Source organism: Falco peregrinus, chromosome 2 (assembly GCF_023634155.1).
Source record: "Falco peregrinus isolate bFalPer1 chromosome 2, bFalPer1.pri, whole genome shotgun sequence".
In the NCBI taxonomy this organism is placed as follows: Eukaryota; Metazoa; Chordata; class Aves; order Falconiformes; family Falconidae; genus Falco; species Falco peregrinus.
In genome coordinates, this window is record NC_073722.1 from 70,932,238 (window position 1) to 71,075,828 (window position 143,591).

At 42.9% G+C, this 143,591-nt stretch overlaps 1 protein-coding gene across 2 annotated transcripts; it reads left to right on the plus strand.

Moving 5' to 3' along the window:
- Nucleotides 1-37,766: 37,766 nt before the first annotated feature.
- Nucleotides 37,767-93,363, plus strand: EMCN (endomucin). Of its 2 annotated transcripts, XM_055795231.1 has the most exons (13): nucleotides 37,767-38,026; nucleotides 55,267-55,335; nucleotides 58,016-58,117; nucleotides 58,528-58,641; nucleotides 65,559-65,675; nucleotides 72,084-72,116; nucleotides 75,134-75,187; nucleotides 76,776-76,871; nucleotides 78,570-78,594; nucleotides 79,580-79,641; nucleotides 87,260-87,373; nucleotides 90,344-90,406; nucleotides 91,647-93,363. In XM_055795231.1, the coding sequence occupies exons 1-12, from the start codon at nucleotides 37,966-37,968 to the stop codon at nucleotides 90,400-90,402; spliced, it is 906 nt and encodes a 301-aa protein (XP_055651206.1). In that variant the 5' UTR covers nucleotides 37,767-37,965; the 3' UTR covers nucleotides 90,403-90,406; nucleotides 91,647-93,363. The 2 variants fall into 2 exon arrangements, with proteins under 2 accessions (XP_055651206.1, XP_027643543.1); XM_027787742.2 differs by lacking the exon at nucleotides 87,260-87,373 and having other exon boundaries at nucleotides 37,780-38,026.
- The last annotated feature ends 50,228 nt before the right edge of the window (nucleotides 93,364-143,591 follow it).

The window sequence follows — 143,591 nt, forward strand, 5'->3', positions numbered from 1 at the left end:
GAGGAACTGACTTGTCATTTATTTAATGTCATCTTTTTTCTCACATTTAATCAATATAAATTGTTCTCTATTGTTCCTAATTCAACTTAATGAAGTACTGCATGTTTGAAACAGTCATAGAGCTGATGAGCTAGATATAGGTAGATATAACAATTACTTTGTTGTTTTTCTCTGTTGATACCTAATTAATGCCGTTTTTTTCTGATTTCAGCTTTAAGTTGGATTTACAAATTCAAGGGACTTGATGCAGGGAGAATGATTACATCACTATGTTATTGAACAAAAATATTAGAAAAGCTGCTAAAATCCATGCCAGAGCATTAGTAGTGGCATTGAATTAAGCTTCTTTTATGTTCTCTCTGGTCAAATGAGGCTTTTTGGTGACTGTTGGAGAATTCAGGTCAAGCTACAGTAAGAAAAGACTCCAAATAGAGCCTATCAGCAATTTTAAGACCCTGATTAGTTTGTGGTTTCCAGGTAACCGAATGATTTTTGTGTGAGCTGCTGCCTGAAGTCATGGATAATCATGGACTGGCCATTGCTTTATAGTATCCCTTACCCTTTTTTGTTATCTAAAACACAAGAAGCATTTATTCACCCTCTCAATTATTCTTAGAGGCTTGATGTGTCCTTAAATTCCTGTTTAAAAGTCCAAATATATATTTCAAGGGTCGAGTGCCCACAGTAAAGACCAGGAGGAGGAAAGGTCTGTGGCGAGGGCTGCGAGCAGCTCTGAAAATGCCTGCAAAGGTTTTCCTGACTCCAAACTATGCAAAATATTTGAGCGGAGGAGAGAAGAGAAGGCTAACATTTGGATTAAGAATTGTTGAGCACTAAGTGTTTTTGAGACTGAAGATCTGGCAGCAAATAAAGTGAGCCAAAGTGTAGCTTATCTGTTTGGCTCGATTTCCAGGGCTGGCAAGTCCCTTGTCCAGGAAGCGGAGTGATTGTTGAGGGAAAAGCAGGGCTGGAAAAACATTTTTTTTTCACTGAGGATGCTTTCACAGGTGCTTTTCCCTTTCGGTGATTATTCCCAAACAGGGTTTCTTTCCTTCATCCATGTGCAAAGCTAACCTGCATCTGTGTGCCAGCAATTTGCTCTTGAACGGCCACTTTTTGACAAAATATCAGGGCAGGGGGCTTCCCAATAGCCTTGAGATTGGTCCATAGTCATCTGGACTTCTTAACCAGCACCTCTCACCAGAAGTTAATTCTGTTTCACCTACAGTACTTTGTTCAAGCTGATTCTTGAACTGTTCCATGCCAGTGGAACAGTTAAGGTATTGACAAATAGTAAAGCATAACAATGACATCAATTGAAAAAGCAGATCTTTCCCTCCACTGGTTTTATTTAAAACATCTGAAATGATTTCTGCATAAGTCGAACTCCTCAGTGAAGATAACATTTCTTAAAGAAAAAAAAGAGTCACAGGGCGTGAGAGGGAGCTTGCATTTTTAATCAGTGCTGGAAGCAGTGCATAGATGCAAAATACTTGTTTCTGTAAATTCTCTATAGAGAAGTGTTCTGTAATTTCCTGGGGATGGAATGAAAGACAGAGATAAATTCAGCTAAAGAGGGTTTAATAGCCTCCAAAACACTCTTAGGATTTTTTTCAGCCATCTTGTGGTGTACAGTTACGATGCTATGGTGTTTAACTTCTGTATGCAGACAATACCACTCTGAGAATGATAATTTGATTTCTATGGCTTATTTCCACAAGAGCTGGGCAGGTTCATCATATGACCAATCTTGCCACACCAGGTCAATTTGATATTTCAGCTTAAATGGCTCCAAGACCAGTGAAGGAATAAAGAGGAACACTTTTAGCATCCTGATCTTTATCTAAAACCTGCATATAGAGGAATGATTTCTCAGAAAATTAACACTTGCTGTTAAATATATAGAGGTGAGGGAGACCTTTTAAATTCAATGTTCACATCCTTGTGTGCATTCTTTTCCCAAGATTAAGATCCCTTGGCACTCAGTGCAGGAAGCTTCTCCTGTCACCTAATGAGCAAACTTGAAGTACACAGAAATGCAGATATGCCCTGTGAATTAAAAAAAAAATATATGCAAGTGACAGGATCCTGATTCAGGACAGGGCCCAGCTACCTGCACTTGTGCTTGCCTGTTGCTGTGAGACAGTAGCCTGGGTTTTTGGATGGCCTGAGAGAAACTTGAAAGGCATTGTTTTGAAGTACTGCTGGCTTTTCCTACAGTTCATTGCAGATCTTGTTAGGAAATGAAGGAGGGGAAACTGGGCAACAGCGCTGCTCAGCCACGAGGAAAGGCACAATGAGCATGATGAAGCCAGCAGCTGCAGGACAATGTGAACGGGCTGGGGCTATTTTTGTTAGATGTGAACAATCAACTGAACGTGTGAGACCTTATCATGTTCCCTCCCTGCCTTCTCCCCCCTTTCTTCAACACTGGAAAATTTCCCAAAGAGAAACAGCTTTCCTTTTCTCTTAGCAAAGTTGATTACCATAATAATTTTCTCTTTCATCTCAGAGCAGGTTTGTTTTGGAAGTCTTTGATGGCTTCCTCTGAGCGCAGTTATTGTCTTGCTGTGACTGAGCGACTTGCAGCTGGGTCATACTCGGCACTGTGAAACCTAGAGCAGCACTTGCCGGTATTTACGAGTGGGTAAGGGTCCTCTCACCTCTCACTTGGTGGATACGGAGGCTGAAAGCATTTGTCCCAGAGTTATCCTCATGCCAGAAATCTGAATTTGAACTGGGCATATCTTTCACAGACAGAAAATAAACCGCAAGCATTTGTTTGCATCCTATCAGATGTAATGAGAAGGAATACATAATTAAGATGGTAATCAGTGCTCCACTAGCCACATTCCTCCTTATCTTTATGACTTTCTTCTCAGAACTGTCCTTTTAAATGCCATAGGAATATTATCTTCAACTTACAAATGGAAAAATGGAGGGACATACGCACATGATTTATCATGTTAAGTGAGAAGGAAAGAAAAAAACATATGTTGCTCTTTCTGAACAAAACTACATTCTTCCTTTATGTTCAGACATAAGTGTATAACCCCTCCGCTATAGTTATGTCTCATAATGTCAATGTTCTGTGTGCCAATAACAGATATACTACCCTAGATTCTCATACTTCATAAATATGAAAGGAATATTAATCTGTAAATGAGTTTTTCTAACATCTTGTGATATTTCAAGCATGCACTGAAGCAGCACTTCAGGTTTGCTGTTAACAGTTTTTTATCTTCAGTTCTTCAATGTGTAAGTCTTTCTCCCTTTATTAAGCAGCCTATTAGTCACATAAGATCAATACTTTCTGCACTTCCACCTATTATCTTAATGTCACTGAGATCTGGCTTGAACTTGATACCACAATTCTTGCTACTACTTAGATTTCATTATAATTACATGTTTACATTGGTAGCAGTTCAATCAAAATTGGATGCGTTTGTAACATTTACTGCAATTTAGATTAACACCTTACTTCTGCTTTACTACAAGGAAACCACTAAATTGACTGTAATTCCTAATCAATATAGCTATTATTCTTAGAATTTAAATAGGTTTTAAAGTGGTCTTGCCCATGCTGCTAAAGGTGGCATGGATGTCCTGTAGTTTGTCATCCAGCTACTGCAGAATCCGTTTCCAGTCGATTGTTTCATTCTGCTTCCAGTTACCAAAACCAGCAAGATTTAATTACAGGCTCTTCTTTCCATTTCCCACTGCCTTTCCTTCACCTGGACTTGGTTTAATGAGCAATGACATTGTATCATGAAAGCAAATCTTGAAACATCTAATGACTGAATACATCATAACATATCCATGCCTACTGCAGAGGAGATGATGCTGGTGGGTACAACTGGGTGACTCTTTCTTTAACCTCTGCCTCCAGAGGGTCACTAACTTTCTCTTACCATCCCACCTTATCATCTCATTTGGGTGAGTTCAACTACTCACTCCACTCCACTGTCTCCAAATATGCTTCTCTGTTCCAGATTTGTCTCTACCAGTTCACCATCATTTTTCTCAAAATCAAGTGCAATTTCACTGGGAACAGTTACAACTCAGGCTCACCTCAGCACTGAAAATGAAGATCACAAGTTTACTCAGTGTGGCAAAGTCAATGCTGTGACCTCACCAGTCATACTTGAGAAGCCTTAATGTTTGTGATCAGAGTTCACAGTTTAGGAATTTATCCTCCATTTCTGACTGGTCTACAACACAATGACAGAATTTGCAAGCATTGCAGTGTCATGGTCTGCACCTTGAATAACTATTTTTGTCAGTGTTTTGGCTATGTTTCAGCTGAGGACCCAAGTGTGTTTCTAAGCGTCACCCTGCTCCCATATCAGAGGGCACCAGTCCCTACCCAATACCTCACTTTTTCCCCCTCTTGTGGGAATAAAACCCAGCTGCAGCAGAACAACGTTTGTTTGGACCAGCCACTCATCTACACAGCCAGGTGCTTTCTGGGCATACCTTGCTACTCAGCCACTGCTTAGCTCAAATGTGTCCAAAAGAGATTTGATGAACTTCTCTCCCTCTCATTAACCCTCCCTGATGCCTTTGCAGCCATCATGAGAGGAAATTTGGCCTTGCATGCTTAAGCACAACTTTGGATAGACACACAGCGATCCATTGATCAGATGTAATGCAACATGCTGATACAGACTAGCACTTTGTAGGCTATGCAAAAGCTCTCACTGAAAATAGATGCCTAATTCTCATTGACTCCATTTCTGTGGCTGCTTGGCTTCATAGTGAGGGAAGCTTTAAAGGAGGTGCTGGGTCAGACCCTGCTGGGGTTTGTGGGGTTTTTTTGGATGTAGCTCCAGTGGACCAAGCTGCTAAAGGCTTTGGGAAAAAAGCTATCAGACAGGTAACTCATGTCTAAATGTTATAGCACTATGCTTATTATTTGCTTGCTTTTTTTATCCCATGACTGAATATTTCTGAACAGAATAAAATGAGATTAAGGAAAGTCTTTTAACAGCCTACGTACTTCCATAACTTGGTTTCCCAGGTTTCCTAACAAAAAAGATGCTTCAAAACCTCTTCCCTGAAACAGCTGGAATGAAACTTATTTCTTGGCCCTGTGACCCTTCCCTGGAAAGACTGCTGCCCTCTGACTTTGGCTCTGAATTGCACAGTGAAATGCCTAGAAACTAGAGCCCTGTTTTATTGGTGCTTCTGGGTATTTAAGAGCTCTTTTATCAAGGAGAGATGACAGTTTTCTTTTCAAATCAACTCACTTAGAAAAAAAAAAAAAGACGACAGGGAAGAAAAAGCTCAGCTCACACAACACAAAGCTCATTTTTTATGTTGTTGGAGACAGACAATACTTCTCATTGATTTCTCACAAGTCTGAGTTCAGTAAACCTAGGATCCCTTTCCACTGTCTCAGAGGCAGTGAATTGAAAGCAGGTTGCCAGCAAATCCTGAATATGCTGGGTTTTCCATTGTATAGGAGGAGGCAAGGTTGATGGGACCCCAACTACCTGACTTTAACTAACACTGAGCCAGCTTTGGGAGCTCCAGTGCAAGCAGACGGGTCCCTTCAAAGGCAGTCACCTCTCTCTGCTGCTCAGTGATTTCTTAGGCACTGAATGCATGGGTGTAAATGATGCCAAAGCTGGGCTAACCAGATCCTGTCCCTTCCTCTGAGCAGCTTTTCTGTATCTAATGATGGAAAAAAATCTTTCCCATTTCCAGTCCCTGTGCCTGAGACTGTAAATGTGAGTCCTTCTCCCAGTGAAGAAGCTTGACAGGTTAGCAATGGCAGGTTGTTAATACTTATGATAACTTCAAGTACAATATCAGATTTGTTGCCTGGCTTGGGGTTTGTCTAGACGGATTGTTTTATTACATAGCAGATGGTTTGGAAATTGTTTGCTGTGACAGAGCTCAGTGGAATTTGAATTCTGTATTCCCAGACCAAAAAGGGGTTGGTTAGGGAAGGAGGAGCAAAACTCCCACGTTTCCCATTCAGATTGAAAAATGCATATATGTGTGTGTATGTATTATTGAGGGAAATGAGCTTTACTGTGCTGATCACAGATCCTTAAGCAACTCTGATCAATTGCAGGATGAATTTCCTTAGTACACCCTCAGGGCCAACATTGGGAAAGTGTATTTATGATCTCTGAGTGTTTAAATTTTACAATTTTGAGCAAGATAAATAAGCAACAGCAGGGCATATTGGCTGAAACAAAAAAATTGCATTGATTCAGATTCTGGTATTGGGTAATTGGATCTACTCTATTTGGACCCGTGTGGGCAGAAGTTGAGGCTGACTCCTTTTCAGAGAGGTCTGAGAATAAAGTCTTGCTGGCAATGATTTTGGATTTCTTTTCTGTTATAGGCCAAACTTCACGCACTCAAATTAATTCATTTGCAGGGGAGGCAGCAGCTCTCTCCCCTCAGAGATAGCACAAGGCTCTGCAGATGGGCTTTGTATGTCAATATGGACTTAAGTGTGAAGTTTTAAACAATTTCCCCTCTGTCTTTCCTGACATAAAGGTTCCCCAGGGAGGAACTGGTTACTGAGTCAAAAAACTGTAAATGTTGTGAAGCAATGCCTGTTCTCTGAAGAGATGCAAAGCTTTTGTTTCTGACTGCACAGGAATGAAAAGCCATGTTTCTGAGCAGAAGCTGGGCCATCTGCGTGCACTTTGAAGTATTTCAGATTTTATACCCGCAGTTAGAGTATGTGCTGATAGAAAGAAGATCAACAACAGGTTAAAATTGACAGCCTACAGGCTCTGTTAGTATAGCTGCTGTATTGTACAACCATATTTTGGACTTGGGATTCAAAGCTGAATGGTGTTTCTGGCTTCCTAAGTTCTCTGATAGTGCATCTGTGGGGGAAAATAGCTGTTTCAGGGGCAGGGAGCTGAAGGGTCAAAGGCTGGGCGCCTTAGTCTAGGGTAGCCAGCAGAGCTCACAGGCTTGCTCAGCAGGGCTTGGGTAGGAAATCCCTCATACCACTTTCCTCATCACCTAGAGCAACGGGAGAAGCAGCAGCTCTGAGTGTGACTCCCTCTTTCTCGGGGGATGACATAATTGTACACCAGGCTGTATTTATATCTGTGTGGGCAATCACATTTTTAAAGAGCATTATGCACTGCTTTGGCTATTTCTAACCTTGTTTAATCACAGCATCTGCTAAAATGTCAGGGAACTCTCAAAGGTCACATCTGGCTCTGGTGGGCAAAAACTATCAGAGTTTTTGTGTCACCTTTTTAAACTAGACCTCCACCAACAAACCTCTGACATTTTTGTGGGGTGTATTCATCAGGAGGAAGAGGCACCTAACTGCAGGCCTGTACTTCTATATTTGTGCATTTTGAATTCCTTTTTCATCACAGGATGATCCTGGAGTGAAAGATTTTGGACTGGATTTTGAAGCAATGAGCTATCTACCATACTATCTCCACTCTGTAACCGAGTATTAGCAAACAATTTCATATAAAATAATGTATATCAGTAATATAATTAGTGGTAATAGTTTTTGTGCTTATTTTTCATGCAGAATCATGCCAGTGGCAAGATGCTTATTCAGGGAATAACAGATGCCAAATTTTGCAGTGATATGCCAACTAAACTATCTGCTGACAGTGACTGATGCCTGCCCTGGTGCTGAGGGCATGCAAACAATGTGATACTTCAGTCTCCAAATAGTTTGAAGGAGAATATAGGCCTTATGCTATTTTTTTTCTATAAAGGCATGTGTTGTTCTTGTCTGACATTGTTTTACCAGTCTATGGCTGCTACTCATCAAATAATTGACAAAATGGTAACACCCACATTTTGCAGATGCCTTGGTTCTCAAATATTGGGTTGCATTTTTGACTGATGTAAGGTCTAGCATGAATGTATGTACATGATTAAGGGATTTAAGGTTTATCAGTCAATAATACAGTGGCATCAGGATGTCTGGAGTTAGTGCTGTTGATTTATTTAGTGCAATTCCCCAGAAAAAGTAAATGCATTTTTTTTCTGCACACTAGAAGTTAATGCTTGATGGTAGCTGCACATTGCCATAGAAACCAGGGCAGGTTCCACTGTAAGTCAAAGGTTAATTTATAATTATTTTAAAAATCATTGCATTCAGATGCATTAGTTTAGACAGAACTTGTCCAAAACCTCATTTCTTACCAAAAAAATTCTATCATTCTATTCTAGCTCTTCCAAAAATACATTAACACGGCTCCCGTTTGCTTAAGGCAGATTCTCCATAAGGTGTTATACAAGATAACTGTCTGGTTTTGAGTGTTTGTAGCTATGTTTGCAAATGACAGAGTGACTGACAGCACAAGCTCTCTGTGGGATGGCTGTGGACCAGAGCACGGGTGACTCATTGTGTATGATGTTGTTTCGCACCAAAGTGTTTGCTCTATATACCGAACATGTGTGCGAGTCAATAGCAAAAAGTTCAAGAGCAAACACAGCTTAGGTGGATATAAATTCACACTGACTAAAATCATTATGCCCAAGTCAGAAAGCTAATTTCATCGGAGGGTAGATGACAAGTGAAACACCCATTTGAATGCCTTTTTAAAGCAGGAGATTTACTTGGGATGGTTCCCGTGTCCTCCACAAATGCTTGAGGATCAGGCAGTGTGAACAGAGGGTCTTGGCATTTTCTTTAACAGAAGTCTTTTCAGTATGGGGATGGACATAAGTGAGTTTGAGTCCCTGCTCAGATCTCCCCCATACAAGAGCAATACCCAATAATTAGATACTGTTTTTCTCTTGGAAGCACAGACTTTTGCCAAAGACCGGCTTTCTCCCCCACTTGTCTCCCTAACTTCCTTTTCAAAGTTCAGCAGAGATCTGAATAGCTGTTTTTGCATTGAGCACTATTTATTTGCTGTGTTGCAAATTAACCCTCCCCTACAGCCCTTGCATGTCTATAAGGCATAATTAAAACCAAACTCTTTTTGATTTGATGACGCTGCTAACATCCTCCTATGAACAGCCCCATTCTCAGGCTGGCTCAGTGGTATGGAGGTGCTCCCCTCAGCTGGCTGCTCTTTCCCCAGCTGAGATAATAAGGATTGTGAGAACAATGTGACACTACCTCAGTCCCTCAGGGGTGCTTGACTGTACTTCTGGGCCACCTCTTTCATTAAGAAAACTCGCCACAACATATATTGGAAGATTTCCAATCCCAAGGGACATTGTACTGAACATATAAAGGTGATATCACTTATTGTGCCACCTCTGAACATGTGGTAAAGGGACACAGAAATATTCCTCTTATCTGACTGGTGTATAACAAACTGTTTTTACACAAATGTGGGAGATTAAACTGTCCGATTTATGTCTTAAATCAGGTTTCTCATGGGGTGCGGGTGTGAGCCCACAAAGACTTCAGAGGTCTTTACTGGGCTTTGACTTGTGGTCCATAAGAACCTGTTGTAGGTGAGGGACTGGTTCAGACAGTGCTGTCTCATAGGGCGCTGTGGGGTGAATCTCCCACTGGTGCTTGCACAGAGGCTCTTGTTTGTGGTAATGTGCACAGGGAGCCGTGGGGCAAAGCACATGCACCTGGAAGACACCTTTAGTCAGAAAGCCTTAAACTCATCCCCCCAAGTCTTTGGAATGTCATCCTAGACCTTTTCTTGCAGCCCATGTGTTTCTGGAGCCACGTAGCCAATGAAACCGAGGGGTTCATACCCTCATGGGGTGACCTGAGACACAGCTAAGCTTTGTCAGCTGCAAGGCTCCATACGAGGCAAGGACAGACAGGGAATTCCCATTTCCTCATGCTACAGACGGGCCACAAGGCTGCAGTACCAGCCCTCCCTTTCCTGAGCTGCAGCAATGGTAGCTTCACCCCGAGAGAGCCACCTGCTGGGAAACTGGGACCAGCCCAAGGGACAAATCCAATCTTGGAAAACGGCCAGCAGAACGGCATGCAGATCAGAGGGGTATTGCAGAGCTCTGCTAAGAGATCCCTCAGAGACTTGTAAAAGCATTTTAGCCCACCCTAAACCTCACAGGTTCTCTCTTGGAAAAGACAAAAATAAAGAGACTGGGACATGCCTTGAAAAGCATGGGCACCGGAGGAGCATTGCCATCTTCTGCAGCCCTGTCTGCTCTGCCCCTGTGTTGCTTACAAAAGGTTTATTATTGCTGTCGTACCTTTAGAAATATGGCACTGCAAATCTCTGAGGCTGGAAAAACTGTTTTGTGATGACATTTAAACATTTTAAATGTGGCATATATGTATCCAATTTCCCGCGAGGTGTGGGCAATGTGTATGGGTGTGAAAGAGCCTTCTCAAGAGCAAGAGGTAGAGAAGTTGTTCCGGTGTTTCATGTGCCTTGGTCAATTTGTTTTTAATTAGAGATTCGGGGTTTTTTCAGTTTCCATCCTCCAGCTCAATTTATCAGTCTGTCAGTGGACACAGACACTGTACGTGCATGGAAGTGTTTGCACGTCAGTGAAGATTTCTGAAAGGGTACAAGCTACTGTGAGCCATCCTATTTTGCTGCTAAATTCCATGTCTCTGATGGATTTCCCCACACTGTTGCTAGGAGATGAAGGTACTGCCTAACAAAGGATATATTGACAAAAAATTTTCCAGAACAAATCTATCTTGTTATGGTAAATATAGCCTCACATAAAATGGATATTGCAGGATTTACTTCCCTTGTAGTGGCACTGGCAAAATTACACACATCAAGTTAAGGTGAAATTTCCCAATCATGAATATGTTTTTGGTTTTGTTTGTTGACATGAGGACTTTCCGTGTGTTTAATCTCAAAGCACTGTTGCCTTCCAGTGTGTTTTGTTGCTAGGCTAATAGGATGAACACATCTACGTTACTGTTTTTCCCTCTTCCTTTCTCTGCTGCTTCTCCCTTTCAGGAAGAAATGTGGCTTATTACAGTGGTTTCCTTTTTTTCATGACTCTTCTGGGAAACATGGATTTCTTTGCTTATTTTAAAGCAGGGAACAAGTGTGCATGACTCTGGATATGTTGAGATTTGGCATAGAAACAGCCGAATGCAATGGAAAAGCAAATCAGCCTCTTGCTTTACAGCTCTAGGCACATTTTTAAAAGAAAAAAACAAAACACAAAGTTGAATGGAAATCTAATAAAGAGAGGAACTTCAGGAATTCTCATGGAAAGATTACGTTTCTAGAGGATGAGAAGTTTTCTCCCTTTCTTGTGGTGACGTAATGAACAAACAACAAACAGATCAGAACATCAAACGCCAACGTGGCTGAAGTCACACAAAATAAAACTCTTTCCTGGTGACTAAGTTTAGCTCTGGTGTGCCGATTAAATCTGCTCATCGACTGCAGTCCCAGCAGTTCCTATGCCACCATAATGGTCTCTGGCTCTAAACCCATATAAGTAAACACTGTCCAGAAAGATGTGAAGGCTGAAAATGAGATTGCCTCTTACTTTGCAGGGGAGGAAAGGAGCCAGCGAGAACCCAATCCCCTTCATTTTTCTACATGCATCATTGCACAGAGGGAACAGACAATCTGAACTTTTTTGTGTTAAAACTACCACATCCCTTCCTCCAGAGCTGTGCAAGTGTTGGTCTGGGTTTTTCACATCTCGCGTGTGAATCAGCTCAAACAGGTGAGGCTGCCTGCGCAGACCAGTGGCAGACATGGTCCCCTCCTCCCCCATTCATGAACATGTGGTGTTGATGAAGGGAATTAAGGCAGAAATCATCACTTCCTATCATCTCACTCCTTGACCAGTCCTCTCCTGCGACACACCATTACCTTCTGCCTCACAGGGCACAATGAAGGTGAACCCACCAGCTGAGCAGAAAAATGCACATAGGGAAGGAGGTGACATGTCAAGCCTGGAGTCACTCAATTGCCATCCATCTTGGCCGCTCTTTCTTGCTTGGGGAGAGAGGGAAAAGCTGGTTTTGTGATGTTGATGCAAATGCCTTTGGGAAGCACTCTCCACCACAGTCCTGCACATCTGCATCAACTGCTGCAGCACTGGCAGTCACAAATAAAACTTGCCGGAAGTCAGAAATCTGCATTTAATTTGTCTATAAACTTGCACAGGATTTTAACTGGACACAAATGCATTCAGATGTTATCTCTACTTGTTTTGATGGGCATAGGAGAGGGGACAACTGGGAAGGGCCTTCCAGCTCTCAATGTTACTGCACAAACCCAGTTTTCTGCTGTAATATCCTGGGTTTAGATGCTTACGGTTTAGCCAAATGTTACCATCTAGGATGAGACTGACCATTCTGGGATGGCCCAGAGCAGCACCCGCGAAATATAAGTAAAAATAAAGTGATGTATTTTTTTCCAGAACAAAGCCAAGTGGGGGAAATATTCTGTTCTATATTAAAAGATCACTTCAGTCTCTTTGCTTTGAAATTTGGCATGGTGGTAGCAGTTAGGTCACAGTGCTGTTTGCTGAACATATGGCAAACCAAGCACATTTAGCCAAAATAAAAAATAGCAACAATAAGCCCTTACAGTACAAGCAAAGCACGCTTGTATTCAACAGAGACTTTGGATCACATGACTGCATTGCTTAAGGATTTGCTCCTACCATATACACCTGGAGGGTTTCCCTCCTCTTGCAGCTCTGCAGGGTGTGGATCCCCTCCTGATGGACCTGTTCACCAAGCCTTGAGCACCGTGTAGGAGGCACCTTATGCGCAGAGGTACAGCTAGGGGGTGGGTAATGGAGCAGAGCTGGGAGCTCAAACAACCTCCACCACAGCTAAAGTAAAACTCCAGTCTCTGCTAAGTAGCAATGTCCTCTCTGGGCTGGGGGCCACCTGCAATGGGATGACATAATGCAAACAAGCAACACAGCCAGTACATTACACCGGGCAACCTGGAGCGGAAGGTTTGGAAAACAATCTGTTTGATGGAAAAAGAAGGAGAGCCATGGAAGGAGAAAAGTTAGCCAAGATGACAAAGGAGATTTTGTGAGGAAGGGAAATTTACTGGTTAAAATCTGAATGTAGATTGGTAAAACCAGGAGCTCTGAGGAGGAATAACAATTTGCATATTAAAAAAGGACTGTGGCACAAGGAGCAGTGACTACCAGGAGACAATGAAGTAACAACCTCAAGAAATTAATAGAACAGGAAAGGAAAAACAGAAAAGAGAGAGGCTTTCCTTCTTTTACATTTATGCCAAGTGCTTTTTTTCTTTATGCAGCATGGTGCAGTTCGTATCCAAGGGTGACTCATGGCAGTGGTTAAAAATCAGTGTGAAGTCTTCTTCAGCTCTTTCCAGCTTTAGGCTGAGCACAAGAGTAACTCTCTTTGCCAGACTCACTGGCTTTTGCCATCTTTGTGGCACTGGTGACTTCTTTTTGGAAATGTTGATAGGGAGATGGTTGTGAAGCTCCCATTTTCTACTGCCTGTCATAGATCAGCAACTTGCAGCAGCTCCCAAAAGCCATACGTACACCATTGCTCAGCTTTAGAGAGTTCCCAGTGTTGTGGAGGGCAGCGCTCCATGCCCATGCCCTCCATGGCTTTTCGATGTCAGCAAAAGCTGAACAAGGACTTTCAAAGCACTCCAGTCTTTGATAGTTTAAATGGTGCAATGGCTACAAATTACTGTGGAAATCTTGGTGACTAGGGTGCATTCACAATGGAAAATTTATGCTTACCAAAGGGTTTCTCTGAAAGATGCTCACATGTAGGAGTGACTCAGCATCACTGCCATTTGTCAGATACTTACTGAACTTCAACAAATTGTCTTTGGCAGGCTTGAATCAGCATGCAATAAGTTGGTCAAATGTGGCTGAACTCTGTGGCCCCTTAACTGTGAGTTAAATATATGTTTTGTTCCACTGAGTGTTTTTGAACAAACGTATTTTATAGTGTGCTCCCTGCAGGGTGGGGACTGCCATTGCACACATATTTATTTAGCTCACACATTGGCAAGCTGAAGTGGAAAAAGATTTTTCACGGAAGCTGCATAGGAGAAAATCCTAGCTATATGCAAGATCCTATTTCTTCTGTGATCCTGCCCTTACAAGGAGTAACCATAATTCTTTTCCTATCCATACCAAATTAGATATTTTTTGGTACTTGAATATAGTATTTATCTGCCTTGTATGGCTCCTGACTTTGTGAAGAATGGATGGCCCACGATAGCAGTGGGCTGCTCCGCTGAGCATCTCAAAGCTTGCTGCAGTGGCTTTAGTCACTTTAGTTTCTCCTATGTTCCTAATGCTGCACTTCCAAAATCTTAGTTTATTCAGCGTGTCTGGGCTACAGTCTTGTCTCCTCCTTTTCTATTTCCTTCCCTCCTCAGTTGACCCATAAGTGTTATTAATTCAAATACGTTTCAGATACTTCTGTTCACTGTAACCAGCTTATAGTGCTCTTTACAGAAATGGTTGGAGCTGACTTCAGGTTTCCATTCTGTTCGCAAAGAATTGGTATTTAGAAGATTTCTGTGATCTGTTCAGGTATGTTGACACAAGTAAAAGATTCCTTAAATTGTAAATTGTCTAAGATGGGAAGACTCCAGAAACAGAAACTATAGTTTATAGTTATCTGTAAACTGTGGAATAACAGACCATTTCCTGACTGAAATATGCGGCCCTACACACTGTATGACACTCTTCATACAAATGATACTGAACTCTTAAAAAGCATTACAATGTCCTAAATAGATGTTTGTTGCTGTTTTTTGGTTGGTTTTTGGGGTTTTGTTTTTGGTGGTTTTTTTTAGGGGGGAATATCTCTCTTAAGGAAACTTTGTTTTCTCTAATCAGACAGTAAGAGTTAAATGCATTGAAATAAACATCTTTTCTAGGTTTTCTGCTTCAATATGATGTGGGTTTTTTCAAAGAAAGAGTTTATTTATGAGGAAGTAATTGGTCATTAATTCTTGATTGAAATTACCTCAGTCAGTCTATTAGCATGAACTTCAACATGTATGAAACCAGCCTGTTCTGTTTTTCAAAGCCACACTACAAAATTCTTAAAGCACATTAACAATCTTAAAGTTGTGTTCAGTCACTGAAAAAGTTTCTTGTTCCCTCTTCTGCATTCTGGATTACTTAGAAACCACAGTTGCACAAACTGTCTCTAATGTAAAAAGTAATTTCTAATAGCAGGACCATAATGAATATCTTCCAAGAGAACGATGCAAAATTAACCAGGTTCTTTCTAGCAACATTTATTCCAAGTAGATGGAATGGGATGTCAAATGTCGTTCCGCAATTTCTTTGAGAAGTAAGGAAAAATATTCAAAAGATCCTGTTACATACTTCCATGATCAAAAGATGACTTATCTGTGACCAACTAACCATATCAACAGGTATGAACTGAGAATTAGCTGGGGGCAAATATTCATTCTTTTTTAGCATTCATTTGGAGACATACTGGTTGTTACTAAAGTTAGCACTAGCATTATCAGCTGTGAGTGACTATACTTTTGTTGTGTTGCACTTCAAACACTTCCAGTATCTAAACGTGATTTCACTTGCTCTTCATCCAAGCAATCAAGCTGCAAATGGATTTTTCCCCTTTCAGTTATATACTAACAAACCTAATATACAGCATACGTCATTAAAAAACAGAGAAATTCCCGTGACTTCAGGTATTAACGCCCGTGATATACTTTGCCTTTGGAAGCAAATCTTTGTTTTAAGGAGGACCAAACATATTACTGAGCTATATACCTCTCTTCTGTAAGGAGTATCTCTTTAGCTACCATTTAACTCGTTTCAAACAAGTGACATATGAGTAGGACTAGGGACATTTTACCGGTTCTGCAGAAGTTACCTTAGTGTTTTCTGGGGTTTGGGTTTTTTTTGCTTTTCCTGGAACCAAAAATATTCCCAACAATATTTTGTTCTGAAATGTTATATTTAAATCACTTGCTTGGTCCTCTCCGGTTGCATGCTTATACCTGACAATTCATTACCTTAAGCAATGGAGACATTTCTGCACTGACTACAGTAAATCTTTGGCAGTTGTTCCTGTTCTGACTGGTTCTGTGCAAAATCACCTCTTACTCCTTTCAGAAAAGACAAAATGTGGTTTTCCTTAGCAGAGTGTCTTGAATTCTTAATGGGACATGACTGTGATAGCATTGCTGTGGTCTCAGTTCAAAAGGGACATTACAGTTAATTACAAATTCACAAAGGCTGTAATATTCATTATTATTAGATCGTATTTCTCCTTGATTATTATCAGATCATGATTTTTCTTTCTGCCTTGCATTTGTCTCCTGATGACATGGTTATCCTCCCATACAACCGCTGTTTAACTTATAAAAATATACAGGATAAAATTATATTTGGGTACAAGTGTGGCATGCAGAGCAATCTAGCTGCAGTGCTTTTAATTAGTCTACAGCTATTTTGCATATCAAATATATCTGTTTGAATTTCGGCAGGAGGTGATGTAATTTAGATACAAAGGCTGTAAAGACATGTGGAGCCCTTTGTGTTTAAAGATACTGCTTAAATGTAAACCACTGCTCTTTGATATACACAAGGTTCAATCAACAAAGTGGCTTGGAGAACATCAGCAGCTTTCAGCCGAGATGAAGCCAGTTGGGTCCTCACTGAGGAAGAACATCTCCTCTCCTGTCCTCCCCAGATTCTTGCTCAGGACCCCCAGTTCAGGTTCCTCAGCTCCAGGAGCAGCCTAGCAGAAGGATCTAGGGGAGGATCAAGTAATTTTTTTAAATTAATTTTCTACCTTTGTTCCTCTCTTCACTTCACACACAGCCTTTGCTGTAATACAAAGAAAACTGGCTTTCTAGCATGCTTCCAAACCCAGCGCTGGACATAGCGCTTACTGAACCCTTGCACAAAAGCCATGCTGCTGCAGCTGTGTGGCAATCACTTGCTGTTTACATAAACATTAATGATGAGAAGTTTTTCTTTCTCTTCCTTGACAGGTTTGCAACTACAAAGAAAAAAGATCTGGGGAAATACTGTGTTTAAACTGGCAAAAGCTCCAAAGAAGAAGACACATCTATGATTTCAGGTGTGCACTTCAGTACAGCAGCATAAAGGGAGAATTTTTCTCTTTCTCACTTGTTTTCAATTTCTTTAATTTTTCTAAATAGTTTAATTAGTTCAGGTGATTTAAGTAATAATTACACTGCTTGGCTTTGCTCTGAAAAGATCTGAGTGAATCAAGTTTTCCCCTTCCTTTTGCAGCAAATTAATAATGTCAGGACCACTTGTTAAGCACGAGGGGGCTAATCAATCTAAGCAATAGATTAAGAGAAAATGAAGCCTAACCCCAGAGTCTGGTAGCCACAGCTAGCTGCTGGTGTTTTGGTTCCCTGCACGTTGCAAGGGAGAAGGCAGCATGTAGCATAAAAACCAGAGGTTTTTCCAAGTATGGACAAGGAACGTACTTTGTGGTTGTTGTTGTTTTTTAACGATACCTTCACTTCGGCACAAAAAGCCTCACCTTTCAGGTTAGCGGCCAGCACCTCCTGCCCACCACAAGCAGAGAAAGCATGGCTGTAATCTTAACTAAATGTTGGTGCCATCTGGTGTGGGCTGGGGAAGTAGCAGGGATCTTCCTCTGGCAGCACTGTTGTGCTAACAAGCTGCTGTGAAGAACCAGCTGGGTTTGTTTGGATTTTGTGGTTTTTTTCTTGAGAAGGAACACCCTACAGTTTGATAGCCATGGTGTTTTATCCCCCGAGGGAGGAAGTGCCAGGGTCGTTCCTCCTGCTGCCTTCCCCAGGGCTGTGAGGAGCAGGGCCCAGCCAGGCCTGGCCTGGGGCAGCACCGGGCCCACGGGGCGGCCAGGCAGCAAGGCCCGGGCACGCCTGGTCCTTCACAGCTTCCACTGCTGTTAAGGTATGCTTCAACGCGGTTAGTATTTATTAACAGAGACATATTCAATAACATAGTTATTTCATGGCTCTGTTTTGCCATGAGAGGCTGGAAGCACTGGCTGGCTGAACGCCAGCTCAGGCAGGGCCTGTCAGTGCACAGCACTCTCTATGGGGGCTGTGAAACCCTTAGCTCCCCTCAGGAGAGCAGCCCTGCACAGCCCTGCCTCATGCTCCTCTCCTGTCCCCTTTCACCCTGCAGCGCCTGGGCTCGTAGAGTAACTTTACCCACACTGTCAGCAAGACCAAAGGCTTCAAAGACACGAGGCCCTGAAGAAGGGTGTGAAAACTAGTGTCTGGAGAGAGGATGGAGAGCCCCCAAGCTGTGTCCTTCATAAGGGAAATCGGCACTGCTGACCCCTCACTTTGCCTTCTGCATTGCCCAGCCAGCATGTGTGTTCTGGAGCCGGGCCGGGGAGAGGTGCCCAGGCAGAAGGTACGGCTGGTAAGAGGGGTCAGGCATGGTCAAGGCGTGGGGGGAGGGATTGGAGTAGGGAAATGAAAGCATTACAAGGGTGGGGGAAGAGCATGGGAGGTGGAAATGGAGAGAGGGGAGCTACCTGGATAAGACGAGGCTTTGCTAACACATCTGCTCGCAGTGTGGCATGTTGGATCCTCAGAGCAACATCACCCTCCCCACTTGCTTTCTTAGACAGAGCATGGCTAAAGTCCTGTGGCTACAAAGATATGGTTGTTACTGAAGCTCCTTTTCCTGCTGACCTTGATTTCTCTCCTGTCTGAAAGTTTACTGGCATATCCACATATTACAGATTTTGGGGGGGGTTGTTCGTAGGAGTTATTTTTACCATCTAGACAATTTGTGATGTACCAGGAAGGCAGGCAGCGGCATTGCTTTTATTTTGCCGACAGTTGTCATGATGGGTGGTGACAGTAGAGTTTCCATCCACTGTGTAGATGTTAGTTATTTGAGTGTGACGTGACCTTCAGATTAGATAATCATGGGCTGTTGTTTTTATCAGATCTGCCAAGAAAAAAGATTACTTCCTTCAAAACCAAATTAGAATTCATTATTTTTCCCAAGGAAACTGCATACTTTTCGGGTAAAATAAGGAGATGTTTTTGTGACTGAAATCTTTCTTCTCTTATGTATATGAAAGGGGTAGAGCAAAATATGGCCTTGACATTTCTTAATGATACTGTGCAAGTGTGGTGCTGTACAAGACCGTAGTTCCTGGGATCCTGGAGCTTAGATAATATAGGCACAGGCTCGTATGTAATTTGCTTTTTAATCCACTATACAATTAAAATATTTATTTCGCAAAGTAGCCAAGAGCTTGCTTTCAATCAGGGATTACTGCAATTTGTTTGTATGTGAAGAAAATATTCCAACAGTTGCTGTCAGTGTTTGTGGAGCAACAGCCCACAGTCTGCTTGGGTTGTGTGCCTAAGCCGTCTTTCTTTTGTGTTGCACATTTTGGTGTAAGATTTGTAGAAAAAGTAAAAGCTTAGCCAGTGTGTCTGAATATCGTAGACCCTTGCACACTGTGTTCCAATTGTGCCATGGTTTTCTTCAGGGAGTATGTGTTAACTGCCAAATATTATATTGACATCAGGAAGTGAGCTTTCTGCTACTGGAAGTACATGTGCCAAGTATAGCATTCCTAAGTAAATATGGAAGCAGAGATCATTGTTTATGGTCCACCTATTCACCCATCCAAACCTCTGTACCCTGATATCCGAAAGCAAAAGGGAATTTCAAAAGTATACGAGACCACTTTTCACATTTGACTTTGGGCCTGATCAGGGTCCTCTTGAAATCAATGGGCAGAAAAACTCTTACCCCTTTGTAGCAGCAGCCCCTTCCAGAGACTTAATTCCTTGTTTGGAAGCCTGAATAAAATTTGGCAGCCATCTCAGGTGAACTGAATGAGAAAAAATTTTCAGCATTATCTTAACTCTGAGTCCACCAATTTGAGGCAAGTCAGACCTGACCACCTGAAAATACTCACTGTCATTTTTTTTTTTTTTGTGATAAGTCATCTGAAGTTTCATGAAAGACACTGATACCGTAGAAACAAGCACCAATGCTGCAGCCCTTACATTGTTCTACACAGTAATAATGGCTGTCTTCCTGGGTTTTGACCTGAGAAACTGATGAAATCGCTTGCAATTTTTACATACATATGTGTGTACATACATGCAGTGCGGTACATTAGTAATATAAAATTAATATACATTTGATATAACATACCTGTTAAAATGAACAATACCTGAAGCAAAGAAATGTTTAACCTAACACTCAGCTCAGTTCTTGCCCCAGGAGAAGCTCCCCTGAGCTTTGCCTGAGTAAAGAATGAGAAAGAGAAAAAAAAAAAGTTGTGGAAAGTAATACACCTCTGTAGTTATACAAATAACAGTTTTGTTGGGCATATATGTAAACTGTGACCATGTATTCGAGGTTTATTTGAGCTTATTTGGTCCACCTGCCTCAATTGCCATAAACATTTCCATTTAAATATGGTAGGCAGTTAGTATAGAGAAACATACTGATTATTTGTAGACTAACGATTACACCCACATGGATGCTGTGGGATGCATTCGGTTCATTAGTTCAAATGGACCCAATCCTGGCTGTAACAGCCAAGGAGTCCTGTGTTATCATCTGGTGAAAAGAAAGAGGCTTTCTTATATCCAGATGGCTTCTTGCTACCATTCTGGCCTGGGAGGGCAGCGGACATTCAGCACAGGGCAGAGTAATGTCAGAACACTCCAGCTTTTACCACCCAGCTCTCAGAGAAGAAAACTGGGTTAGTGCCAGATTTGCTTGCTTTTCCTACTGTGATACACAGCCAGCCCAGCTCAACCGATCTAAAAGATCTGGGGCATTATTTAAGTTTCTATCAGTCTCTTACAACAGTTAAATAACGTCATTTGTTTATTTGGGGAGCTAGAGAGTTTCTTTGTGGCTGCTGTGTTGTTTATATCCTATTTGGAGATGTTGCAGGATGTTCTTTAAACAAAAAGCTTTGACCTTTTATTTTTTAAAGCCTGTGCAAAATAATCTGCTGTACATGTGTACCTTGTGCTCACCTGTGTTGCTTTTGCTTTCACATACTCATTTATGTTTCTGTAAAAAGAGGTTTTCATCCTGTGCTTATTTAACACATGTATATAGCAATGTTTCTATTATATATTTAATGCATTTATACACTTATATACCTAAATACATAAAGCTATTAAATCCCTTCTCCTCTGGGGGCTGTTACAGCCTGCATTTCAATAGACATTTAATACATTTTAAAGGTCCAATTAACGAGCTTTAAAAGTCCTGGAACTCCACAACTCAGTTATGCCACACTATCTATACAAAGATTTGTGAGGGTAGCTATTACTGCATTGTATGACTTGTTAAGTGTAGCTGAGTGCAGTGGGAGCCAGGGAGGCTGTGTTTTGATCATTACATTTTCATAGCGTCTGCTTTTTTTTTTTCACATGGAACTCACATATATGTGGTCCCTTCTATTATACATCATGTACTACTGTAGTCTGAGCTTTGGCTTACATGTTTAAATGTCCAATCTGTTCTTAATGGCAGGATGAAGAATGATGTTTTCTGTCTGTCCTAGGAAGAAAGCATATCAAAGGTATTAGTTTTGATGGCAGCATGCTCTACTACAGACACTTACTATCATAGAAATTACTTAAGAAAATTCTTAACTATGATTTATACTTGTATGACTGGAAAGAAAGAAAATCAATTAGTGCTGTCTATTACATAGCCCTGAGCTAGTAATATATAGGCAACAGATCCTATCAGTTCTTCTGGGATTGCCAATTATCCAGCTTGGATGGTACTAATACTATTAGTATTTGGGACACAATTCTGCTAGGAAAATTCCTTCAGGACAAAGCTTGGCATCTCTGATTTCAGAATGGAAGAGTTGCAATGGGAAAAGAAAAAGGAAAGAATGAAGCTTAACCACCATTTTAACTCAAAAATTGCCTTTCAAACTGAAAAATGATGGTATTTTGTACTGAAACATTAGTTTACTTAAAAAGATATTAAAAACACATTAACACAATAATGATGCACATCCTCTTTATGTGTGATATCACATCCTGAGCAATTTGCAGTGAGAGAATTCAGTGGGATAAATGAGTGAGAACTGAAGTGTGACTCAGGACTTTCACCTGTAGCGACAGACAGTGCTGCTACCGGTACCTTAAACAAGCTTTTAGGAGGGCAATACCAGGCAGCCAACTTAAATAAGTGAGGAGTTCCTCGCTTTGTTTAGAAGACAAGTAGCCAATTTTCTCCTCTCTACACAATATCAAAGTGATGAAATTGGAGCAGGCAGAAATTTTACTAAGTAATTTGATTCAAGTTGTGTCAGTCTGAAATAAGAATAGAGCAAGGCATTTCTTCCCAGGAACAAAGATGTGCAAAATACAAAGACACGTATGGGTCACAGAGTGAAGTTGGGAGTTGGGTCTGTATTTCCCCTTCAACAACTCCAATGGTATTGTCTTAATCCCTGCTGCTGTTGCTCTGCTGGACCTATGATGGACAAGAAATCAGTTGTGAATCTTAGCAGTGGCTTCAATGTCCTGTGACAGTTGTGTAAAATGCATGATGTATATGATTCTTCCTTGTGTCCTGCCCTCCTGTTCAGGCCAGGACTATAGCTACCCTTCACTTTCACAATCATAAAAAAATAAACTTGTGCATAGTTAATTCCAGTATCTCAGCTAGTGATTTGGAAATAATGCTTGACGATTAGGTGTGATTTGTAATCCAGAGAATTACAGGGGACCAGAGGCACCACTCACCTATCCTGTCTTAGAAATTCCTGTCTTGTTCACATCAGTCCTGAGACCTCTGTTTACAGAACATTATGCTGAATTTGTTTTCATTCACTATTTAGTTGCTTTGACTGAAGAACCTTGACAAGCTGAAGAAAGAAAAATAATTTTATCAGTTTTGTTTTGAAAGCTTTGGAAGAAAAAGCAAAGAGAATTCCTGAGAGGCTACAGGAATTCAAAACTAAAGAGCAGAAGACCATGGAGGAAGGCTCACAGTTATGTATCTGTGTCTGATTCACATTGCTGGGATCTTAGTAAAAGTGGTTTTACTGATTTTGCTGAGAGCTAGGCCATGTCCTTTTACTAGACAGGGTGACATTATGCATCTGCTAACGGGGCAATAAGACTCTGAAAGTTAAAATAGGGATCTTTGGATACAGGGACTGGACAAGCACAGGTGATTGGATCCTGTTCAAGAGAGGGAAAACAAACAGGACAGTTGGATATTCTTGCAATGTAAATAAAGGATGTAGGAACCCAAGGGCAGCTCTAGCTTCCATTAAATTCAGTAGCTGTTTTGCCACGGCTCTTAACAGGCCAAGTGTTACAGCCATTAGAAGCCAGCTTTTGCCCCTTTCCACATTACTGAGAAAACTCCAATTGACTTTAGAGAGTGAGGAATTATGCCACTCATGTTATAATACAGAAATAATGTTTAGCCTGTTTGTTTTGTGTAAAAACTGATACAAGAGAAGAGCCCAGATATAAAAGGAACTAGTTGAAAAAGCAATTCAATGAAACTGTGGAGCTGCTTTTAGTATTTATATGTTAAAAGTATCTTTTGGAATAATCTCACTGAACATACATGGGTTGTTTGAAGATAAAAAGAAGTCAAGGGTGGGATTTTCAGCCTGGATTTATCCCTGTTCCTTCTCAAGTCAATTGGATTTCCACACTGGCAGGTCAGGGAAGTGCTGTATAAAGAGAGCATAATCTAAATCAAAGCTCTCTTACAACCCCCAGTCCAGTGGGAGTCCTTCCCCAATGCCAGTTGCTTCAGACAACTGTTTTAAGTGTCATAATTTCTATAATTTTTCTATGGCTGACTGCAGTGATATGTCTAATTATTGATATTATTCTGACCACTAATGAAAACACATAGGTAGGTAGAGCTTATTGTGCAAGAAACTTGAAAAAGTTATTCCAGCCACCTTGAATGGTTCTTGATCTTGTCTATTAAAATTATCCCATAAATAATCAAGGGCTTCCAAAGAGACAGGTCAAAACACAGTTAAATTCCAGGCACACAGTTGGACTATCAGGCAACCCTCCAGCTGGGACATGAGGATCCTGGTGTGTTTCATGATATGAAGTACGTTGTGAACATAACATTGCCTGATTTTTTTTGAAGCAGTACAGTTGGAGAAATCAGCTTACTGCAGGATATTTCCAGGACGGTTTGGAATGCTGCTTCATTTATACCCTTGCAGACATCACAAGCTCATTTAAGATACATACACATTTGAGTTCCACTACACTGATTTATTTAAATAATATTTTTTTAAAAAAGGAAAAATCATGACTCAAGAGGTGCTTGGAAGATGAACTTTTACATAGGAACACCCTAACAGGTATCTCTGATCTTACTGGAACAGGGGAGACGTCTTCGGAAGCTAGGGCTCATTGGAGAGTTTTACGGAGTGAGTTTGAACTAGTGCAGCTAAGAGACACCTTGGAGAAATCACGTATGACAGGTCAGAGAAGAGAGCACCTTCAGATGTATTTAAAACTTAAATTTTCTTATTTTACAGCTTGCTTTTGTAATAAAAGTAATCTGAGCTGGTAATCCGTCACCTTGTTTCTCAGGCACACAGAATAAAGTGGTCTGTCAGGCCATGAAAGCAAGACAAGGCTGGTAACCACACGGCTGTGGCCTGCTTGTCTGCTGCAGGGTTCATTGGAGAGTATCACTAAAGATGACAGGTATTCCTCAGAGAGCCCTGTGGTCTGTCAGGAGGCACTGAAGGTGTTTGTGGAGGACAGTGCTCATGTTGCCGTGGCTTTCCCATGGCTGGTGAGTCTATCTTACACGGGCATTACTTGACTGCAGCACTATGCACAGTGCTGTGCAGACTTACCCAGCAAAGCTCTAGCTGGGGATGAAAGGAAGGAAATCAATGAATCACCAAGAATTAGCACACAGCCCTTCCTGCTTTCGTTTGAGAGGTTTCGTTAAGCCTCTGACTAATGAAAGAACTGAAAACACACACAAGGCTCTGGTAATTACTGAGGGGCTCCACTTTAAGTAAATCATAGGTGGAGTATTTTCACAATTGTAATATTTGATTTTATAGCTTCCTTTGCTGCAATATTAAACCACGCTTTAATCTTCACCAAATCAGCCACATTCATGAAGAACAAGCTGATCTTGCATTTCAGCTACTGCAGTTACCTTCCACCAAGTAGTTCTTATCAATTTACTAACTTTATTTTACCAGCAAGGATGGTGCAACTAAAGCCAGGATGTGGCCATCCCTGCATTCGCAATTCGAGTCTTGCATACATGGCAATGCTGCAGCAGAAAGCCCTTGAAAATTCATTGCAAAGTTTTGTAACTTTGAACTTGGGCACAAGTATGTACTAAAATATGTGGAGCAACTGTGTATGTGTGAGCTCTTGAAAATACTGCTTCAACAGCCCACTGCATTTGTTCACTTAATCTGTGCTGTTTTACACTGTCATCCTCATTGTGTTTTCTTCATGGCCCTGCCAGCTCTGCTGCAGTGGATTTCAGAGGGTCAGTAGTTCCAGGAGATAATCCCAGACATTCTACAAAGTAGGAACCCCACTCTCCTGTGAAAATGTTTTCTCCTTTTATCTAAGGGATATTTAAGGGTTTAAGCTCACATCAGTTGCCTTTTAATGTTTGTTTTGTAATCTTTCTCAGACATCTCAGAAAAAAAAATTGCCACTTTGGTCGACTCGCTGAGTAGGGTGGCTACAGTCAGGAAAGCTTCTTCCTCATGCTATTTTTAGTGCCCCTTTGGATTAATTCCCTACCTCTCTATGACCAGTCAACACTATTATCCTACAGTCCACATCGCAATCCTGCAGAGGATGACTTACATTAATTCCTTTAGACATACAAGTTTTACACTAAATTCAATTAAGGAATTCAGAAAGGTTCTTACTCTTTTTAAAATTATTCAAATGTAGTCATTAAAAAAAAACTGGACAGAAAAATACATAATATATTCACTCTGAGAACTCCAGAGACAAAACCTTCCCTGGTCTGTAAGGAATGAATTAAGACAAATCAGTGCAAGGTGTTCTGAGAATAACCAAAAAGGACATAAAAAGGCTGTCCTAATTAAAATAAAAAGTTTCTAAAGGGGGTTAGTAAAATGGTTACAGCTTTTGTGTATAGGCGAGGCTTGAGAAAATAAGAGCATAATTACATTTTTATTTGAAAAGAGGACTTTCTAGGAATCGAGTTATACATTTGGTTTTGATTTGTGCTTCTGGTTTGGCTTTGGCTTCTGTTTAAGATTTTGACTAGGTTTTGGTTTCAAGCATAGCCATACCCTGGAGTTAAGCTTCCTGTGTTCTGGAGGGTCTCAACAAGGAAAACAGTCTCGTTAAAAGCAGCCGATTAAAACAGCTTATTTTTATCTTTCAATTCCCTGTAGAGTGTCCTGTTACTAGTTATCGAAGAAAAAGGCAGGTAGTCTCAGCTGCTGGAGTGTATGAGATCCCTGGGGCCTCAGGGGTCCCTTGTCTTGCAGAAGGTGGGAACGGTGCCACTGCATGGGCTGAAAGCTATGTGAAAGCCCATGAAGCCCTACTGGAGGCTAGGCAGATAGGCCATGGGTGCCTTTTGCATAGATAATGAGAGGAAAGGAAGGAAGTAGCTGGGGGAAATGCAGCAGGACCTCAGGCAATTTCACAAGAAGGTGGAAGGAGGAAAGGAAGCAAAGCTATGGCTGCAGAGTTGTTCTGGTGCTTAGGGCTCCACCATTGTCCCTTTCACCCCTCTCTTCCACCTACAGAATAGTAGATGAATAGAATAGAATAGAACAATGATGAAATTTGGGGTTGTATCTGAAATGGAACTAGGAAATCAGAGCCCTCCTGATTTTGTGTTTGACCTGGAAGTAAAACTTTAGTAGTAACTGAAAATCCTGGCGCTCTTATTTGTCCTTGATTGAGAATGCATGACCAAGATTTTGGGCTTGAGAGACTAAATTAGGCTCCTAAACCTCACATTTAGGTGCCTAAATAAGCTGCTTTCCCAGAACCTGCTGGGCAATTACCAGTAGCAAAGAGCAAGCTACTAATCTTGGTAGCTAAAAAGGATTTAGGAGCCTAACATTAGACACCCACTTTTGAAGCATGCTGACATTGAGTTTTAGTAATTCCTGATTTAATTTGGGGGGGTTGGGTTTTTTTGGAGGGGGAGGGTTGGGGGGGGGGTGTTGGGTGAAGTTTTTCCCAAATACAAGCCTGAGACTCCTTTTGATGTCTTGTGTTAAATAGATAGTGCTTGGAAAACATTTTCCCTCAGCCATCCCACAGCCCATCATGAAACATTACAGGAGTTCAGACATACTGGCTGAAGACTGCCAGAGGTTCTCCCTGCTTTTACTGACCAATGAAATGCATTTGGCAAAAAGTGATAACTGCATGAAACTGAAGGAGTACCAGCCAGCTACAGATGTGTGAACACTATCTTAATTTTTCTCTCCTGGCCAATTATTTATCTTGGTTTTATGATCTCCAAGAGAATAATTTGGCTAGTGAGACCTTAGTTGTGTAGGTTTGCCAGGCAGTCCTATGGTCAGAACCCACTCCAGCTGGGTATGTACCACATTGCCTGTTTCATAAATGCGGAAGAATATTATTTGTTATCAGTGCAGGGGAGAAGTGAAATCTGACGTATAAAGACATAACAGAGGGGTGGGGGGGAACGAAAGAGAAGCAACACTTATTGCAGGGAAATGGAAGGCATGTCAAAAATGTTGAGGACTGGGATACAAAATGTTTAAAGTCTCACGATACTGAAAGCAAGACAAAACGTAGTGTTTGGATGAGTCTTTACCTCCATGGTGTTATGGGAGGTGCACAAACCAGGGAGAACTGGCAACATTACTGTAAGTGCCTTCTCTGTTAATTACTATGACATATCTATATGCAGTGGGGTACTCTTTTGTTACTCTAACAGTTGAGCATTCAGGTATCTGCGGGTCACATTAACAAGGTCATTTGCGGCTCTAAGTGACAGGTGATTCCTGTATAAGGAGCAGCTGAGTTGCACAAGGGCAGTATCAGGTGTTTTGGTTGACATGTAAATCACATCTGTCTGTACCTTTTAAAGTAAATATGATGTGTGCTTCTTGTTCCATGCTCGGTTACTTAGTATTGTCTATATACTCGTCTTCATGCACAGTGAATGTCACAGGCCAATCGTTCAGTGAGTTCACAACTCAATCCTAGATTTGATGTGATGGAAAATTCCTGTTGTTGGTGGTATCGTTTCTAACTTGTAGGTTTCATTCTGTCCCATAAATTGGGCTAATGCCCAGTGAAAATAAAGATCATCCTTATTCCATGTAGTTCCTACTCTGAATGAGGCCAACATACTGATATGTGTGGGAATGCAATATGAGGCTGGAGTAGGATGCAGGAGATTTGCAGAAAATAGAAATACAGGACTTCACATGCCACAGTTCCTTCTCCAGGGCCTGATCCTGTGAACTCTTGCATGTTTAACTTTGTATGTTAAGATGTCCAGCTGAATTTCATAGGAATAATCATTAGACATTCAAAGTACAGATTTGTTAACCTGCCGCTAAAATAAGCATAGAATAGGTGTGAGCAGAATTTTCTGAGGTGATCAGCCCTAATACAAGGTTGGTTTGGGCTTTTTTAATTGACTTCACTGGAAGCACAGTTAGGCCAGTCTGGAAAGATTTGAAGAATCTGCCCTGGAACTTTGGCTGGAGAGCAGATCTGGCCTGGCTTGAGTGCAGATCTGGTCTGGCTCAACACCAGAAAACATTATTTTCAGTTAAATTCCTCAGCAGATATTGCTATTTACTCTAAAAAATGTATACTGAAAAGACATATATTGCCAACTCTGAAGACGATCAAATGTTAAAAAAATCATTTATTAAACAGATCTTTCAACAAAAAGTAGAAAAACTCACTAAATAGCTTGATAAACAGTAATCCATCAGCTCTACTCTTTGAAAGATTTTGTGAAGACGTTCCCATTTTAGGAGAGGGAATAAAATAAAATCATAGCCTGAAAGAAGCATATTTCTGAGGCAATTGCAAATGTTGTCAGTAACCAGCAATCTAGACTGGATGAAGACACCTCCCAGTCATTGTTATTCTTGAAGGATTTTGTGACTTTTCCTGTTGTTTTGTGGTGGGTGGCTCAGTGACTCACCCCAGGGCCTCCCAGCCGAACAACAGGATCCCATGGAAATGAAGTATTTCTAACACCAATTGCTACAGAGGGATTGAAGTGCAGGAGCCCTCCTCCCCTCTGTCAAAAGCAAGGAGTGATTGCTATAAACTACTTGATCAAAGGAAGGAGACCACAGAGGAGGGGCTGGTCATGTGTTGTCAGTGAGGTGTTGCTCCTCTTGCCCCTTGCTCATTGGTATTCTGCTGGAGCACTACTAAAGTCTAGATATTACTTCCTGAAACACATCTGTGCTTTCTGATGCTTTTTTTCTTCCAAGTACTGAGATAATTCAGCCTTAGTTGTAGAGCAGATCCAAGCGCCAGGTTATATAGTGATTTCCAGCAGCTATAAGCTATGCTCTGTTGTGCAATGAAGATGATAGAAAAGGCTTATGCCAATTAAATAAAAATTTTAGGTTTCCTTAATGAGTAGTGGAACAATTGCCAGCACTTTACATTTCTCCTAGTATGGATGAAGCTATTCTGCAAAACTGAGCTTACTGTCATACAGTAATATCTCTGCAAAGAAGGAGTTTTGTGTTACCATTACATCTATTTCAGTAAATACTATGATACAACATGTCACTTCACAGGTTTTGGTTATTTCTACCCATCTTTTGTTAACACAGGGATTTGATAGTCTGTGTATGAGGAATTGTCACCTCAGCTAGCCCTTGACAGACTTTACATTTCATCTTCATGGAGTAACCCCCCAGTCTCCCCAGCTGTGGTCTACACATGCAGGCTGATAGCGGGCCTCTGTATCTGTGGGTGATGACAGAAGTTAGATAACCAGTGGATTAATAAACTGATGATACATTTTCCAGACTGAAATTCTACCTCACAGACTTGCAGGATAGCAAGGGTCCTACAGAAATGTGACTCAGATATCTGCCATAAACCATGATGCGTTATCTCTGACAGATATTAACCTGGTTTTATATGCTTTTGATGATAGCAATACTCTTTGTCTTCAGCCCAACTATTCAAACAGTAGAAAGCTGGATGAAAACAATATGCCATAGTTTTATTGAGTACTTAACTTCCTTCATGAATCTGATTAGGGTACTCAGCCTGAAGCTACAGTTGTGTGGACTGCATTGCCCCAGCCTTGCCATTGTTTCTCCTTTCTTTTCCCATCCTTCAAGAAACAAAAATAACTAGTCTGTAGAAGCAATTAATGTCCACCTGCTATTCCCAGCACTAAACAAAAATGAAAGCAAAGTATCAACTTCAGGGTCTGACGTACTGAACTTCAGAGTGTAACTCCACCTCATTTACTGGAGCTCGCTGGGGGTTTGCTTTTTCACTGAGCCATGGCGATTAACAATCTCCTAACCTGATCCAGCTGTAAAGGAAAACATGCTGTCTTAACTTGTCAGAGCATATTACGTAGGTTATATGTGGTCCTGTTCTTCATGGATAGATGTAGGAGAGAAGCAATTTTTAAAAACTATTCTTTGCCTAGTCATCTTCTTATGGTAACCCAAACTTATTTGCATAGGTCTTGACTCCAAATCAGCATTTTTTAATGCTAAATTGAGATATGGTGTTGTTGCTGCAAACACCCATGGTGCTAATGTCCGTGAGCATAGTTTTATAACTCTATGACATATAACTATATGACAGTGTATATCATAAAGTTAATTTTAAAAGGTGATTTGCATAATATGTAGTAGTTTATTAACAGGTTTTTGTTACTACAAGCATTTTCCATTGCTACTGAACAGTTCTAAATACAGTATGTGGCAGCACAGACTGCTGGTAGTCCGTTTTTGTCCATTGTTTGGGCGGGGGGGGTTCCCCTTAAAATAGTTTTAGTCTTATCCCAGCTGTCTGCAACAAAAACTTCGGTGAGTGTAAGCAGAGATGAATGTGAATCAGTTCATTCCTGATGACAAACTGTCCAGCAATATAACAAATTACTAAAAGCATGTATGTGTCAAAATTTCTGTGCATTTTCCAGCTGTGGATGATCTGAAATACCTGCCTTTAGCAGGTGCCCAAGTTGTTTTTATTTTCAGTTGGCTACTCATTACCTAACTATTACATGCCATGGAAAGCATTTAGTCCCCTATTGCTGAGTAAATTGGAGATTAGAAATGCAAAGAACAGGAAAATGTTTATGATATCTGTGAAGGGGCAGATACACAGTCTGCCAGGAAGCTGAAATGCTGGGGGTATACTTTGGCACAGGGATTTTACCCACTTTTCTTGGCGACGTTGTTTCCTTATCAGACCGGACATGCATTGTATTTTGCATGTGTCAAAAACTGCTAGCAGGACTCATTCTGATAGCAACAACAGGAAGTGTGAAATACACCAAAGGAATGAAGGCTTGGGAAGCCTGACACTGAAGAGCAGCAGTAATAGCTATTCTGGATAAGGAGGTTAAGCCACAAAGAGTTCAAGCTAATCAATGCTGGAAGTTGGATTGGGCGAGATGGTAGATAGCTGCAAAAGAAAAAAAAGCACGAGGAAAAATGCCAAGCAGAGAGGTTGTCTTAAGTTCGAGAGCGGCTCTGTGCAACAAAATGTCTCCTAGGCATTGTCTTGGAGAGTAACGTAGTCTCAGATTCTTAATATGTGAATTCTGGCTTCTTGTTATGAGTTCCAGAAAAAACTGTTCATTATGAATTGTCTCTTTACCTCACTTTCTTAACAGAGTAAGATATGCAGGAAATGAGTGTGCTGGCCCAGCAGTGCCTGCATAATCTCTATCTGCCCAACATTAAATTCTGCCCAGCTGCCAAATCTCCTGTAACTCTCCCTTTTTCCAGTCCCACATCCTCCAGCTCAGAAGCTCCCAGGGTCCTCTAAGAAGTAGCCCAAACCCCCCACATCTCACCTTGCTGACCAAAAGAAACAAAACTGGGCAATGAGGACTCTGGACACATTTTTTCACTGACTCCTTTTATGAGTGGATGAAAACATAGGTTTACAATAGATGTTGGGACACTAGCACAGCCATAGCATTGGCTGCTGAGAAAGCTATAATACTTGTATTTCAGTTCAATAGGCTCTTTATAATCACATACTCTATATGTGATATATATATAATGCTCTAAGATGGTCTTTTCTGGCACTAGTCATCTGAAAACACAGCTGACACTGTTAAAAACTATAACTTAGACAGACTAATGCACAGAGTATCCCCTCATGGGACAGACAAGAAATCTGATACATTTTTCCACTGCTTGTGCAGAGGAAACCAAATGGAAAAGAGAAGCCACAGAAATTCAGCTCGGCAGAAGCTTAATGTCCAACAACATCTTGCACAGGAAAACTGACAAGTACAGTTGGAACAGAAAGTACATCTTGCTTTTCAGTACTGAGGTCCACTGCAGTCTCATACTACTGCCAACTTTTTAACCAGGCCCAAGAAGAAAGAGCTCATTGTAGTTTACAACAATAAAGAAGAGATATATGTCTGGATAGATAGTGGCTGGGTTTATTCAGCCTTTTGGAAATTAAGGCATGATTCAAACACATACTTCTGTTTTGTTTCCTCTGAGACAGCCAATCGTATAATCATTCCATGCATTTCAAATAACATGAAAAACTGAGACTGACTCACTGTTTCCCTTTTCATTAGCTCAGGACAGGATGCAAAGCCTATAAACACATTCTGTGTGGGTCTTTACATGACACGAAGTTCCTTGCTCTAATTCTGCAAGCCCCGTTTTTTATACCCCTAGAATGACTGTTTATGGTCTCTCTCTTCCAGCTCTCCTGATTCCCTGTACATAAGCATGAAATATGACTTGAGGCAGCAGCACCTTTCCCTTCATAGCTTTCTTCTTTCTGTCACTGTAGTTATGCTTAAGCTTCTCTCTGACAAGCAAGATTTAAATAACCATACACCAGTAACCCACCAACAGAGAAAGAATGGACCTACAATGGTGTCCTTAGAAGAATCTTGGCTGTTAAGTAGCCCGTTGCAACTCCAAGTGAGGAGCTCACAAAGTCAAGAGAAACCACAGGGTGACTGGTCGAAACAGCCAAGTACAGCTTTTCAAGTGCATAATCCAGAACTGAGTAACTTCTGAAGCCAATGAACCAGGTCGTTTGGTATAGGGTAAATTGGTGTCCTCTGTTAACATATGTTGTCTACTGGATTAGGAAATAAGGACTGAGCACAAAAATCAGACTGTCTTTATTGATACCCAGGACTCATGAGACTGTGAAATAAACTGTGGCTTAGGATGGAAATACAGTTTTGGGAATGGAAACATGAAACACTTAAGTGCAGAGCCCTCTTTCTATCTCATGTTTTGGTTGCAGCAGAATGGGAGCGTACAGTGAGAGAGAGATGGACAGAGATATCTCAGGAGCATAAATTTGCTGCACCGTTTTGACAATGACATGTAACTCTGAATACTTCAAACATACAACATCCTTTGAAATTTGGCACTCTAGCAGAGTGACAACTCCATTTCTACAAATATGGTCCTGACTTCTATCATTTGCAAGTGAATAAACATTGAGTCAGTTCCTTCGAACATATTTTCACTCCCTGTAGTACCTCAGTAGAGTTTCAGGTATGAAAGAGTAGGAAAAAACAGTGACAGATATCCTTACAGAGTCTGTTGGTATTGCAAATAAAAAATACTCAAGCCTGATAGCTAGAGTTGCAGTAATTTTATTAGATTTGTCCTTGAAAATATCTTTCATAAAAAGAGTACTGAATACAGACTAAATGCATTTTGGTCTTCAGTGCTTACCTAAAGGCATGTAGACAGAGATTTAGTGGAATTTTTCACTTTAGCGCCTGGCTCTGAATCAAATCAATGAGATTTAAGCATTTCCATGCTACAAAGAATAGGTGGCTATCTTGGGTTTTTTAAGCACTTAAATACATTTGCAAGCCTGATCTTTCATATTTTTACTGTTATTGTGTGCAAAGGAATTTGGGCAGTGACATTTCTATTCCCTGAGATGTTCCAGTTCTTCCATAAAAAATTCAGAACAAAATAATCTACATTTTAAAATGTCCTTCAGCATGAATCTTCAGAGTAACTTCTATACATATCTTGGTTTCATACTGTTATATTCAAGTTCTTTGGAGTTCTACTATATAGTAAAATTTTAATGTATTGTAATAGCCTAAACCAAGTACTTTTAAGAACAATTTTTAAAATATCAGAAAGCATAATTAAGCAATGTATTTCTACATGATACAATTGCATTTTCAATGTAAATTTACCCTGCTTAAGGGAGTATAACCAAATGTACAGGTAAGTCATAGGTAATTTCTGATAAAATATCACTTTAGATATATTTGCTGAAATACAGATGTAGCAAAGCAATAAGAGTTTGAGTCTTGTCTGCCTTTTTCCTACCATGCTGCTATAAAAGTGAAAATAAGCATCAGTGGAAGGGATAGCAGGCACCAATGGGAAAGGCCAGCAGATTTAGTCAGTGTGTTTTTCTTCACTTCAGTAAATCATCAAAGACTGTGTATCTTTTGTATCTTTTTATTTTTGCTTTTGTGAAGACTGATGAATTTACTCTTTGCACGCACATTTGAAACTGCCAGTAGCCCACAGCAAGACAGCATAGCTGTCCGTATTATTTCCTGTTTTTTGCAGTGGTGCTTCAACCATATTGAATGATATGTAAAATTTTTACATTCTCTAAATCTGAAAAGGATTATTTGAACCTCACAGGAGAACTGTGCATAAAAGGGCAATGTTTTAGTCCAAGCAATGTGAACTAAGAAAGAATCTATAAATATAGCCTAAGACTAATAAATCTGTGACTGCAAATCCACCGTGGCAGTAAAGGGTTTCCTTTAATAATGAAATACCACACTGGCAAAAATAAATATATAACTCGGGCTACCCCAACCATTATTGGACTACAAAATAACAGTATTTTAAAACAGAGAGTCCTTTCATTCTCTAGAGTGCTCTTTGGTCATGTTTCAAGTTTTCTTCTGCAACTAGGAGGGCTAAAATCTTACTTGAAAAAATGTGGAAACTGAGACTGTCACACAGTCACTTGTTCTGGGGCTCGAAGTGAAACTCCAGATATTCCAGCACTGGCAGTAACACCACAGTTGGCAGCAGTACCGATGACCAAATTTCTCTTTATAAAACAGAGCACATGTTGGCACTGAAGCTAAGTTTCTTGGTTTGAGGAAAGAAAGAACAACATTTATTCAATAAAGGAAAACTTATTTGCTCATAGGGAGGAAAAGAGAAGATTTCTCTTCAGTAAACACATAGAGGAATAATCTTTTGCTACAAAGATCACTGGAAGCTTTTAAAAACTTAACTGATTTCTTTTTAAAGGGAAAAAAAAAACCCACGTTTCCATTGACAGGAGTTGAGAAAATCTCTTTTCTGCAGCTCAGATACTCCAAGCCAGAAGCTACATCTCAGCTTTGGCCAGAGTTTCTCTTTCAGTGAATTACTTGAGCTGCTCCTCTTCTATTCCTATTATTCCTACTCTGCATGCTGCTGCTATTCATACCAAGTTTGATCTAGCAAAATTTAGCTGCCTTTGATGTTGATGTTAGTGAGCATCTCAGAGGGATACAGTTCTCCTGATGCTTCAGGGAGGCAGTAAGTTGCCTTAGGACTTTCTGAGGTACAACTTGAGTTGTATGACATGGTGTAAGGCAAAGACACTTGGTCCTTTCTCTTTCCCTCCTAACCACTTCCATGAGGTTGGGGAGCTTTTTTCCACACTGGTACCTGTGATATGGGTAGCTACTGCAAGGCTGCAAAACTCTGTGCCCGTTCTGCCTTCAGTGAGTTGCAGGTAAACACCACAGTCATCTTCAGCAGCAGCAGAACACTGAGGAGTCCTTGTGATGATGATGCTCGGATGAACAGCGCAGAACTGAATCAATATTCTGTTAGGCATTCAGATAGTTTCTCTGGGTCTCAAAAGCTAAGGAAGGGTTCCTGTCCTCAGGCCTCTTAGATTTTGCAGAAGTTTCATTTCAGTCAATAAAATAATCCTGAAAAAGGATACAGAAAGAAATATTAACACTTGAGGTGGTGGTTTGGCAATGCTGTAAATAAAAGGTTAGAGTCCCTCTTTTGCATCAGAAACAGCATTAACCTGGGATGAATTCACTCCCTATGCTCATATTTATCTTTCTGCTTGAAGGCTTTCTGCTGCAAGTAGTTACTGCTTTTCTAGCCCATTCATGCTGGCACAAAACTAGCATAAAAACAGAGCACTGATGCTAAGTCCCTGCCATATGCTTCGACCAACTTGACAAAAGTGTCATTGTGTGGCCCAGCTCTACTCTGAGTCAAGTTTGTATTACTTTGATGGTGAAAACAGTCTCAGTAAGGAGAACTTATATGTTGGCATCTCTCATGAATGCAAATACCTAAGTTTGTCCAAATGTAGAGCCAGAAATTCATTGTCTACCATCAGATTTCTGTTGAGCACCAGCTTCTGTCACCTGTGGTAGGCAGAGGATGTGTCATAGCATTAAGATGTAGAAATATAATTTCTTTAACTAAACAAAAGTTATTCCATACATGATGTTGAGCTGCTACTGTTTTCCTCATTCCATAAATAAAACAGTGCTGTTGCTGGAAACACTGTGGCTTAGCTCCTAGGAGTTCCTGCATGTGAAGCCCTTCCAAAACTTCCCCTTATAGTGAGAAACAGTCATGAGGGAAAAAAAAATCTTGATTACTGCAATAAGTAAAGTTGAATATTTAATGAGTCAGGATGTTTGTGAGGTCAAGCTTTCCACCAAATTTTCCTAAAAGTTGTGAGAGAGGGAGATGAGCAAACATAGTGTAACGCATTCTCATTGTGGTTGAAATTTTGTGATTAATTGCCATCAGCTGCCTTGAATCGTTAAGGCACAGAGCACAAGAGTATTAAAATACCATGTTTTGGTAGCCTTTAGCTCTGCAGCTGTGTTCAGGTTTCTTTCACAGAAGTCAGAGGAATGGCTGTGAGAAGGGGATCAAAATTTCCCAGATCAGCCTGTCCTGAGGAGAAGACAGCGATTCTGCCCCGGGTTATGAGATGACCCAGGTAACTGGCTCACTATGGGGAGTGTATTCCTACCTCATGGCACAGCAAGTACCTACACAGAAGAATAAAAAAACCTTTCCATTACTAATGGAGCAAACACACTCAAAGCTAGTTGCAACTTTTCAAATTAAAAAAAACAACACATAATACTACCATTTTTTATTTAAAGAAAAAACCCACATAATCCAGCCCTAACTCTGTGGAGACCAGAGCCTTTCCCTGCTGGGGGCACCTTGCAGGCATCACTTCCTCGCCTAGTGCTGGTGGCCCCTCACATCCTCTCTGTGGCAGGATGGCAGCTCTCTCTCTCTGGGAAGCACTCTGCCTTTAATGTGAAGCAACTGTAATTTTCAGTAAGGCCACTTTGTGCAACACAAAGAAGAGCCAGGTGAGGGCTCCGATTTCTTGTTTTGCTCCTCCATTCCTGGCTGTGTTATCCCCTCACCCCCTACCTGGGCTCCCTCACTACTCATAAATGTCCCCTTTAGAAGGATCCCCAGCTACAGTATGAAAGTTGGTGATGTATAGCACATTCTAAAGAACGATTTGCCTCAGTTCAAAAATCTTCCTGACCTCGAGGCTGAAGAAGAACAAAATAATGCATTAACAAAAACATGGTTCACTGCCAAAGAAAAGGAGTTCCTGTAAGGACTGAAACAATAAATCTCCTCCGCACTGAACTCCCAGAGGGAGTATGTTGTGTTTCCTCCTGTTCTTTATCAAAGTCCCCAAAATAAGCAGGAATGGGCAGTGGCTAGGCACAGTCTCTACACACCTTTTTCCATGGAGTAATTAAGGCCTGCCTCAGAGTGAGAGAGCACTCCCTGCCCAGCTGTGTGAGGGAGAGCTGACAGCACCACCACCACCAAGCATGAAGCTCCTGGGGATTGCCTTCTTTTTCCTAGCCACACTCTGTGTTTGCACTGTGGGAGGTAAGTTCTTTGCCTTTTTTGGATAGACTTGTCACATCTGTGGGGTGTTTTGTGAGCAAAAGCTTAGCTGTCAGTACCTGGATGCCTTTTTAGCCCCCCCCCCCCCCTTTTTTTTTTCTTTTTTTTTCTTGGCAGTTCAGTGATTTAAAAACTGTGTTGGAGGAGGAGAAGGTACTAACTGGTAGTTGAGTTGTATGTATTCTGCGAAAAACTTTTTTGCCATTGTATTTTTGTGACAGCTCTCTTTCTAGGTGTCATGAAGCTCCTCAATCTGAAAGGAGTTAAAAGCAGAGGTATATTTACAAAGGTTTTCTGTTCTGTTTTTCTTCTTTAAAATAATGCGTCTTTTGTAGAGATGGCTTTAAGGGGAGAATTGAAATGTCTGTCAGATTTGCAAATACTGCTCTTGCAAATCAATTCTATCCTGATGGATTTTCCTGGCACTATGCCAGTAATGAGTTTGACCAAGGGTATCTTTCAGAAATTATTTTAGTTTTGCCCCCAAAGACATAGGAGCTTACAGCGGTTATTGAGTGTCAAATAATGAAGGATGCAAGCCTAGGCGTGATATTAGTTACTGAATACAGTATCTTTTAAAAATTATTCTCAAATGCACAGATTTAACCAAACTTTGTGGTGTTTATATGGTCACTGAACTGCTGTTTTCATTATTCTTCAGCTTTCATTATTCTATCAGACCTTTAAAGTGGAATTAATTAGTAAAACCTGAAAGGGTGAAAGAAACTGCAACAAGGGCCAGAGTCTATTGTCACCTTTGTCAAAAGATACATTTGAAGTCCAGTCTTCTTTTTATCTGTACTTTCATTTGCTGGCCCTCTGGTGTGAATACTTATAACCAAAGCTTCTACAAATGCCTATAGATTGCCTGTAAGGGATTTTATGAATCAGAAGTTAAAAAATTGATAATACTGGATTAACTGATCTAAAGTTAATCAACTTTCACTCAGATTATGTGTTAAAAGTCTAGAAATCTTTTGTGGTGAAGCTCATGTTATTACTTGAGCTAACTGCTGTTAGGAAAAAAAAATCAATAAAGGAGATTAAAAATAAGATTGTGCCACAGAAATAACTGCTTTTAAAACTGTTAAGTAAGTAAAACCCCTGAAAGTCTGTGTTGAGGTACTATTTATTCTCTGTCTGCTACTCCTAGTATAAATAGTCTTCCTGTCATTGTTAAACCTTTAATTTCACAACTTCTGAAAAGCAAAGTGGAGTTGGATCAAAAGAAGCATATTTAACACAACAGTCCATAAAGCTTATCAGAAAGCAACATGCAAAAGTGGGAGGAATTCTGTCAAATTTACACAATCCTTTCTTTAAAAAGGATTTTCCCTCCTCTGCGTGATATGAATGGGGCAGACCTGATGACAATGAATAAGCAAATTTTATATAGGATACATTTGTTTGGAACAATTCTGGTTCTGTAAAAATATGGTTTTTTAAAAATGCTTTATTGCAAGGTAGACATGGTAGTGAAATCCTGTTGGTAAATTCACATTAGAAGATTAAGAATATGTGTGGTGAGATTTGCAGTATGTCTCTATCTACCCTGTCAAAGTACATCATCAGGTCAAGCTTCCTTTAGGCTAACCCATGCATCGACCTGTTACGACAGAAGCAGTTTTATTGTCTGTTATATGAGGCTGGACCAAAGTCTTTGGATTTCCCCTGTCTGTGGTCTCAAAAGTGTCCTAGACATCTGGGCTGTAACAGCAGGATCTTATGACATGAAAAGAGGAATGGATGGTAAGGATGGTGGCATCAGTCTCCCTCATGCTCCATCTCCCTTTTTTGAACATTGGAGACAACAGCAAGGCATTTCTCCAGTTGCTCAGAAACATTTCTAGTATTTTAAAATTATGCTTAGTAAAATTTAGAAAAGGTCAAATCACACCCCAGCATTTTAATACTCCTCCTCCCAGGTTTTAGGGTAGTTTATCTTCAAAGCTTACCAAGACAAGTAATGTGTGGGCTTGCAGCCTCTTCACATAATACACATAAAATGCTTGTCTTTTTATCTTTTGTAAATCATGCAGAAGTGGTCAAGGATGTTTCCACTGTGGTTAGTAAAGAATGCACCAAGTCTCCTGTGGGGCTTGCAAATTTCATGCCTTGTCTTCAGCCTGTGTGCTGCTGGTGCTTTCTTGGTAATTTTCTAATTCATCTTAGGATCTTGCATCCTCAGAAGTCCCTAATGTTTTGGTGGGATCCACCCTCTGTCAGCAAATTACTAGAGGCTTGGTTATGTAGAGATATGCAGGCTGATAGCATCCTGACAACTGTCCCTCCTCTAGAGGCTTTTCTTAACCCTTTGAGAGCTAAATAACATGCTTAAAGCAGGAGTTCCTTTGTGCTCATCTCAGGGTGTTCAGTCCTCCTGGCATATTGTCCTTTATTCTTACCTGCTCCAAAATGTATCCCAAATGGAAATTCTTTCTGGGTTGGTTCATAGCATTTGCAACTATAGACAACAGAATGGGTCAGACAATATATTGCCAAATGATAGGAATCAAATGTAAATGCTCTTGAGTAATTATTTTTAAAATGTGTAAAGATGAAGTTTGTTCTTTTAAAATAAGAGGGCAGAGGAATTGACATGTGCTTATAATGTAAGTGCTTAGAGGTTACCTCTTCATGTGCCTTGGCCTTGTAATACTACATGGCTATGGCTATATACCATAGCAGATGTCCTCCACAAAGTGCTTGTAGCACACAACAGCTTCCTTCTTACTCAGACACCCAGGTTTCTTTCTTGCAGAAATGACAGCAGAAAAGAATGGCGTTGTGCTCTTTTTGGCATCAGTCTGGATGTGTTCAGGTTATTCACTCAAATATAAAAGCTGGAACGTATTGTCTTGTGTTGTGGACGTACAGTGAGTGGGTTTATTAACGTCTGATTAGTGACCCCTGTTGACAGCTAACAGTACCTTTCTCCAAGAGTGCTCTTGTCAAAATTTATGGCACTAGAAAAAAACTAAGGGTGTTTTTCATTTTGGAAAGGTAGCAGAAAATCTTGGTATTGAGAGCCTGGTACAAAAGCACTGAATCAATTTGGACCTGTTCCTTTACACAGTGGACCAACCCTAAATTATGTGCTTCCCAATCCCCCTGCTTCCCCATTAACGGGATGCTGTGGATCCTGGGACATCATCCCAACCCTACAACACAGCAGATTAATCCCAGCTCCCAGGCTGATAGCTTGAGAACAGTTACACTAAACCAGGGCTCCTGTAGCGATCACATACATTTGCAGCCACCTGAACTCTGCTCTTGTTGATGTTAACCGGAGGAGATGGACAGCCTTTTCCTTTTCCATCTTCTGTGCTCTCAGCTCACAATCCTTCAAGTCTTTTTAAAAAATCATTTTTAAAATTAAATACTAACTAAACTGTTTTGAGCATGTTCTCCCCTCATTCTTGGTTAACGTTTATGGCTGTGTCCTGGGAGACACCAGCAAAGCACAGGCTATCACAGTCAGATTGTTTGTCTCATCCCTGAAAATTTGAGAAATGTGAATAAACTTTAGATAACCAGCTGCTTTTTCATGACTTTAGATTACTTGAACTCAAACTTTCAATGTCTTGAGAGTTTGCCTGTTGTGAAAAATATGTTTGGGGTGTTTCCACTGTTCCTAGCACTTTGCAAGAGTAGCTTTCTCAAAAATCAAATTGTGGTGCTGGAGCTTACTGTAGCTTTCAATTGAGATTTTCTTTTCTTGCACAGATTTTTTTTCCTTCTTCACCCACCCCACCCCCACCCCACCCCACCCCCTGACACATTCCTCTCATTCATTAGACTTTTCTTGTATTTGGCTGGTTTTGCCTGATGGATTTTAAAGGTGTATTTAAAACTGAACAGAAGAAAACTGCTTGTTCTAGCCCCAAACCCAAATGCAAGTTTACTGCATTTACTGAGGACAGAAGCAGATGGCTTGATACCTGCTTGATAAGGAGATTATGATTTGCAGCCAAAATAAATGGAAACTGAATTTGAAGGGCAAATTGCCTGCAGTATTTGGCTCCAAACCTGAGAATACATAATGCCATATAAAATGCCCAACAAATGGTTGTCTCTTCTGAAAATTTACCAGAATGTTTTGTCTTTTATTTAGGTGTCTCTTTTATTCAGATTGAAACCTAAAGTTCTTATTAGTCTTTACTCCTCTATAAATTAGGAAAAAGGATCTGCTAGGGCTTATGTTTTGGTTTGGTTTTGTGGGTTTCTCCTAGATAGGAAAGGACCTTGAATTTTGTCTCCAATTGTTTATACAGCTGAGTCCTATGTAAAAAACCTGCAAAAATACAAATTAAAAATAATCTTTAAGAAACTCTTAACCTGGGAAAGGAATTCTTTTTAACTGGTACCATTCAGTCGCCAGGCTAAGTTCACAGTCTAAAGATGAGTAAGGCCCCACAGTAAAATCACATGGTAAAGTTTTTTACTCCTTATTACTTGTGTTCCTCATTAAGGAGGGCTGGGGTGTAGTTTGTGTTTTTTGGTGAGACAACTCAAGGAAGACCCTTTATTGGTTTTATTTTGCAGTTCTCTAAACAGAGAGACAATGTTGGATTTGTGTGAGTAACAGCTGTTATTTCCAAATACAAGTCAAGAATTAAGGACTTGGCTCCCCTAGAAGATAAACATTTACTTTTGATTTCAGCTAGCATTCTGAAAATAGGTGTCCCAAATTTAAACAGCAGAGTCAAAACCTTGAGTCACACCATGTTCTGCCGTGCAAGCCACTGTCATTTTCCCAGCACCTGATCTGGGTAGCAATACCTTGGCATTCATCTCATGAAAGTGGATCTTTGGATGCCCTAACAGCAGCACGCTGTATCTGCAACAGGAAAAGTAGTTTGACACAATTTAATATGATGCTAGCTCTGTGATGTTCCTTCTGAACCTTCCTCCCATGTGAGAAAGCTGTGCTCTGATGATCGCTTGCTGATATAATCTGCTGGGCTATTGTCCCCTTGCAGGAGAGGTAGGAAGGGGATAGGAAGCTCTCTGATGCCACCTGCATGTGTACTAGAGGCTGGTCTGGAGTCATTCAAATTATTTACAAATAATTATTTTTCCTGGCAGCCAGGCTGGACGACAGCCCCTTTCAGGCCAGACTAACTAGCTAATGCTCCAAAGGTTACATTTCAAACTAGCAATAGGGCAAGCATTTTTGACTGCTTTTATGTGGAAAGTGGATGCTTGCCTGACTTTTTTACAGGTGCAAATCCTAGCCTATTTATCAAGAGAGTATTTTTACAACAATTTTTAATCTCTCTTTCCAATGGCAGTAACGTGCTCCTCTGTGTTAGCTGCATGTTGTAGATAGCAACGTATCTCAGGTTGCTGAAACCACAGAGCACATGGCACATAGTTTTGCATCATATTTATCTAGTCTAACCTTTCTGCCTTGCCTTATCACTGTAACAAAATTACACATTTTGCTGGGATGGGAGCAATACACCAGCCTTGCTGTATGAATATTTCTGCAAGATATGTAATCATTCTAAGAAGCACATTCATTTTGTCTTAGTACTGTAATTTCTCAGTGTGGTACTTGGTTTGAGGAGTGTCAGTGTAATTAAAACTTTAGGGTTAAATCAATTAAATCCCTGATTACATTAATGAGACATTTATGCTTCCTGCAGATTTCTTTTTTCATAGTCTTTATTAGGAGATTAATATTGTATTTGGGCTTGACAGGTTTGGCTATTGAGGCAACAACTGATCAGAATGGCAAAAGCTTTGGATTAGTCTGAGGAAAAGAGTGCCAGGAGATTTACTAACCTTTCTGTCCAAGGATTTGCATTATTTTCTACCGTAAAATACCTTCCTTACTTGTTGAGGCATGTTTTCATTGCATGATAATTATTCAAAGTGATCAAAGCCCCATTTATTGCTTCATTTTTAACCAGTTTTCCTACTTTTTAGCATGTTCAACATTGAGTCTAGGCTTTTACTTGAAATACAGTATTGATAACCTTCTAAATGTTTAATGTGTGTGGTGCTGTCTATCCCAGTCTGAGCATAGTCTGAAATCACCTTTCTTTGACAGATGAATTACCCCTCCTCATCTCAGCATGGGTGTTATATCATAGCAATATAGATGATGTAAATATCAGTGTTTGCAAACTCATTCAAAGGCTGTGGAAGCAAAACTATCACCAAACATTGTTAGGTGAAATGGCAAAAATGTTAAGGATTGCTCTGGCAAGAAATGAGAAATTCAAATATTTTCACTCCCAAATGCCCCATGTCGTGTTAGGTAGAGAGGGGCAGCTTTGGACATGATACATGGCTAATGCTTCTACTGCCATTCCAAGTCCCCAAAAGCCAAAATGTGGGCTTCCCCCACCCCCAGAATTAGACTCTCTGAAAATCCTGTGAAGTTGTCCAAACCTCATTTACCCTTGACTCCTACAGACAGTCATAAAGGCAGAAGTCTGTGACATGTCAAAAGAAATATCTGGGGACCACATACAATTTGATTGTAGTTACTCATTTCATAACCAATCACAGGATGATTAAAATCTTTTTCTGAAAACTACTGAATTCTTTGAATTATGGAGCTTTCTGAACTTACTATAGAGTTTGTCTGCTTTGCCACAAAACACATAGGTCTTAGAAACTGTAGCCAACAACAAAAGCTGGCTGCCCAGAAAGGTTATTACAGTAGAGCAGCTTTGAGTTCTCTCTAGGAAGTTTGTTTCTTATAAAAGCAGTGTGTTAGTATATTTACTGTGGTTCAGGAGAGAGCAAGTGTATTTACCAAACTGTTGGGTTTCAATTGCAACAACTCACTAGAGTAGTTTCCAAGGTGTAACAAGAGGAAAAACTTAATGAGAAGTCTATGCTAAATAACCCAATCCCTCAAATGTGCCAATGACAGCAAGGGAAGGACACAGCACAGGTATTAGAGGCAAAAACCTCCTGGTCTAGGACTGCACATTTTATCCTGTCTAGTTCAAATGGCTTCAGAAGAATCCAATATTTCCCTCTGCATGCCATTCCCCATGCTAATGGAGTCATGTAGCTAGTGTGTCTTAAATGCTGTTGAATTTAGGTGAACTAGTGGACAATTTATCTTACTGGCTTGGTGACTCTTGCAGTGCACTGTCTGCTCACTCTTTAATTGCTGTCACCTTGCGTTTCCACAAACTGCCAGAAAATACTATTTTCAGGTGCGAAATGTAAAATGGGAATTGGTTATTTATAGAAGAAATGGCCAAGGGATAAGATGATCAGAAGGGTTTAAGTAGGAATGGAACAACTCATTCACAATTGTTGTAATTGTCATGGGGAATAAAACTATGCTAATTGCCAATAAAAGTACAAGTGATGTCTATAGCTGTTCATCGACATGAGATGATCAGCGCCAGGCTCACCATGACTTCCTAGTGCACTGTCTGGGACCCAGGGTTTTGACAAGCCTGAGCATCTGACTATGGTCCACTTTCTGCTCCACTAGGAATGTGGTTATCGGTGTAGGTGCTGGCATGGCTATCGCACTGTGCTTTGGTAGTGTAGGTCCTCAGTCTGACTCTCTGCTTCCAGTGCTCTCCTAATATTAACTTTGGTTTTTTAATAGGAATACTTTGGAATATGAAGCATGTGAGAAAAGCATTTCAGTTTCACATCTGAGCTTAGCAGTTGTATCAGATTGGTAGGAATTAAAAATAACGTGAGTATTCAATCAGCTTGGCAAGATACTCACAGCTTTATGACCTGTATGGGCCAGTTACAGAAATCAGGTATTTTCAGAATATATCCTTCATCCTTGCATATAACATAACTCCAGTGAGACCGTTCTCCACTTTGGGCTTGCAAAGCCCAATTTGGGCTTTCCATTTGGGATATCCTGTACCATTTTAACCTTTTTCTAGGCAGTGTGGGAAAGATGAAGAGGGACTCAACCGAGCATGGAATTACATTAATTGTAGAAGTAATTTGCAGTGTTTTCACAGAAGTTTTCTGACAGGAACAGGGTTTTGGTGCTCCAGAGGCTTTCAAAGCTTTGTCAGGAACAGAGTGGCATGGGCGGGTGTGGCTGAAATGGGTGTCTAGGCTATTCCCGGATGTGCTAAAAATAAATACATCATAGCAGACACTGCAGTGACCCTTTCCTGAATTATACAATTAGTCATGTTGCTGGAGATGCATTTGGATCACAAACATAGCACAAAAGAACTATGATTTTACTAACTGCTGCAGCACATTGCGAAAGAGAACTACCGATTGACCTGGGCTCAGCTTCCCCTCTGGCTGTTATATATCTGCCCTACCCAAATGCACTCTTTCCTGGGAAACAAAAATAGGCTTGCAAATAGCATGGTAAGGAAAAAGCATCATTACTGTCTTCTGGGTGGGGGTGACTTATACCAATGCTTCTGTTCTTTCTTTTTGCAGGGGAAGGGGCTCTCTTTCCTCTTCTGTTCAGCAATGCACAATATGTAAAAAACTATTTCTATATAAAACTGCACCCATTAAAGACATTTTTCAAATTGATTTATCATGGCTAACACAAGGGGGGTGTGTTAGTTTATTTTTCATACTATATATATGTAACCATAATAAAATAACCATTAGTAACTCCTACCTTTTATTTTACACACAGACAGACAAATACATCACCATCAAAGGGTGACAATCCAGGTTTAGCTAGCTTTAAAAGGTTTAATTAAAACCTATTTACTAGGTTTAACAGGTTTAAATAGAGAAGTGCAGAGCTTGGAGCCTTTGTCCAAGGCAGGCTGGAGTGCTGATGAGCATGCTGAGCACATTTATTATTTTATAGAGTGCAAACACTGTGCTCATCCCTCTGTAGTACACAGTAATAAAGACATCCACCAAGCTTCACATAGGAGCAGAAAGTGCACTGAGAAAGCTGGTGATTTAAAAGCTCTTGGTAGAGATTTTGCATTTCTTCTGAGTTGATAAACAAAACCATGAAACTGGCTGCTAAGTGCCCAGATTTCTATGTCCACACATGCAGAGGGGCAAAGCATGCTGTGCTTGCATTATTTCAGATAATCAATAAAACACAGGGGCACTCATCCAACCCTTCTCATTACTGTTTTTGTTGAGGGGGAGCCTTCAACAGCCTACAGCCATGTTAGCTGAGGCCGGTCCTTGGCAGCTGCTTTTTCAGCGTGTGTGGTGGCTCCCTGTTTGCTGGGTGTTTTGACCAGGTTTTATTGGAAGCAGTGCTGTTTGCTTGGGGAATTAGTAATTCCTACCAGCTGCCTGCTAGTGCTTGGTGTTGGGTCATGGTAGCTGCATGCGTGGGTGAGCAGGAGGAGCACTGGGGTAGTGCTTCCTACCTTCTCCCACTCCCTGCTGGGGAAATTGCGGCACCTACCTCCCTTTCCTTCCTCTCCTCAGCTCTTGCTGCCGGGTGCCTCCCGCCTACCTGGTTTGCATTTCCTCTGCAGAACCCAAGTCCCACGTACCCCAGTTGCTGCTGTTTGTTCCTAGGCCACACAGAAGCAGCCCTGTCCCTGTCTCCCTTTGCAGCTTTGCATTTATGGTCTTCCCTAACACCCTCCTCTCTTTCCTGTTTTCAGGTGCTTTTGCTTTCTGCATGGAGGGTGCTATGCCCTTCTGGCCCAGGAGCTTCTCCCTCCTGCCTTGGTGTCTTTCCCCATGCTCTTGCCCATGCTTCTTCCCACTCTTCTAGAGCAGATTGTCTCTGTCCTGTGACACCAATCTGCAAACCAGGACCAGGAGCTACAGCGCAGAGGTAGAAAGTTGAACTTAAATGTAAGATCTCAACATGCTGGATTTGTATAGTATGTTTTCAGTTTGCTGCTAAAGAGGCGTGACTGAAAGGAAGGTAACAGCTTGGCAAATGGGAGGTGGTTTCCCACCTCCCTAGGCAGCGGGAGTCACAGGCTTCCAGATGGTTGGCATCAGGTGGCAAAGAATGTGGCCTCTCTCCCTGCCTTATGGTTTTTAGCATTACCTGTTTCTGACTACATCTTACAGGGGTTCACCTTAAACATGACCAATGTAGCTTTGTTCAGGATCAACACAGTCCTTCCAGTTGCCATTGTAAAATATTCATAGCAGAGAAAATCCTGAGTAGAAAAAAGGCTTATGTTGCAGAAGGCTGCATTAAGAGCATTTGCAGAAGTGCAAAAGCATTGTGAGACCAGGCTGGAAAAACAATTTGAAATTCTGACTTGTGATGATATTGCAGTGGTGGTGATTCAGCATGGGACTGTTATTAGGCATGCACTTTCCTTTCACCAGGTGCTGTCACAGAATAAACAGTTGTGTGCAGATACTATTACAAATACATCTGAATGCATGTGTGAGGCATGCCATGCCTTGTGTATTGCTTTAGTACACCAAAGAAATATGAAGACAAGAAGGTTGTGTACTTTTTTTGAGTGTGCTTGGAGTTCATGAAGTTTGCAAATGGCTTTGTTTAATTTAACATCCTTTACTACACATTGTTATCAGCTCCAGCTGATGTAATTCACTGAATTACATCAGAACCTTGGTTCCCACTTAAAATACAGCTGCTCTGACCATACAGGGAAGATTCAAAGTGTGAGCCCTTAAATATTAAATGTACTAGAACAAGTATTACTTCTATGAAACTAATACTTTCAGAACAAAATATCTGCAGGTTTTTAATATTTTTATTTTTGAAAAATTCTGGAATGTTCATAGATTTTGTATTTGTGATCTTAAGGGTTTTGAATAGGAAGAAAAGAGCTGATGGTTTTGAACAATACTATTATAATTGCACTTAAGCAAATGGAAGTTTTTGTGATCTGGAAGCATCTATAATTTTTTACAGTGCTTGCTGGCTTTCTAAATAATTTGCATAGTATGGGTTAGTCATTTTTAGCCAACCAGTGGCTAAACTATGAACACAACACTTTTTTAATTTTTGGGTGGTTTTATATCACGATTTCAGTCTTAACAAAATACTTCAGATGAAGCTGAAAGTACTACAGGGACCACTGTTCTTAAGATTTATCAAAGTACTGTAGATATATCCCTGTGCTCTTAGAAACATGCCTGTCTTGAACCTGCAGATTTCCTGGCAATACATTTCTCTTGGTATTAGGTAGCTCTTATTTGTACGTGTGTATGTGTGGAAGCTATATGTAGTAAAAATAAAATAAACTGCAGAAAAGCAGAGGGAGGACTGAAATAACAACAGTCATCTAAAATTAATCCCATTCCTTGCTGGGTCCTACGTTACAGCTTTCTGCAGTATTTTCAGAAGGTTGATTCTGCACTGAACACATGCTCCAGACAAAGCAAAATATTGAGAAAGCCGAGATCAGTTGGAAATGCAGACTTTGCAGGTTGTATCCGTATTTTTAATCTAGAAGATCCAAATGATAAAAACTGCAGAAACAGTTGAGATCTTGACCTGCAAATATCTCTGTTTCTTGCATAACTCCATTAATGCTAGAGTGGGGTGCCATTGTGTGTTGCGGTTTGTAGTCCTCTAGAAAATAAGAACACACTATTGTTCCTCTTTTACTGACTGGAAAATGGGACACAGGGAGTGTCTATATAGTAAAATGCATAGAAATACCCAAGCTGATCTGAATGAGGCAGATTAAGTTCCAGGAGCTCCATCTAAACTGATTAAACTCTATTGTTCAACATAGCCATTCCAGGGAGGATGTAGCAATCTCTACTCTGCAGTCATAGCCATTTACTTTGTTTGTGATGATATATCCAAGAGAGCTATAAACTGGCAAGCTCACACACTATTTATGGTAGCACAATACCTAGTGTGGATGCCACAGACATCCAGGAAGTTGGGTGGATCCTTGGAGAACTAGCCAGCACCGTATAGTTACAAACCACCCATAAGCATCAGTGGCAGCTACTTTAAAGCATCTTTGTATCTGTGTTAGCAGGATATTACCCTGAAGCTGTGCAGAAAACGGATCCTGGGTTTCCTGAACAATGCTTGTAGTACTCTGCCTTCTCCCCCTTGACTGGAAGTGCAACCTGGGCCTCTGCAAAACATTGCTGAGGAGGCAAGCCCAAGAGCACCTAAATGCTAAAGCTCACCAGGTAGAAGGCCCATGTAGAAGGCCTATCTCTATTTTCTTATCAGAAATTAAACCTTAAGTTTGATCCCTAAATTAAGATGTTCAGGTGCACTTGAGTTCTGTTTGGAGGGCTTGAGTAGGGTTTGAGCAGTGCCTAAAACTTGCTTTTGTTCTCTGCATATGGAAGTGGTGTTTGTGCAAGACTGGTTGATGGGAGGTGAACCACTCATGTAGGCATACCATAATTTTTTATATTTTTTTTGAGGATGTGTGAACATTTACACAAAAATGCATTACAAAAGAAAAAATAAATTTATCTCAAGGTTTAAGGTAGAAGGTCACGAACTGGGAAAGAAATATGGGTGAGGAATGAAAACAGAAATAAGAGAAGTGTAAGAACTACACTGAGCCTGAGGAAAGATCAGAAAGAATGAAGAGATGAAGCAGCAATAAATGAAAATGAAAGAGAAAACATAATAGACAACAGAGCTCCAAGGTAAGAGTAAACAGGTCGTGTATATTGTCAGTGAGCAGCTATTTATTGAGAACTCTGAGAATATCAGTACCAGCTTTTCTCACAAGGACAGCTATAACTTTCTCCAGAAAGGGCTAAATGTCAGATGAAGTGTACAGTCTTTCCACATATACCACTGGAGGAGCTGTTACAGGAGGCTCTATCATGGTTGTGGGGGATGGCAGAATTCTCATTTGCTTCCTGGGAAAAGATCACTATTTATTTCTGATGGTGTGGAAAGATAGAAATCAAGAAAGAAACTGACTTATCTGTGACTTGTGCACAATTGCAAAGGCCCAGAGTCACACAATCAAGCATAATGTAACATAATATACAATAACCAAACATAATATAACACCACCACCTGTACGTTCTGCTTTATAGCCTTGAAGCAGGGAATTAACACGTACAGGTTTCCTCAGGACACCTCTTTGGTAATTGTTCCCAGCTACAGCCTTTTGGGTATTGGTCTGGTTTTGAGTGAGAATATTTTACATCCTCATCAGGAAAATGGTTAAACACTAGCTTCTGACTGTTAACGCCATCAGCTTGACACAGGCACTGGAAAACCTGCAAAGTTTCTAATCCAAATTTCCCTTGCCTGTTACATTTAGTTTCATCCTTGGTGGATATAAGGAGAAGTTTATTACTTTGTTGCAGCCCCTCACCTACTTGAGTACTGTTAATCATGCCTTCAATTAATCTTTCCCTCTCTGGGCTAGCAAATGCAATTTTTGCAGTCCTTCCTGAGAGGTCATTTTTTTCCTAGACTCCTGATGATTTTTACGGTTCTCCATTAACACCTGCTCCAGGCATCCACCCCATTTTCAATGTCCCTTCAAAGCTGCACCAATTACTTCAGCTGTGGCCTAACCAGTGTTCAGCTGAATGGAGGGATTTTAATATGAACATATGCTCCTGTCTACCTAGTGCACGGTCAAGTGAAAAAATGTCAAACAGGCCATTTTTTTCTGTATTCTCACTCACTATTCCGTGACTATTCTCACAGTCAGTATTTCTGTAATGATAGTGACTTTTCCATTAAAATAATTTCTTTTCAGAATCAAGTATTTATCACAAACTGGACAGCATTTAAATTCAGTAATTCGTGTAATGAATATAATCAATACATATTTTGAATAATCTATTAATTTTTTAAAATGTTTTTGTTTTGACTTTTTGGCATTCGCTTTTTTATTAGCTGTTTCATGTGGTGTTTTAAACTTAGTGGTTTGTGCCCTGTAGTATCCTGTAGTGTATAAACAGAATTACTGATTTAACATCATGCAGACATTTCTGCTTTTTTTCTGTCTTGATTATAGCAATAACTGGCACCTAATTAACACAAGGTCAAACCCTGATTATCTTAGTCTTCCCAGTGTAAAGGTAAAGATAATGAGAGAGAGGGGGAAGAAATTGTGAGAGCTCCAAGCTCAGACCTTGGAGACAGAAGCCTGCATCAAAAGCTGTAGTTTGAGGACAGCTGTGGCCTTTGGTCAGCCCTGGCTGAATTCAGGGGCTACTTCTGAATTTTAAAAAAGAAAGTAGGTTCAGTGTTTCGGTTCATTCATTTTGAAATCATGTCTGAAGACCAGTTACAAATGATTGTACTGTTGTTTTAATCGTAGAATAAATTACCATTTAAATGCAAGCCAGAAAATACAGTAAAGGGAAATTCTATGAACTTAAAAGAAAAAAACTCAACAGTTACTCTTTTTTCATTTGGGCCTTGTGGCCATGGATCAAACGTTTTTTGAGCACTTCTTAATTTCTTATTTTTCACTGACACTCTTACTGTCTTACTGTCTCTGGGCCTTCCTGCCCTTCCCCTCTCATCTTCTTCCTGTCCAGTTATCTTTCTGCCAGTTTTTGTTATCTACTTTCAGACAGATTTTTTTTCCCCCTTTTGGATCTTACCACCACCATCCCTTTGTTCAGCCCAGTGTCACATCTGAGCACATTTTAGCTCTGTGCGTGTTCTGGAGACACAAGGGTGCTACATCACAGGTTACCCATGCTCTTTTGGCTGAGTATACTGCCAGCAAGCATGGCAAATGAGAGAGGTTTGTGTATGGGAGCAATTGCTGAGTAGATTTTGGCTACTCCCACGTCACAGTACATCAAGGTGCTCTCTTATCAAAGGGATCACTGCACCTAAATTTGCCAAAACCCAGGCAAGTGTAACTTTACTTGGTTGTCATTCATCTGAGCCTGCAGCCAACCTGACGTGAGCAGAAAAGTGAATCTTTCTGTCTGTTTGTCTAGCAACAGTCTCTAATGGGCCAGAATTATGTTCTCAATCATTTTTGATCTCTTGCTTTTATCCCCCATAGGATTCTACTTAGTCACAACTTAACACTGCAAATAAGAGCATAATAAGCCACCAGTTCTAGCACTTCTTTTAATCAACCAGTTCCCCCCAAAATCCTGGTGAGTTTTAAGCATTTTTGCATGTTGATTTCAACTTGTTTTTAAAGTAGACTTAATTATCCATCATTTTAAGAAAACAATTAATTCATAAACACTATTCTACTCTGCTAATCAAATTTACCTTAGTTTATCTCTAGCCTGTGATAAAATCAGCAAATTGTGAATCATAACAAAAGTGTGACTTAAATTCTTATTTTTTTTAGCTTTAAGAAAACTTCAGCCTGTCAACATGGTTATTAAATGGAGTGCCTTTAAAGGATGAATTATCTAAGTATTGCAATGGGCTTTCCAGAAAGTCATGCGGAGTTAGGGGAAGAGTGAGTTAGGGAATGAGCTAATTGGCCAGCTAGTGCATTCAGCTGGTGTTACAGTCATGGTAGTTACTGGGAGATGTTATAACAAACCATATGAAATGTAGGCACTGTTGAAAAAACATTCTGTTTTAGTGCTGTGGCCTTGTGGCATGGGGAATTACAGGAGCTTTGTCAGCAGCTCATAATGAGAATGAAGAGATGGAAAAATGCTTGTTATTTAGGGAAACAAGACCGCTTTTTCGTCTATTTGGATACGATTTGTTTTCAGAGTATTTCAAGTGTGGGTTATAAAGCATTATTCTGACTGGTTAACTACATGGCAGGAAAACCGGTATTTTAAGGGGGCTGTGCAGAGCTTGACTGTGTTCACATATCCTTGGCTGGGGCAGCAGGAGGCACGTAGGGAACTGGTTTAATTTGATGTGGGATATGCCCATATCAAACTGGGCCATCATGTGCTCTGACAAGGCATTATGAAGGCAGCAGCATACTTAGAGAGGATACCCAAGAAAGTGGGACTCACTGGGAAGAGGCAACATCCCAACTAAGACTCATTACAAATGCACAGGTGCCAAGAAGGCTGATAACACACTGCTTGAAAAGGAGGTAAGGGTTCATCTGACTAGACTTTAATATGTGCCTGCAGAGCTCCTGCAATTGCATTATGTATTTTTTTTTCCCAGGTTAGATCTGTGACTCTGGCAGGCCTCGGGTGGTGCTCGTGAAATGTTAATCAGAGCGCAGCATGCTGAGCAAAGAAAACAAAGCTGACTGTTCTGCCCTGTATCCAAAAAAAAGAGAGAATGCCAGGAGATATTACCATGATTGGAGTCACACAAGAATAGTGACATGCTGTCCTGACTCAGTTTTGCGATGTCTGTGTTACAGCATGTTAATGCAGCATGACAGAACATCACACTCCAGACCTGAAAGCACTGGAGGATTAGTTTCTGCTATTTTGCTCTCCCATTCAGTCACAGAGCTGATCTCTTCCTTCCCAAATGTGCCCATCCTTGTCTCACAGCAGTGTAAAATGATTGAGAAATGCCACTGTTTCTGACTCAATGTCAGTTTTTCACCCCCTTCCTCACACCCCTAACTAAAACATTAGTAGAAAAATACAAAGACTGAAAATCTTATTTGAAGCCAAAATTCTAGTTGAGTTACACTGTTACAACTTTTCAGCATAGGGAGAAGATACAGAAATTAATTTACTTTAGGTTTGGTGGGAGTTTTTTTGGATGCTTTGTAACACTGGAGACTTTCACCTCTATCTTGACCTAGAATTTTTAAGACTGGCATCATTTATTGCAGTAAACTCCCAGCAGCTGGAACACTGCCTTGAGGGAAATAGGGAAAGTCAGTCATTACTCAACCTGGTGCTTCCCCACCCATGTTCTGTGAATCCTCTTCTTCTCCTCACATACAGGGATTAGGCTGATGCTGAAAACCCCTCCTGAATTGTTTGTACTAGCCAGGAAGCTAGTACAATTTTGCTCCTCCAAGGCAGGGAAATAGGTGCTTACTCCTGCAGTCAGTTATTTTAGTTAATCCTCCACACTGAAGACCCAGAGCAGCTGTGGTTGTACTCAGGGAGAGGAGGAGCTAGAAAAAATACCTGTAATTGCCTCAGGGTTTTTTTCCAAATTACTCTTACAGACACTAATACCTGTTGGAAAATGACCCACAGTCCAAGGGAGGATACTGTAGCAGATGTTCCCTATTACAGCAGTGAGGGAAAAGCTAAGAGATTTAGGATACAGCTTGAAAAGATTGCTAGAAGAGTTACATGATTTGGTTGCTTTGCTAATAGGCTTCTGAACTTGATTTTCCAGGAAGGTCCATGCTGCTTTCTGCCTTATATGCTCATGTAGTGCTAAATAGATCTGGAAGGTGGCTGAAGTAATGAGATTCTTTCTGTGTTTATTTCAGAAGACAGTAGTCCAGCCAGTACCACCGTCAATGCAACCGTTTTTGCATCAGCATCAACATCAATAGCTGGTAAGAGTTCAAATTTGCTGTTATGTGGTATTCTGAAGCTCCTATTGCCTTTTTACCTTTCAGCTTTTCCAGGTGCTGGGAGAAATTAGGTGAATTAATTCATGTAAGGTGATCATAGAGCAATGTATTTCCCTGGGCCTCTTATAAAACTGTTGATAAGAAAGAATTGAGAGGTCTTAGTAAGGAGACAGTTAATTTGAGCAGGCTGTATTTTTTGTTTCAAGTGAAAAAGGCTGAAATTCTGTGAGTTCCTGTGCTCTCAAGGAGTGGTCCAGGCTTGATCAGATATTAACAAATTAGCTAAGACTCATAGTTCAAGGGTTGTCAGATTAAGAATAATTTGGGAAACAGCACCAGTTAAGGGCTATGGCAGCAGGGAGTAGCTGACATGATGGGTGTTGAGTGATGGAAGAGGACACGAACTTTGATAGTAAAGAATTACACAATATATGTCAATGTTGGGTCTCAGTTAATAGGAGACATGTGTATAAAGCTGTCGTTTGCAAAAATGCTACTGATAACTTCTGAAGCTATTATTATTATTATGAAGCAGATAACTGAAGCTATTATTATCAAGATTCACTTTTGGGGACAAGGTGGTGGCACCAGTGCCTTCACTTTCAAAAACTACATTCCTTTTCTCTTTTGTTTGTGATTGTTTTAACTAGATCAAACTTAAAGTCCTAAAACTATGAAGACTTAAAAGAGAAAATACCTGCTTCAGATGGTAAAAGCCTGTGATTCTGGTTTACATCTTCAACTGACCCATTCAGTTCTCTTTATTCTGTAGCTTTGTAGCTATGAAAAATCAATACTGACCATATTTCATTCATGTGAGCTAAACAACTTCTCCTTCATTAGCCTGAATATTGAAGACTGTTGCATTTAATAAGTGATGGATGTGAGAGAAGAAAATTTGGACACAGGATTCTATTTTTTGATAACTAGAGATGCTAATGAGTCTGGTTTGGAGCTGAAAGAACTGAGATGAATATGATGTATACACTTGAATTGCTAGTAATGGAGGTGAATAAGATGCAGCCAGGTGAAATATGCATATGTTATGTTTATTACAGCAGAATAATTAGTTCTTTTCAAATTGTATTGCAGTTCTTTTATGTTTCAAAACCCCTGATGTTCATGGCTGTTTCAATAACATTTCATAAAGGCTCAACACCTCACAGTGAATGAGCTCTTGCAACGTTTCACTGAAATTTCTCTTGCAGCTTTTTGTCACAGAAGGGAAAGCAGTATTGTTATTTATGCCTATGAGAAAAGCATCAGAAGCCTGCTATGAGATTAAAGCACTTTGTGAGTGTGGAGCAAGCTCTGAACCATGCCCATTTTTTGAGGCAATGGTATTCTAGGTGAACAGCCAGCAAACTGAAAGTGGAGAAAGAAAGTCGAAGTTATTTTTTTATATGTGATGTGAATGCTGATGTGAACCCTGCATTAAGAAGTACTCAAGTCACATGAGAGAAAATGACGTCATGATCTGTTGCTATTCTTTCACATATCCCATCCATGAAAAGTGCTAGAAGAGGTAGTAGGACACATGTTGGATTGTTGTCAGGGATTTAAATGAACCTCTGTAGCTGATAGTAGCACCTTCTGTTAGTATTCAATTACAGAACTGAAAGCTGGGCTCTTAAAATTATTAGTTATAGGGTTTTTAGCTCAGATTCCTCAGCAGCAATTTGGCCAGTCTGTTCCCTTGAGCATGTGCCAGGGGTACATAGGACCTGCAGTATGCCATCCATGCACAGCAGGATGTGCTGATTTAAATCTTGCTATCGCCTTAGTGACGTTTGGGCAGCTCTGCTCCCCTCTTTCTGTACCAGCAGCCGCTGGAAGTGATCCCTGCTGCCTGAGGGAGCCCTTTCCCCTCCCCTTGGCTTCCAAATCTCACCTCTCTGGAGGAGAGAACTACCAGGAGTCACCACAAAGGGCACCAAGTTCACCTTGGGGAATATCACTTGCTAGAGATTACTATTCATCTCATCCACAACATCCTAAACTCTGCTGCACACCTTGGAGGAAGGCCTACTGGATGCTCTTTTTCCCCAGAAATCTGAGTGCAGAGGAAGAAGGTCTGGAAAAGCTAGCCAAAAAAGACTCAGCTGGGGCTCGAGGTGGACAGCAGAGAGAAGAGGAAAAAACTGCACAAAGACTAGTAGAGTCTCTCCTCTTTTGGGTCTTTACCTGTAATATGTAAGCTGTGTTCCTGTGTGTCACTCATGCCTCTTTCTGGGGAGTTAACGTCTCTCCTATTGAACAGGTATGCAGCAAAGTGCTGGTCAGCAGTCTAGTCCAGCAGCACAGTGAACCCATCCACCCATGCCAGGCCCCTTTCCCCGCACCTCTTTCCTTGAAGTCCATGTGAAGCATCTCTGTATAACTCCCAAAGAGCGTATACCTCTGCTTTAGAGGATGGCTGGAAGGTACAGCTGCTGACTTTCAGTAGGCAACTTGCAGATTGTCCACTGGCCAAACTTTCCTTCTGATACCAACCATGTGCGCTTTGAATCCTCTTTAAAAATGTGTGGGTAAGAAAGTTCTGCAAGGGCCAGACTTTAAACAGAAAGTCACTGCCTTTGTGAGAGAAGGTAGCCAGAGGTATGTGACGTTTATTTATGCATGGTAAAATAAACCAATAAAGATGTGAATGCATTTCTTGCAGTAACGAAAGATGTGAACCTAACAACTTCACAAGCAACAACTTTGCAAATGCCAGTGCTGACAGCAGCTGCAGTCAGAGCTACAAATGAATCCATCACAACCCGTAAGTGAAAATTTCTTGGAGATAATTGTTGATGCTGTTCCAGTGGTCATTCAGAAAATTAAGCAACAGTGCCTCTTGGCTTGAGAACTTTTTACAGATAGTGAACTCTTGGGTGAAACCATGTAGGTGTGCGCAGGACCTTCCTCCTGGCTAGGCTGAAGGCAGCTCCAAGCTAGGCCTTGTAATTGTATTATTACAGGCTTGTCTTCAGTGGGATGGCCCATCTATGGGACAGGGAGTGGTTTTCTTTGCAGTGAAGGGAGCTGTCCCTGTTGGTCTTCGATTTAAATGAAATATTTTTTTGATAATTTAAAACTAGGATGCAAGCATGACAGTAGGTTTGTTTTGTGTGTATGCTTATGTGTGTATACAAAATTGAGGAAATAATCTGAATGTTGTTCCTTTATTAGACTCCACACCTTCTTCACCTAATGCTACACAACAAATAACACAAGGTATAACAACACAACCACCAGTAAAAGCGACCACTACAGCAACAGATAAAAGTGACAGCACAACAAACAGTAAGTGATAATTTAATTCAGCCATTCTGATTCCTTGTACACTACATTTCTATAAAAAAGGTGTGGAGCAATAAAAGGAGGTCAGAAAGAGTAGTTTGAATTATGAATTTGGATGTTTGGGGAAGTAGAACTATTCATCTTAATATATTACATATTTTTAATAGATCTTGCCCTAGAATCTTAAACAAAGAATATTATACCTTTAATTTGTAGTGGAGGTGATCTGAAACCATTACACAGGATTTTAATCTCCCTGTATTTGAGAGAGATGGATTTGGAAGGGATTAAAATTTTTATTTTCTTCTGTGTTATTTTCTTCTGTGTTTGTTTTTTTTAAATAAGTATTTGCTTGAAAATAAATGATTCTATGTGATTGGAGTGGTGTCAGAACAGTCCCCTTTGGGGTTTTTTTATTTTTATATATGTTACAGTGGTACAATTAATTATATTCAGCATTATTATGAGTCACAATACTGAAAGCAGAGAGGTGGTACTAATTACTCTGCATCAATCTTAGAAAATACTTTTATCCCCCATAAATCTTCATAATAATGCATGTATTGGCCCAGTGCATCAAACTGAATTCCAGAAAAAGAAAATGAAAAAAAACCAACCCTTTTTGTAAAAATCCCACATATCCAGCAAGTAGCTGGATTAATTTAAACAAGTTTAACAACCAAAAGGAGATCAGATAAACTTCAGATAAAATTCAGGCTCATTTTTTTGTCTGTAAACTGCACTGTAAATGTTTTCTTAAGTCTTTTGCTCAAGTGGAGTTTTTAAATATTTGAATTATTTATATTTAATTGACTCAAAAAATTAACAGTAAATACTCCAGATATTTAACTAGGCAGTCAGGGATACACCAGCATTCTCAGAACTGATACTTAGAGCATACTGAATTGTGACAAATGATTAGAATTTGGCTTCTCTTCCCCTGATTTCCTTGTCTAAAAAGGGACACCTATGAAATGGCCTGAATGATTTCTTTGTGCAAATTCTTTTTTAAAGCCACCGCTCGCAGACCTGAGCCTGCTAAGCTGCCTAGAGAGCAATCACCTTTTCACTTAGTGGTTACGTCTTCTACTGATGCAGCTTTCCCACTATGCTTGGTGTAGGGAGTAGTGTGATTGCCAGCCTGAAGTCTTTTGGTTTGGGGCTTGGCTTTTAAATGCCAGTATCGGTGACTCACAGAATACAGTCTGGCCAATACATAAGCTCCTGAAGTGATACTGAAAGCCACAAAGAATCTTTTTAAGCTTGCATTTGTGACCCTGTGGTTCTGCCAAAAGCCACCAGCATGGCACATTGTATTACAGATGCAATTCCTAGTCTTTTTTGGTTTGGCGGAGGTTCCTGGCTTGTGGGTACCAGAGCAGCACAGCTGCCTGGAACTAAACCTTGGTGACAGGTAAAGCTCCTGGCAGAAGAAGGCAAGCTAATGAGGAAAGGCATGTCTGCCACTGCAGCTTAGCTCTGGCCACTGGTCTGCACTGATGCCTCAAAAAAAGGGTGCTGGGAGTGCAATGATGCTGGAGGTACGATCGGTCTGGGCATGAAGTTTTCACCAATGTGCTTCCTTTCTATTCCTCTTGTGTTCTTTGTTCAGTCCCTAGTTGCTTAGAGTTTTTAAAACTCCTGATTTAAGCTAGAAAAAAGACCCAAAACTTGTGATAAAAATGGCTGATAAATGAACCTAAAAACAGAGCTTACCTGCCTCTCAGTCCCCTTTGTAAAAAGGAAGACCAAATAAGACATTGAGAACTGCCCTGCATTAAAAGACTTAGTATTTTGTTTCAATGCTAGGTAGTGTTTTGAAAAACTGTGTATGTGAAAACAAATATAAGTGTTTTTTAAGACAAAATTCTGGGCTACCTTTCAAGAAAGTGATACCCTTGGCTTCAGCACAACAGAGTGGGATGGGGGACAAGGTAGTGGCTTTGGTACTGGGCATGGCACAGGGGCTGGGCAGTTGCATGGCCAGCCCTTGCAGAAAACCCACAGACCCTTCAACCACCATCTGGCTGCTGGCTGCAGCCATCTCTCTGTTTCCATCCCACATGTTGGCACAGCAAAGTGCTGTTTGCTTCATTGCATCTTCCCAGCCCCTGCCGGCATCCCCAGCAGCAGCACAGGGCTGGGGGAGTAGTACTTCCTGAAGCGAGCACAGACATAACAAGAGTTCTGCTCTCAAGAAGGACAGGAGAGGAACATTGCTACTCTCTCTTTCTTTTTCACTGGCACTCACTTCTCCCCCTTTTTGGGCTGGCTGTATAGGACTAAGACAGAAATTGGCAGTGCCTTTATGACACTTCAAAATTTCCTTTACTACACCTGATTTTTCATAAAAAGCAGGCACCTCTTGTTTTGTAATGGAGGCCATTGACTTCTCTGCTTCAATCCCTGCTAAAAGCTTCAGCAAACGGTCACATTCATGTAGCAGAGATTTGACAGGGCTTCCTGTCTATGTTATAATTTCTCCAGCTGCTGTCACCTTTTATTACAGATTCAGGAAAAGCCCCCAGTTCTCCATATGCTGTGAAATTCTGCAAACGACTTTCTTTTTTTTACTTTTTTTTTTTTAAGTCCTCAGTATTCTTTTCCTCTGCGCGACATAACTATAATCTCTCCTTCTTTGCCCTCCTGCCCTGTCTATTATATTGGAAGCCAGAAATTAGACTTGTCTCCTTAACCTTCTGATTTATTAATATAAGAGTTCAAATCCAATAGTTCACATTTAGTGAGAGAGTGACTTCACTTGTGCAGTCCAGGTCCCGAAATAAGAATTTATATGGTGCTAAACTACAGCAAGTTGCATCTGCAATCAGAATTTCATATCCTGGAACACTTGGAGTTATCAAAGAGAATACAAAATGAAATGCAACAAAAAATTATGTTCTTCCTCCCTCAGATATGGAGCAAGCATCTTATGCAATGTCAGTGCTCAATGTATTATACGTAAGAGTGGATTTTTGGCTGTTGTGTTTCTGATTTATTTCATGCTGCTTTCCTGGATGATGATTATTGTGGTGCAATGAAATATTAAATATTAAAAAGTGAGAATAGGAAAGAGCAGAAGAGATACTTTTTCTCTTTTTATCAAATTACTTGTAATTACAAAGGAAGCTTTACTTAAAACTACCAGAAGAGGGTATTGCTCAATTGTCCTCAGGTTGTTACCACGTTATAGGTAAACACTGAGTGTAGTTGGCTGCTGAGACATGTTAGGCAGAGAGATGTTTTAAAACATACATTTTTAAATACTTGGGGGTTTTTGCGTACCAGAAAAAGTAAAGCTGGCAGACAGCAGATGCAATCAGCTATGGGTGTAAACATTAAAACTGAGATCTGCTTGGTTACCTCCCTAGCCAATTTCCGTTCCTCTGAATGGGCATGCAGTTGTATTGGTTTTGCTGCGCTGGGATTTTTCAAAGATTTCATTAATGCATTCATTAATGCAAATTGTTTCTCAGGCTATTGATTACAGGGGTGAGGCCTGTATCTGTCTTTATGCTAAAGAGACAAGCTCAAGGGAGAATGTTTAGCTTCCTATCTGACAAAGCCCTCGTGCTGGCATTTTAACATGGTTTGGGTGCAGTTCTTCTGCCTAGTAAAGGTATTTCCTCGATTCATTGATTGGCCAAGTAGGGTTGTAACACATACAGTTGTCTAAATTCTCTGCAGTGCGTAAAATATATGCAGAGTATTTACTGCTTACTTGAAGCATCTTATGATTTCAAAGCTAGTTAAGTAATAGCCTGCTGTAAAGAAAATTTAAAGGACTGTTGGATAATGCCAAAACATATGTGGATTATATGTATGTTAAGTAGAAAATCATGCTAAGATCAAGTGAGGATATGTGTCCAATTTCAGCTGGTTAAAGAAAATGAAGGGTTTTCAGAGCACAAAGAGTAAAGAAATACCTGAGGCTCAGAGAGCAGCTTTGCAGAGCAGCTTCAGGTTCCCTGCTGTTGATTATCCCTTTGACAAATACGTGTAACACACTGTCATTTATCTTATCAAAATATGCGCAGGGAGACCTGCATCACCACCAGGCAGTTCTGCCGCTGCAGCAATCATCCCCATTCGGACATTTTTATTCATAATCAGCCGTTGACAACAAACGCATTAACTGATGATGTGAGTGCCTTTGCAGCAGCAGCAGCCACCCTTCTCTGCCGTGCTGCTTTTCTGTGAGTCCAGACCTCCCCTGCCAGGCAGGCAGAAATCTTTGCTGCAGCTGGCTGAGCCAAAGCGTGATGAATTACTGCAGCGATGTGTCAGTGGGGACAGCAGAACTGAGTCACCATGTGCCTGCGCAGAGTCCCCCGCCCGTTCCTGCACAGAGTACAGGCACCGCAGCAAGTCTCCTTGCGCTGTCTTCTCCTGTTGAGATCAAATTAAACCTTGCATAGATATGAGTTATGTCAGTGCTGCCATAGTGTATGTGAGCAGTGGCTGGATACGGATACTTCTGTTTCCACAGGCTTTTGGCACAGAAGCTGTTCGATGTGTTATATGTGTTAATGGTAGAGCCTATGCTGTGTATTAGGCATGAGGCTTGGTTGCTGCTTAAAAGCTGGTTCAAAGCTGCAAGTCAGCAGAGAATTGGGTTGCTAGGATTTAATCTTACAGTAGTACAGTGGAATTAAGGGAACCTTCCTCTCCAGTTTGCATTTTTTCATCTTGGAGTTGGAGAAAAATGGCACTGACTTGTACTGTAGCACATCCACTTCTCCCCTTGACACTGGGAGCACAGAGCCTATTCTGCAGTCTTACTGAAATGCAACAAGCTGCATTCCAGGCCCTAAGTAAAAGTGTGAGTCATACCTGGTGCTACCCAAGTCCCAGGAAGAATCTCACCCAGGCTGAATTAAAAAAAAATTAAATGGAAATGCTTTCATCCCTCCTGATCCCCCACGGAAGCATATCCAGTGCACAGCCTGTGTTCCTGAGAACGATCTGTTCTTGCAGCTCCCAAACACAAGAGGAGCACCCAGGGCTGAGCTGCTGCCAGGACTAATAGGACGTCTGGAACGTGTGATCCTCATGGGAAAGCAGCTCTCCATAGGGTTGCAAGGCGACTGGCTGCCTCCCTCCTCAGCTCTCCCACACGCCTGGTTGTTTTGCAGTGTTCACAAAGTGTGTGTTCAAATGCCTCTGCACATGAAGGCTTACTGTTATTCTGGCCTTACTTTTCATTGTCCCATGCAAGCTTTTACTAACTTATCAGGGAGCCAAAAGACAGTTGCTGTTGCTGTTACAAGCCCATGCATGTTAAAGGGAGAGAGAGGTTCTTTGGATTTCTTACCTTTTTTTAAATTAATCTCAGATTCAAATTCAGCACTTAAAATTTGACTCTAAAGCAATCACAGTAAGAAAGAAAAGTGGAAAAAGTTTGCTTTTAAAGATTCATGCAAGGCTTCTATGATGACAATGCAGGAATTACTAAAGTTCTCAGATCTCTGCATTATACCATTGTAAAAAGTGAGGTAAGGGGGCCTTTTACACTTATTTCTACTGCAGATTAGGCTTGCATAATGAAGGGGTACAATGTTGAGGTTTCTGGAGGGAGTTGACAATGAAATTACGGTTCTCATCACTAGAATCCCAGTGAAAGTTTTAGGCATTAAAGCTTGGTTTGCATATTTTTCAGTACAGTTTCCTTCTATGTCTTGATCTTCAAAGTTACCATCCCTGGCTGTCCAGCTCCTCTCAGTTCCCAAAGCTGTATGAATCCCCTGAGTCCAGTGGCTTCAGCTCACTCTTTCTTAGCTTGTTGATTTTTGAAGCTTGCCTCTCCAAGGTATTGCACTTAATAAACCAGAGGGGAAGGGAAGGGCCAAGTTAAAGGTGTGTGGTGGTAGAACATGGAACTTTGGGTGTTGGGGTTTTTTTCCTAAGAAATGGGTTCTTTGAGGGGCCAATCTGGTAATCAGAATTTCTGCATAAAACATGGGATGAAGCATTCCTCAAGATTCACATGTTGTGTGTGAATGGTGTTGCACTCGTTTGACTAAAACGTCTTGAAGTTGTTATGTTCCAGTGTTTGAAACTCATATGAAGAGGCACTGCAAGTAGTTTACAGCTCAGTCACATCTCTGATTTATATCAGAAAGGAAGCATAAGGTTACTCTTGGGCACCCATATGTTTTATTCAGTAGGCACTGTCCTGCCTGTTGTTATGCTGAGGTTTGAGCGTAGACGTAGGAATTATCAGCTGTGCTGGAACAACTATCAGCTATGCTGGAACAACTGAAATTCTTTCTTGTCATTTGGTGACCTTCAGTTCCACGGGCTCAGGTGGTGCCCTGCACCATCGTCTTGGACTCAACTTAGGCTGCAAATCTTGTGACACAGATGGCCTTGATTCTCTATTGACTGTGAGAGAGCAGAAATAAGACACTTTCATTTTTCATATGTTAATTTTCAGGGATATATTATTTCCTAGGCCTTAACAGCACAGAACGAAGTAATTAACTCTGCGCTTATTTACAATCCCTAAAACTTTTTATGATATCACGCTATGTGACAGTTGTGGCTGAAACATGCTGCCTTTTTTTTTTTTTAATGAAGGTTAAAGATAGAGGGCAGTAAGCTAGCTTCGCTTCTGCTCATGTTGCTGGTGGTGCAAGACTGTCTAGTTATTTTGGGCTCCCAAATCAAAGCTCTAGGCTGTCTGCTGGCCCAGATGTGAGGCTGTTTCTGGTGCTAAGATGTTCTTTAAAGATGCCTTGACTATGCCAGCAGTAACAACTCCGTTGGGATGGTTCATTGCTTGTCAAGCAGTTACCAGAAGTTGTTTCTGGCCTTAAGTCTCTTCTATGATGGTGGAAACATTTGTCTGAGGGATGGTCTAAGATCTAATACAATGCTTATGCAGGTGTATCTAACCTGAACATCTGTCTCATTTCCAGCTACACAAGCAAGTGGAACACCATTGGCACAAAATGAGAGTTTGGGTGCTTCAACTACTATGACATCGTCTTTTACAATCTCTCTGCAAAAAAACACTTCTGCTCCTGGAACCTCAAGTAAGTCTTGAAAACATACACTCTGTTTTCTTATACAAACAGTTAAAAAGATGCAAATAGTTTCAAATCTCTTTTTCATTTGTTGTGCATTGTTCTGTAAGGAGGGCCACCTCCTTATTCATGCAGGGTACACTGTGTCCGTGTCATCTAGCTATGAAGTTATAATGAGTGATGGGTGAATTTCAAAACATTCAGTTGGGATACTCAATATCATTACAGGAAGATATAAATTACAAAAGATAATAGCAATCTTTATATATGCTGTATGTGGTCATTGTGTAGCACAGACCGCCAGAGGAGGTCATCAAGATAAATCCTCTGGCTGCAAAGCAAAGGAGACAAAGGAGAAAACAGCTATAATTTTTACAGTTTTTAATAAATCTGGAGGGCAAGTTAATGCATATTACCAATTAAATGATATTGTTCAAAATACAACATGGTCACATACAAGGTCAAAAAGATATTAATCCTTCCCAACTCCAGTCTGCTTTTATTGTTTTTCTGGGTGTGTTTTTGTGTGTTTATCCACTAAGCTACACTGTGGTGAACGTAGATGCCAGATCATATGACTGATAATTTCTTATGCTTCTAACTGGCTTATATTTCCTAGACTTTGAAGAATCACTTATTCAGGGTTTTTTTAAGGTCTCTTGAGCCTTCACTTCACTCAGTACTTTCTTTCAGCTACTCGTGTGTAAATCCAATAAGGACACAGATTTTGTTTGCGTATCCCAATTATTATTAATGTGTAACATCCCCCAAGGGATACAAGACTTTTTACAACCTCTGGATTGTGTTTGTGGGAGGTAAGCACGCATGTGTACTGTGATTTCTTCCTCATAGAGGATGAGATTGGATATAAAGGTGGTGTAATATCACATGCTCAGTATGCACTGAAATGCTTAGAAGCATGCAAGAAGATATGATAATAAGCTGTCTAAGGAAGCTGGGATTTTTTCATTTTTAATCCAAGGCCACTAGTTTAGAGAGGATTCTTTGCAATTATTTCAATAAGCCTATGCTCCTTAATGTATATATTGTGGTCTTGTAGTTACCTGATTATCCTGTTAGGTTTGGTGTCTTTTGGCACACACATGCACGGTATGGAAAATGTACCATTGGTATACTGCAATAAAACAGTAAATTACCATGTTTTTAGTTGAAAGGTTCCCTCACGCAGGTAAATTCTCCAGGTTGAAATGAAATTGTAACATTTATCTGGCTATGGATCACACATTGAATTACCTATTGCATTGTTTGTGCAGTTACATTTTACATCTGACATTTACCCAGAAAGTTTTACAACCTTCCTTGGGACTGTTTGTGAAAGTCATCATCTTACTCAGCTCACCTTGCTGTAAAAACAATAAATGTTCTTGAACTCAGGGACTACCTGAGATGCCAGTACTGCAATTGCCTGGCTGAGAAATAAAGGCCCCATCTATCGAGGGGGAGCGAGTCTAGGTGCTTGGCATAGCCAGTACTTTGAGTTCCCATAAATCTGCCATTTCAAAATCGCTTCTTCCTGTACCATGATTTCCACATTTACACCTTTCCTGTCTCCTTACAGCACCAGCTCCTTGCTTCTTTCTTGCAGCTTAAATACACAAGAAATCCCATTACTCACCCTGATGACTTAAGTAGCTTACTGAATGAATGCACCTTTCAGCCACCCTTGCGCCCTTGTTCTCTATGTTAAAGACTTTAAGAAAAAATTGTTTGATTCCCTCTAAACAGCTTTTTTCTCTTATACGCAATCTCTCAGGGCCAAGGGAAGCCATATGCTACGCCCTAATAACTTTTAAAGCAATGCAAGTGTGAAGCCGGTTGTTTCACTCTGTGCTGAGACTAGAAGAAATGCTGTCTCTCTCACTGTCATTAGATTATTTTTTCCCAGCTCTTTCAAATTTCACATTCAGGGACTTACATAGGGGTTGGATAGCTTTTGTTCACCAGATCAGCGGCTGGTATGCACAGTGATGCTGGTGTTGCAGCCCACAGGGGACAGCAGAGATCACAAGCTGAAGGCACCCAAGCCACAGCTTTTGCGTGGGAGCTCAGGGGAAGACAAATTAATGTGAGATTGATCCAAAACAGAACGTTTCTATTTGGTGTACTCAACCAAAATAATTCAGCTGGCTAACCTCAGTGCAAAATAATATGTGTAGGTTTGAGTCCATTTTTTTTTAAAAAGGCCATTTTGGTGAAAATTTCCTTTCTTGCTGTAGAAAAACAGGGTGGGGAAAAGCATATTTTGAAGAGGAATTTCCAATCAGCCATATCAAAAGATCAGAGTGTGGGATGAGTGCCACAGTGAGCTGGAGAGCAACTGAAACGAGTGGGAGAGCCTAGGAAAGAACTTGGAGAAACATCAGAGAACAGTATTGCTGTATTAAAGAAGATTGAAACCACCAGCCATGGAGGAGGGGCTGCATAGTGCTCACCCAGGCTAAAGAAGGCAATAGAGACTGTTTTAGCAAAGAGAGCAACCTGCATGCGTGCCATTGACACATACACTTCCTCAACTTTAACTCTGGCTGCACGTATAATATACCTCCTACTCATTCTCCACCTCCACAGATGATTGCTTTTTAATATTTAATTTTCTTCTTTTGTTTAATTAATGAAAAATAAGAAATTTAATGGATCAGTCAGAGTCTAACTACATCTGAAAAACTACAAGTAGTGTAGTTTTTATTTCTGTGACCTAAACAACAAAAAATCCGTAAAGCAGTATGAGCTTAAGTTCACCCAGCAGGGTGATAAGATCAGAAGATCTATTATAATAAAGTGTCAGATGAATCAACCTGCTGCATCTATTGATATCTTTATTGCACTCCTCCAATTATAAATCCTACTCATTTGATTCACAGGAGGCATCTCCCTAAGAAAAATTTCTATGAGTAAGACAATGAGGGTTTGACTCCTTCTGTACACAAACTGTGTAGGAACTCTGGATAGTGATATTAGGTAAAAATTACCTACCATATCTTCATCTTCTTCACAAAGAGAGACACACAAAAATCAAAGTGTCTGGGAGATGGAAAATATAGCAAAGCCTTAGTTAACGCAACTACAGATCTATAGCATGGTCAGGGCAAGGAGGGGTTTTGAAGATCTTAATTTTGCTTTGATTTATATTGTGGTATCCCCTCTGAGTAATCAGCCAAATTTATTCATTTGTTTTGCCAGTGAGCACAGTTTCATGTGGCTGCCCTCCAAAAACAGAAGCAGCAAACTGCAGGGTATCCAGGCTGCTTAGGTAGCAGTCGTTGGAGAACAGAGTGGGGAGAGGTTATTTATTGGTCTCTTTCTCCATCTGTCAAGCTTCTAACCAGCACTGAACTGACTCAGGCAGGTATTTTCAAATCAAACCACTGTCACGCGCCAAATTTTTTATCCTTTTCCTCCTTACTGAACAACGAGGATTCAGCACACCCAGTGTTGCACACCTCACTTTTCATGATGAATCTGGAAATCTTCCCAGATTATTTATGCAAAGCATCTGCCCCCTAACTCACAGCCCCAGAGGATGTGGTAAGCTCTGAAGAGGCAGCTAGAACAACTACAGTAACTATGTTAGCAAGTGAAATGCTGCCTTTCCTTCTACCTTTCCCTTTTTTTTAGAACATGTGACCCCATCACCAAAAAGGGCACTGGATGGTTATTTAGAAAATGCAAACTGAAAGCACCTGCTGAACCATCTCTGATAAGCACAGCATTGTGTGGCAGGGCTGAGCAATTTCTGAACAGAGGGTGAGCTGGCACCTTGCTTGCATACTGGAAGCAAGGGGAGAAAAAGAAAGGCATGAGATTTTTCCTATTTAATTTTTCATGCTTTAGCTGAATCTGGGTGACATATCTTTGCAAAAGATGCTTGTTTTATTGTGTGTAGATGTGTGAAGTTTTTGAAAAATAACATAAGCTCAGGAGGCTCCGACAGTCCTTGAAGGAAGGACAGGGGGCTGCTTTCATGTTTCCTACCTGGGATCATTTCTGCTGTCTGTGTTTACTGAAGTGGCGAGGTCTGGCCAGGGCAGCAGCGTGGGTTTGGGTTGTGCCTATGGGTACTGAACCACAGGTCACCCAACCTTTCCTGTTTGCAGAGCCTGTCACCTGCATACAACTTTGACAAACCTTAAGTCTCTGGGGTGAACTTTGGCTTTACATGCTTTTTCTGTTTATTTTTTTTGCTCTAATCTGATCCAAGATGGTTCACTTTGTTGGTGAGAATGAAGGGAAAAAGTATAATTATGTTATAATCCTTGTGGGGGGTGGGGGGTGAGGGTCTTAGGAAAGCTCAGCTCTCCTCAGGCTTGGGAGACAAGGTTTGAGCTTTCATAGAGAAGTGACCTATTTGTAAGACTTGACAAGGTCTTCTACCTTTCTCCAAGGATATGCACACACAGGGCTTTACAGTTTGGTGTATTTTTTCCATGGGATCCCACTCCTTATAGGTTGAAGGAAAGGCATTATTTGGGTAACAAGCAACCATATATTTGGATGTTTCCTTAATGCCAGGTATGTGTCCTGCTGCATTCTGCACTGTTATTTCAAACCTCCTTTGACAGGCGAATAATTAACTTCAGGAAAGCTTTTCCTTGGCTTTTGTTGTGAATGTTGCCCAAACATGCTATAAACATTGCCTAATGAATCATCACAGGGATCCTCTCTGAGGAAGGTGACATTGGTTTTTGCAGATGGACTGAGGACATGATAAAGGGCTTAAGAAAGAAGTCTCCTCTGGACCCTAGGAAGCCAGGGCAAGATAATTGTGTACCTTCAGAATATTTAGCATTACTAATATTTAGTATGTTCAAGAAGAGCTCTTAACTGCTGACTTCTAAGCACTTGGCTTTTCAACCTGAACGTGCTTTTCATGCATATTTGTGATCAAAATGCAGTTAAAGCTCTGTCAGATATATCATTAGCAAAGTTTTTATTTGCACCCCAGTGGCTCAAGTGATCCATTTTTAATTGGGTGTAGAGAGGAGGAAAAACAAGAGCAGCCATTCTTGTTTTCAAAGTACATTCACAGCAGTAGAATAATGTGCTTCCCTTCTGTTACAGCTCCAGTGGTAGTAGCTGTCTTTGTACAAAGCATCAGTCCACAGCGCAGAAAGTGCAGCAAGGGCATAACGGTGGATTTGTACTCCCTGGGGATCCCGGTTGGAGGAGGAGCACTGCAGCCCAGGGCACTCAAGGGAGAGGCTCGATGCCTATCCAGAGTTACAGCTGTCACACCGCTCCATCTGTGGTCTCCCAGCCTGGAGGATGTGTTGGTGTGTCACATCCTCCTGGGGAGCTCCCAGGGCAGGGTCAGATGCACTATGTTCCCCACAGATGCTGTGTCAGCAGTGAACCCTGAAAAGAACCAGTGAGGGGGCTTAAAAGCCCTACTGGTGCCCTACAGTCTAGAGAAAGGTGATCAAACACTGTAATTTTAACCTTAAAATAATGAGCAGCTGCTGAGGATATAGTCCCTGAAGGATTTTTTTCCATGGTAGCTCCAGTAATCCAGTGTGAGAGGCCTCCTCAGGCAGGCAGAGTGCCAGTCACTTGTCCCTGGCAAGAGAGTCTGTCTTGTACAACAAATGTTTTGCTGCTAGTTCATGCAGGTGGATAGTCTTGAAGACATGGACGAGTTAGGTGTCCAGCTCCCTTTGACTTTAGAGAGATCACAGAAGAGATTTAATGCAACATAATAAAAATCACTGTGGGAGAATTGTCTGTGGTTAGCCTCCAAGTCTCAAGTATTCATGGTTGCCTTAATTTCCAAGCCTGCTACAATCTAGATGCACAAAAGCAGCAGCACACTAACTAAAAGCTAACAAAAAACTTGTGAAGTGGCTGGGGGAAGCTGACAGTAGTGAGCCAGTAAGCATGGTGTACAGCACTCTGCAAGGTCCATTTCTTCCTCATTACCAATGTCTTTTGCTCCTGCTGCTCGGCAGTCTGCTAGCCAAAAGCACCAAGATAATTAATGAGTATTCATTTTTAAAGGATTTTGTGACACTTGAAGACATGTCTCAATTAGGCATTTGAGTTTCTTTTATTAAAACACTTATTTGCCAGTTTAATGCCAGCTATTCACTCCCAGGCACTTATTTGGTTTTGGCAGGAGGAATGTTTTAGGAATGTATCAATTAATTTGGGATTTTCTTCCTTTGAGCAGAATAGCTAGCGTAGGCTGAGCTTTGGATTCTACTCCCTTTTATAATGGACGTCTGCAGACTTTCACAGCTCAGATTTTCTGGGCTTGGGAACAGTGTCAGTGTGTCTGTTCTGGGGCAGCATTTCTTGTGGGGTTACTGAGCACATTGCTGGAGTCTGCCAGTTTGTATGCTGTGAAGGATCTGGACATCTAAAACAGATACTAATAAACATGTTCCTTCTGTTTTATTGCAGGCCTTCACGTGAGCTCCTCAACAGAATCGAAAAGTAAGAGCAACAGAAGAGTGTGCTCTGTGCACACTGGTGAAAAGGGCTGGCGTGGGGTGGGAGGGGGGCGGCCTGAGGAAAGGAAACATTCAGGGAACAGGGAGGCTCTGGGGGAAGAATGAACCTGAAGTGTAGTACAGAGAAGCAGAGGAGTGATGCTCAACTTGTAGCAATGAGTAAGTTTGCTGTGATTTCAGATGAATGCCATGTTGGACTATCAGATACTGAAAAGAAAACAGGGTGGGAGCACAAAAAAAAATTCAGGCCTGGTGTGCTGCAATGGGAAACTGATATAAATAGAGTGTTTACCAAGGAGATTGTTCTTGTCAGTGGCTCTTATTCCTCGTCCTGTGCTTAGAAGCAGCAGGTCCCAGAGTAAGGCAAGAGTTTCCTGTGCTAGTGAACCTGTAGGGTCCCATTTTCCTTTCTCTGGGCTTATCAGGAAACAGTTTCTTCTGTACTGATCCCTGCAGTTCTTGCTGCTGCTGCCAGCAAAACCTGCCCCCCTGTTACCGTGATGGATGTATTACTCCAGTGAATTGGTATTCTGATCCCAGACATTCCATAGCTGGAAAATATCTTCCAGATTCACTTTCCAGATTCAGAGAAACTAGACAGGGTGGGCTGGCTTGTGAGAAACTTTAGTGAATGAAGTGGGTAACTGAGTTAGAGGTTTTAATTCCTTAATCCATTTCGTTCATTCAGTAGTGCTTCTTTATAGCCATTGTATTTCTTCTTGATGGTCTCAAGTAGTTAAAATATTGTCCTTTTCTGCATTACTCACATCTTGGTCATTTGTAACAGAGAACTAGGAAAACAACCAGGATTGGAATCCTCAGTTTTTCTCCTGAGGAAATGCTGCACAATGCAGGGATACACATTCATGTTTTTCAGTGTAATTTGTTTCTGTTGACATTTTCAGTCAGTATCCAGGATAACTCATTGCCATGATAATTGCCTGCTTGCCCTGTATATCATGTAGTATATCAGGTAAAGTAGCAAAAAGGGCAGTAGCATTTCCCTGGGAAATCTAAAGCAATCACATGGAGTTATGAATTCAAAAGAATTATTTCAATCACTTGATGATGGCTCACATTTTCCATTCTTACATTATCACCCCTCAGCAGACAGGCACTATGGGAGAGAGAACTTCTGTTGTTCTTTTCTGTGATTTTTCAGAGATAAGGGTATCAGACAATGATTGTTTCCTGTGCTATAATATCAGAATGTCTTGGCTGTGGCTGTTTTGTTTAGTCATCACACAAGCACATAGTAAACGATCATTTTTCCCTAGGAGGTTTCAGACTTCAGCTAGAAAAATGAAAGGGGGTCGGGGATAGGGGGTGGCAAGGGAAGAAAAATAAACAGAGAAGCTAAACAATCCATCCAAAATTCACACAGCTACACGAGCAGAACAAAAATGAAAACACGGCGCTCTCAAATCTTTCCCTTTGCACTACCAGTCAATCCAAATAAATTTTTAAGTAGGACCATGTGGCTCCTAGTTACCTGGAAAATCCAGTGTACTGGCATATCCAGCAAACCTATGGAGAAACTGGCCCCTGGCTGTTCTCTGCTTTTCTCCTCTTGCACCAGTAGACAATGTACTTTCACATATCTGAACAGACTAGTATGTTGTGAGAATGGGAATATGGACAAAAGGAGAACAGTGGAGAAAAAGCAATCACCAAAACATTTCTCAATAGCAAGCTCGAGTTTAAAATCAGTGCAGCAAGGAAGAGGGAGTCCTGCACGGTTAGGACAATCAAACCTTGTTTGTTACTCTTAATTCAGCGATCTAGAATTACAAGTACTGTCTATACAAAAGCCTCTGTAAAATTAGGGACGTATCATTCAGAGTCTTTGGAGAACAAAATTGTATTCTAGGTCTCAAAATTACCCTGGGAAACTTGTTTTAATGACTCAATTTCATAGCTTCCACCCATCAATTTGAGCCTTCTTCTGTTCTTTGGAAGAGGAACTGTGCATCTGTACAGGTATGAGATATGAGTGGATACCTAAACAATGGATCAGAGCCTCCAATAAAACCTCAGTGGCTGCTCTCATGTTCTAACTACTTATATATGGAGTTATACTCTCTGCTAGGACCCCTGCTTAAGAGACCACGTTCCTCAGGAACCTTTCTTTGAGAGCCATTCTGATATTTAAATGAGCAATGGAACACTTGGCCTTGCATCACATTTTTCCAGCTGGTCAGCTTCTTCAGTGGCAGTAAGCACACATCTACTCAAGCCTCTACCCAATACAGAACACAATCCTGTGTGCTGTATAATGTAACTAGGGCAGCACCGATGTCTAGTTTATCTTTTTTCTCTCTGGAAGTTCAGTGATTGTTTTTCTACAGACTGTATGCCACAAGGTAATAAATATTTTGGGTTGTTGATACCTGACAGAAATTCAGATTAGCACCTGAAGGTAGAAATGCATTCCTTTAAACCCTGCCCTAAAAAACACCCCAGAGGCTGCCAACACTTATTGCTGTTCCCAAATGTGGCAGAGAGCATGCACATCCCTTTATAACACTCAACTCTCAAGAAAATCGCTAGCTACTAATATTGCAGTTCTTTGGACTTCTTAATCTACTATTAGCACTTTTTTTTAATCAGCAGTGAAATATTTTGGTCTTTCTTCTTTTGGGGGCAGGTCTAACTTTCACTCTCTTGCTTGTTTATTTGCTTGTGAAGAGTTCTCTCCTAATGTCAAACAGTACCTTAACCTCCTGAAAGTGAAAAAGTTTGTAGCTTATAACCTGTAAGCGTGTGTTTCTTCTAGGCAACACTAGATAAACTTTTCCACCTCTCTTGCCAAGTCATCCAGGTATTATTGAGAAGAACTATACCTGTGGAGCACCAAACGCTCCAGAACAGGGGCCACAAAAGTTGTTTTGGGAGGGTAATTTTGGGGAGGGGGTGGTGTTTGGGGATTTCTGACAATGACATGTTAGTTCTGGCAATAACATGTTAACCTGAAAGGCAATATTTCTTTTGCAAATCTAGCTTTTGACAGTCCTGGAAACAAGAAAGTGCCAGGGAGTGATACCCACTATTCTAGTGAGTGTTCCTACTTCATTGTCCCGCTTTTGAGTTTTCAGTCCATCAGTTTGGCTTTTGATGAGTGATTGGAGCAGCAGAGAAATGAAGCTGGCAGTTTTATTTCTATGCTTACTAGACATAGACTCTATAAAAAAATTGGTTTAACTGTTACAAAACTCCTCTCAAAGAGAAACAGCTTAACAAGGTGACACCACTGTCATTTGAGAACAGCATGATAATTCCCAAGGATTGATTTGAAGTAATAAACCGGGGGGGGGGGGGGGGGGGGGGAGGAAGTGAACAGAGTCATCTCCTGTGAGAGAAGACAAAAGGAAGCATATGAAAATGTTGATCATATACCATTATGAGTACATAGTATATGAATATATTGTTATGAAAGTATTATATGAAAATCTTGTTCATATTGTCATGAGAGACAAGGACTAGGAGGGAGTCTCCTGAAGACTCTTCAAGCACTTGATATTTGCATAAGGCATGTTTCTTAATATTTTATTTTAGTATTATGCATCTCTAGGGCAGGAGTGTTGCTGCAGATCTGCTATTCCCACCCGAAGTACTGGCTTAGCAAGATATGTTTGATGTTTTCCCACTGCAAACTAGTCTCCAGGTTCTTCCTCTAGTTCCATCGATGCACGTGCACATCTATATGAATATTCAATATTAATTGCATCAAGAGCCATCAAAGATGATACTTCAAAATACCGGGTGGCCATTATGGCTAATGCTGTGGAAGGCTGCAAGAATGCAGCTACAGCCTCCCCTGACACAGGGCTTAGGCCAGCAGGCAAGAGAGAGGCTGTTAAATGTGGCTGATAGCTGCCAGAAAAAAAAGACAAATAGGGAGAAGCTGAGCTTATATATTTCCCCAGGAAAGCTTCTCTTCATTACATAATTCTTTCCTTTTTGCTTCTTGGCTGGGAAACACCTGTCAGGAAATGGCAGATGGTGGGAAATAATAAAAGGAAAGAAATGTCCTCATTTAAAAATGAGATCTTGCATTTTCTATCCCTGGTTGTAACTGCTGTGGGGAATGTTACTGAATTATGTAACTCCTCAGTGTCTTTCTGGGTGTACAACTTTAAAAGAGGAATAATCGCTTCAGTTGCTGAATTTCAGATGAGTCTTGTTTTCAAAAAAGAGGAAAAAATAAATTGCATGTATCAAAGATTTATTCCTGAAACACGACTGTTTCGCAAAACCTTTGGGGGCCACCAGCACTGGGGGTGAATTGTGCATATTTTGATCAAGACTATGGTGATCCCAGTGGGCCAGGTGCTAAAACTTCACTCTCCTGCAGAAAAATGGGTGAAACCAGCTCTACAGGGCAGCGCAAGTGTCAGGGAAGGACTAAAGGGTGGGGGAAGGAAGGTGTCTAAGTCCTCCCTCCACAAGGGCTGTGAGCCTGAGGCTCAGTGGGTGTGGGAGGAGTAACAGGAGCAGCAAGTTGCCCTGTTCCAGAGGAACTGCTCATGTTTGGTGTTGTAGAGCTGGAGATGCCTCTCGCCTTTGTGTGTGTGACTGCCTGTACATGAAGGCAATGCAAGCCAGGGGCAGCAGGCAAAATTATGTTGTCCCTCTTTTCCAGACATCATCCTGCCAATTGTCATCGCCTTGATAGTCATTACGCTCTCTGTATTCTTGCTGGTGGCTTTGTATAGAATGTGCCAGAAGAAAACTCCAGGTATTTGGTTTGCTTTCTCTGAAGGTGGGGGAAAAGTGCTTTTTATTATTATAAGATCTCTGGGGTTTTTTTTACATTACCTCAACCATAGATGTTGCACTATGATAGGAAAGCTTCTTGTATTTCAAAGATTTTGCCTGAAGTAGGAAAGTAGCACTTCATTTTCAGAATCAGTAGGAAGAACAGAGGGAGCAAAAAATCTCTCTGATTTTTTGAGAATGTATAATGCTGTAAAGCTTTTTGTTCACACTTTTGCAGCTACAAAGAATTAACAAACAGCAGTGCTAACACAATCAGTCAATTGGGCAGAAAAAGACAGTGAAAACTAAGTTTAGAGATATTGTTTAACAAAATTGCTCTATTTATTTTATCTCTCTTCTAGATACAGGCAAAGAAATATCAATGCTTTCTTGTAGGAAATACCTGATATATACATACATATACACACATATAAAGTAAAATTTTCCAGTTACAGTATAATGTACATGGGAACAAAATCCTGAGCAAATAGTATTTTCAGAAACAGTTGTTTTGACAGAGCAGCTAAAGTCAGTATCTGTTTCACTGCTGTCCATGAAATACTTAAGATAACGGGGTATAATTCCGCTAAATTCCATTTGCCAAATGTTTCAAAGGGTTGCCCAAGTAGGCCACAGGCAAGTGTAATTTTCCATTAAGTGAAAACCCAGATCTGGATCTAAACTGTGGGTTTTCTCTCCCTGTGAGCTGGCATGAGTTAGGAGACCCGTGCAAAGCTTCAGCTGTGAAATCACCAAGCCTTTGAAATATAAAATCACAACAAGGTGTTGAAGCTGTACACCAAAGCAAACAGTGCATCACAACCAATTTAGCCAATGACATGGAAAACCAGACACAGATAAACAGAGGAAGGTGTGGTTTTTGCTTAGGAAATTACTAAATATTCAGAATCAAGAGATAAAGATAGGAGGTGAAGAACGTTTCCTTGCCAGCCTCCCAATGTGCATATGCCAGCAGGCACAGTACTAGCAAATTCACTTGGAAGCAAGAGTAGATAGATATCTGTGGTGCTTCCCATAGCATTTGCCCAGGTCTATCCAGTGTGCTTCCCTCATGGATGGAGAGCCTGTGCCCAGTGCCACAGGGCTAGAATTGGCTCCATGTCTCCAATGTAACCCCCTGGCCCCATATATCTGTCCACACTTGCACATAAGAATAAAATATATTCACTGTATGATTAATTTTGGGGAGAAACCTGTTCCTCATCAACAGGGATGACAAGCTCTGTTCTCAGGTGTTGTGCCAGGTTAAAGCCCCCAGAGCATACAGCCTGGCACCTTGTTCCCTCATCCTGTATCTTTTAGCTCAGTTGTTATGTACTCAAGAACCATGGCATGCTTGCCTCCTTTGTGCCAGCCATCTGCGTATTTGAGAGCAACAGGGAAAAACATGCTTCTGTTGTGCTCTTGTGCAAGTCGCATATCATTCTCCCTAGTTTCTAGAAGTATTGATTTGAGCAATATCAGTTCACTTTCATAGATGAAATGGTTATCTTTTGGGAAGATGAACTAGAACAGTAACAATTACCATTCAAGCTGGTTGAAATGCAATATTGCAAAATCGCAACTAAGCCTTCTGCTAGCAACTGCAATTGCTGTGTTTAAACATTTACTTGAGTTCCAGCAGTCAAAATGACACTAACTTTGTTCCCTCTTCCAGAGAGACAAGAGAACGGCACTGAACAGTAGGTTGAATCCTGATTTTCATTGCTTTGAGATCTATCATGGGGCACTTGTGAATGCAGCAGATTCCACATAAGATTTTTTTTGATCTTGCTCTGTTTAAACATAAGAAGCAGTGGCCGGCCCGAAGACAAATATCCTGTTAAGTGATGCGCTTGCAGTTATTACACACCTGTATGCATGATAAGCAGCTGTTCCAGCATGGATAGAAATGTGATGGCTCTCAACCGTTTTGCAGGAGATCCTTTTGAAATCAGTAAATGGCTTATGATGTGCCACAGGGCTCATTCACCCAGTCTTTCTTCTCTTTTTCAGTTTTTCCTCGATTGATTTTTTTTTCCTCCATCCTTTCCTATCCCCCTTCTCTTGTTCATCTTTTCTCTCTTCAATTATTCTGTATTATTTTTATTTTTCTCATATTTCCCATTATTTTATGTTCCTCTGCCCCATCTTCTCTCTACTAGTCCATTTGCAGAGGGTCAGTTAAAACAGTATTGGCATAAGGAGTTTGAGGAGAGTGAAACTGAGAAAGATCCATTAGAAGATACCTGCTAGAGGCCATTGAGTCTGGCTGTGGCTTCTATGTTTTGTATTACCAAAAGCACCATTTGGGCTGTTGATTTACTTGCTAGCCCTGACTCCCTGAACATCTGAAGTGGTCCTTCTTGCATTTCAACATGGCTAAAAGCTTTGTATTGGCAAAGAAAAAAGATGACTCCCCTCTTTTTCACCAGATGTACTTCTTCTGTGGAGCACTAGATTGAACCTGGAGTCATGCAACTTGATTTGTTAGATATTTTAAGAGAAAGGTGTCTTTAGAGGTATTGGTATATGATGTTTTCCACCAGCAAGACTTAGACAGGATCCCATGCAACACCCATTTCAAGTGCATAGGTGCTGCCTTCTCCAGATCATAATCTTAGAGGTTTGTTTGGCTGACCAACATACATGCTGACTGTCTGCTTAAATGTTTTCTGACTTCAACAGGGCCCAGTCAGATAAAGAAGGTGTCAAACTTCTTTCTGTGAAGACCACTTCTCCTGAGACTGGTGAGTTTCCTCTGTGTGTACATCTGCCTTCATCTCTGAGCACAGAGAATAGTAGTTTTGGGATGTTGTTTCCAATAGCAAAACCATCTTCAGTTCCTGCCAGGTCAAAGTCACTGCAAACGATTCCTTTACAGTGCAAATCTCCAGATTGCCGGTAGAGCTGCAGTGCAGCTGCATTGTGTGTGGTATCAGTATTTGGGAGTGAGAAGTATGACTGGTTTAGGGACAATATTTTTTTTAAATCATTTAGTAAGTGATCTACAGCCAGTCATGTTCAGGAGTAACTATATTCATTATATTTATCAGCTAGATCTGGCTATACAAGGAAGTTTTAGGAATCGTAATATCCCAGGGGCCAAAATGTTTCGGACTCGGTGCTGTAGGTAATCAGGTCTCTGCTGGAGTTGGTGTTGGCAGTGTTCAGTCAGCCCTGTACCCAGCCACCCTTTGCATTCAAAATCCTATGCAGTTACAGGTTCTGCAAGAAACTGAGCAGCACAAAGTAAGACTGAGACAGAACAAAATTCTGACCAATCTGATTCCCAGCTATTCGACAGCAACAACAAAAAAACCCACCCATACACACACACGAAAAATGAAACCTGTCATGGCAGAGCTACTCATGATGAAACTTTCCCCCTTCACCTGCTGAAGTTTGCTTCCTCAGTCAGGTAGGTCCCACCTTTGCTCTCACCGCATCCGCAGAAGTCCTCCAGGAAAAACAGCCCCTTACTTTATGCTTTTTTAGGTATAAAACACCCTTTTTTACAGTTTTTGGCTGTCTGTTTCCCCTACTGACATTTCAGAGGTTTTCTGCTAGCTGTTCTCCCTTTTCCTCTAAATTTCTCGGGAAGTCCTCTGAAATACAGCACTTGATCTGAACTTCTACTTGCTGGAGGGGCACAGTTTGGACTCTCAGGCCTTCTTTGCAACTCCCAGAAACTTCTGCACAATCCAAAAGACCCAAAGGGCAACCCTTGCAACAAACCAGAGTCATGCAGGGTCCCTGCAGCCTCACTGACAGAGTGGCATGCTAGGAGGCTAGAGAGGGAGGAGAAGGGCCTGCACCACTGCAGGGTGCATCGTTCTTCCCCACTGCTGCTAGGCAAATGCAAACTACACCTTGGCACTTTAGCCACTGTGCTTTGGCACTTAAGTGACTGCACTTCAGAGCTTTGTGATTTGGAAATGCTGGGGGGGGGGGGGGGGGGGACAGGTTATATGTCTTTGGGAATGGACATTTAACTTTATTTTAAGGGGTATGGAGTTGTGTGTATGTTTTCATTTAAAATCATAATCTTTTCTTTGAAAGCTGAATGAAGTCAGAAACTGGAATTCATAGACATTTTTTTGATTGATTCTGCCCTCTGACCAGTTTCAGCAATAAAGTAACTTTATTGGCAGCAGCAGAATTATTTGTGTTTTATAGCAGGGTAAATGAGAAAAGACTCAGGCTCACTGTTTCTTTCACATGATGAGGTTGGGTGCTTGTTAATCAGTTACTGTTTCACCAAGTATTCGAATATCTTCCATCCAGAGGATTTTTTATATTCTTTTTTACTGAAATATGATGTATGCATGCTATAATTGGAAGGTATGAGTCATAACCACTTAGAAAAAAGATTCTTGCCGCCTTCTCATTAATACAATTCATATTTAAACTAGCTACCATTTTCTCTTGAGTTCATACGTCTTCACGTTTCAAAATTAAACATGCTTTCACAGAAATTGAAGTCCTGTTTTTCCCCAGGTTTTTAGAGACACTTCTTAAAATAAAAGCACTCTGAAAGAAGAGCCCATTTTCTTACAGAAATATTTCTCACTCATACAGGTACTTTTGAATAAGTTAGGATGCCTGCCCATTTGAATAAGATTTACTTGCTTCATTAAAAGCTCTCAGGAATAAAGGCAAGTTTTTCTTACAGTAGAGATACAAACTTGAGAGATGGTCCTTCTTACAACTGCTGAAAACCATTGCACTGTGTAAAGTGCTTTACGTGTGTTCTTCTTTTGCCTTTTTAGACACATAAAATCCAGCTCATATAAAAGGTGAATTAATTGTCCAGCCATTTAGAAAGTGTATGTTGTAGATGCCTTTGATTGTACATATCAACAAAACTACAAAAGGTTTTGACTAAAACTAGAAAGCTCCTAAGAGCAGCCTTACCTTTACAGATAGACCTACATCATCCTCTATCAATAGGCTGTTCAGCTGCCATAGGTCAAGCATGTATGCAACGAAGTTCTGCTTTGACATGTGTTCAGATTAAGCTTTATTATAAGTATACATTATTTTTTACTTTTTATTCCAAACAGAAGATTTTGAGATTACATAATTTGTTAGAAATATGTAAAAAACATATATACAAAACAAATGAGGATATGACCTGCGAACTGCTCAAGCAGGCAACCTAAAAAAACCCTGTGTCAGGTTGTGCATGATATATCTTGATCAAAGGCTATGGTGAATTTAATCTTGCCTTATTTTATCTATCTAAAAACTAAGCTGGCTGCACAGAGTCAGTTGAAAGAGATGTATGTGTCCAGAGGGCTATTTATCCCGTCTGCCTTGGACATATTTCTTGAACTGGAATGAGCGAATGACTGACCTATGGAGGTCCATTGACTACTGAAGGATCCAATGTTAGGACTTCTAAAATTGGGTTCTGGCTGTAAATTGAAAGAAAAAGGAAAGACTCCTCTTTCAGAAGCACAGCTGAATTAAATTTCATCAAGAATATTATTTCCAATACCTACAATTAATGTGAAAGAATACAGGAAAATAAAACAGTGTTCAATTAAGCCTGGACTAAAGTAATGGTTTTAACGGAGCAGTATCATCAGGAACACTAGGTAAAACTGAGCTTTAATATTCTCATTTTTTAAAACTCTTCTTATAAAGATAGAGCTGCCGATGGCTATAAGCTCTAAGGCAGAGTTGAGAACTGATGTAAAATAAAAAGACAAAACTAAACATCTTGGATTTTTCATGTATGTTTGCCAGTGAACTGCAATACCTGATGTAAGATAAGCCTGTACTTGCATTTTTTGTGAAAACTCAGCTTGGATAAAAATGCTCAGGAAACTGAATAGTCTTGAAAGTTTTACACTATGCAATTGCAGGACTTACTGCAGCCATTATGTGTTCAATATACAGGCAGATTTAGGGTGGCTTTTCCTAGGGAGAATAAATGTTCTTTTACAATACAGAGCTCTAGAAAGTCTACCTGCAAAAAATATTTCTTATTTGAGATTCAACATAGCCCACAGAATTGCGTGTTTGGCTAGTCAGTGGTAGATATGTTTCCTGAGAATATAAGATGGAGGGTTTTACTTGATTACTAAGAGATCAGTTCCATCATCCATGATATTAATGGTAGAGTATTACCTATCTTGAAAACAGAACTAACTTCTGTGAGAGTTCTTGTGTATTTCACTGAAAACCAGCAAAGGTATTGATCACCTTTCAGGACTCATGAAAAATGTTGAGGGATGGAAATTCCTCAGTAACAGAAAGGTTGAGAAATAGGAATTGGGGTAAGGCTACTCCATACAGATGAATGATGCATGATAGAAATATTGATACCTGTGTAATGACTTGACCATTTTCTTTTATGGTCTTTGCCTGGAGTACCCATTCTAGAGCAGGTAAAACGTATGAAGGGCCTTTATAGTAGCAGCACACCAGCTCAATATTCAATATAAAGTCTCATAGGAATGTGCAGGTGACATAATATTTCAGTTGTTAGGTATAATCCTGGCACCTAAGCATAAGCTGATTCCTTAGGGCATGCTATCTAACCAGTGTGTGTTTTTTTGAGATTATAGGGTATAATATGACTTACTTGGCTTTCAGGGGTGTTGTCTGTTCTGCACTGAATTTAGTGGAAGGATATTAAATGTGTCCCAGCTGATGTGGCTCAGATTTTGGTGATGCACCTGGAATGGAAGGTGGCTGGAGAAAGGTCTATGGTATACATCTGCATTAGGGCTTCCCAAGACACCCACTGAGAACACGAATGAAAATTCAAATGTTGCTGCTAAACAAAGCTGGGAAAGTGTACCAGGCAAACATGGGTATTTGAGGAGACAGCTGGTCTGTCACATGTGAAACAATCTTAACTTACTGTAATCACACTGGAGAAAGGGCTCGGTCAATATCTCAAGATGCTCTGAGGTGGCAGTGCAGTACCAAATAGTATGAACTGAGGATACAGAAAACCCAGCATTCCCCATATGTTCCACATCTCTTCCAAAAGTTGCTGCTGTTAACAGTAATAACAACCTGAGAATTGTTATCTGCTGCTTCAGCTGGATGTACCTTCTGCCTATAGATTTTTGTAATATTTCTCGGGTGCATTCTTTGCACAAGATGAGCTACCTACCTTGAAGATATGTGGGGTTTCATGGCATAGATTAATTGGACACCATAGTTTCAGTCACTTTTGAAATGACCCTAGTTTGTGCCTGTGGCATTCCTCTGGACTTCCTGAATTTCCAAAGCCTTCTCTGTAAAAGCTTTGTGGATTCCGAGCCTTTGACATCAGAGGCTGGGGACAGTACTATACTTAGCAACTGAGTACCAAAATCATCCCCAAACAAAAGAAAAACCCTTGTTCTCATTCATCACAAAAACTTGCCTCGGTCATTGGAATACACGTGAAGTTCAGCACCTGACAAGACAGCCCACTGTGGTGCTAGGGTTTGGACCTGGAAAATCTTGTGGTCTTCTGAAATAATGTAGTTGAATGACAATACCTGCATCACCGCTTTCCATGAATCTGCAAATGCTGAGACTGTTTAATTGTTCTGCCTCACACATCAGACCACAGATGTGGCTGTGGTCCAATGCGACGAATCTGGAGCTGGGGCAAAGGATTATTCCTCCTTGGTTTCTATTATGCTGAGCACATCTGAGGATGGACCATGGCATTTAAGGAGGTAAAAAATCTTTATGTCTTACATCATTAAGGGCCCAGTCCAGGGAAATCTACCCCTGCCAGGGGACATGGTTCCGTAGCAGGCCATGGGATGGGGGATGCATTGGTAGTTTCATCTCTCTCTCATTTTGGCTAGGATCCAGGTGGATGCCTCTAGGAGCCAGTGAAGAAGCCTGGTCTCTAGGTGAGGCACTTTGTCACTGAAAATTCCGTTCCTTCCTCCTCTTGCTTGCAAAAGAAGCAATGCAGGTCAGCGAAGAGAAGTCTTCTGGCATGCTGCACGCTTAGAAGTGGTAAGAGCAAGAGTTCCTACTAATGTGAGGATATGATATTGATTATTCCTTTTTCCTCTTATGAACTGTACTTTCAGTGTCTTTTTTTTCTTTTTTCCCCTGCAGGTAGAAAACCTAGAAACTGCTTCACAGAAAAGGATCTCCTCGCAACAGAGAAATAGATCAAGTACCTGCTTCCCTTTCCTTCTCTTTCTCATTTTCTGATACTCTATTTTTTTTAACCTTGTATAATGGCCTGAAGTTGTGTTTTCTTTCTTCAGAGAAACTGAAGAATAAACTTCCTCAGCCTTTTGCAGCTCATGACTGAATTCTGTTTGTGTTTACTTGCACCATAAAGATCTGACTGCACACATTTCCAGCTGAGACTTTTGGGCAAACCTGTAGTCTAAAATTAAATAACACCTGCTTCCTTCTGTATTTCTAATTCAGTTTGTGAGTTGTGCATATTTGCAAGGGTTTTCAAAGCAGTCTCTTACTGAGACTGCTGAGGGTCAGGTGATGTTTTCATCTGTGCAGCATTTGCTAACTTTCCAGCCTGCAGCTTTCCGAGATCCCCCTCTGCTGGGGGAGCCACCTCCCACCCTTTGCTGGCCATGCAGCAGCAATTGCATTGCTATCCTTCGCCCAAATGTTTCTATATGTGGTCTCTGCCTTAGTGAACTGCACAGGTCCTTCTGCTGATGGTGGCAAGGAGCAGTTTGCAGGGGCACTGGTGAAGTGCGTGACAGGGAGCACTGCAGCATGTCGCAGGGGCTGGACCACTGGCCCACACCAAACCCAGCCAATGCATCCAGGTGCTGGGTCCTGCTTGGTGCTGTTCTCCAGCATCTGTAATGCACCCCTCTTTCTTTTAGTTCAGCATGGTAAAAATAGATATTTAGATTACTGTGTCTGCAGAGGTAGTTTTATACTTTTATAAAAAAATAGGTTTCTGCAATCTTATTTTATGAAAAAGTTGCTTTAATTCTTTGCTCCAAACCAGATTGCTGCCTATGATCAATACGTCAGCAGCAGATATTACAGTGAAATAACAGTGCAACTCATTTTTTCTTACAGACAATGTAATCTGAGATGCAGTACAACCTATTTTTGATTTCAAAACCTATTTTTTATATCCTTTTTCTTCCTGCTTTCCCAATAATGTCAGACGGTTGTGCCCAGGTCAAAAATTTTCTGTACTTATAGTGATATGAACTGTTAACTCTCTTCATGTTCTGCAGTTATGTGTATTCTGAATAATACATAAAGATTCTGAAACAAATGGCGGAGGGGGGGAGGTGAGGGCCAGGGGGGTGGAAATTACAGTGGGATTAATACAATAGCCTTCTGCAAATGTGAGGCGAAAAAATGTTTGTTTCAGAGTCCCACTACTTATCCACATATACTGGCACCAAGATGCAACATTAGTAGTCAGAAACTAGTATATCTCTGAGAATGAAAAATCAAATCAAATACTGCAGAAGTGAAATTTTAATTAGAAAGCCTTGTGTTTTTACTGAAGTACTGTTCCTTTCCTGGTTAACATCAGAATCTGTATACCCAGGCTACTTCCCATGCCCTTAACATAAATATGTTAAAGGATCAGGAATTATGAATACAAAAGTTTTCCTGTTGCTTCTTCCTTACCCTTGTCCTTTTTAAGTATGACTGCGTTTTAGAGGGGGATGTATGCAGTGTGTATTGGATCGGGCCCCATGGCTAGACTGCTAACTGGGTGAATCAATGATCAGGACTCCAGCAGAAGAGTTTGAGGGGTGACACATGGGAGGCTGTGCGTATGAAAGAACGGTGACGTATTACAGTGGTTGCTAGAGCACCTTCTCTTTTAATATTGAAGCTAAGAAGCTGTGGTCTGAGCCAGATGTACCTGCTCAGGTCCTGGATCTGTGGTGGCCCCAAGTCCTGTCAGTGAGAGTGGCTAGCATGAGATGTGGAGGGAAGGATAACAGATAGGGAAGGTGTCCAGTAACGTGTTCTCCTCCATAGCCTTCCAGCAGTCTGTGGCTTGGAGATGTCCTGAATCAATGGTTGTATTTTTGGTGCTTCATAGTTCTCAGTGGCTTTTACTTTCATGAATTTATCTTACCCCCTGTGGCACCCACAGCCTCCCTCGGCAGTAAGTTAGGCAGTTTAACTACAGTTCTGTCTGTATTATATGACATTAATGTTTAGAGACTTCATTGTGCCTATATCTTTGTGTTTACAATCCAATTTCAGACAAAAATGAACAAACAGGTGTAACGTTGGAGGATGAGAGGGAGAATAAAAGGTTCAATGGAAGGGTTTGCTTGTCAACTAAAACTTCCTTGTCAGTATCAGTCTCAGTTTGTTTTCCAAATATTCTGCGTAAGGCCTCTTTCTCAAACTGTGCATCATTTCTTTCAGTTTTTGTAGAAGTGCGTGATATATATGAGGTTGGCTTCTCACTGCCCTCTGCCAATCTATCTGAGCCCACAACTCCTCCTCCATCAGGAGAGGTGTCACAAGGCAGGATCACAGGTAAAGGGGGTCACATTGCACTTGCAGCCGTGCAGTTGACAGCACTTTAACTGCATCAAATACTTTCTTCCAGATCCCTTTGTCTCCCACTTTTACTTACCAAAATAGGCAAATGTGCAATGGATTTTCAACCCATTATCAGAAAACCATTGCCGTAGTTCCTATCAAATTGGATCACCCAATAGCTTTATGCAAGATGCTGTGTAACTATATTGTGAGAAGTCAATAACTGTATTGTGATGGTTCAAGTCTCTCTTGATACCTTCCATCTCCTAGTGTACAATAGAGTTTGTGTGTCATCCTCTCCTAAATGCATAATCCAGAATCAACAAAACCCAATTTTTCACTGATGACATTGTCCAGCAGTTTTGCATTTGTTGGTGTATTTTGCATTCTCTCTCAATGACAGCCTTCAAAGCATGCAGGTAACCTGTCTAGACTGGTTGAGTACTGCCACTGCAATGCGTATTTTCTCCATCAGCAAACAGTTCAGTGTGAGATAATTTCTTCAGTCGATTAAAATATCATCTGTTCAAACAAAATACTAAACACAAGTATTTGTTTTTCATTTCCCTTATGGGAAGCAAGGTCTAATCCATTGTTTTCAGTGGGTGATGGTCTGGGGGCAAATTTGGGGTTTTGCAGTCTTGGAATTTTTCTGTCAGTTAAGGCTGTTTTGAGATCAGTAAAACTGTCTCCCCAATTGCAACTAACCTGAATGTTCTTATTAATTTGCTTTTTGTGTTGCACAACATCAAACTGCTGAGCCATTAGACTCCAAAATCGTTCTAGACACCTCTCTGTGCAGTTTCAAGGCGTACTGCAGCCCTGTGTCTGAAACTGTGTATTACCCTTGTTACTCTTGAATAGAGAGCATCTCTCTGACCATTTCTTCTCAAGTATACAACCATTCTCTCTTCATCGCTGAATTGTTAGTTGGCACTAATGATTATAGGACCTATAAAGCAAATATCTTCAGACACATTTGCAACCATGGAGTAGCAATAACTTGGTTTTGTTTCAGAATACTGGCAGGTTCCCACTCTCTTGGGAGTGCAGGGGCAAAGCAATGAAGAGCATCCCTGCCTGCATTGAACCCTCATTGAACAATCTTTGATATTATAGGGGACATTGACCCCAGCAATAGTTTGTGGCAGTTCACTCTTTCCAGGGATTATGTGTGTAGCATCAGGAGACCTAGGTAGGTTACGTGAGTGTCTGTGTGCTATGGTCTTATGGGACGTGACCCAGGGAGCTGTGCTGGCTCTGGAGCTTGTCCTTAGGCATGTTATTTTCCTGTGGTGCAAAGTCTTCCATTTGAGTTTGGCTAATTTCTGGCATGGGCAGAACAATCAGCTGAGAGTGGAACTGATAACAAAGGATTGATATTTATTACAACTGTTGAATATCATCTTCTCCATGGTAATATATTTCTCAATTCATTTTTCCTCCACCTTCTTTTTTAAACAATCTTTCCAATTTCTCCCTTTCACACTCTGTTAAATTTTCCATTTCTGTATATATAACAGGAAAGTTAAAATCATGCAGAAGGAAAGAATAATAAAGGAAAAAATAAATAAAAATAAATTTTAAAAGAAATGAGAGTTCTTGAAAATCTCATTCATTTGTTAGTGCAAAACTATACAATTTTGAACTGGTTCACTTTATTTTAGCTTTTAAAAACAAAATTTGTATCTAACAAAAATTTTTCACATACCAAAAATGTATAAATCTTGTTGAAATGTTTGGGGGTTTTCTACCAGAAACTTGTGCTTTCCTTTTCTCTAAAAAATTATATTATGCATTATTGAAGTAGTTGCTGAAGGCCTTTTTAGCTGAAATTTAACATCATCATAACTTCTGAAGCTCTAACTTAGCAACACTTTATAATGCTTTTAAAATAATTTTATCCAAAATTGAACACTTGGGAAGCAAACACAGTTTCCTCACGGTATTGTTGAAAATTTTTCAGTGTTTCTCATTGAACCCTGTTGGATACCAAGTTTTCTACCCATCTCCAAAAAGCTGCACTAAATTGAAGAGCCCTTTTTTGCTGACAAGAAAAGCTGTCTGAAAGCCATTGACAAGTCTTTCCTATTTTCTTCAGGAATGCAACTGTTCAATTTGACTGCTAATTATTTAAATGCCTAATCAGTGAATTTGTTATAATCCTAACTTGTACTACAATTCTCAACCCCAGGCTATAGATCATATGCAAGCTTTTTAATACATATTCACTTTTACCAGAATGTAACACAACTCCTCACTTCCTTGCCTCTTGCACATGTCAGGCATTAAATTGTCTCCTGCAGGTGAGCAGAGAGGCAGAAGGCAGTTTCCTGGAGGCATTTGGGTTTTCCCACCCTTATGCCTGTTTCCATGGAGATCTGTCCAGCCTGGGGATGCCATTCCCCATTCATCAACATGTATGAATCTCTGACTCAAAGAAATCCCACTGCCATTCCTGGGACACACGTTTGAAAATAGGACAACTGTAAACACGTCGTCATCTGGAGGCTTATTTGTCTGCCTGTGACTGCTGGCAGTGGCTCCACTTCCCCAGGACTGAAGTTGTTAAATGTTGATTTTTCCTGCTTTGGAGGAACTGAGCTGCTGTCCGTGATAACAGCAAAAATTAATTTTATAGTTGTACCTTTATATTACTTAATGTTCTAATCATAGTTACAAATGAATGAAAGTCATACCTTTTCTAACCCTTCTAATCCCTTGAGAACTCCCTTGGAAATACTTTGTGGTAGTAACCCACCACTTGAGAGCAAAACACAGGGGAAATAAGCTATAAAACAGTGAGAGCGTAGTAAAAATCTTTTGTGTGGACAGTTTTTGCTGGTTAAGTAAATCTTAAAACTGAGTAGTTTGTATGGTGGTTGGTAATGTATTCCTGCTAGACTCATTTGTCCTTTTGTGTTTGCATGTTTAGTTAATACAAATATATTTTCTGTTTTGCAGGAGAGCACTCATCTCAGGGGAAGAATAAAACTCGGCAACTATCCACACCTCAGCAATAAATGTGTGAGTTTATTGCTTTTGTCTTACACCCTGTAACATAGCATTTTTTAGTCTCAGTATTGTGCCATGTAACTAAACAAAAGGGTTAAAAATGCAACACAAAAAGAGCAATGGCTTCAGTTGGTGGCAGCCTCAAGGAGCAATGGCTTAAACAAAGCTCAGCTTGAGCACGATATCATAGAATCCCAGGCAAACTGAGTGACTGAAGAAGCTGCCACCTCACAGAGGTAGACCTTTATGGGCACAGCATTTGGCTTTAACTGTGGAGCATTCCCTGGCTGTAATTCCCTAGGTGAATTTTCTTTTTTGTTTGTGTGAGAAGTAAGATATTTTTAAAGGCACTTACCTATAAAAAAAAAGGATCTTGGTACCCAGAAGTGTTCGGCTCCTTCGGTTTAATGAAAAATCTGTGTCCATTCCACATCATGCAAAAGCAAGCACTTTCATTGAGGTGGTTTATTATGGCTGGAATTCCTTGGTGGCTAATGTAAAATTGGCAGGTGTTGGACAGTAATTTTATGTGTGTGAGGGCAAAGATAGTCAGAGCACCTCTGAAACCCACTGTTCGTCATGTGCGCACTGCATTTTCCTTCATGTATGAAGCTTTCTCAGGCACCACCATCTCCACTTCCCACAAAGTTACTTCTCTTGTTTGTGGGGAAATGGGGTCCTTTGCTGAGGATGGGGGAAAGAGGCAGGCTGTGGGAAGGGCCCTGCAGGACCAGGGTAGTGCAGGAAGGTAGAGGAGAAGGATGGCCTGAGGAACTAAGTGTCACAGCGTATGTGGGATGGACTGCAGAGAGGCAGCTAGGCTGGGCCTGGTTGAAGCCCAGCCTTCCACCGTCACTGTAGGATGAAGCCCCTCTAGAACAGGTCCCATCACCCTCCACTGAGAGATCTGGTTGACCAGAAACGTGGAGACACCCTTTGACAAAACATCTTTGGCCTATTCTCATTTTCCCCAAGATGTACGAACCGAGCCTTCCTGATGCCAACAGTAAGGACAAAATAACCTTCTTTGTCCCTTGAATTAGAGCAGCAGACTGTGATTTTGCCTACATTACTGAAAACCCAGAGGTGGTTCTGTTTGTGCAGATGCAGGACAATATCCTGGACAATGGATTTATTCCTTATTGTCTATCCAATATTGGATTTACTCTATGTCATCCATTTTTAATCTACTCTTATTTTCCTGAATGACCTTACCTGGAATAATAAGCTTGAGATACTGTTGTCGTTTCAGATGTGAAGCAGCCTATTTTATCACAGTGTGCAGGAACTTCCCAACCAAAGCTGCAGTTCCACTGGAAACATGGAGTAGCTGAAGCTTTTTACCAGGCAGGACATTTGCATCAATGACCGGCTTTTGACTTCTGAACGTCAAGTGTCTCCTGTCCCTTCTGGAATGACATGTAATTTTTTGATGGCTTAATAACTGGCATATCATATGTATTTATTGTTTTCACATATAGTAAAAGCAGGAAAACTTTCAAGAAGATTGAAGAGAATGTAAAAATCAGGCGATGTTTGCATAGTAGTTACTAAAAATGTTTTCTGCACATACAGGAAGGAATATGTTAGCATACTTTGTTGAACTTAGTAGATAGGGTTCTTTTAATTGTATGTAGCAAAATACAAACAGGGCCTGACCCTTGAAACAGTACTGGGAAAACTGCCACTATGAAAATTAATTCAGTGATTTCCATGAGACTCCTCACTGTAGCACACACTTTGCTTGTCATAAATGTTTACAGGATGGGGTGCCTGGGTGAAATGCTGAAGCGTGTGCTTTTTTCTGTGAAGGGGCTATATACCTTGCACTGAGGCTCTTTGAAGTTCTGTAAATTACTGAATATGATCCTTGTAATGTAGCAGGCGATATAGTTTATTTTCACCTGTTCCTTGGCTAATTACATTATGTGTGCTATAAGTATTTCTCTTATACAGCCTGGGACACACAGCGGGGATCAGCAAGATAAGCAATTTTACAGATGAACTTCTTCCCGCTGTTCTGAGTAATGCAGGGGATTCCTGTGGGTTATTGAATAATTCTGGAAGTTCAAAGAGTGTTTCAAGTGCTAATTACAGGCTCTCTTAATTTGTACAGAGCTAGCAATTCAAAAATATCAAGTAGTGCTATCTGCATGTATCCTACTTTTCTAGAACTATAAATGTCTGAAAATTGTATTACTGTGAGCATCTGCTCAGTCTCAATCCACTGACTCTGGTAGCATGCCAGGAGCTTCCGTTGTTTTATTGGCAAATGGAAAGAAGACAACTGGTGGTGTAAGTGCAGGACCAAGAGCCAGGACGATGATCAAAATTTTGATACTTACTGATACAATGCTTTTGAGGAACTTCGCTCTCCAATTTCCCTCTCTGAAATAATAAAACTTACCTAGTGGTATGGTAGGAGATTGAGCAAATTGTTAGTTTATGTTTATACACAAAGCTGAAAAGTGTTCATTTCCCTGTGCTTCACTGTTGCTCTTATCGCCACTTTGATGGGTCTAATAAACCTCTGTTTTAGCGGCACCAAGAGAAAATTTTGATGAAGTTCTGTGAAAGATGGGGAACCAACAAGTGTCCTCCATGCTGCAGCTGAGCTCGTGTGGTTCATTCAAGTATTTCTGGATCACTTGGGTTGTTCAGGAGCAGAGGAGTCTTGGATACCTACTTTGGAAGGGTCAGGCCATCTGGAAATACTCTAGGTGGCATCTGCAAGTATTCAGATTCCTGATTGCTGAAGTTTCCTATGAAAAAAGCAATCATTGTGGATTTTGATGTTGATTAAAAAAAAAAAATTTGTAGCATGATGCATCATAAAAAAAGTACAGTAGAAAAAAGCAGAGAAAGGTTGTGAAATATATATATATATGTTTGCACAAAATCTGTTCAGGAACTACCATGGTGTGTCAAAAAAAACCATTTTAACTGCCTATTAAAAGCTATCCTCTTTATTAAGTGACTCTTTCTTTTTGCAGAAATGCAATTCATTACCCATACCTAATAAAACTATTGTTAATTACTCTGCATTCCTGTAGCAGAGTGTGCTGAACTTTTTACAGTGAGCCTAGAGAGCAGACACTACATATTCTGGGCATGGTGGTGGCAGGGGGAGATGAGACCTTGCAGAAGGCATGCTCTGGGTGGCAAGCAGGGTACAGAAAAGTCCTCCTTATTACAAGAGTTGAGGGTAAGAGAGCAGGACTTGCTGCAAATCATGGTACTGGAAAAGTGAAAAACACCAAAACAAGGGAGGAAGATATTTGGGCTTTTCATGATAAGGGGATGGCAGACAACCAAGCTTTTATCGGAAGGCTGGGAAATGTGTCTCAAAGTGACTGGCTTTTGTAAGCATGCGTGAAGCAAAAGAGATGGGTTTAGTGGAGAGCAGAAATAAAGAACCTGTGATCCTCTTAACCCCTGTGGCGACAGAGCTTGTGGTAAAAGGAAATGTATGAACTTCCATCCTTGCGAAGGATCAGCAGGGAAGGCAAGAAGATAGATTTGCTTGAAGGATATCTGTAAACCACAGAAAGAATTTGGAAGAATATTTGGGGCTCTTTCTTCGCAAAGCTAGGGATGCTGGAATTGTCGTTAATGGGAGGTGATGAACTGACTGCAGAGAGAGCTCAGTTAGCAAAGAAGTTACACACAATGACTCAGGTAGATGAAAAAGAAATGAAAAATCAATTCCACTTGTCTGCCTCAACAGCTCTAGTGTAATACATGTCCAAAAGATCCACTTGAGTTTTTCTAGTTGCTAGCATAGCCAAAAAACAAAACAAAAACAAAAGTAAAAGTTGGTCCTCCATGTTTGTCTATATAAAGATACCTAGGAAACTGGTTCTACATTTGTAAAGCACATTCTACTAAAGCTTGAATACATTTTTTGTGGACAGTCCCACCTAAATTGAGTGTTCTTTAACTTCTGTATCATAATTTGCTACAGAAGTGAGTGACATCCACTTCAGCGTGGAATGAGCATGCCCAAGCAAATGTGATTGAACTGAATCTGCTTTCAAATTAGTTCAGCTCATGAGTTACTAGTTAAACAAGTTTTTAGGTCGAGTATATGCTTCTGATCTACTTGTTACAATCCAAAACTAAAGAAGGTAACTTGCTGGCAAAGGCTGTTTGGGGTATCGTTAGTCAGGGTCAGTGATGCCCGCAGGGGTCAGGTTTGTGAGGAGGGAAGGCACTTCCAGCACTATTCATCTTGGGCTCAGCTTGGGAAGGCGAGTCATTGTCTTCAAGGACAGAAAAGTTTCCCTAGGCTCTTCCCAGACTCCTAACCCTGTTCAGTTAAAAAAATGGCAATATTTTGAGAGTGACCAAGCTGCAGCACACTGGGATTTCGGACCCAGTCCCAAACAAGAGAAGTGGGCACTAAAAAACCCATACAGAAGGGTGTAGTACAGTGCATTGACTATTGACTTCCCACAATAAGAAGCTGTATCAAGCAACTTATGTGACCAACATAGGAGAATAAATACCAGAAAGAAAAAGACTTTGATCGTTATTTACAGGAAGAAGGTCCAAAAATGAGAAACAGAAAAATGAAATAATTATTTCTAAAAGGTAGAGGCTGAAGAGGTAGGCATTAGGTGCTTTTAAAAATCCCACAAGCAGCTTATTAGCCTTCTAAGTACTTAAATATTTATTTTTGCATGTTTGGCCAAGGGCCTTAAGTGAACTGCTCATGGGTGGGTCAGTCTTTTGTTTGTTATTCTGCTTATTGGATCACAGGAATCATTCCAGCCCTTAATACCCCTGGCTCTGTGGACAGGACTATTTACAGGCTGCTTATGGCACTGCTCAGAAAGGTGCCTAAATAAAAAAGTATTCCTTGGGGGCTGTCTGTTTGGTGTGGGAAAGCAGTACCACCATCTGAGAAGACTGCTGCAAGGAAAAACAGCGGCACCATCCAGATCCTTCACCCTTCAAAACCTCTAAAGGCTTCTGGGGTGCCAGAGCTACTCCACCCCACTGAGGAGGGGCAAACCATTTAACTGCACACCGACACACAGCAGAATTGGAGAAGGGCATAAAGCACATAAGTCTCACTGGCTCAGGACGGGGAGGGTGTTTGCAGCATCTCTTGGATGCCCTGGTTGCCAGCAGGCACCCCTCTGCTGACCCCAGAATCTGGCTTTCCTGCTGTGCCCCATGGTGGCAATGCTGCTGTTTGCAGCCTACACTTCAGTTTGTGGGCAGGGGAGCAGCGCAGGGTGCTGGCTGTTGAATTGCTGTTGGGCTTCTGTGGTGCTGGGGCGCTCCCCGGGGCTCGCCCCCAGAGCATCCCCCAGCCCCCTGCACACTCTGGCGTGCCGGGTACTTCCAGCACACTGTGTCTATGGGCAACGTGCTCTCCTTAGGAAGCTTTAAATATACATCTCAGGGCCTCTTTGACACCATTAATTATGGCTCCTCAACTTCTTCAAATTAGGACTCTATACCTAATGAAATAAATGAGCTTAACGATTACTCTATTGATTCCCAATTGAGGCAGCTTTACAGTTTATGGCCGAGAGCGATCTATAAAACACAGGCTTTAACTAACCCTGGTGAGTGCAGCTGATGTGAAATGCCAATACCCTCAAAATACTCAGCACAGGCAACTGAAGGATCTTCTCAGCTCCCTCGTGTCCACCCTGCACACTGCCCTGGGTGAAGGGCCGCAGCAGAGGCATTTCCCCACCAGGCTGCACCAGGGCCTGGGCCAGAAACCTCTCTGCTACTACCAGCAACTTCATTGCTGGAAGTGCCAGCTGTGCCTGTTGAGGTGCTGATCTGTTTGCCTTCATCTTGAGGGTTGGACTAGATGACCTTTAAAAAGGTCCCTTCCAGCCCAAACCATTCTATGATCTTATCTACCCATGGCTTTGCAGGTAGCCAGGAGAAAGACCCAGGAGCTGCCGCTAGTGGCCTGGAAGGGACACTGAACAGGTCCTGCTGGGGCATGGGGACCCTGCGCCATGGTGGGCAGCCCCAGGACTGTTCTTCAGGCAGCTACAGGTAACATCATGGCTGCCATGTTGTGCTGTACCTGTTCCCTGGAAGGATCTCTCGTAACTTAAGGGTGTTAAGGAGCTCCAGGTTCTGCACAGTTTAGTCAGTTATTTGAGGTCAAAGCTACCATGGTGCCTCAGCAGGGCAGCCCCAGCATGGGCTCTGATGGGCTTCAGGACACTCACAGGTGGCAAAACTCATTTATTTCCTCAACAGCACGTGATCCAGCCATTTCATCCACCCCTTTTGGTCCCCACAGGCAGACCTTCCAGAAGAGAAAAAAAAAGATGCACTTTCTGCCCAACCTTTGCAAGCGCAGGGGGCTGTGTTGCACCTGTCCCACTCCCTTGGTTTCTGCCTCTGCCCTGCCACTGCTGCTGTTCCCTGTGCTGCGGGACAGCCTGCAAGCAGCCCTTTCCTTCAAAACCTGCCCCAGGGACTTGAACCTGCAGCATCTTTTGAGGATGCCAAAGGACCAGCCCTCAGGACCTCAGGCTGGCCAAGGGCAAAACAGAAGTCTGCCTGCGGGAAAGCTTGCCTCGCTGCCTTGCACGGTGGGATTTCTGCAGCAGGGATGCCAGCTTCTGGGGCCACATCGTAGCACTCAAGGGAACAGCACTAAACAGTGCAACTACAGAACTCAACCCCACAAGAAAACCCACAAAATAAAACTGGGAGGGAAGACAGGATTATGTGGGCAAGGGGCATTTTACTGGTTTTCATCTCTGCTTTCCACAGTGCGTTAGTTTTTTCCAGATGTGGTGTTATTATGCTCTTTATTATTATTAACAACTTTCAGCTTTCTTATTACATCAGTAGCACACTTCCCTGGTCAGGGTTGCTGTTCTTTTAATGAATGTGGCTCATTTGTCTCCCTCCCTCCTCACCCTTGTTTTTTGTCTGCTTGCTCTTTGGGTAGTAATTTGATGTGTTGAGCTCTCACCACCCCCGCTGCCCCCGGGCTGAAGTTCTGACAATGCTAAACAATTAAAATGCAATGCAATTACAGGCAGTACAGAACAGCAGAGAGTAAGCCAGCAAAAATTCAGCAGTGCATAACACTGCAGAGACTGTGTGGCTGTCAGTCTCTGACTCCAGGAGATAATTTGGTTTTTCTAAGAAGCAATAATTGAGACTTTTGCATGTGCCACGGTTATGAACTAGTCAAAAGCTGGTTTGCTGTGCACCCAGGAGCACCAGATGGATTGGATAGTCCCCACAGCTCTTCAAGGGCTGCCAGTTTTACACTTCAAGCCTTTTCTAGCTCTTGTACTTGTAAGTTATTCTTTTGACAGCTTTTATGCATATGAGCGCCTAGTCTGAATTTAGCTGGTGAAGTGAGGGAGGAAGGGTGAGAAAGAGCATGCCAAATGAAACCCGCATAGCTAGGGGGAGTTCAGAGCCAGAGCCCAACTCCGCTGCTTGCATCAACCCCAAGAAAAACCCACGGGAAAGAATAAACAGCCTCTGACCTTCAGCCCTCAGATTATAACAAGTGCTGTTGGCTGCGGGTCAGAATGCAGCTGCAGGTGCCCTATACCAGCCAGTTTGATCACACTCACGTACTTCCCGTCCTATTTACATGAACCCCATGCATGCTTTTCCAAAGAAGACCTAGCACCAGGGAGCTCAGCAAAGAGCTGCTACTGCCAAAAAAGTAATTGGAGGGAAAGTTTTCAGATTTAACAGCTTAACTCAGTGAAGCACACACCTGATGCCAAGGGCAGAGAACAGGCAATAGCAGGTACCTGCTGGACAGAGAGTGTTGAGCATCAGGGCTGCTTGGACTTGCAGGTCAAATTGCACAGGTGAGCTGCAAGAAGACTAAATGCTCTCCTGCTGCTTAGCCAGAGTCCCTGCTCGTGGCCAGGGGACAAAGAGGCAGGATCAGAAGAGAAAGCACCTACCTGGTTCAAACCCCGTATGGCTGCCCAGGGCAGCTCGTCTATCTTGGACTTACCACACTTGCTTCTCACACCCTTTCCAGGTCCCTCTATCAAAATCTGTACACATTCATTGCAGAGACGGACAGCAAGGACTTCATTTTATTGCACTACAGGGACTTAATCTCTGCTCAGCACTCTACATGAGGAGCCTGGGCTGGACCTCCAGAAGAACCTGGATGTGAACTAGCCTACACTTTCATGCTGATTAAGCTGGGTGCTTTCTAACCCACGGCAAGCTTTCATGCTCTTGTGCCATACTGTGCTTGACTGAGGGGCTAGGAGAGACACCGGCGTGCTCACCCTGCAGGGGAGCTGACTGAGGCACATGTGTCTCCCATCTCCCTGATCATTTCCTTCAGGTGCCTCCACTGTGTGATCACCAGGCAAATCTGGCCCCATGTACCACCCTCCTTCCTGCCAGGTAGGTTTCTTATTGCTGGGGCTGCTTTCCACTTTCCTCTGTGGCAATAACTGCTGCTGTTTGCAAAGGATGGAGGCTTTGGGGTGTCTTCCATCCTCCAAAAACCTGGATGTGCTCAAACCCCCTCCCCCCTAGTTGTCCACATTTGGCTGCTAGCTTAGGAGCAGGAAGGCTGAGCACCGGGAGGAGGGGTTTGCTGGGGGTTTGTGCAGTATTTGAGTGCATCTCAGTGCCTGGTCCTTTGTGCATGGCAATTGTGTTTCTCGCTGAGTAACTACGGCAGGTGAGGGGAAAAATTATTATCCTGTAGCTGTCTTTCTTCCCTTTTGAGAGGTGCTGCTTTCAGCTGCTCCCTCAGGAGGTCTGCTTTTGCCCTTTCCTGAAAAATCATGGCCTGACAAGGGGGTAGGCACCTGCTTGCGCCCACTGCCCTCACACAGCCACAAAAGCATCTGTGTACCAAGAAGAGCTATTTGCATCTGGCACCACCTGGCCCTCTCAGCATTGCCACCATTGAGCTCTATACCTAAAAAAAAAAATAGTCAAAAGCTCCATTTTAAACTCAACATTAAAGTTTGGAGCCTAACTCTCTGCTACTTGTGCCTTAAAATCTGTAAAAGATGCAATCTGGAATGATGCTTGCCCTTTCAAATGATTTCTCAAAGCTCATCATTGTTTTTTAAACCTCTTTTATAAGGTGTTTTAGTGGTTCTTTGCAACATTGCTGGCCTGAAGCATTAGCATGTGCAGGAGCATGATGCAGGGAAGGTGATGGATCTCTCTGCCACGAGTGGAGCGATGTGGAAAGAGCAGCAGAAGTGGGAGCAAAGCAGGCAGGGAGGGGTTCAGCCTGCTGCTTCAGCCAGTGCCTTGGGAGCAAAGGTAAGGGATAGCTTTTGATGAATGAATAGTGAAAATACGCTGTCTCTCTGGTCCGGGCTTTCAAAGTTTCAAAGAAAAAAATTTCCTGTGTGTACAGATCACTGACGGCGTGAGCTGTTCAGGGATTATGTCCTTTGTGTGCTGTATACGCCATATACTGTTTGGAGGGTTCAGGACCTTGCACTGAAGTCATCCCTGTGCCATTTGTAGGCTGGAAAACACAGCCCTGCCTTTCTCCAGCTAGCTTTGTTCATCACTGGCCACCTCGATGCAGCAGGACTGGGTCAGGTATGGTGATGCTTTGTCCACATGCTCAGTTTTCTGTCCCCACACAAGTCATAAATTAAACCAAAATGTATAAGGAGGAGAAATGGTGACACTGAAAAAGTCAGTGGGGTTGCTGCATTACTGGGGCAAGTGGTGTGTGTTTGTGTACCCACACATCCTCTGGTAGAATAAAATTAAAGCACATGGCACTATGTATTTTCTTGAGCTACACCAGGTGATCTGATAATATTGCAGCCTGCTCTGAGGGGCAGATGGACAGATACTGTTGCGAGACAGAAATGTGATTTGGACAGAGGAGAGAAGATCTTTGTTTTCTTGCACTTGCAAAAAAACTTGTCTGAAAAACTGCAGCTTTCAGAGGCTTGCTATGGACTGCAGAATGAAGGTGACTTCCAGATCCAGAAATATTTGATTTAAAATATTTCAGACTTCCCCCCCCCCCATTAAATGAGGGCACCTAACTAGCTAGTTGACTGTGCCAGTTTTAGGAACACTATCATTAGGATTCAGCTGCAATGCAAAGGCAATGCACTAACTTTAGCTGAGCCTCAGTCATTAGGCACATATGGTTTTTATTTCCCATAGCTGGGTGTGACATATAAAATTAGTTATTTTGCCTGTGTGTCTTGGAAGCAGCAGAAATTAGCACAGAGTATAAACAGCATACCTGATGGAGCAAAATAAGGAAAAGTTAATGGACGTAATTACTGGAGTGAGCATTCCAGATATTCAAGGTGCTCTTCAGGGAAGAAGTCCTAACTATTATGGATGAAATAATTTCTAGGCTTTCAGAGATCCCTTTCAAATGGAGCACATTAATACTTAGTGTCTGTGTTTTCTAATTGAAAATGAGTAATGTTATCCCCATGCTACCGAGAGGAAAAAATGAGAGCAAAAATGCATCATATTGCCAAGGCATGGCATGCATCTCTGGTGGGGACGGCAGCTCGCCAAGGCTCACGTAGGACCGGCTCCTGCTTTGTTCTGCAGGTTTAATGCCCAGGAAAACACATGTCAGGCCTGAAATCCTGCAAGTGAAACAGAAATCAAGGGAAGTTACAACTGATGGTCAACTTTTTAGAGGAGAATATTGGGATAATGTTAACAGCTCCCCTTTTATTTCCAGTTTTTCCTGTCCAAATTGTTCACCCCCATATTGTGTGTGCAGCTCACCTGATGCTATTTGACTGTAACTGCTTTGCCAGAAATATGTGGCACACAAACTTGTTGCATCACCCTCCCAAACTGCCTCTCACCACCTCCAAGCATCACTGCCCCATCTGCTGGGCCAACAGCCAGTATGAGATGAGACCAACACCATGAAGTTCCTGTCCATATGCATTCATCTTGCATATTAATTATAACCAGTCTATTTTTAGTTAAGCTGACTTGCATTTTCCAGCACGCCATAACAAAGTGTCAGAGAAATTGTGAAGCCTTCTGGTGCAAATCCTCCTTCTCCTTTGAGAACCCAAATACAAAGTGGTCTCTGACAGCCTCTGTGCACTTGCATGGAGAAAACATGTCCCCATCGGCATTTGATAACAATGGCCCAAACCCTCTGACAGGGGAGCCTACAGAGCGCCAGGTCTGGGCTCTTGGTCAGGTTAATTTTCTTAATTATGTATGTTGTGTTAAGCAATACTCTGAAGTGCCACAAAATACCAGATACATAACTAAGAAAATTAAGCTCAGTCATTTCGCACGTGTAAAACAGTTACTGGGACATGAGATGATCCTGGACTGGCTTAGCTGGAGAGTCTGGAATTGCCTTCCCTGCTAAAACCAGCCCGGAGCCAAAGAGACACTGTGGGAAGAATATGGGTCCCACAGGACAGGAATCTGCCACGTGGGGACCCTCGTATTTATTTATTTGCTACACGTATTTGGGTCAAGCTGCTGGTATTTTTGGTGCTCTGCAGGTTCTGATGCAACTCTTGGTGGAGCACTGCCTTTGCTGCTGCAAATGGGGGTGGGGGTGGGGTGGTTAGAAATAGAAGAACCTTAAGCAAAGCCACCAACGACTGGATATATTCCTGTTGTTTATTCTAACCTACCTCCCTTTAATACTGAGGCATGTCAGACAAACTAGGATGGGTCATGATGGTCTGGGTTAAATGGATACTTGGCTACCTGCCCCTTTCTGCCTCCTTTTCTCCTCAAAAAGAAGTTATCGCTGTTTTGGTCCTGCTGTTAGCTGTTCCTGTGTCCAGCCTGCAAATGACACAGCACAGGATTTGGGTTCAGCAACCTCTGTTTTTATGTGAGCAAGTCACAACACCAGACACCCTCTGCTTTCCGGCAGACAGCAGGGAGGGGAGACATGGCACTGAACTGGTTTTATTGCAGACCAAACTGGCTGCCAGCAACGCTTCCCACAGCGTGCTGGTGACAAGGCATGAGTCCCAGGGATGGTGGCAAGGCACAAGCCCAGGTACTGGCCCTGAAGCCAGCACAGCAGGGCAGCTCAGATCATTAGGAAACCGGAGGCAGCTTAGCTTTGTGCTGTGGAAAATGAACATGAACTTCTCTTGCAGATGGAGCAGTGCACCAGAGCAGCTCAGCATCCCAGACACATCCACACCCAGACAGGCACATTAGGAAGCAAAAGCTGGTTTGGCAAGCCAATGCCTTTTAATAATGCATTTTAATACCTGAATAGGAAGGTGATGTTCTTACAAAGAACATCACCTCTGGTTATGTTGGGGTCTCTTTCCTGTACCAAACTCCCCAAACAGATTTCTAGGCCCTCAGCAAACCAACAATTTCTTCCCTTCTTTTCACCGCGCTGCAGGGAATGACAGCTGGTGCTCTGACTTTAACCAGCATTGCTTCCTGCTACCTGCTGTACAGCCTCCCTGAAATGCCTTCGAGGCACAGATGGGAGCTGAACTGCTTCAATGATCCCACATCCTTCTTGTATTAATTTGTGAGATCTTAAAAATAATAATAATAATAATAATAATCTTTGCCTTTTGGTATGCACAGCCTGTGCTGCCAGGTAATATTTCATCTTTGCAGGCAGAGACCACCAGGAGGCTGACAGCCATCGCTGCATCAATGTGCTGTTGAAGCAGGTGAATTTGGGTTTTCCTAACCCATGGGCTGCTCCGGCAGGGCACTGGAAAAGACTCTGCAATATGAATGATGGGGATGCCCAGCACATGCTCTCTCACTGTGAGAAACATCAGCAAGGAGTTTCATCAGCCTTTGCAGAAGCAGCAAAGCAGGAAAACCCTCCCTGGTTTGCCACCCCAACATGGGTGTGATGCCAGGGTGCAAAGACCAAGCCTGGTTTCCAATGGGCAGCACAAAGCAGTGAGGACCAGTGAGCAGCCCAGCATGCAGATGAACACTCAACCGACAGCAGATGATTTCCCTGGCCTGGTTTCTGTGCTGAGCAGCCCAGTGTCACACTGCCATACCTGAGCTGGCTTCAAAATAGAAAAAGCTTTTTCTGTGCCATGCTGCTGTGCCAGTGCTGCACTGCAAAGCCAGGTGATGAGCCTGGGAGCTGCTATGCCAGCGTGGCCACTCCACCACCGGTCATCCTTCTGGAGAGGAAGCTGCTGGCTATATTTTTGTACAGAAAATGAAATTTTTGCATGTTTCCTTATCCACATTCACTTCCATCAAAGCCTCAAATTTAGGCAGACATCAGCACTGCTGTGAAGGAATGAAAGTTTTTTCTAACATGATGTACAACAGAACTCACGTGTTAGTGTGTTGCTTGGCGGGCTATTCACTTGCAAGCAAGCAAGTCCATTGCTTTAGGTCTGCAATCAAAAATAACAGCAGCCTGAATGTGCTCCCTCAAGAGATCTCTCTAGGCCTGCTTATAAGGAAAGGAAAAAAAAGAAGGAACAGAAAAAGTATAATTCCTGTCAGAAGAGATATCCATCCCCTGTCTTTACCCAGGACTTCAGCTTGTTCATGAGCTGCACGTTGGTGCTCAGAGCACAGGGCCCTCTAGCTTTGAGAGCAAAGCCCTCGCTCTGCACCTCCACCTACCATGGTAAAAAAGCTCATACCTGCCTGAAAAACACTACTGAAGCAGGATAGAGACAGTATCTTTTCAGGTCATTTATTCAGCAGATGTGGAGGGAGGAGGGGAGGAAGCACTTTGAATTTGCTTTGAGTTAGTTCTGGATATGAACACAGTGGTGAAAAGACTCATCAAGAGGTCTTGGTTTTTCCAGAGGGATTTGATGTCTTGATGTGGGAGAAGGGAAACACCCAAAGCATTGATGAAGTTCAGCCCTGGGGCAGAGGCAGAGGGATCAGACACATGATTATAAGAGTGGAACTCCCTTAACTGAGAATTGCTGAGCTTCTTTGTACACAAAGAAACCATTTCTCTTTCCTAACAGCCATTTATAAACCTACTGCCACGCAGATAATCTTCCCAAAGACAACTGGGCTTGACTAAAACATTACATACATCCATTTTACCATGGTTACCTCATAACACAGATGCAAAACAAGCTAGGTAGCAGCTATCTCTATTCACAATAACATGCCAACCTAAACCACAATGCTTTCAGCTTTTGCTCTCCTTCACTAAGGCAGTTTGGTGTCTTGTTTCCACCCCACTGTTTGATGGTGTGGTTTGGGGTTTTTTCTTCTTTGTTATTTCACATGGGAGATGCTCTGGGGAGTAGATTTCAACCTGCATTTCACACCACAGCTGTCTCATGGATGAGATTTTTATTGCATTTTTTTTTATCAGGAGTGTTTGATGGGCTCTTACTTGAAAAGAAAAAAAAATAATTGGCTATACTCTGAATACAGGGTAATTACTGAGAAGGGAATATTTGCAGATTATTCCCCCCCCAACTGTATTGCCTGCTCAAGCAACTGGTGTGAAGAGTTTCTCACCCTTCCAGAGAGAACGTAGATGATGCTGGAGCAGCAAGGTACAGGGGCTACCACGCTGGCTCGTCCCATGGCTGAGCCAAGAGGCACACAAACCTGTAGGTGCTTTTGGGAATGTCGTGCCAGGGACACAGCAGGAGTTTACTGGGTGAAACAGCTCTGAAGAGGCAGCAATTTCCCCCCTGCTCTGAGGCACGTTGAGGGGGGGGGTCATTGGGGTGGGACTGGGGACGTGTCCCCCCTCGGCTGCTATCCCCTGCCTGCCCCAGTGACTTCTGTTCACATCAGCTTTTACGTCTGGTTTAACAGGTTTGGCAAAGGCCCAGCTGTGTGACAGGCTGCTGGTGGAGCAGGTGTAAAACAAGCAAAATCAAAGCAGTGGTTTGGATTGAACTTCTGTGAGATCTGTTGGAAGAAGTAAATGTACAACTTACTAAATGCACAACTTAAAAAATCCATAAACTGCAATAGAGGACTAAATAATTCCTATCCTAAAAATACCTATTAAAAATAGCTTTACAGAAGAAAGTAAAGCTTTTTGTATAGGACAACTTGCAGCAAACTTTTATCTTTCAATCCAAATAGACCAGAAATGTGAGTGTAACAATGCAACCACCTTTCATTTTTGTTTCTCCACAAGCAAAGAAATCTTTTGCCATTCTGATTGCAAATGCCCTTTATATCACCCCTGGGTTTGCTGCAGCCAGTGGCAGTGGGTAGGTAACGGTGCCTGAAGTCTATGCCAGTTTATTTTTCCCTGGGGTTTCCATTCCCAGAAACTGAAAACTCTACTAATGAAATAGAAGAATTTTCAAGAGGAAATGTAAGATGTGCAGGGTTCCTGTGCAGGGAAGGATATTTCAGCAGCGACAGCCCCTGATCTGTGAAGCGCTGTGGCCAGCTGGCAGGTGGAGATGTTTGCAAGCAGTGAAACGAGAGCTTGGGAAATGTGTAGGTCTCTCTTAACCCTGCAGGCAATTAGAGAAGAGACCCGTGCTTTCAGCACCATGATTTCTTCTAAAAATTTGGGCAGGTAGATGCTGGCAGCACTTGCTGAAACATCACATACCTGCCTGTGAGTGATGGGGATGTTTGTTGCCAGCCCACATTGGCACCCTGGGTCTAGGAGCTGCTGCTGGCTGCTCATTCCCTCTGGTGGCAGTTTGTTTTTTCAGTGGGAAAGTGGATGGTGATGGTGATGAAGATGATAGTGATGGTAATGATCATGTTGATGGCATGCTCCCTGACGGGTTGCTTAAGATCTTCGCTCTGCTAATTAAAGTTTTGTCTGTCTTGCAGCCTAAATGTTGAACACAGGAGTTTATACTGCTGTATTGTTGTGGTTGCCCTTAAGTTTACAGGCTGTTTAGAAAGGGAAGAGCTTCACAGGAGCTGGCAGTGCTGGTCTTGAGGTAAGGATTTGGCTTGTAGAAGGGCTTGTGCTTTCTAAACATGCAAATTTTCATTTGGTAGCTAAAAAAACCCCACACCTAAAACCCCCAAAATTAAACCCTTCCTTATACCTCCTCCTGAATATGTATAAATTTGTTGCTGAAAAGTCTTATGAGACTGGTTTAATTTTAACCCTAGTAAACAGCCATTAAAATTAAATCAAAGGCATTGATTATTTTTTTTCTTTTCCCTAACTGATGAAAACCAAACAATTTAGATCCTTATTTCGGATGTCTGAAGTCTTGAAGTTTTCAGCTGTTTGGCTATTCCTCTGGTTGCGTTTCACAACAAGGTTGGGAGGATGTTTGCTCTGTTCCTGGGGACAGCACTGTTCTTCCTCCTGATGCCCTGCTCTGCTATCAAATAGGGTGTGGATCAAAAGGTGACACAGCGGAAAAAAGTGAAATTAAAATTCTGTTTACCCTATCGCCTGTCTTTCACTGACCCTGTGTTCAAAGGGCTGGGCTGGGGCTCCTGAGGGTGGTGGCAATCCTGCCTCAGCCTTGCCAGATGTAGGGATGCTCCTCAGTGTCTGGTCCCACGGGTGCTTTCGGGTGTGGCGAGGACAGTGGACATTTGTTCAGCACTGCAGGCAGCATAAGGATATTTTCAGCTCATGCTCTACATGAGGAGGATAATTTCTTACAAATTTCTGTTATTACTGCTGTTGCTTTTAGTTAACTGACAAAGTAGTGAGTGTTTAAGGATGGATGGATGGACATGGCTCTCCCATTTTCCTCAGTCCTGTGCCTGGGAATTGCAGTAAAGGCTCATTTTGGTGGTTGTATTCTTATCTTTCATTTCTCATATTCAGTGCCTGGAGACTGCTATGAGGTACTTAATTATTCATTTGTTAAATATGTATTTGGAATTGCTCTAGCATCTTAGCATTTTTATATCAAGCATTAAATCTCCTTTAAGATTTTTTTCTTATCTAAACCTCTGCCCTTTGGCCCAACATTTTTGGAAAGCAAAAACTTTTAAGCTGAGATGAAGTATGAGTGGATTCACTGGAGTTTGAAATGTCCTACATGTTAAAGCAGGGACCTTGCCCCTGCACGCTCCAGGGACAGCTGAGGTTGGCCAAATGGACTCGTCTCTGCTTGTATTTTGGGGTAGGACTGGTTGGTTTTTAGCAGGAATGTGTTATCAAGGGCGAGGGAGGAGGGAGCACTGAGGAAAAGGGGGGGCAGCTTTTAGTAAGTCAGGCGTTTCAAGGTGATCAGGCTTGATCTTCCCCAGCACTGCTAGACGATCGCAGCAGGGGACCGGGAGATGCTTATTGTAAGGTCTAACATATTTTAATTAAAGCCTCTATTGAAAATATTCATCACTCGCTGGTGGGAGGGAGAGAAACCTCCTGCCAGTTCTCTGCACATCACAGGGAAGCTGAAAAGGCCACATACCTGTTTTATCTCCTTCCATGTGGGCCAGCTTTGAAGCAAGGTGTAACACCTCTGAAACACCCCCTGCCTCACTGTTTCGGGAAGGAAGATGTTTGCATCTATTACCTTCCAAAAATAAAAGGTTAATTAAAGCCAATAGCCTAAACTAAGCCCCGATTGAGCTGACGGTATATTAATCACCTGAAGCTACAGAATGAGGATCTTCATATGAAGGCTAAAGTTCAGCAGGACTTTTTCATATGACAAGGCACCTCAGAAAGTGAGAAACTCATGGTTCACTGGCCAGGAGTACCCTGGGGATCAGAGCAAGTGTCATAAAGTAATTTAAGAGTGGTAAATTTAATATAGGATGTTGTATACTAAAGCAGCCTGCTTCAGGGCTGTCACTGATGACAAGAAATTCTACAATAACACGAGAAAATCCATTTGCCACCCCAGCTGGGTCAATGCTGCCTCTCTCTGACTCACAATCTTTAATAGCCAAAAGGATTTTGAGCTGTGTGTAGGCAAATGACTGGACTCCACAAGGTGGCAGAGGCCCAGCAACCAGCCCAGTCCTTCAGCCCCACAGATGTGGCTGTGGTTGTCCACAGGGACCTGCCCACAGATGAGTTGGTTTTGCTGCCATGGGGACACAAGCAGAAGAGGGCATCACTGCCCTCACTGCTGCCAGGGACGCATGATGGGTTATCGATGAGAGGGAGTGTGACACCCAGCTCGCCACACAGCCTGGGACAGCGAACATCCCCAATGCAACCCTGCAGACCAGTATGTATGCAGGAAGATAGGCAAGGATTAACAAAAGAAGCCCCAAAAACATTATCTTATTGACTAATAATTATCTGTACTGGTCTCACTGAGGATTTAATTTCATTTCATGTGTCAAAACATGCCTTTGCTTGACTCTGGCTGTGGTTGTGAGTTAGACCATCTACCAGAGCTTCCTTGTGAAGATTTTGGGAAACATTCTATTAAAGAAATTATCTTAAGACTGTTCAAAGTAATTAAAAACATTTTTTAACTCCCCTGATGGTAGGAAATAGTGGGTAGTTTGTTCTGCAGGACAAGCATGCCTCTGGTTTTCTTCTCCATTTTTTCCTGATTCTCCACAGGGGTTTGAAATTCTTTTGCAGAGTCTACTTGGGCTTGAAATCTGAGCAAGTTTTGTAGCTTGCACCAAATCTGAGACAACGTCTATGAGCATACTTGCAGGGAAATGTATGTATAAGGCTCCTCAGGCAGTAACCAAAAGGGTATTATTTTTCCATATAGCCAAGGCCTAACACTTGGAAAACTCATCTTCATAAATCGTTTTCTGTGAAGGCAGGTATCATATAGTGTTTTATGCAATGCTGGGCAAAAATTATCTTTAAGGATTGGGTCACTATGGTAACCACTTCTTTTCTCAGAATCAAAAAGCAGTTATGATTGTAATTAAAAAATGTATGCTTTCTACCAAGAATTATTCTGAATTATAATTCATTTTCTGCCACATTCTGCAGTTATTTTTATTGCCCCCAAAGGCATCAGCATTTGTTACATTTCAGCAATGCAACACCTCATAGAGAGAGAATATAACCTGCTTTGAATGTACTGTCGGAAATTGTGGTTGATGATTTCAAACTCTTAAATACTTCAACAGACTCCAGTGAAACACCAGGAATACTTTTTGTTCCTACAGAGGGGAAAGCATAAGATAAACAAGGCCTCCTGAAAGCTCATATTTCATCACAACTAGCCATGTATCCTGAGCCCAGTGATGCACAGAGAGGGGTCCAGGCTTGCTGCTGTAAACAGGTGGGTTGGCCATGAATTCAGATTTTCCTTCGGCCTAAGCAGAAGTTTCATTAAAAAGCAAAACCAAAACAAATGAAAACAAGCAAACAAACAAACAAAAAAACCTCAAACAAACCAAAAAAACCCAAACCTCTCAGCTTTTCCTCCTTGGGCACTTGTGCCCATCACTTCTGTTCCCAGGACCACGGCCATGCATGGCAAGCTTGGCAGACCACTGGGACATGGTGGGTGTTCGCAGGTAAATCACTGTGGCTGCCTTTAAAAACTATAACATAAGTAACAGAAGTGTAATGCTCCACATTTCCCTGATCAAGCTGGTGGCAAAGCTGGTTTTCAGTTCAAGGGGAGCAAGCCCAAGCTTGCAATTAGGTGAGCTGCTCCAGCTGGCTCTGACAGTTTTCCGAAAGTGGCTTTAGGGAGGAGAGAAGCCCCCGCTACTAATATGGACCATTTCCAAGGGGGTAGCAGCAAGGTGGCCCCATCCCCTCCTCCCTGGCCTGGGTCTGTGCCAATCCAGGAGACTTTTAGTGGGATTTTTGGCACTCACCTCTGGTATTTACTTTTTTTTGGTGGCTGCAGCCTATTCTTTCTTCAACTAATGCATTATGGAGCAATTATCTGCATATGTTTTATGTAAATAGTAATAGAATTGCCTGAATGTTTCTTTTCTTTCCCCACTCTTTCCAAAAGAGAGGCTGTTCTGATGTTCTATTTGTTCTAATGTTTATTTTCCTAAAAAACTGTAACTTTCAAATTATTTTTTTTTACTTTTTTTTTTTTCTCATTTCTCTATAATACAGCTGTGAATCCCCATGGACTCTTGAGTGTTTTCTTCTGGAAGTGGATTAACTGCTCAGTGGCCACGGTTATTTCAGCAGGACACCATGGAAAGCCTTTTTGGTACCTGAAATGAGGAGTTTGCTCTTCCTGACCTGGAGGACCAGACTCCTGTGCTCAGATGAGTAGTAATATTAGGTTAATGACCCATGGACTAATAATTCTTGTTCTTTAGGAGCCATTCCAGCCAGCCAGCCACCCAAACAGCTCCCAGTGGAGGAGGATTTATAATGCATCAAGCTGGATGAGGGCTTTTGGGAAAGGACCCTGTAAAAACCCCAGCCCCCATCACCCAGCAAAGCCCAGATGTGCCTGTGGAGCCTCAGCACTGCAGCCAGGACGGTGGCAGCGCTGCCCACAGCACCTCAGCCACTGCCTGCATTTTGGGGATGGCACAGGGCTGTTCTCAGCACCCACATACAGCCTTTCCTTCACACCAGCTAATGTTGTGGTCTTTCCAGATGAACCTCTTGCCACCTAGAGAATGTAAATACTTAATAGCAGCTATAATAAAGTCAAGTGGCGAATGACTTCATTAACCCTGAGTAATAATTAGTTTAATCAGCTGAAACGCAGCTCAATAAAGCGCACTTCAGAGGTGAGTTAGCTCCACCGTGCAGTGCTGGGGGCAAGGAAGGATGCTGGCAGAGGGAGAGCTCTGCAGCCCCATGCGGTGATACTTCCCCGGCATGGAAGGATCTGAGGTGGGGGTTGGGGGCAGCATCAGAGAGTCATCCTTGGAGGGGGGCAATGTCAGAGGGGTGCTCTCAGGGTGGGTTTCCTGACTCTGCAGCTTGTTTCTGTGCAGCTCAGGGACAGGGCTAAGTGCAAGGCAGCTCCTGAGGCAGGGAAATAAACCTTCTGGCTTTGAGGCATGCCCGTGGCTTTGCCCTAAGCAGCCATCCCTCAGCTCCACGGGAGCAGCAGTAATTTGGGCTTTCCCTGGCGGGCTTTTCCCAGAGCCTCCCTGGGGGTTTCTCTGTTCTTCTTTGGCTGTTCAAACTAATGGTTCAGACCTCAAAACCCAGGCTGGTGGCTGCTTTTTTTTTTTTCCTCTTCAGTTTTTGAGGTATCCAGTAATTGCCCAGTTTTTTGCACTGCTGGGAAAGAATCACAGCTGAGCTGCGGTTCAGACTATAGGAAAATGTCCTGTTCCCCACTGAGTGCAAGGAGGTTTTGCACTCATGATGGTTTTAATGTCAAGCAGTATCTTCAAGTGTGGTATCATTTGCAGAGGTTGGATATTCTGCACTGACACTTGTTGTTAGCCTCCTCCGCCACCCTCATCTTTCTAGTTTCACAATGGCAGTTGCTTGCTGGCGTAGCCCTACCCTTAGATACAAGAAACTAGTATGTCTGTGCTGAGATTAAACACTCTATTTTTGGTTTTCAACATAGGGTTTGTGCAATGTGAAATCCTGCCTACCGCCAAGGACATACATCATAATCCCAAGCCAGCGGGGACAGCTGCTCCTCTGTTAACAAGCTGCTCCATGAACACTGGAGTTGAGATGTGCTGCAACAAGCAGGACAAACTGATGCCTTAGTGCTGAGGCCTTGAAATGGAAGAAAGGATGCCAAAGCTCTTTGCTCTGCCCAGGTATTAGGAGCCAACCTCCTCCTCCCTGCTGTCCCGGCAGTGCTCGGGGTCAGAAATGCAAGAGCCCATCAGAGAAGGTTTGGGAAGGAGGAGGACTGCTGTGTAGCACTGCAGCTTTGGCCATCCTTGCACTGAGCTCTGAGGACCCGTTGGCAATGATAATTATTCAAGATTGCAGAGGCTACCGCAATCAGAGCGATGCTAAGCTTGGAGGAGCCTACTTCAGGTTGAAGTACATTAGCGTGCCCAGTACTGGACAGCAGAAACCAGCATGATGCACCCTCACACGGTGAAGTGAGAAACAAATCCTGACATCTGAGCTGGTTACCAGGATGAGGCGGCTCTGCATCTATTTCCCCAGGTTGAATTCATTTCCCCATCCTCTGGAGAGAGTAGGCCATGATGATCCTTGCCCATGGGGCAACAAAAAGAAGGAAACAAAAGGGATTTGCTCGTAAGATAGAAACAGCACTTTGCCAACTTAGGACCAACCCACCATCTCTCTTCTGGCAAAAAAAAGATCAGAGAAAAACCCTCCTGGAGCTCCAACATCCACCGCACTCATCCTCTACGCATTGCTCTGAAGTTGAGTTAATGTTTTTAAAGAGCTTCCTTGTGCAGGAGCACCTACCCTGCAACCTGCTGGTAAAGCAGCTCAAGGGCTACCTTCACTTCTCAAAGCAGCATCCAGCCATGCTATGTTTTTTTGGAAACTTCTCCCAGATGTGCCAGCTGGCTGGTTGAAGAGGGTCCCAATCAGAGAGTCAGCCGAGTAATGACAATCACACCAATGTAGCTACATGTCGTTCTACTTTATTCAGCAACTTAGTCATATTTATACTTCTAATACACTGTTCACAAGGTAACTATCATTGGTTAGTTGATTGCAATTACATCTTCAGGTTACTTGTTGATTGGACTACAATTATGTATTCAGGTTAGTTGTTGATTGGTTTTTAATTACGTATTCTTGTTGCAAGCACCTTATAAGGATGTGCTAGCTTAGTGGTTTTCATATCTTGCTTGGCATCCGTCTTTTCTCCTGTACAATGCTCTTATTCTTTATTCTGCCTATTCAAGGACAGTACAAGATTTTCAAAGTAACTTTGCAATCTGCAGGCCAGGGCTGTCCAGCTCCTGCAAGGGTACAGTATGTCCTTGTTTTGCCAGGAATTCCCTTACAGCTGGTTAATGGGGTTGAGGGAGAGGAAAACCAGGCCAAAAGAGGTGGCCAGGAGATCCAAGTAATGAAGTGAACATCAGCAAGGTCCCTGCCTCCTACACAGGTCCTTCAACCACACGCACTTGTGCATAAGAAAGGAGATGTGGATGAGTTGGTTGCTGATGCCTCCAACAGATGTTGCGTGTGAACAGATTACTTGTGCTGAAAGGTGAGTACCTGAATGATCAGAACTACCATGCACAGTTCCCTTGGTGAGTTTAGTCTTCCATCCCTGCGAAGCCACCCCATGAGCCAAGTGAGGCAGAAATCCTGGGAGCAAAAAAAGATGTCAGGTACTGTACATGCTGGAGGGGGCTGCACTACACTGCAGCAACAGCTGTGATCCTGCAGCCTCCCTTCAGACTCCAACAGAGACAGTATTCTTCTCACGTGGGGAAGGGGGGATAAATAAAAAAATCCCAGCAGCTTTTCAAAAAGAAAAGCCAAATTTATTAAATTGCAGTTTCCTTCAACCTGGCTTTCCAAAACAAGTTTGGATTCAGACACTTCCGAGATGTGCTCCAAATTCTCCAAGCACACAGAGCTGCAGGCAGGCACAGGACCAGCAGTTCTCAGTGCAGGTGCCCATGTCGCATTACCCATTTCCTCCATAAACCTCACAGTGGAGGTGGCCAAGGGGCCAAGGCAAGGGGATGCTCACACAGAGAGGGAACGTCCTGGGTGCACAACCCTGCTGCTCCTGCTGTTTGAGCTACCATGCCAGTCTGTGGGATCACAGGTTGGTAGGCTCCATTTTTTTTATTATTTACACTCACACCCCCTGACGTACGGAATTAGACTCTATAACTCAAAAGTTATAAAGTAGGCATGTTTATTGCGTGCAGATGCACGGGGGATCGCTCCACCACAAGCGTGCATGCCCGAAGTGACGAACCATCTCACATTTATACAGTATAACAAATGAATATTCAATTAACACCTATACATATTCATTACCTAAGCCCTCTTACTCTCGCCTCGTATGTTAATTAGCTTATCAGTCCTTTGCCTGGAATGTGGTGGTCTTGCAGGTTTATAGGTGATTCATGTCCTAGTGACCATCGGATCTTCTCCAGCAAGGAGACTTAGAGCTCCCTCTAGATAACATTGGAATGTCTCTCATCCTTTTCTCATCCTTTTTATAAATAGCCCCTTTGTTAGAGGAAATGAGTAGGCGTCTCCTCAAAGCTGTATGGCTATGTGACCAGACACCACACCCATGACCAGTCACCATACCCGCATTCCTTGAGCAGACATATACAATCACAATCGATGTCCACTGTCCCTATTTCACGCTATTTCTTCATATCACCCCCCACTCCTCCAGAGGATCAGGAATGTGAAAGAAGGTGATTTTCCAGAGCTCAAAAAAGAATAATTGCATCGCTGATGGCAAGGGGTTTCTGTGTTGCAGTCCTGTGGCTCACTGGGCCACAAGGAAGGGTGCTGCATCTCCAGTAAGTGAACTGGACAATTGAGATACCAGTTCCTGTGCTCCTCCATCCTACAGGTAGGGGTAATTCTTTAAACATTTCAAGTGCAAACCAGGCACTGATTATCTAGGCTTGAAAATGGGACAGGATGAAAAGAAACTCCTCAAAAACTGTTTCTGAGGAAGACAGGGGAGTGTAAGGAAGGATTTGCATGTGCTGCTTGACATCCTGACTCATAAGGGGAGAGCAAAAGGGATGAGTGGGAAATAGGCATCCGTGCTGCAGGAGAGATTTCTGTCTGTGAAGCAAGCCAGGCAGGCTCTCTATGTCCCTGACATCAGGTCGCCTCCCCACGTTTCCACTGAGCTTCAGGCAGCAGCAGGCACCAAAGGCCTTTCTCTTTCGTTAATCCATAAATACCACTCTGAGAGGTATTTCAGTGCCATCATACTCTTGCATTCCCAAAGCAGGTCTCAGCCCCACCCATGGGTCAGGAACCTAATACAAGAGAACAGAAAGACACTACTTCAGGGGGTTTTAGGTACTATCTAAACACTGTGACTTCAAAGGGCTCTGTGTGTGTGCAAGGAAATTGCAGTGTGCGCGTCTCTACCCCCTCCTCCTCATCACTTCTTATAGCCTTAAAGAAACTTTTCCCTTGATATCTACTGCAGAGTGAATGTTTCCTTGCCTGCGTATATTTGAAATAAAATTTAAAAAAAACCCCAAACAAACACAAAGCAGAACAGTGGTGTCAGCAGGGCCAAGCCACAGTTGCACCCCAGCTCATGCTTCAGCAGGCAGTGGGGCAGGTATGTGAAGCATGGCTTTCAGTGGGGAGGGATGCCAAAGTTCACAAGCAACTTCTGCAGTGCCAGGGTGCTGCACAGAAAAACCCATTGAGGTCACGTAAGGATGCTACTCATCAGCAGGGGCTGGTGGGTTTAGGATTGGCAGAAGCAGTGGCAGGTGGGATGTGATTCGGTACTTGCCTGTACCCAAAGCCCATTTGCAGGTTCAGCAGTTGCTGTATCAGCTTTACAGCCACAACCCGTGTATTTCTCCTGCCAGGAAGCTTGAGCTGTAGGCAGCCAGGTGCTGTCTTTATGGTCATGTGCATTAACACACCTGTAACTCACTCATCCTTTTTCAAAGGAAGGGTTCGCACCAGAGATCCTGGGTGGATCATTGGTGGCCTTGTTGCATTTTTAGCTGATAAAATTCGCCTGTCTCTTGGCAAGCCAGTACCCTGCAACCCCACAATTTAAATTACACATTCAGACTGGTTGTTTGAGGGAGCAGTCATAAGCACAGGCCTCTTGCAGCACCCTTTATTCAAAGGTATATAGCCAAAAGCCTCTTCCTGCTTTGTAGAGGTTCTGTTGCATTTAGTGATGGGAGGCATCACTGTAATCACCTTAGTGATGCCTCTGCTAAGACTTAGAAAAGGTATGGATTTCCCCTCTGCCTGAATCTGCTTCTCCCTGCTGCCTCTCTGCTGAATAACTTTAATGGGAAAGGGAAAAGAAACCCTTCAGGAACATGTTTTCCTGCACCAAGCAGAAAAAAATGGATGCATTTTGACATGGGGCTGCAAATGGCCAGAGCAAACCAGAAAACCAGATGCGTCTCCCATTGATATGGAGAAATAGTGCAAAATAGGGACAATAAACATCAATTGTGATTGTATATGTCTGCTCAAGGAGTATAGGTGTGGTGATTGGTCACGTAACCATATAATTTTAAGGAAATACCTACTCTTCTTCCTCTAATAAAGGGGCTATTTATAAAAAAGGATTAGAAACATTCCAATGTTATCTAGAGACCTCCTCACTAAAGAAAACCAGATGATCAGCAAGGACATGAATTAGCTGCAAACTTGCAAGACCACCACGTTCCAGGAAAAGGACTGATAAGCTAATTAACATACGAAGTGAGAGTAAGCGGGTTTAGGTAACTAATATGTATAGGCATCAGATGAACATTCATTTGTTTTATTGTATAAATATGAGATGGTTCGTCACTTCGGGCATGCACGCTTGTGGTGCAGCAATCCCCCATGCATCTGCGTGCAATAAACATACCTACTTTATAACTTTCGAGTTATAGAGTTTAATTCTGTATGCCACCATCACAAGGGCGAAGGCACCGGCAGCTGCTGCTCAGCCCACCTGGCCTCCCAGAGCCAGCAGGGGAACCCCAGATGCAGGGGGCAATACACAGCTGGGAATTAGGAAATATAATGCGAGTTCCTGTAATATGATATAGGCGGTGTCTCTCAATCATGGATGCTGCTGTCACCCTGGCTGCACGCTGGGCTCCCCTTATGTTGACAATTACCCCTTTTGTTATCTAGGAGGAAGCAACAGGATGCTGGTGGGTGTATTAGTGATATTTATGTATCTGTGCCAGGTTTAAGATGTTTAAAGCTCACTGGGGCTGTTATTTCATCGGGTTGAATCAGGGCAGCTCCCAAAGTCCCCATGCTTTCCCAGAGTGAGTCACTGCTCAGACCCACTGCTGGTGAAGACTCGCCCTGTTTAACATTAGTGCTGGGGCAGGGGTGTGGGGGTTTGCCATGGTTGCTTTTCGTCAGCACATTAGATTGAGAAAGCTTTGAGAAGAGTTTTCAGCAGACATCATGCCAAATGCCACAGTGGATGGATTTAGGTCTGCTCATCTGTGGCAGCGTGCTCCTGCAATTTGGCCAGTGACCTGAGTGCTAGAGTTGTGATGGTGAGGCACAGAGAGATATAAAAAATGTCCATGCTCAGGAGCCAAGATGAACACAGAAGAAATATCTGAAAAGAAATTTTGCACAATCTGAACTACCCATTTATAAGGTAGCGATGGGCTGATGTTGCTGGGTAGCCGAGTACTTGCCAACTTCCAGACAAGACATTTCTATAAGTGAATATGAGGATAGCAAAGGCAGGTGCTACCATTATACATGGCCAAGAAACCCAGAGATCTCCGGGATGTTATACTCATGTCTGAGCGACAGCTTGTCACTGCTCCAGCAAAGTTTGCACAGAAACACATCCCGGTGGCTCCATATTTACTTAAACAACAGGAGTCTGCTCTTTGGTTTGAATGTTATTAGCTATTAAATGGGACTTATAGAACACTGGACTGCACACCTGACAGATTGTGAACATGGATTTTGTTCACAAAACTTGCTCCCCTCTTATAGCCAGATGTAAAGGTGGTCAGGAAAGAGCCAGCTAGGCTGACTCTCTGCCAGTGCTGGTGATGCTGTGCCAGTCGTCGGTGGCTCTGGAGCCTGTCCCCCACAACTCTGCACTTTCCCTAAGCTGATCACTCATCCTTTGGGTGATGGGAATACATTTTAGTCAGCTTTTTCTAAATGCTGCAGCATCCACAAAAGACTTTTTATTCTACAGTTTTTCAGACATTATATATAGAAAAAAATAAATCCTAAATCATATCTTGCAAATGGCTTCAGGAAACTACTTACTGGTCTGGTTCCCACTATGTGTATGAAAGAAAATGTGTGTGCCTGGGTTTTTGCCCCCGCCTCTGAAAACATTAGTTATATTGCAGTTGTTACTGCTGTTTTGTGAACAAGCTTTAGGCAAACAGCCTGGGAACTGCTGAACATGGCAGAGACCCAAGGCTCCAACTCAGTTATTCATCCTGCTTTATAAAATAATTTAATAGAAAATAATTTAAGTGTGGACTTAAGTGTGTTGATGAATTGGGACTTTGGGGCAAAACCTGTGGGATTCAGTTCATTTTAAGCAGATATTTATCAGAGCTTAGGCACAGGCACTGACGTTTTGCTAAAAAAATAAAAATCCTGTTGGTGATAACTTGGACACCATCACACAGGCATTTTGGAAAATAGATGAGGATCAGCCAGCATTGTGCTTATGAGTCACATGGGAGAGGGGAAGAATTGGCTGATTTAGCTATTTTTAAGGCTGTCAGCCGTGCTAATGTGAGTGGCAAATGGAGAAGAGTCAGGCAAGAGCCACCCTCAGCAGAGATGGTGATGACTGGCTATTTATTTTGGAAGAAGATTGTCACTAAAAGGGATTGGTCAGCATTAACCTCCAGCAATGTTTATTCTAATTTTGTTGAGCTGACTCCTTAATTAAACAGTCACTTTATGGGCAATAAAAGTATTGGCTGTGTGGTAGCAAAAGGTGGAGGCTGCCATCCCAATTCACTTTTTTTTTCTGAATGCTGAGAAAACATTTTCCACTTCTAAGAGGCTCTTCTCCCAAAATCTGCCTGTCCTTCCCTGGGTGGCTGTGGCAGGTAGAAGAGGGGTCCCCCTCTTCCTACCATGGCCATCTACTGCTGTACCCCAGCCATGGAGGATAATTTTGCCTCTATTTCTCAAACATCACCCAGGCATTTGTCTTTTCTTAAGGGACAACTTAATTCCTTTCCTGGGCTGATTTTGGGCTATAAAGTGGCTATATTTCAATGCCTCTTATTAACCCCATATTGAGGGCAGGCATAGTAAAGGTGTGGAAAAAGAGATACCTTTTACTTTTTTCTTTGCTGAAGGTCTTGTTTCCTTCTACCCGTGCCCACAGCTTTCACTGCATCTCAACCCAGCAACTCCTTTCTCTCACGGTGCTCTTCCATAAGGGTCGATATGAAGCTCAGACATACGAGAAATATGGTTGTTCTTTGCATATCTTAGTGTAAGATGCAACTTTGGGTCTACTTAACCTAAAAGCAACACTTTGGAAAGTCATGTGGATGGCTGGTGGTGGAAATCTGACTAACAGGGCAAGACTGGGATTGCCTCTGTGGGTGGGATTACAGGGAAAATGGTCAACTGGAAAACCTTGAAGAGGTCCTTCTTAATGGCATACAGCAAACTCAGAGTCGCCAGCAGCAGCAGAGAGGGCAGGGATGGTTTCCTGCACAATCTGCATTTTACAGATCCCCAGTGCTCAGTCTTCCTGAGTCAGTCAGAACTTCAGGTTCAGTGCTCATGTGGGGCAGTAATGGGAATCTGAGGTTTCTCATGCAAGTCACTTCTCACCAGGGAAAAGCATCCATGTTCAGGTGAAACTTCAGGTAATAGGTGTGTGTATCTGCCTGCAGGCGTATGTTGCACATGCAGGCAGTGAATTCAGCAGTTTGCCTCATTGCTGTAGCTGATGCAATCACTGATGTGAGTAACTGGTATCTCTTGCTGACGTCTGGATGACAAACAGTGATTTTGAGGAAGGAAAGCCAGATTTGCAAGAAGGTCCATGGCAGATCCATCTGCTGTTGGAGCCAGGAGGGTACCTGCGAGGGCCAGCAGCGACATGTAAGTACACAGACAGCACTTGGAGCTATTCTAGATCTCATGTTTGGCTTCTGTCTTAAAATAAACTGAATATCTCTTCATCGCGACTGGCACTTGGCCAAGGATGGCTCTGGGACAAGCTGTGTGCCTTGTACGTGGCTTGTTTTATTCAGCAAACCCTAGGCAGGGAAAGAAAAATTGCCCAAGCCTGGAAGAACTGGACCTGTTATTTCTGAGGTGCCTGAGCTAAAGCATCATCTGCCCTTGGCTCAGCAGAGGAGATTAATTTCTTTAAAATGGGATCTCCTCAGCCCTAGGCTCCGTGTTGCCTCATTACTCTTGGCCAAATTACGTGGCAGATACTGCATCCAGGCAGATGAATAAAGTATCATCTCTTTGTTTGCTATTGACCCCTGTGCAGCTGGTTCAGGGTTTTGGTGAGTTTGGAGGGACTTCTGTCCAGCCAGCGCCTACTGCTGATCTGCAATGGGGTGACTGGCTTCAAGTACCCCAGATGCCATCAGGTCCTTCCCTGCAAGCCACCACCTTGCTGTTTAAGACTAGTGCCGCTGGCCACTCACCCTATACATGGCACTGTCTGGCTTAACAGAATTATAGCACCATCCCCTGAGGATGGACTTCTATTTTGTCTTGGGGGTTCATAAAGTGCCACGGACTCTGGTCTCAAGCTGTTTGGACAACTCAAGGGAAATAAAAGCTCCTTGCAGTGAGAAGCCTGGCGCTGCCAGCGGGGAAAGCCTTTCCCCCCAGGCCAGCCACAGACACGACGGTGCTGCTTTAGCGTGCCGGATATTCTGCTGCTTTTAGGTGGTGCAGTCGGTAATGACTGCTGTAGAAACTTTGTGTCAGGGGATGACTTTATTGAGATACTTAATCCTCAGCAGGTACCACACAATATGACACGCTGTTATATCTTGGAGGTAATAATGCCACATTGATGTTTTACTAGGCTGTTAACCCTCGGCATGACGAGGTATTACAAACATCATTTATCTTCTGCTCCATTACTGATAACACGCTCACTTGCTTGGAGCCATCTTGCCAAAGCAATGATTGATATGATGCAGGAAGCAGCTCACTTCTTGTGGGCATCATGTTTTATATTGCTCTTATTTTCCGCACTTATGGTTCTGCCTCCATTCCAGCTCTGAGGGTCTCACACCATAAAATGGAGGCTCCAACTGCAGGATGCAGTGAGGCCTTGCTTTACAGTCATGCCCTGCTGCTGCATGGATCTCGTAGGGTCTCTTTTTTTCATAGCTGCTCCTGGCTCTTTTCTTCATTAGGCCTTCATTTAAGGCAGAAAAACAGTGAGAAGGATAATGGCTTTCTGTAAGGATTTACATTTATATTCCATGAAATACTGACATGGTTTGGCAAAAAGCAGGAACAGAGACATGTTTGGATCAATCTATGAGACATTTCTCATGTTGCAGGTCACCTCTTGATGCTGTGCATGTTGCATCTCTGTGGTTTTTCCCTGGCCACTGAAATCACAGAATCACATAATGGTCAGGGTTGGAAGGGACCTGTGCAGGCCATGTCGTGCAACCCCCTGCTAAAGCCGGTTTGCCTCTAGCGGGTTGCACAGGGTCGCGTCCAGGTGGGGTTTGAGTATCTCCAGGGAAGGAGGCTGCACAGCCTCTCTGGGCAGCCTGTGCCAGGGCTCCGACAGCCTCCAAGTGAAGATGTTTTCCCTCTACACTCGGATGGAGCTTGTTGTGTTTCAGTTGGCGCCCGTCGCCCCTTGTCCTGACGCTGGGCACCACTGAAAAGAGCCTGGCCCCATCCTCTTGGCACTCGTCCTTAAGATATCTGTGTACATTGATAAGATCCCCTCTTGGTCTTCTCTTCCCCAAGCTAAACAGGCCCAGCTCCCTCAGCCTTTCCTCATAAGGGAGATGCTCCTGACCCCTTATTGTCTTCATATCCCTTCACTGGACCCTCTCCAGTACTTCTCTGTCTCTCTTGAACTGGGGAGCCCAGAGCTGGACACAGCACTCCAGGTGCAGCCTCACCAGGGCAGAGTAGAGGGGGAGGACAACCTCTCTCAGCATGCTAGCTGCACTTCTCCTAATGCGCACCAGGATGGTACCATTGGCCTTCTTGGCCACCAGGGCACACTGCTGGCTCATGGTCAGCTTGCTGTCCACCAGGCCCTTCCTTTGCAGAGCTGCCTTCCAGCAGGTCAACCCCAGCCTGTACTGGTGCAGGGGGTTGCTCCTCCCCAGGTGCAGGACCCTACACTTGCCTCTGCTGAACTTGATTAGGTTCCCCTCCACCCAGCTCTCTGGCCTGTCCAGGTCTCGCTGAATGGCAGCGCAGCCCTCTGGTGTGTCAGCCACTGCTCCCACTTTTGTATCATCAGCAAACTGCTGAGGGTGCACTCAGTCCCCTCATCCAGGTAATCAATGACTAAGTTGAAGAAGACTGGACCCAGCACTGACCCCTGGGGCACACCAGTAGCTACAGGTCTCCAGCCAGACTCTGCACCGCTGATCACAACCTCTGAGCTCTGCCATTCAGCCCGTTCTCAATCCACCTCACTGTCCGCTCCTCTAACCCACTTCCTGAGCTTCCTGAGCTTACCTATGAGGATGTTATGGCAGACAGTGCCAAAAGCCTTGCTGAGGTCAAGTTAGACAACATCCACTGCTCTCCCCTCATCTACCCAGCCAGTTGTTCCATCATAGAAGGCTATTAGATTGGTATGGGATGATTTCCCCTTGGGAATCCATGTTGACTGCTCCTGATGACCTTCTTTTCCTCCACATGCTTCGAGATGACCTCCAGGATTAGTTGTTCCATCACCTTTCCAAGGATGGAGGTGAGGCTGACTGGTCTGTAGTTTCCTGGGCCCTCTTCCTTGCCCTTTTTGAAGGGACACTGGAGTGACACTGGCTTTCCTCCAGTCCTCAGGCTCCTCTCCTGTTCTCCATGACCGTTCAAAGGTAATGGAGAGTGGCTCTAGAGCAATAACATCTGCCAGGTCCCTCAGCACTCAGGGGCACACCCCATTGGGGCCCTTGGATTTGTGGGTCACAAATTTGCTTCAGGGATCTCTAACATGATCCTCCTCAACCAAGGGAAAGTCTTCCTTTCCCCAGACTTCCTCTCTTGCCTCCAGGACCTGGAAAACCTGGGAGCTGGCCTTGGCAGTAAAGATTGAAGCAAAGAAGCACCTCCACCTTATCTGTATCCTTCATCATCCGGGCACCCACCTCTTTCAGCAGCAGGCCCACATGTTCCCTAGTCATCTTTTTCCTGCTGATATGTTTAAAAAAGCCCTTCTTGCTGTCCTTGACCTACCTCACCAGATTTAATTCCAAATGGACCTTTACCTTCCTTGTCACCTTCTTGTATGTTCTGACCACAACCCTATATTTCGCCCAAGTGGCCTGTCCTTTTTTCCACATCCTGTAAATGTCCTCCTTCTGTCTGAGGTTTACCAGAAGCTCCTTGCTCATCCGCGCAGGCCTCCTGCCACTTTTACTCCATTTCCTGCTCATGGGGATGCACCGACCTTGAGCACGGAGGAAGAGGTGCTGTAATATTAGCCAGCTCTCTTGGACTCCCCCTAGCTTCTAGAGCCCTAACCCATGGGATTCCTCCAAGTAAGTCCTTGAAGAGGCCAAAGTGAGATCTCTTGAAGTCCAGGGTTGCAATCCTACCTGTCGCCCTGCTTCTTCCACGCAGGATCCTGAACTCCCACTATCTCACAGCCACTGCAGCCAAGTCTGCCCCCAGTCTTCACACCCCCAAGCAGTCCTTCTTTGTTTATGAAGGTCCAGGAGCACACCTTGCCTTGTTGGCTCCTCCAGCACCTGCATCAAGAAGTTATCATCAACGCTCTGCAGGAACCTCCTAGGCTGTGTGTGCCTCGCTGTGTTGTCTTTCCAGCAGATGTCAGGGTGGCTGAAGTCCCCCGTGAGAACCAGGGCCTGTGATCATGAGGCTCCCTCCAGCTGTCTGTACAAGGCCTCATCGACTTCCTCTTCCTGATCAGGTGGCCTGTAGCAAACACCCACAAAAGTGTCACCCATGTTGGCCTGCCCCTTAATCTCCACCTGTTCGAATTGTTCTGCATCCACCCCTAGGGAGAGTTTGATACATTCCAGTTGCTCCCTCAGACAAAGAGCAACTCCACCACCTCTCCTTGCTGGCCTGTCCTTCCTAAAAAGCACACAGCCATCCATGACAGCATTCCTGTTGTGCGAGATATCCCACCGTGCATCTGTAACTGCAGTGAGGTCATGGCCGTGTGACTGCACACAGATCTCTAATTGTTCCAGTGTATTCCCCATGCTGTGTGCGTTGGTGGACAGGCATTTCAGAGCAGTAATCAAGCACGCAGGTTTCCCAGGAGGGGTGCAAGGGGATCCACCACAGTGACACACAGCCTTGAGGTGGCTGGCCTTCTGGTACTCATCTTGGGAGGCAGCAAAGGAGCACACATCAGCGCTCTGGTTGGCCTGGCTTATTCCCCAGTTGGAGTCGGTGGCATATGCATTGCCATGTTGGACCCCTCCCCCTGAGCCCTTCAGTTTAAAGCCCACCTTACCAAGCTGGCCAGCCTGCTGCCAAAGCTTCCCTTGCCACTTCTAGACAGGTGGATCTCATCCCTCCTTAACAGGCTACAGTCAAAGAAGTTCCCATGGTCATAGAAGTGAAACCCCTCATGATGGCACCAGCTGTGAAGCCAGAAGTTGGTGTGCGTTACATGTCTATTTCTGGGTGCACTCTTTCCTCTTTCTTGTAAAATGGAAGGGAAGATAACTTGGGCACTAGAATTTTTCACTTGCACGCCCAGGGCTTTATATTCTTCCTTTATTCTGTCTAGGTTCTGTCTTGCAGTGTCATTCGTACCGATGTGGACAAATAGCAGTGGATAGCAGTCTGTGCTCTTGACAAGTTGTGGCACCCTCTCAGCCACATATCGGACCTTGGCTCCCAGAAGGCAGCATACTTCACATGACTCCCTCAAAATCCTGCTTTGGAACATTTTCCTATGCTGCAGCCTATTTATTCCCAAGGCCACTACCCCGCTCCCAGCCCTGGCCACAGGACATGCACTGGGGACACTTGGCAGAGCAGAGGGGATCCACAATTGCAAAGCTGCCACCTTCACCCCCTCACAGAAAGGAGGAAGTAGGTCATAGCTGATCAGTATTAGTGACCTGTCACAGGCAGGTGTTTTCCAGCCAGTTTGTGTGGCATGCGGTGGGTTTTTATCCAATCCCCTGGTGTAATCATGAGCAAACTGGAAAACAGATGGCATTTATCAGCAGTGCTAAGGGAGTCTTGGGTGGGAAGGTGCTGGGCCTTTCCTTCCAGACACCTCAAGCATAGGAAAAAAAGTAGTGAATCCCTGTTTACAGGGACAAAGTAAAGCTCACAGCCAGTGAGAGTGCCCTGATCCCCAGCTTGTGGCTGAAGGAAGTGGTTGCTCAGAAATGGGTTTGACAAAGTGGTGTGAGGTTCAAAACTTCAGGGTTGCTGATGTTGTATTTTTAAGTTTTCCGTAAGTCCCAGTTAAGATACGTAGCACTGGAAGATGCTTATTCTGCCTGCACTTAAGCCATTTCCCAAACAAGCTTTGGCTTTGAATGCTCAGGAGTATGTGTTGACATACTCAATAGTGATAACGTTCACAGGGCAGGGGAATCACAGGTGCTTGATTTACTGCCTTTGGGAATACCCCAAGGATAATTGCATTTGGTGTTAATATCCATCATTTATTTTACTGTCCGGTGACAAATTTTGCCCCCCAGTGTGTGGATCCACATCTTTCTTCTGGTGAGGCAGAACTGCAGCGCAATTCAATATGAAGACAGTTTAGCTCTCAGAGCCAGTGGGCTCCATGCTGCACATGAGGCTATACGGGAAGGCATTGACATCCTGAGGAATAGCTGGTAACCTGCTGTTGCAGGGGAGCAGAAGGAAACTTTCCTTAGAGGCACCTTGATAGCATCAGGGAAAACTGACACAACCTGAAAATATTTATATTTTATTTTATTATGGAGATCTCCATGCAGCCTGGTTTCTGCATCACACTGGTTTTCTTCCCTACATATTCAGGACAGAGTATGAGGCCAGACAGATCTTGGTGCCCCCCACTAAGGTTGGGCTTATGTTGTGCCAGGTTTGTGTTGTGGGGATGTGATGCTGCGCAGTGGCTACCACCACGCTGCCGGTCCTCACGAGCTGTGGCATCCCCTGCACCAAGGCACCACTCAGCCCTGTGTGAGGGGTTAATCCCAGGGGGGCCAGGAGGGCTGACACCGCACCCCCCTTTAATAGATGCTGCCCTCAGATAACCTTCAGTAGTTTCAGGGCTTTGCCACTTGCACCATTAAAAAATGGGTTTGTGAATGGAAAGGGGGGGGGGGGGGGGGGGGGGGGGCGTTGCTAAGCCCTGTTCCATCAGTTGCAGAGATAGTGTTTGCAAAAGGTCCTAAATCCTGCTGGGAGCAGCTGCCAGAAAGCGCTCCATGCAGAACACCAACCAAGAAGAAGAGCAATGCTCGTCTTGCAGCTGTCTTGCATTAAGAAATTCATAATGCACTAAAGATGCAATATTATGGTATTTGTCCCTTTTTAATCTATGAGGGGAAGCAATGTAGGTTATCATATGCAATAATGTCTGAGAGCTGAATTACAGGGATGTCAGCTGCAGGACACTGGAATGGCAGCCCTCTAAAGTGCTGTCAGGCTCTTGCTGGATGCTTGCATCGAAACACTCATTTTAGCCTCAGGAAGGCAAATCCACATTTCTTCCTTTTCTGGGGAGCTCCTTAATTTAAAGTACTGCTATTCAGTAGTGGGATACATAACAAAATGGCTTTCTTGAAGCTGTCTGTACTGTAAGTAGAAAACCCCTCCCCTCCCAGCAGTCAGAGTCACACCGATGCTGTACCTAGGGGCTTTAAACAGGGTTCCCAACACACAGAAGCCTTTTGCAGACCCTGTGCCCTCCACAAAATGCTGATCTTGGGGGATCTGCCTGCAGTGCTCTGCAATTGCCTGGCCCTTGTGCGAGACCTGCTTGGGTCTGCCTCTCCCCCCTGCCAGCCGAGGCCCCCCACTTGCCACCCGCTGCCCACACCAGTGCCCAACAGCCTCCGGCAGCAGAGAGATCTTCTGGGGCTTGGCAATGTGCTGGCCGGGTACAGTCACTGATACTCACAGGAGTGATAAGGGAAGAGAGGGCAAGGTCCTCAATACCACCAGTGCTAAACTGGGCTGGGAAGAGCCTTGCTAGCTCCCATCCAGACACGGGACACCAATGTTTGTCCTCTCCTTGCACTCACCCCTCCTTCACATGGTTGTGACGCAGAAGTTGAGCTGTGCTCCCATCACAGTGCCAGTGAAGGAACCATGGCATTTCACAGGGTGGGAGAGCAGAATAAGGGGGACAGCCGGGGTGTCCCATACACTTAAGACATTTGATGGATGCAACAAGTGCAATTGAGTTGTCTAATCTCACTGCCAGCTCCTCTCCTGTGGGAAAAGCCCAGCCTCTCACCGACCAGAGGAGGTTTGGTGCAGTGTGGCAGTGCTGCAGCAGAGCTTCCCCCATGCCTGCCCACAGCCATCAAGTCTCCATTACAGGAACACTGAATTCACTCCACAAATGAAAGATAATGTCTCCTGAGAAAAATGAAAAGGGAAGGGGTGGGGGGTGGCGGGGGGGAAGCAGCAAAGCAAAAAGAACCCCTCCCACTGCAACAGCACTTGCAAATAAGAACAAAACAGAGCAGAAAGCTCTGAAGCTTGACTTTGGGCAGGAAGAAAAGGTCCTCTCCGAGAGCTCTGGGTTTCTATAGGCACAGTGCGGCGGCCACTGCCTTCTCTTTACGTCAGAGCACTAATGCTGTTGTTTCGCCCCTGGTATCAACAGAGCTTGCCTGGTAGGTGGGTGGGGAATTGGGATCTATATCGTAGAGAAATTCAGGAAAGCTTCAGGTTTCGGGGGGGGGGGGGGGTTCCCCCTCTCCCTACAAAGCTTTTGAAAGTCCACTGGGGACCCCTAATGTTCAGCTGCTGCTGAAGCACATGCTTCAAAGGCAGAGCTGCACAGCTTCTTTAGCCGTCTATGGGTTGGATCATTCCGATGGGCTTTTATTATGGGCAAAATTCTCCCTTACCCTGCCAAAAGTCATCTTTCTGGGAAGCTCTGAGAGCTCCTTAAAAAGTCTGGTAAAACAACATTTCTACAGTCAGAAAACATGCCAGCCACATCAAACGGGGACACCCTTGGAGATGCTTTGGGAGGCAGAAACCTTTGCACCACCCGTGTAGCTTGTATGATCCCTTGCTACCCTGAGCCGTGGTAGCAGAACAGCTAATGTGTCCAACAGAGAAGTTGCAAAAGAAAAGTGGTTAGAAGTCACGGGGAGAAATAATCTTGTGGGAATTTTTAAGGTGACAGATTGGCAGGCGCTCAGCCCTCCATAAACTCCCACTGCCTAATCCCTATTCCCACACACCTCACTATGGCTGCCTCACTTCCCCCCCCCCCCTAAAAAATCTCCACTGCCCACCTTCTAAGGCCCACACCCAGCTGGACAGACTCCATGACCAAACCCCACAGTCTCCCCATTGCATTCAGTCAGGGCAGACAGGAATTGCTGTTTTCATGAGGTTTTGCCTCAGTTCCTCGGTGCCTCCGCTTAGTCAGGCCAAGCAGGACACACAAATACCTTCACCACAGCCTGGTTTAGGACGATTTTATCCCAATTCCCTGGGGCCAGCTTTCCTCTCTTTTATCACAGAAATGTGTCATCTTTCCTAGACCAGCATTATTATCATTACAATTTTTCCCCCAAAGCCAAAGGCAACAGCTTTGCTAGTTACTGGGAACGGGTGGCCTCACCAAACCCATTCAACAATCTGGGCAGAAAAATGTTTGCTACGCAGGAGGAGTAAGTCACCCTCCTCTTTTTTGCACCTCTATCCCCAAACCCAAGTAAATCAGAAAAATCTGTGCTTTCTAAGTGGCTTCTAACATTGTGAAAGTCAATTAAAGTGATGAAAATAGAGCTGATAACTGTAGGTTTTCATCACTGACTCCATGCTAAATGCCTGTGCTGTGTGGTTTGCAAGGAAGTAAGGGTGCATGGAGAGGAAAGGATGGGGTTTTTTAAAGCAGTTAAATTGCCTCTAATTAGCAACACAACTGTAGTCAAAACATAATGTGAGGATAATAAATTGATATTTGCATAATGGAAATGCTACCAAAATGTACTTCAAATAAGCCGAATTAGATTATAATTAGAGCTGTGTTTTGGGAAAGAAAATCCTTCTAATTGCCTGCATACAGGCAGTGCAAAGGAGAGGGCTGGCAGCTGCTGGGGAAGTCCAGCCAGTGTTGCATGGGACAAGCACCCCGTGACCGGGGGCCATTCCCTGTGGGGGGACAGGGTGCCTGCACCCACTGGGAGCCAGCACAGCCCTGGTGAGGAGGTCAGTGGAAGAAGGGGGAAAAAGGTAAGAGGAATGTGAATGTGTGCACCCTCAGCTACTGACTGCAAAACAGTGTTTTGTGGGATTGGACTGAAAGAAAGTCCAAGGGGAAATCATACAGAAAGCAATTAAGGTGGGAGATACTCGTGTCTTAGGGGAGGTGCTGTGAGGATCAAAATGCAAGTGTTAATTCTGCAAATTGCATGAAACTGACTTGTATCTTTTCTGGGTGAAGTCTCAGCACCACATTGAGTTGCAAGTGTCTCCTTCTCCTGCTGTTTGATAACTGGCTTTATTAAGTCAATAATTACTTTTTTTCCATTGAAATGTATGCAAGGTTGCTCATGATTTACTGGCCAGCTCTTCCTACTCCTTTTTAAAAAAAAAGGCTAACTGGAAAGCATTAGATGATAAGTATCTTATCAATGTACACAGATATCTTAAGGATGAGTGCCAAGAGGATGGGGCCAGGCTCTTTTCAGTGGTGCCCAGCGTCAGGACAAGGGGCGACGGGCGCCAACTGAAACACAACAAGCTCCATCCGAGTGTAGAGGGAAAACATCTTCACTTGGAGGCTGTCGGAGCCCTGGCACAGGCTGCCCAGAGAGGCTGTGCAGCCTCCTTCCCTGGAGATACTCAAACCCCACCTGGATGCGACCCTGTGCAACCCGCTCGAGGCAAACCGGCTTTAGCAGGGGGTTGCACGACATGGCCTGCACAGGTCCCTTCCACCATTCTGTGATTCTCTGATAGTCACTCTCCTGCTGTATGAGAGCATGTGTACCAGTAATAAAACTACAGCTGAGAGAAAAGGAAAATGTCATATTTCAAAACAACATTTTTAGAGAAAGTGAACAAAAGAACAGGCAAATGAGTAATGTGCTGATATTACAGCTTGCCACTGAAGTCAAGGCAGCATAAATTTTGAGGCTGGCTTGTTCAGTGTTAATGCCCATTTTGGTGCTGGGCATTGACACATCAGGTGAAAAATTCATCAGCACACAAAAACCTGCTTGCTCACTTTGACTGGGGGCAGAAAAAGGTGATTTCTCAAGTTCTGTGAAATGCAATGACCCTGCCCACCAGGCCCTCAGCATATTCACCGTTCCAGTCCCCAGGTTAGTACGCCTGATGCCGACAAAGTACTGCTGTATGCCAAGCCTGGGCAGCTAACAGCCGCCAGTTGGTGGTAGGAAAGAGGTGTGAATTTGGCCATCACCAGCTGGTGGAGGCATACAGCAGGGCATGGCTCTCCCCAGCCATGCTTGAATGCCCTTCTGACATTGGCTGCTGTGGTTAGGGAGGATGAAGAAAACAAGGAGGATGACTTTTGAGGGTAGAGAAGAGGCAGCAGACTCCACAGGTCCAGGTTGCAGCAGGGCTTTTGATACAGCTCCTCACACCATATGCCTGGTAGATCCTGTTTTGTGGGGACACATACAAGATTTTCCTGCTCACAGCCACAAAAAGGACCATACTACAGGCCTGAAGAGGATGCTTGGTGCACTTAACTGCTGCATCTCTCTATATACGACACATATAGCATAGGTCTAGTTTCCAAATCAGGAGGTAAAGTTCATCCGTGTTTACTTCATGAGAAACAAAAACGGGTATGAGACACGATGCGCTGCTAGCCCCATGTCAAGGGAAACATTCCCCTGCCTTCAAAGGGTTCTGGCTCAGGGCCCCAGTCTGCAGCTGCTCAGAGGCCATGGAAATAAGCTCCTTTTTGAATTGGCAAATGCTGTCTTGCTTATCTGCTTGAGGAGGAGGGAAACAAGAAACTCGCCTTGTGCTCTGCTCTGCTGTGGGTTTTGTGGTACCAGATTTAATAAAGGGACGAGTGGGAGGGAGCGCAGAAGGGAAAGAGAGAGGAGAAAAGATAGGGGGAGCAGGTGGGTGCACTGCAAACGGGGAGTGCTGGTCTGCAGCAAGTGCTGTGGGAAGAGCTGGGGGAGGCAGAAGGACAGCCAGGCCCCAAGTGGCCTCCACTCTGTCCTCTCTTAGGAGCAAGACACAGAGCTGGTCCCGAGGAGCCCAACCTGGGGACAGCAAGGCAGAGCAAAGGCAAAGCCCAGCCATCCCTCACCTAACACGTGGCCCCCCACTGGCCCCTGCTGTGCTGAGTGCTGGCATGGTGTGCCTAGGGGATGCCCCCCAGGGTCCCCAACATTGCCCTAGAAAGACACTGAGGCTCACACCCAAGAGGGGACAGGGAAATGGCCTGGCCAAAATCCTTCATGCCTTTGCCAACAGGTCGCGGCACAGAAGCAATTTTCAGAAACCAAAGCCTGGCTCTGCCACGGGCTTGCTGTCCCATTTACTCCTTCAGTGGCAGCCCCTGGGTCCTGTGCTCACCAGCGTGGCCTCAGGCACCCAGGGGGAGTGCAGGACCTCATGTAATGCAACAAGTGAGCTAGATAATCACGGTAGGAAAAAAGGAAACGTTGCATACCAATAAAGGCGGCCCTGGGAAACAATTTTATTGCTAGCAAAATGCTGTGGATCTTTGTTTAGTGAGTGCACTTCCCGTGAAATGCAATTGCTCCCAGTGTGGTTTTAAACTGAGACCACCCTGAAAATGAAGGCAGTTTCCATTAAATTGAATTACTTTTCCCCTGAAACTGTCATGGCAATGGTAACATTGATAAGGAATGATAGCTGTTAAATGAGGGAATCATTTATATTTTCTATTAAATCACTGTCATTTCTATTACAAATGACATCATGCATGCATGTCATGCTGATTTACAGTGATAAAGCCTTAGTCATGATCTTTTATTGAAATGCATAAGCAGAGCACAAAGCACACATGGCACAAATGCATAAGCAACACCACATGAAGCCCAGAACAATATTTGGATCTAACAGTATTAGCAGATCAGTTGGTGCAACGCTAATGGTACTTTTCCAATAACATTCATATGTCCATCACCAGTGTAACCCTGAAGGCTATTTGTCTTCTCCACCCAGCCTTTCAAGCACTGTTCAGAAGTGGTGAGCCAGGAAGAAAAGAAGAAGGAGCAGCAACACATCACTGCCATAGATCTGACCATAGAGATCCAGTGCAATGCATAATTCAAATGTCTAAAGTCTAGGCACTCAACAAGGAGAAAACAGGGTTGATAAGTGCAGAAGAAGGCAAGGCTGGACAAGCATCGGTGCTGCAGTGGTCATTCAGGGAAGATTTCTGCTCCTGAGGATGTTTTCCAAAAGCTGCTGGGCTTCTCGGAGCCCATGGGCTGCTGCCACACTGAGGAGGTTCTCCACTTCCCTGAAGGACATGAAACCTTCATCAAGAAAATCTAGGAGGAGATTTGATTAATTCCTAGCTAAATTTTATTTACCCAGGCTTTTATAAGAAGTCCACACCTACTGGATCTGAAAGCATCTGTAAAGTTAACTCTCCACTATTGAGAAAATGAATATTCAGAAATTATTTTCTTTCGGCTTTTCCCTGACAGTGGTCTAAGCATGTATGCTTTGGGTTTAGTGATTTTCTCATCTTAGTTGAATTGAAATAGAGATGGATTTGGAGCTCTTGAAATACATACTCCTTTTACTACTCAATATGTGAATCTGCCTGATAACGTGACATGCACCAGAGACTGAAATGAAATGTGCTGGCTTCAACTTACAAGGTTTTCCCAAACATTGCTTTTTTTTTAGTTTCAGTTATCTTAAGACTGCTCTCTCCAACCTCAATTTTTATTTTTAGACTTGGAGTAATCATAAAAAACTCAAAACAAAACAATACACACACCAAAAAAAAAAAAAAAAAAGGACTGAGTTTCACTGTGATGGGGAACTCATTGCTTGTTTTAGCTTCACTTGGCCTCAGGACAAGTCACCACAGTGAATCTACAAAGCACAAGGTAAGTTTTCTTTGGCTGTGGGCCTTGCTGGGAATGCTGGTGTGCAGTGTGCACAGGCACATCGAGGAGAGAAACATGTCCCAGACAGTTTCAACCCAGCCTCCAGGAGTCAACAGGAAAGTTCTCATCACCCTCGCTGGACAAGAAGGAGAGCGAAAAGGGGGCTCCCTCAAAAACGGGTCTTTGTAGCAGAAAATTCACATTTCAATAACTCATTCTATACCAGTATGGGTCTTGTCCCTTGCCTTGACTGGGAAGTCACTGATGGAAATACACACGTAATCAGATCACAGGCATTTTATGCACCATGTCACCTAATTTTTTAAATCTTGTTAGGCTAACCGGGTTTTTCAGTTTTCTTGCCACAGGTAGAGCTGCACTACCAACAGTACAAGGAGAAGGCATTAGAAATGCTGGAGTAGCTTCATTAATGGATTGCCTACAGCACCGGCTTCCCCTCCTCCCCAGGAGGAGCTGGGAATGCAGCTGTAATGGGAAGGAAGAGGAATAGCTCAGGTTACCCTGCTTCAAGTGCCATGGTCATGTTCCTGAGTGCCCCTACTGCCAGGTTGAAGGAGGAGTGGGGATGGCCCTGCCCCGCAGCCTGCCTGCAGGAGGGCAGAGAGAGGCAAAGAAAGTGGTAAGAGAAAGTGCAGAGGAAAACCTGAGTTGAAACGTTTTAAAGTGAGATAAGAATAAAGAAGGAAACAGGCATGTATAAATCAGTGTCCTGAAATGTGACCCCTTTAAAATTTTCAGGCCCTGATTTGGGAAACATCCTTACTCAGAAAGGTGCCATAGCTTCAGCCTTTCTCTAAGTACAGCTGTCCTTAAAGATGTCCTGGTTCACAACCCCTGTCTCACAGGCACAGTTATTTCTGCCCTAAAAATCCTGCAGCCTGATGCTCTTCTGTGCCTGGAAGAAACATCCAACATGCCCCACACACACACACGCCCACACCCCCCACTTTTTGGGTAGCACAGTAACTTTCCCCATCCTTTACATTTCTCAGTAGGAGTGGGAGGGTTTTGGGGGACACAGCTCAGGCTCCCACCACGGGTGTAATGACTATGGGTACCACAGCATATGCACACATCAGGCACAGCTGCCTCACTTATGTGTCAGAAAACTCTTGAGAGCATGTACCAAGAGCAGGGAATTAATACGCTGCCATAACTTGATTTTCCATTGGCTCAGCAGCTACTGGCCCTCTCCCCTCCTGCACCTGTGCATTTTTCCCACTGCCCACCTGGGGCTCAAGCATTCCCAAAAGGCTGTACAGCAGCGACAACATCCCTCTGCCCACTTGCTGTTGAGATACTTTCTTCCCACGGATTTAAAAGATAGCAATAGCAGGTAGGAAAAGCAGAGTGAAAAATCCAACCCACAGTGAGAAGTGGGGAGCACCTCGTCTCCCCGCTGCTGCCCCATGCTCCTCCCTCCTGCTGGTGCAGGACAGCTGAGCACAGCTCTCCCCCCAAAGCACTGCCAGCTCTTTTTCCTTCCCCCATGCCACGGTAGTCTTTCCCTGGGAGAGGGCAATTTCCCATGGCAGGAGTTGGGTTTTTTTTTTTTTGCCCCTCACCTGAACCAGTGCATGGCCATGTCCTCATTTTTTTCCACTCCAGCTCCTGGGTGTGAGGCAAGGTAGCAAAGTCATAGTTAGGATATAAAATATAGTATCCAAAATCCAGCAGTGTGGTGGTGTACCACATAAAGCAGAGCCATGTTTCTGCCTCTGACTTATACTCTGGCAGCAAGTTAGCTACAGCTTGGAGAAATGTTACCTTGCAAATACCTCTGTCCCAGGATGTGCTGGGCATGGGGGTACCCCAGGCGAGCATACACATGAGCCACATGGAAATGGAAGTCCTTGTAGCACAGCAGGATGTAGAGCAGGAGGAAGCCAGTAGTGACTACAGTTGCCAACTGTAAAAGAGAGGAGCAGTCATGATGCAAGGAGAAAAGGAAGCAGAGGACCAGCTACAGCAAATATATTTCATCTGAGCTCTGAAGCCTCCTGAAGCTATTTCCCACAGAGAAATGGGAGGAAAGTCTCACATAACCACAGAAAATCAAAGCCACCTTTGACAGAGAGCCAGTATCAGCACCCATTGAAGCTGGCAGAAAAGGTGCCACCAACTTCAGTGAGCAGTGGATCAGCTCCTGAGTTAATATCCCCTTTAAGCTCTGCTGCAGCAAAGGAAACTACAGTCATTTCATTTTCTAGTGGTCCTTCTGAAGAAAAGAAAGCCAAAAAAAATCATAAGGCAACATCAGGTTTTTACAAGCAATTCATCAAGGAGGCTGGCCAGAAGGAGCTTCATTCCCTAGGCAGCCAGGTCCTCAGCCCACAGCTGCCTGCCGCCAACTGCAGCAACACTGTATGGACGTGAATGCTCCCTTTGTGAATGTCCCTGGTTCATAAACCCTTTCATCCCATGTTACAGTAAGGACATGTCACCAACATCCGCACCTGACAGGACAATAACCTTGGGTCTGAAACTCTTCTTGCACCCAAGGTATAAATCAGCAAAAGCCTTATGTACTGCACCAGCAGGGGAAAAAAGATGAGAGACCAGAATTGGGCTGTTTGCTTTTTGATGCCAAATTGGATTTTCTTTGTTCAGTGAACTAGCTATTAGCTTCCAGTGAGAGGAGCTGGCAATTTGAGTAATCACTTCTCGGTGGGGTCAGAGATCCCTGGCTGGGGAAAGAATAGCAGGGTTAGGAAAAGGCTTTGGCAGCCCCATGCAGAGCCTCCTGCCAGCACATTTTACCAGCAGCTCTTTGCCTCCCCATGGGGGAAAGCAGTGTGCCTCAACGGCACCAGCACCACAGAAAGTAAAATCCTTCCGTACTACATGGGGAGGTGGAGGCCAGCTATAGTCCTGGGTGGAAGACATGGGTCTTTGAAAACAACACTAGAGGCAAATGCTGAGCAGGTTTCTCAGTGTGACCCTGTGCTGAGAGAAACCACGCTGATGGTGTGTGATCCAGAGGAGACCATTAATGCTCATCCTTCAGTTCTGTAGCTTCGTGCAAGCAATGTTGGACTCTTGGGTCTAATGTTCATGGAGATGTACCAAAGTATGTGCAGGTTCCCTGCATGACACTGTCTCTTTCTCTCTTGTGGACGCAGAAGCAGAGCAGATATGAGCAGCCCCATTTCAATGGCTAAGTCAGAAAGAAGTCCTCAGGCACATCCAGTGACCACGGCTGTCACAAAACAAATGCACTTCTTCATCTGGCCATAATTTGTTGCTATGGGTACTTGTGAAAAGCAGCTACAGCGTGTATGTGGGTTTGTCACCATGCCATGCTCAGAATGAGCCAAGGGGACAAGAAGCAGCTGAAAAGGATGACAAGATGCAAGAGCATTAACAGCCAGGGGCTCCTCTGGCCACTACAGATGGTTTGATGTGACTGATACAGATGGGTGCAAAAGCAAACTCCCCTCATTTTTTTGGGGGGGTGGCACATGAGATACGTGCAGACCATTGCAAAGTTAACGGTGCATTTAAGTCCTGATCTGCTTCCCAGCTGTCCATAGAGCTTGAGGGCAGAGGTGGCAGGGGTCTGGCATTTCCTTGCTGTACATGGGGGCTCCTGCACTCCCACACACCACGATCAGCTACAGCTGGAGGCAGCAGGTTGCTTGTCATCTAATGAGGACCCAGGTCCTGGTTCAGGCCTATCTCTAACAGGGAATAGTGAATGCTAAGGATTAAATGAGCCTAGTTAGCTAATTAGGCTAAGTAGACAAAATAGGTAATCAATAATGACATGCAAATGCCCCATTTGATTTGCTGGCTGATGAGTTTAGGGACATAAGAAATTCTGCAGTTCTGTTTGAGACATCCCCCACCCCATTCAGCCCATGTGATGCTATTGCTCAGACGGGTAATTCTTAGTCATTTTGACAAAACCAGCTTTCTTGTAATGCAACAGGGACCTGTGGGCCTGAAATCACTGATGGGTATGTAAATTCCCTGCGAGTTCAAGAGGAAATGCAAGTCGTAAATTGATCTGGTTACTGCTGAATGCTTTTGCTTTTATTTGAAAGAGGAAATGATACTCCTGAAAAAAACTGTGGTGGCTAGAAATAGGGTAAGAAGTGCTCCCTGCTGTAGACATGGCTCCTGTTAAGGGTCCAGCTCAGGCAAAGCTGAATGCAGATTTCTGGTGAAAGGAAGGGCAGTGTTTCTGAAGCAGAGCAAAGGCTGTCGAGTAAGAGGCTGGTTTCACACAGTGACTGTGCACTTTCTAACGCTGTCACTGTGCTATTTTGTCATTGTTACTGGGGCTGGAATGTGTCGGGGAATGTTTCAGGCGGTTGCAGGAGATAGGGTGCAAAATGCTGCAAGAAGCAGCAGCAGTGCTTTTATGGGTGCAGGTCTGGGGGCTGCAAGATGCTCATGGCTGTGTCTTCTTTATGCTCCTTGTGAGGCTGCCTGAAGCGTCAGGAAGGGAGGGGGAAATGTGGTGGCTGGGAGGAGCTGTTTCTATTGTAGATCTGGTACATCCACTACACATAACAGCAAACAAAAAAGTGACTACTAAGTGAAAGGGAAAAGGACACGGTGAGAAAGGTGCTGCAGGTCACAGGGGAAACCTCTACAGCTAGGCTGCAGCCATGGACCACCCCCATGGGGGTATATCCCAGCATGAATGTTCCCTGTGGGACACCACCTCCCCATGGTGACGGAGATGGTCACCCATCTGCTGCTGGTAGTTCCTGCTCTCATTGCTGTGGTGACACTGTGCCTGGGTCCTGCAAGGCAGGTAGCTCAGGAACAACTGGATGCCCACTTTTTGTCCCAGGCTGTTTTTTGCAGTGAGGCTTTCAGCTTTTTGCAGTTGTGTAGGCACTGTCAGATGTGGCAAGTGGGAGGTGTCATGGGCAGTTCCTTTAGAAATGGTCCACTGAGCATTGCTAATCTGATTTTTAGTTTTTGTGGATTTTTTCTATTTTCTTTTTCTAAGCCTTCCTAAAGGGCAAGGAAGACCAAGACCCGTGCACAGCAAAAGGCAGGTGCACAAAATGCTGGAGCGCACTGATACCAGCTCTGGCAGATGGCACCACAAACAGACCTTGCTTGGCTGCCCACCAGCATCTGACCAGGCATCTAAAAGCATGCAGCTAGTCCCACAGCAAGCAGGGATGTTAGCATACATTTTCATCAGCACTTAACAAAAATACTCCTTTGCTCTCTGCTTTGGCTGTGGCTGCATCTGTGCTCAGGTAAATGTTGTGCTGTTTTAAATGTCTCCAAGACAAAGAGGGGAGATGTAATGATGTTTCTCAAGAAGTGGCTGCTGACAGGGAGGGGGAGGGGACACCCAGAAGTGAGATCTCCCTGCAGGAGGTATGGAGAGGGAGGCATGAGCCCCATGGGCTTCCTCCAAGCTGGCTGTCCACAGCCCCTTGCCCACACAGCTGGCACCGGAGACTGAAGACAGGTCCCTGAAACTGAGGTATCCTCGGAGACCCCAGCTGGGCAATGAGATTAATCTACCTCAAACACAGGAATATGGGGACCTTGTTACATTGCCCCATGCAGGAGTGTTAAGCAGACCACTGGCCTGAAACCACCTTTGTAGTCTTGTGGGGAGCTCTCGCTTGCTCATCCCACCCTTCTGTGGCGGCTCTCAGAAACTACTTTGCACATTTCAGACCTTGCATCTTGGGGCTGTTCTACAGCAAGAGGAAGCCCAATAGTATTGGTGGGGCTATGCTGGTGAACCAGGCAGGGGGGGGAGCCAAACCAGGCTGTGCATGTGTATTTCAGCAACCTGGTTCCTACAACAGCTTCAGCATCTCACCTGCACTGTCACCCATGTGCCAGGTGATCAGGACCAAAAAGGTGATCAAGGGGAATGCCTAAAAATCCCACCCATAATGATTGTGATGGAGGAATGCCACATTGCTGTGCATGAGCAAAAGCCCCTGCTTCCCAGACTCTGCATTGCAACAACTATTGGTGAGTTCTACATTTGAGTTTTCTGTGCCCATGAGCAGAAAGTCCCAGAGACTTTCACAGAGGCTTCAGTGACATTGCAATCTAGTCTGGGCAAAGTTGTGGCACTGAGAAAGGCACCACAAGACTCACATTTGAGAAGCTGTTGTGTGCAGGCAGCTCCCTGTGGCTTCAACCCACCCTGCTACCAGTGGCTTTCAGGAAATCGCTCACTGCCATGCCTGGCCGTCTGCAGGATCCGGAGTGTCATATCACACCCCAGTGCCAGTGCTCCCACCCAGAGCTCATCCCCACACTTACCTCCCACCTGCTCCACGTTGAGCTGGGAGGGTGCGGGTTGCCACCCCCTGCAGAGAGATTTGCCCAGCAGGTATCTCTGCTGCCCCTTCCTTCCTGTCGCCGCCGCACTGCAGGCTTTGTGCCTCCCATCTCTCCCTCTCACAGGAGGTCCAAGTGCCTCATTTTAACCTGGTCTGATCCCCAGCTCACCAGGCACTGCTGTCACTCTGCCATAAGTCTTCCCTGTTACCATCCCTTAGTTTTGTTCCTGATTTATGGTAGCAGTATCCCAACTGCTTCACTAAGATAAGAGGGATGGATACACATCGCCTTGAAGAGTCACAAAAAAGCGGATGCTGCTCCTGCCAAAACTGCTTCAAACCATCGATGTTTAACTCCCTCTGTATTGAATGTTTCTCTTCTTTCAGACTGCTCCCAGGTGTTGCAAGCCCCCACCAGTAAATCATTGTATCTGGCAAACTTTATGAAGGGTTTTTTTTTTTTCTTTCTTCTTTTTGCATGAGAAGGAAAGTGCTTCACAAGCAACGGTAATGCTACCTGCCACTGCAAATGTTCAGTATCTTGTTATTTCAATTGCATGGCCTCCACAAGCATGTGGGGGTCTGATGTGTTGGATTTTGGACAAATGCAAGAACATGTGAAACAGAACAAGGTCTTAAAAAGATTGGTCAGGATGAGTTTGGTACAATGCTCTGGGTGATGCTCTTGTTTGTGTTGAGAAAGGAATGTACTCTGAACAAGAAAAGGTTCCACTGAGGATGTTAAAGTAAAGGAATGTACTCTGAATAATTAGAAAAGATAAGGTGGACATCTGAAGGAGATAAGGAGACCACAAGTCAGGAAATCGTTGAACAAAGAAAATTGAAAGGTTTATTCCACCTAGATCCCACCTATTATGAATGGAATGATTGGGTGTCAAAATCAAATGAATATGTATGTAAAGATGTTGTAACCTCTCATGAAAACTGTATAAAATACCTAACTTTTCACTGAAGACTTCAGAGCTAGTTTGTCTGGTGCGAATCAGCTAGCTCCCCAGTGTTGCACAAAATAAATACCTTTGCTGCTTAAAGACAAAATTCGTCTCTGAGCAGTTACTTTATGCTGTTTTGGCATCACATCCAGGCCCAGTGCCAGGTGAGAAAATTAGAAAAGATGCAATGATGAATAATCAGGAAATTATCAAAACATATAAAACCCCCACAAAATTTGACAGAATGGGATTATTTTTTTTTTAAGCTAGGAAAGAGCTTACTTGTTTGAGGCAGTCATTTTACAGCTGTATAGTTATGCCTCTATTTATCTGCAGTAACTCTACCTAGTGACTTTTAAAGATTAAATCCCATTTTGCTTTCACATCTAAGAAAAAAATCTCTTTTTAACACAAGATCCCTAATGCATGTTACCTTTCCTGCTCTGAAGTCGTAGCAGAGGATCTTAGGTGGATGGCTGTCAGACAAGATCCATCTTGTGTGAAATGCTGACCTTGCCTGGCTGCCTGATAGCAAAAAATAAAATGTTTTTCCTTCCAATTTTACAGCATGATAAATGCTGTGCTTTGGTTTTAAAGGCAACCCCACCCCCAAAGAACAAGGCTATCTCTTTGGCAGTGATGACTCAGCCTAAAAATCTTTCTGAAAAGGAAGCCCTTCATACTTCTGCCTTTTATTTCTTATGTTATGCTGCCACCATTGGTCCAATCTCATTTGCTCAGTCACAGCCCCATTACAGTTGAAGACATCCATCTCTATGCCCCTGGTCAAAGGGTGAACCATTTTCACAGTATATCACATTTAATTGGACATTAATAGTCATACTGCAGGATCAATTGCTTCCAAGTGCAAACTTATGCATTAAGGAAACGAAAATAACTCAGAAATATCTAAAATGAGTCCAGAGCAGAAGGACCTTCACTGCAGTAAAGGAAGAGACAAAACAAGGTGAGGAGTCTAATACCTTTTTTTTTTTTAATCTACAATTATTAGAATTTAAAGATACATTAAAAAAAAAAAATCCACAACCAACCTCTCCAGGAACCACCCTGCATCTGCATTTCCAAATTTTGGCAGAAGTGAGCTCCTGAGTAAAGGTGTATTTGTAATAGTTATATTCATACTGACACCTCGCCTCACTCTGTGAAACCGGTACTTTTCCCAGTATATAACAGCCTAGGGCTTGCAGTTCTTTGTTGCAGATGACTAAAAATGAGAATATTGTTGTTGTTGATGTTATTATATTATTATTATTTTTATTAAATATGCATTATTCAGTGAGGGCCATGCCATCTGTATTACAAGCCAGGTGGAGTACAGGGTCTCATTGCAGTTGTAAATTTGAGTTGCTTCCCTACAAAAATCTTTTAATTTACACCACAAGGAGGCAGTAAACCAAGTTGCCCCTCTAGAAACTAATGATGGATGTAGTCGCTGTCTCTACCAAAAAAGAATTGGATCCCTTCTACCTGCAATGACTTTAGCAAGGAAAGGGTAAGACCCCAGTGCATTTCTCTCTGTTCTTCCAAGGGGCAGATGGCATTTCTTTTTTCCCTTTCATCTTCACAGAACAAGTTGTGAAGAACCATTTCCAGCTCCTGCAAAGGGGCATTTTGATTGAAAACCTGGACCCAGCCATGTTCAGGAAAAACACTATTTTCTTCCCATTTCTTTTTCACATAAAGGATTTCTCTAATCACACAGTTTCTCTTTCCCTCCTTGCTGCTTTCGTGTGGTCAGAGCTAGAAGCGCTTGGATACTCCAATTGAAAGGTGGATGTCAAGTGCTAGAAGAAGAACGGGTGCTGTGAGTGTAAAGAGTTAATAGGACAAGGTCATGGTCTGGGAGAGCTGGTGACTAGACTGAAGTCCTACAGAGAAAAGAAAGGATTTTCTTTTCAAAGGATTGCACTGAAAGCCAGATGTGAAACACTGTGTTCATCCTTTCTCATTTGTTAACATTCGCAACTCTCTTTCCCAAATTAACTTAAACCTTTTAGACATAAGACTGATTGAAGAAACACACAATTTTTGAAATAATTATGTGATACATATTAGCAAAAGAATGAACAAAAATAAGACATGCTCATAGCATACTGCCAGTTCAAATCAAACACAGTGATTTCACCACCTCAAGACACAGACTGTTTACAATCCACGCTTAGTCTAGGAGTGATGGTGGATTAAACAACAAAAAGTGATTTGTCCAAAAAGGTTTTTCCAGGTGGATTTCTTAGGAAAAGAAATTGGTATAACCAAATTGCTACAACCAGTGCAAGCCTATTTAATTACAGTGTCCTCTGGATATAGGTATCACACAGAAAATCAGATCCACCCTGAGAGTTCCCCAACTTGAACACAGTTGGAGTAGGTACTTGCATATGGCTTTAAAGCACAACACAAAATATAATGTAAATATTACTTCAGTTACTGGACTGAATGGAGCTCAATATGGGTAATGGGGAGGACTGAGGCATGCAGCAGCAACAAGAAGAGTGGGGGAGGATAAGTTTCTGCATAAGATGATGGGATGGGTGAGGGTAAGGAGTTCTGGCTGGCACCATCTCTGACAGACTCTCATTTCATTTTGTCTAACTAGCTATAGCTTTCTTTCACAGCTGGTTAAACAAGAACAAGATAAAAATCTATTCAGACGAGTCATTATGACACTATTAATAGCTGATACAAGAGTGTACAATGAATGCCAGCATAGATATAAGGGCAGTTCAAGTCTCTCTGAAATCAGTATGCAAGTGTTATCTGCAGATCTATTACAGAGACGTGTGAAGCTGTTTCCAGATACAGATTAATAAATGTATCTGTTAGACCAAACAGTTGCACCGGTTCATCACCAGACAGAACACAATAGTGCAACCAGAGAGGATGTGATTTTTCCTGAACCCAAATACAGTAGCTGGCAGACAGACCAGCCAAGCAGAACCCTGTTATTTGATAGAGGTCCTGCAAAAGAGCAGCAGGGAAGCCCTCTGCAAGGAGGTAAGACCCCAGGGGCAAATATAAGCCATACTGTAGTTGATCTCACCACAAAAAATGAGCCTAAGTGAATGTAAGCAGTGGTTACAGGCAAAAAAAAAACCCCAA

Excerpts from the sequence above, each read along its gene's own strand:
- EMCN (XM_055795231.1), top strand. The coding sequence starts at position 37,966 with ATGAAGCTCCTGGGGATTGCCTTCTTTTTCCTAGCCACACTCTGTGTT. Across the intron at positions 58,642-65,558 it reads AAGTGACAGCACAACAAACA|CTACACAAGCAAGTGGAACA; the intron begins GTAAGTGATAAT and ends TCTCATTTCCAG. Across the intron at positions 87,374-90,343 it reads GTCACAAGGCAGGATCACAG|GAGAGCACTCATCTCAGGGG; the intron begins GTAAAGGGGGTC and ends TCTGTTTTGCAG.